Here is a 142,931-nt window from a genome sequence, read left to right as displayed (position 1 = left end):
ATTTAGGTGTTGCTGTGGAGATATTTTATAGATGTGGTTAATATCTACAATCAGCTAACTTTAAGTAAAGGAGATTATTCTTGGTAATGTGGGTGGACTTCATACTTGCAGCCCCCAAAGCCAATTCCTTGGAATAAATATCTTTACACACACACACACACACACACACACACACACACCCTACTGGTGCTTATTCTCCAGGTAGAAAGGAACTGCCTTCAGCCGACAGCCAGCAAGAAGCCAGGATCCCCAGTCCTATACCCTGGAGGAAAAATGTCTGCCAATAATCTGATTAAATGTGGAAACATTTCTTCTCCAGTCAAACCTTTAGATAAGAACACCAAGATTGCACCTGTGAGACCTTGAGCAGAGGACCCGCTAAGCCATGCCTGGACTTCCTTTTTCTTTCCCAGTTTTATTGAGAAACAATTGACATACATAAATGCATAAGTTTAAGCCATACACCATGATGGTTTGATTTACATATGTTGTGAAATGATTACCACAAGAGTTTCAGCTATCATCCATCTTCTCATACAGATACAATATGAAAAATGAAAGAAAAAAAAGGAAAAAAATTCTCCTTGTGATGAGAATGTCTGACTTCTAACCCATAGAAACTATGAGATAATAGCCTCAGCTGGTTTGACTCAGTGGATAGAGCGTCAGCCTACGGACTGACCCTTCAGGGTCCTGAGTTTGATTCTAGTCAAGGGCACATGCCCGGGTTGCCGGCTCTATCCCCAGTAGGGGGCGTGCAGGAGGCTGATCAATGATTCTCTCTCATCATTGATGTTTCCATCTCTCTCTCTCCCTCTCCCTTCCTCTTTGAAATCTATTAGGAAAAAACAAACTATGAGATAATAAACGTGTGTTGCTTTAAGCCTTTGAATCTGTGGTCACTTGTTATGTAGCTATAGAAAACAAATACACCTGCCCATCTGTAAGAGATAATCATCTCATAGGGCCATTATGGAGCTTCAATGGGATTACCCAACAGCGTGCTTAGCACAGTGCCTGGCATGTATTTAGTGCACACAAAAATCAACAAATGTTACCCCTGATTTAAAAAAACACTATTGAGCAGTGTTCAGAGAATCAGAATCAGAACTAGAAAGGTCTAGATTCATGGAGCACCTAGCCAGTGGTCGGCAAACTGCGGCTCGCGAGCCACATGCGGCTCTTTGGCCCCTTGAGTGTGGCTCTTCCACAAAATACCACGGCCTGGGTGAGTCTATTTTGAAGAAGTGGCATTAGAAGAAGTTTAAGTTTAAAAAATTTGGCTCTCGCCCTAACCGGTTTGGCTCAGTGGATAGAGCGTTGGCCTGCAGACTCAAGGGTCCCAGGTTCGATATTCCGGTCAAGGGCATGTACCTTGGTTGTGGGCATGTCCCCAGGGTGGGGCGGGGTGCAGGAGGCAGCTGATTGATGTTTCTCTCTCATCCATGTTTCTAACTCTCTATTCCTCTCCCTCCTCTCTGTAAAAAATCAATAAAATATATTTTTCAAAGAATTTGGCTCTCAAAAGAAATTTCAATCGTTGTACTGTTGATATTTGGCTCTGTTGACTAATGAGTTTGCCAACCACTGACCTAGATGCACCATCTCTCACATAAGGGAGGAAATGGTCTTGATGATCTCAGAGAAGCAGTAGGTAGCAGAGTGTGCAGTCTGGCTTGGCCATCTGTCAGCTGTGTCACATTAGGCGGGTGATGTAAACCTCTCTGTGCCTTAGTTAATCATCTATAAAATAATAAAAGCATAGTACCTGGCACATAGTAGGGCTATATAAGCATTTGCTACTATTATTGTTGTTATTATTATTACTGTTATTATTATTTGCCTCTAACTCATAGCACTATAACTCCAAAGGATTATGAGGTAAAATTAATATAGTGCACATTTATCTTCGACAACTGAGCAAATAATGATGATCCAATAGGCAATTACCTTCAGGGACTGCTCATTTTGCATAAATTTCCCACATTTTTATTAAGGGATTTTGATTTGTGTGAACTTCTCAGGACTGTCTGGCGATGAGGAAGGTCTGTATCTGACACAGAATTTTCCCTGCCCAGAATTTTGTCACCCCCTCCCCTAAACGACAGCACCACTCATTTTTGCTGCCGCCCCAGGTCTCCAAATCCAGCAGAGGGCGCTGTAGCCTCAAAATGCAGCCCTCAGACCCTTCCCTCGAGGAAACCCTCTTCTAAGGGAGGGAGGAAAGGCAAGGGGGTGGGCCTGACTCCAGCCAAATCGTTTGTCTCAACTAGTCCCTTTCTCCACGCACTCTGCAAACTCCTATCACGCGCTGCCGGCTGGTTTTCCAAACTTCACCCTGTTCTGTGAGGCCTTTTGTGAAGGCTCCAGGGCTCCAGGGCCCCAGACCTCCCTACTTTGAACCCCAGAAGCTTCATTTCAGCAATGAATCATCCCAGCTTTATGTTGCTCTGTTACTGTTTCCAAATTCCATGGCAGCACATCTGTAAACCTGGCCCTCTAAGGAGCTTTCTGCCAGCCACCCACAGCCTTTTCCTTCTCAGTCCTGTTCCAACTTCTCCAGACAAATCTCACTCCACCCAGCTTACTTTGCCTCAATCTGTTGCAGAGCAAAGGACTAATTGTTTCATTTAGTCTTTCAGTTAATTGTTTGGGGCCGATGTTAGCAGCATACAGAGATGAAGACAATGCAACCTTTATTAAGTACCTATTATGTGCCAGCTGTGGTTTTATGCACATACCCTTCACAACAACTCTACGGGGCTTGTTAAACCTATTTTATAGACAAGGCAGTTAAGGCACAGAGGGGTTAAGGGACCTATCTAAGGTCACACAGTGGTTGAACTAGTACTCAGGCTCAAACTATCTTGTTCCAACAACTGGGCTTTTTAAACAGATGCTACCTGGACTTTTAGTGTAGACCTGGGCCTCCATTCCTGATCTCAACGCAGTGTTGTCCCATATGGTAACTACTAGTCACATGACTGTTGAGCACAGGACTAAGCCAAACTGAGTTGTGCTTATAAGTGTAAAATACACACTAAATTCCAAAGACTTAACTTGAATATAAGATTTTGGCTATATTGGTTTAATAGCGTATGTTATTAGAATTAATTTTACCTGCTTTTTTTTTTTTTTTTTTTTTTTTTTACTTTTTAAAATGTGGCTACTAGAATGTTTTAAATGGCATAAAGTGGCTCACCTTCTATTTCTGTGGGGTGGAGTTCTAGGAGCCCTCAGCGCAGTGGAGAGACAGACAGGATCTCAAATAATTCTAAAGCAAGGGAAAGTGTGGTTTGTGTCCTGAGAAGTGAGGACAAAGTGGCCTAGGAAACCAGGGAAGTTTCACCATGGAGGCAGCTTTCAAAGGTCTGTAGGATTTGGCCCTGGAGAGAAAAGCTACAGGGACACCAGAGGCCAAAGCTGCAAAGAAGAGGGAACCCCCAGGTCAACTAGGGAGGATGGGGCATCTAGTGCTCCCAGGATAAGTAGAGGGAGCCAAGGGGGTAGACCTCTGATGTGGGGGGACTTTGACTGTGGGGCCAAAGGCTCTTGGCAGGATGGAACTTCAGACACCCAAGATTGGGAAGGGCCTGGAGGGACAGGGGAAATTGCCAGCAAGAGGCTCTAGCAGGGATGGGAGGGGAGTAGGGCAGTGAGTGGCAGGCCCTGCTTCCTTCTTCCTGCACCCCAATTTCTTTCCCCTTCCTAGGTTCTTCCTCCCTCCTCGCTGCACCAGGAGGGGAGTGCAGTGAACAAACTACTCAAAGGCTGCTGGCTGTGGGAGGATGGCTCTTGAGGAGCATTTCCTGCCTTTGGTTCACAACTGCTTCCTGCTCGGAGCTCCAGCACTTGACCCCCATTAAATTCTTTCCTCCCAGGGGAGGTAGGTGCCATGAGGGCCTCACAAGCTTTGCAGGTCTAGAGACCCAAGCATTTCAGCAGCTGAAGAAGACAGGATCCCAGGTGTCCAGACACCTAGCCTCCCCCACCCCTTCTGAGGACCTGGACTGCAGGCAGAACAGTGAAACTCCTCTTGGACAGATTTTGGAGGGGAGAGGAGTCCAACTCCACCTCTCTCCCCCGGGGCAAAGGACCTCACTTTCCTTTTTGCCTGTTTACGCTCTGGGTGGGAACTCACATCCCTTCTTCATTTGGGGAGCACTTGTTCTTTCCAGAGATTGGGGGGTTTCAGAAGGAAAAGGGGAGCTATGTGCAAATTCCACAGGAAACAAAACTAAGTGATTCCTTCCCTAGAACCACCTGGGGCCTCCATCTAAGTTCAGTTTCCTCCCTGGTTCTGAGGTGAGGGTCTAAGGATGTGAGTTTTGAGAGCCCACTGAAGGTTGCTAAAGGGGCCAGATATTTCTTTCTTACTCCCCAAGCTTAAACTATGCCCCCCTCCACAGTTACCTGGGTAGTGTAATATCAATACTGAAAATGGGGAGAGGACCACCCGAAACAACCCAGCTCATCTCAACTCAACCATGAACCTCCTGCTCTGCCTCTAAGTCACCCTTGTCCTATTCTTTTCGTAAATCCTGAAGACCCCCAGGAGATGCCCCCCCATTCCAACCAGGAGTCCCCAACTCTTCCCAAAAGAGCCCCACAGGAAAGGGGGTGCTAAGGTGATTCCAGGGGAGTCTTAGTCCCTTAATTTTGCCTTGTTCCTTGATCACCAGCTGAACCCCATGTTGGACATCTCATCTCACCCTACATACCCTTTAAAGCTGGGACAGAATCCCCTTAGAGCATGGGCTCTTCTCAGCCAGGGATGCTCACTCTCCTCCATGGGGAAAGGAAGTCCAGTGGGTGTAGGGAAGTGTGCAAACCTAGCAGGATATCCCCACTCCACCTGAGAGCCCCCTCTGTACCTACGACTCCCCCTGGTGGTGACAGAAAAAGCCCACCAGAGACTTTGGAAACTACTAATGGGGATGGTGGGACTTGGTTTGCGGGGGGGGGGGGGGGGGGGGGTGCTGTTAATCGGGGGGGGAAAAAGGAGACATATATAATACTTTAAACAATAAAAATGGGGAATGGGGAATAAAGGGTTTGGAGATCTCTCCCCTCTCCTTCCCTCACTTGTACCCCCACCCCTTCTCTGTGGAGACCAGACACTAAGGAGTGGATTTGTGGGAGCCTAAAAGGGGCCCTGGGATTCTATCTCTACTTTCTCATTTTCCAAATTGCCTGGCTGCTGTTGAATCAAGGCTCCAGACCCCCAGCCCTACTCTAAGGCCCCCTGAATAAAGGGGGAGCCCAAATTGCAGTATCAAGGGTCAGGCCAGCCAGGGAAGAAGAAAAAGAGGTGAGTCCTGACTTTATCTGAGACAGTCTTCTCCCCTCCCTCACCCCCCACCCCCGTGCCCTATACCACCAGCTCACCCTCTTGTCCTCAGATCTCTAAAAACTTCTCTTCCTTCCGTCTGTTCCCTCCACGAAGCCTGATTTTGAGAGGGGGTGGCAAGTGGGAAGAGCAGAGGGAAAGGGCGGTGTGGGTTGAAGAGGGGGTCCCGCAGCCTAGGCAGCTCAGCCTCACCCCACCCCCACCGTTGGTTTGACCCCTCTGGGTGCTTCAATCTTTGGGCAACTCCAAGGAAGCCAACATACTAGTCCAAGAGCTGGGGGTGGGGCAGTGAGAAGGGGGCTGTAGGGAGGGAGGAGGGGGATAGGGAGCTGAGGCCCAGGGGCCAGGTTTGGGAGGTGAGGGCGCACGTCCTCTCAGCCCCGTGGGTTGCAAAGAATTGCTAATTGCAACTAAACGAAGCCCCGGTGTGGGGGAAGGGGCAGTCTCTCGGCTGTCAGGGGCTACCGCCTCTTTGAGCGCCTGGGTAAGGCCAGGCCAGCCTGCTCTTCTCATGTAAAGCAGCTTTTTGTCTGGGGGAGCCAGGGCTGGGGCCAGGGGCTGGAGAAGGGGCCCAACCCATTAGCAAGCTTCTTGTTCCCCAGAAAGGGAGAAGGGTGCCGAGGCCTCCTCGGAGTGAGGACAACCCCCTTCTCCTCCACTCCCAAGCTTTTTATGGTGGGGCTTGACGGGGTGCTTCCCAGCAGGAGGGGGTGGGCCTGGGATCCCAGCACCCCCCTTGCCAGGCTGTGGGAAAAAGCTGAGCACAAAGAAGGGGGCTGGCCCAGCGGAGTTGGGAGACGGGGCAGCTCTGATCCAGTGATGCCCAGAGCTACAAGTACCCATCGCAGAGCCCTTGCCCCCAGAGAACGGCCGCAGTGGCCACGTGACCCTTATCTGGTCAGCCAGGCCCCCTTTCAGTCTTCCTCATCCACTCTGCCAGCCCTTAGAACATTTTGTACTATGGGGAGTGGGAGGGGTCTTGAGGATCCACGGCAAGTCAGCTTCCTGCCTGAGCCCAGCCAGAGAGGAGAAGAAATCAAACTTCAGGAGAAATCCTCTAAACGTAGGAATAATGCGTCCAGAACCTGTGGCTACATAACCTTTAAAGACCAGAGGGTTTTGCCTACTTCTTTTTTTTTAATTGATTTCAGAGAAGAAGGGAGAGGGAGAGAGAGAGATAGAAACATCAGTGATGAAAGAGAATCATGAATTGGTTGCCTCCTGCACGCCCCCTATTGGGGATCGAGCCCACAACCGGGGAATGTTCCCTTCACTGGAATCGAACCCAGGACCCTTGAGTCCACAGGCTGACGCTGAGCCAAACCGGCTAGGGCCAGAGAGTCTTGCCTTCTAATTTGGATGCCCCATTTTATGAGTTTCTATAAACTTGGGCAAGAAATTACACAATCTATTGCATCTTAGTTTTCTCATCTATAAAATGTGCGTGGGAGGGGCGGGGGGGGGGGGCAATGATACCATGCTCTCAAAGCCCTTGTCAAGATATAAAGAAATGGAAAGCACCCCACATAGCAGTCCCTGGTTCTCAGTGTGTTCTCTCCCTTTCTGGGAACATCCTTTCTCTCTCTCTCTCTCTCTCTCTCCAGGGATAATGACATCTTGGTACTTCACATTCCTATAGCGCTTTACAGTTTCCAGAATGCACGTCAGCTCTTGACAATACGCTACGTGGAATAGATTTTTTTCTTTTGGTGACCTCAAAATTTAGAGGGGAAGTCAGGTCCCATGGCTTCTCCCCCAAGTGCTCATCCCACTCCACCATGTGGCCTCCGCGATCCCATATCTCAGCTAAAACAATGGAGCCCAAGGCCAGAGTGAAACCAGCCCTGGCTGTCACAGTCCAGACACCACCCAGAGTCTCTCAGTTGCACCGTTTATCTTGGCTCCCCCTCATTCTGTTCCACATCGGGGCCCCTGAGAAGCGGAGGGCTGGCTGGAGAGTAAGTAGGAAGGGTTGTCCACTCCCTGCCCACCCCGGGAACCTCTGAGACGAAGCCTTCTCTCTGGGAGGCAGCAGGGAGGAAGACCCAGGAGCCACAGCTGGGTCAGTCAGTTCACTCCCTGTTTCCTCCTCCTTTTCCTACTAGCCGTTTGCTGGTTTATCCAGGAGTGTCTCCTCCCCTTCCTACTCCCTTCTGTTTGGGGGACTCCATAGTATCTCCTCATTCCAGTATGTCGCCCTGGCTGGGCTCCTCGGCCAGGTGGAGAGTGCTACCCCCCACCCCACCTGCCTCCCCGCCAGACACCCAGGGGCTCCTGATCCCAGAGGGCCTTGGGCCAAGGGGCTCTGGCGTTGGGCCAGTACCTTTCTCCCTGCTTGGCTCTCTCCCCACTGGCCCCTAATCCATCTCACCCAGCAGGAAGCCAGTAAGCTGCCTTTTCAGCGGCCTTCCCCAGCCCGCTGAGGGCTCTGTGCCTTTCTATACCACCCTTGGCAGGAGCTGTGTTATACAAGCCGGAGAGAGCGGCCCCCGCAAAGAGGTCATCCTGCCTGAGGCAGCTTCCAGCTCCAGCGGCCTCTCCTCCCTGGTCACCTCCCCAGGGTTTCCCCCTCTGCTACACTGCCTGGCCATCCGTGGGCACGAACAGCCCTGGCTTACTCAGATCAAAGCCCCAGGCTGGGTCCAGGTGGGCGGATACCAGGGGGACAGCGGGCATGAGGCCAGGGTCTGGGGAAGTGTGGCAGGCAGGAGGGGGCCCCTCTGGCTCTGTGCCTTCAGTCCTTTTGGCTGGTCTCTCCATCTTTCCTCTGATTCCAGCCCCAGCCCCCAACTCCTCAGAGCTCATTCACAGCCTTCTCAGACTCACTTATGCAGCCCAGACGGAGGACCAGAGGAGCCTGGCTCCTGCAGGGACTAGGAGCCCCTCCCTGGCTGACTGTTTCAGAGAGGCAGAGAGAAGCCAAGCAGAGCAGCCCAAGAGGGGCTGAGAGGTGGAGGCAACTGATTGGGTTCTTTCTCTCCTCTGGGTTATATTTGGGTGACTGCTTGTCACTCCTAGGGTGGGATGAACACAGTTTAGATTATCCTAGGACAGGCTTGACTTCATCCCCCAAAAACCCATGGTCCCAGCAAGTACACTTTTACTGGTTCTGATTTTTGGCTTGGAAAATATGGTCCTCGTATGGCCTAGTTCCTTTCTTTCTATTCTTTCCCTTTTTAAATATATTTTTACTGATTTCAGAGAGGAAGGAAAAAGGAGAGAGAGATAGAAACATCAATGATGAGAGAGAATAATTGATCAGCTGCCTCCTGCATGCTCCCCGCTGGGGACCAAGCCCGCAACCTGGGCATGAGCCCTTGACCGGAATCAAACCCGGGACCCTTCAGTCTGCAAGCCGACTCTCTATCCACTGAGCCAAACCAGCTAGGACCTCAGTCCTTTCTTTCCTCCCCTCCCTCTCCAGGAAAGGAGTACCCCCACCTAGGCCCCTTCTCCACAGCCCAAACCCCAGCCCTGCCTTAGTCTCCGCTCCAGGAAGCCAGCCTTTTGCTGGCTTGGAGTGGTTAGAGGAGAGTTGGGGGTGCCTCTGGGAGGTCTGTTTGTAGTTCAGATTCTTCTCATTCCAGGCTCAGCAGGCTCTCTCTAAGGAAAGGGCTTGGGATGGAGGGGGTGGGGGGATCCTTGGGGCACCAGCTGCAGGGAAGGAAAGCTTCCTGGAGAGAGGAGAAGTGTGTTTTCTCCTCTCATTGACTCCCGTCCACAAGGTAGGACCTGCTTCTCCCAATTCTGTCCTCAACATTAAGTTCCCTCCCAACAAAAGCAGATATTCAGAGGGATCAGCTACGGTTTTGTTTTTTGGGGTTTTTTTTAATTGCTTTTTTTACAGAGAGGAAGGGAGAGGGAGAGAGAGAGTTAGAAACATCGATGAGAGAGAAACATCAATCAGCTGCCTCCTGCACACCCCCTACTGGGGATGTGACTGCAACCAGGAATCGAACCTGGGACCCTTGAGTCCGCAGGCCGATGCTCTAGCCACTGAGTCAAACTGGTTAGGGCTCAGCTAAGGTTTTTATCACTTTCTTTGCTTCCTGATGAGTCAGCTTCTCTCCTTTAGGGATGCTTAGAGAAGTTTGAAAGAGTTGGGGAAGGTGTCGAAAGAGAGATGCCTGGAGAGTGACTTGGGTCAGCCCCAGCTTCAAAGAGACCTTGTGTTGCTGTCCCCAAAACTGAATTCACCTGTCGATTTTGAATTTAACCAAATATTAGCATATTTATCCCTCTATTCTGCCAGCTCTCAGGCCACAGAATTCTTCAGGGGTTAACCAGAGTGACCAAGCCCTGGGGGGGGGGGGGGGGGGGGGAGCTTCCTGAAGCTCTCCGGTCTTACAAGTCTGTCATCTGCCCCAATTTCCCTGGAAAACCTCCTCTCCCGCTGCCTCTACCTGTTCTAGGGAGAGGAGGAAAAACAAATACAAAAGACTTGAGTGTCCATTAATCGAAGTCACTGCTCACTTACCACTTCATCTGATTCTCCGAACCCTTTGAGAGGGAAGATTAACATCTGCAATTTAGAGATGAAGGGTCTGACCTTCGAAGAGCTTGAGTGACCTGTTCAGGGAAATACAGTAAGGGAGTAGGGAGCCAATACTCAGAGAAGGAGAAGCAAAATGACTCACTGAAGGTCAGAGAGCTAGTAAGTACCAAAGCCAGGGCCCAAGCGCTCAGATCTCCTTGGTCCACTTCATGGGATTTCCTCATGATGTTAAATTTTTTAAAAATATATTTTTACTAGAGGCCCAGTGCACGAAATTCATGCGGGGGGGGGGGGGGGCGCGTGTCCCTCAGCCCAGCCTGCACCCTCTCCAATCTGGGACCCCTTGAGGGATGTCCAACCGCCCATTTGGGATCAGGCCTAAACAGGCGGTTGGACATCCCTCTCACAATCCAGGACTGCTGGCTCCCAACTGCCCTACCCTGCAGGCCTGGTCCCCCCCAACTGCCCTACCCTACAGGCCTGGTCCCCCCCAACTGCCCTCCCCTGCAGGCCTGGTCCCCCCCCCAACTGCCCTCCTCTGCTGGCCTGGTCACCCCTAACTGCCCTCCCTGCTGGCCTGATCGCCCCCAACTGCCCTCCCCTGCTGGCTTGGTCCCCCCAACTGCCCTCCCCTGCAGGCCTGGTCCCCCCAACTGCCCTTCCCTGCAGTCCTGGTCCCCCCAACTGCCCTTCCCTGCTGACCGGGTCTCCCCCAACTGCCCTCCTCTGCTGGCCTGGTTACCCCTAACTTCCCACAACTGCCCTCCCCTGCAGGCCATCTTGTGGTGGCCATCTTGTGTCCACATGGGGGCAGCCATCTTTGACCACATGGGGGTGGCCATCTTGTGTCTTGGTGTGATGGTCAATTTGCATATTACTCTTTTATTAGATAGGATTGATTTCAGAGAGGAAGGAAGAGGGAGAGATAGAAACATCAATGATGAGAGAGAATCATTGATTGAAGAGGGAGAGATAGAAACATCAATGATGAGAGAGAATCATTGATTGAGCCTGCAACCTGGGCATGTGCCCTTGACCAGAATTAAACCTGGGACCCTTCAGTCCACAGGCTGACATTCTATCCACTGAGCCAAACCAGATAGGGCCCCAGGATGTTAAATTTGATTTTTCCTTCACACCTTCTCAGATTGTCATTTAATATGGCTTTAAGGAACTGGATAATCTTGTCAAACTGGAGTCTTGAAACCTGAACCCTAGAAACCTGGATTGCTCATTTCTCCTCCTCAGAGCTTAGCTTCTCCCCTTCCTAAGTGTGGGTTCCAAAGGTGGACAAAGCAGTCAGGGAGTCAGGCTAGGTGTCCAAGGCAGGATGTTTGAGTCTCTAGACTACCCAACGTAGGGAGTTATTCAGGCCTTGCCCTACTTGTAGAGGACATTGATTCATTTAACAAATGTTTACTGAGCACCTACTATATACCACCTATTATAGACACTAGGGCAGTGGTTCTCAACCTTTCTAATGCCGCGACCCTTTAATACAGTTCCTCATGTTGTGGTGACCCCCAACCATAAAATTATTTTCGTTGCTACTTCATAACTGTAATTTTGCTACTATTAATGAATCATAATGTAAATATCTGTGTTTTCCGATGGTCTTAGGCTTTACAGCAGCGGTTCTCAACCTGTGGGTCGCCTAAGACCATCAGAAAACACAGATATTTACATTACGATTCATTAACAGTAGCAAAATTACAGTTATGAAGTAGCAACGAAAATAATTTTATGGTTGGGGGTCACCACAACATGAGGAACTGTATTAAAGGGTCACGGCATTAGAAAGGTTGAGAACCACTGCTCTAGGGTGTGCACAAAAACCAAGACATAGCCTCTGCCCTCAAGAGTATCTTGTGGGGGATGAGGACAAATATGTGACACCTTAATCAATGAAGAAATTTAAAAAAAAAATAAAAAATAAAAAGTGATTACTGATCACTGGTCTATTAAAACAACAACAACAAAAAAAAAAAAACAAAAAAAGAGTATCTTGTTGAGAATGGGGGTTGTTAGACATACATAAATAACAGATACCAAATGCTGAATGCCATAAGCATGAACCCAGAGAAAGGAACGGGGGTGGGGGGGGGGAGTGGGATCAGGTAAGCACCACAAAGAAGGAGCCTTAAAGGATTTACCATGGTAGAAGGGCATTCTAAAAACAGCCCATTGGGGCAAGGACATGGAGTACGAAAGTACCAAGTGTCGTGCTCTGTCTAGTTCATGGGTAAAGTCAGGTTTTGGTACAAGAAACAGAAACCATTCTAGGTGCTTTGTGCAGAAGGATATTTAATGCAGGTGCTAAGGACTGAACTGTGCACCCCTCAATTCATATGTTGAAGCTCTAATCCTCAATTTGAATGTATTTGGACATATGGCTCCTAGGGGGTAATTAAGGTTAAGTGTGGCCATAAAGGTGAAGTCCTAATCCTAGTCTGGTGGCTTTATAAGAAGAAAAAGAGAAAGATATTCCTCTTGCTATACTCACACACCAAGGAAAGGCCATGTGAGCACACAGCAAGAAGGCTGCTTTCTCTAAGCCAGGAAGAAGGCCTTCACCTTGATCTTGAGCTTTCAGCCTCCAGAACCGAGGTGATAAATGTCTGTTGTGTAAGCCACTCAGCCTATGGTATTTTGTTGCAGCAGCCTGAGTAGACCAAGCCAGTGGTTGGCAAACTGCGGCTCGAGAGCCACATGCGGCTCTTTGTCCCCTTCAGTGTTCTAACGCCACTTCTTCAAAATAGACTCGCCCAGGCCGAAAACCAACTTCTGCGCAAGGGCCACGAAGTTTCAATCGCACTATACGTGCGCGCCCGCACGTGGTATTTTGTGGAAGAGCCACACTCAAGGGGCCAAAGAGCCACATGTGGCTCGCGAGCCGCGGTTTGCCGACCACTGGAGTAAGCCAACAGGGAATTAGGTGCTTGCAAAAATGTTGGATGGACTGGAGGAGTAGGCTTTATAATGAAGCCACAGAAATGATCCTCCAGTAGGAGCTACCACCTCTGCCACACTCAGGCAGGGAGAATCAGAAGGCTGCCACTGGAACTAAGGTCAAGGATGTAACCCCATAGCCCCATAGGAATCAGTGCCATGCTGCTACTGCTGTCACGGAGACTGAACACTGGGTGCTGCTGCCAGGAAAACCCCATTCCAGGACCTTCTCTCCCAGCAGAAATAGCCAGAACAGCAAGAACATGACCTCATCTCCCCTCCACCTCCCAAGTCTCAAATGAACGCCTTTTGCATCTAGAACTCTAGCTGCTAGAGTGGCTGAGATGAGATTTTTGGCTTTCCAACTTCTGCTTTACAGGAATTTACCTAGAAGGAAGTGGGATGGATGCAGTTCATCTTGTCCACTACTGTATGGCAAGTGCAGAAGCTCATGCTGGGAAGATACCTTGGGGTTGGATTTTGAAGGGTGGTTGAATGAGTTTGGAGTAGGGGGCAGAGCAGGACTGGGCAGCTGCCAGGATTAACCAGGGCTCTGAAAGTTAAATGAGTGGTCTGGAAAGCAGATAGTCATAGTGTATAAGAATCACTTGGGCCCTAACCGGTTTGGCTCAGTGGATAGAGCTTCGGCCTGCAGACTGAAGGGTCCCAGGTTCGATTCCGGTCAAGGGCATGTACCTTGGTTGCTGGCACACCTCCAGTAGGGAGTGTGCAAGAGGCAGCTGAATCTATGTTTCTCTCTCATTGATATTTCTAATTCTCTATCCCTCTCCTTGCCTCTCTGTAAAAAATCAATAAAACATATTAAAAAAAAAAAAGAATCAGTTGGGGATTATAAATTCAGATCATTGGGAGGACTCAGGAATCTGAATTCCTAATAGGCGAACCCTGCCCCAGCACCCCTTTTCCCATGATTCTAATGCATGGACCCTAAGCTCTCAAGAACATTGTCCTAGGGTAGGAGCTCACATAGAGCTGTGAGCTCTAAAAAGGTTTTGATTTGTGGAGAGCACATGCCTAATTGATCCCTTCCTCTCCTTCCTCAAAGCTAGTCCTGAAGGTTGAATGCTTAAACCCTGAAAAATACCCAGTGAGGTGGGCGGGAGGGGGCTCTGCCTGGAACCCAAGAGTTCAGGGATTTAAACCATCACCCTTCCACTGAGGAGGACTAGGTGGTTAGTCAACAACATGCACAAGCATTGCCTTCAGTCATTGCCCACTTTCTTCTCTATTCCAGCCCTGGCACTGACATTCAGGACCCTACTTTGATTGCAGAGTTCCCATTAGAGACCACCTTAAACCTTGGGGAGCTTAAGGATTTGACAGAGAAAGAGCAAAGTGAAACGGAAACGGGACAGTAGAGGAACGGAGGAGAGAGGTGGCACATCCAAAATGGTCTTAGTCCCCACTGGAACCCAGTGTTGTCCATAGCCCACACTGCGTTGCAACACAAAAGAATCTATGAAGCCCTGCCTGGGTGGCTGGGGGTTCAATTCCTGGTTGTGGCCCAATGTGTTTCTCTCTCACATCGATGTTTCTCTCTCTCTCTCTCTCTCTCTCTCTCTCTCTCTCTCTCTCTCTCTCTCTCTCTCTCTCTCTCCCTTCCTCCTCTCTAAAAAAAATCAATGAACATATCCTTGGGTGAGAATTTAAATTAAAAAAATAATCTTATTAAAATAGAATTTCATTATTTTTATCAGTCATTTTCTGTTCTTGGCTTTTTCTCTCTCTCTCTACTCCTGGTCCCAACCCCCCAGTTCTGAGGGGAAAGCCATAGACAGATGAAGAAGTCCTGGCCTCCTCTGGATACCCCAGCCCCACATATCTGAGCAGGGCTGAGGCTGTGGGGCCAGGCTGCCTGGGTGGAGGGGCTTTCCTCCTCCCCAGGGGTCCCTTCCCACACCCAGCTCCTGAAACCCAGGGCCCCCTTTAGAAGCATCTGCAGCCCAGCTTAGCCAGGGTCCCCCAGGCCTTCCTTCTCGGGGCTGATTCTCTCAGGACAAAAACAGGCTTTCAGGCTGGGGGAGGGAGTCAACGTCCCCCCTCCCCACAAACCCCCTCCCAGTTAACACCACAAAGCAAAGTCCAGGGAAGAAGGGGGAGTGGGCAGGGCTGGGGGCGGGGGGTGGGGGGGAAGGATGGTGGTTAGAGAGCCAGGTCCTTGCTAGTAAATCAAAGTTGGTTTCCCAGATGGAGCTGCAGCCGCTTTGATTTCTCAAGTCGCCCCCTCCCCCTCTGCCTCCCCTCACCCCCAGCTCCATGGTTTCAATTCCTCACTGAAAAGCAGTGGGGCCTCCTTTCAAACCAGCCCAGTTCCTCCAACTCCCAACAACAGCTTAAGTTACAGGAAAGAGAAAGGGGAGGGGGTGAGTGGCCCAGCCTGGAGGAAAAGGGGAGAAATTCTGGGAGAAGCAAAGGGGACTAGGAAGAAGAGAGAGGGAGAGAGGGAGAGAGGGAGAGAGAGAGAGAGAGAGAGAGAGAGAGAGAGAGAGAGAGAGAGAGAAGAAAGAAAGAAAGAAAGAAAGAAAGAAAGAAAGAAAGAAAGAAAGAAAGAAAGAAAGAAAGAAAGAAAGAAAGAAAGAAAGAAAGAAAGTCAAGTTAGGAGATGGGGTGCAGAGCCAGGAATGAAATCCTGTGCTGTGCTGGAGCAGGAGGGGGCCCCACCTGGAAAGCAAACCTGTCTCAGCCCTCCTTCCCCAATGAGCACCCCCACACTCATCACACCTGAGGATCTCTCCACATCTACAAGTCTAACATTCAAGCTCTCCCATGCCTCTTCTCTTGGCCTTAGGTTCCAGAAGTTTCCATGAGACAAAATATTTGACTCATACATTCCCAGAGATGCTTATTTTTTGGGCCAACAAGGCATAGTCACCCCTGAGAACCTCACGAACCAAACTCAGTACTCATTTTTCAGCTTTGTTTTCTCCAGCCTGCTCTGAGCAGCTCACGTTTTGCTTTTGCTTGACCTAGGCCTGGGCTAATTAAAGTCCTTAATTAAGAGATCATCTGTTCTATCAGTTTAATCCTTTTATGGCTCATTTTGCCATCCAGAGACCTTGGGGAAAGGTGTTGAAGCGATAAAGGGGATAACAACTGTACTCTGCTGACTTCCCCTCCCCCTCTGTCCCCAGAACCTGGAGCAGCCTTGGAACTTGGCAGGGGGTGGGATGAGGTGCACTGAAGGGCCTACAGTGAGCAGGAAGTAGGGGTTCCAGGATTCCTAGACCTGATTATTCTGTGGCCCATTCTAAGGGCCTGTTCCCTGAGAGCTAAAAGGAGGATGGCGTTCAGGGAGAGGGAATTTGGTGTCTCACCTGAAGGTAGATTCCAGCTCTTGGTGGCCAGGATCAAAGAGAGAGCAGGAAAGGGAAGATTCTCACAGAGGAGAGGAATACCTTGTGGGTTGAGGAAGGGGTTCGCCAACTAGATTCTCAGAAGGCTCAAACCTATGTTCCACAATGAGTCTAGGACCTACCCCATTCAAAGTAGAGTATTTTGCTACTCAAAGAATAAAACATTTGAGGATCTCAAAGTATCTGAAATTATGTTCTCTTCCTCACCTCTCCCCATCCTAAACAGATCTCATCCCCTTGGCAAAGTGAAAGGCCACAGAGGAGGATTTTTGCATAAGAGTGGAGAGCCTTGGGCAGAGCTCCCTGATTTCCTTAGTTGGGAGAAGTTCCCTGTGCTCTCTGAGCGTGCCTGTGGTGTGCTGGGTATTACTGACAGGCTGTCATTTCATTCATCTGTAACACACTAGCCTTTCACCTTGTTCAGGTGACATTAAGCAAGGACAGTTTCAATGGTCCATATATATTATTTCCAGAGCCCCCTATCTCTGGCCCAAAGGTAAAATCAACGTTTTTATGATCTTCTTATACAGATGAGGAAGTGGAAGCTAAGGAAGGAAAAATGACTTGCCTAAGGCCACTCAGCAGGTATGGGGTGGAGCCAAGCCTGTAGCCTGGATATTCTGAGCCTCAGATCAGGTTTCCATTTGGTCTGCTCTCCTGTTAGGTTGATATTTCTGCTCCTGCAGACTCTCCCATGGAATGGAGTATGTAGCATCTTTACTGTGGGCACTCAACAATTATGCCAGATATGAGATTTGTATGGCATTGGCACTGTGTACTGGAGACACCTAGGTGCCCAGCCCACAGCAGGAGCCCCGGACCCATCAGAAATGTTTCTCGGGGGAAGAATAGTGGCCCAGATTTGCCAGCAAACTATTGCTCCCCCTAGACTGTAAGCTTTCAGAAGCTGGAGCCTGGGTCTCTGCAGACTGTCTGCTTTGTATATAGTAGGTGCTCAATAATTTATTGGATAAAAAGAATAGTTATTATTTACCAAACTTTTAGCTTCGGATCAGATCAAGTGAGTGCTATACACTATATCATTTAATGCTCACAACTGAAACAAGGTAAATAAGAATTCTGATTTGAGGCTCCAGACCAGGAATAACAAGCCTTGTGACATTCTCTTCTGGCCCTACCACTCCTTTTCTGTCTCCCTCCTCAATAGTCTCATGGTCCTTAAACGTTGGCATCCCCAAAGCTTTGGTCTTTCCACCCAATCCCTAGGTGATCTTAGCCATTCTGACAGCTCCAATCACAGGCTAAAGGTACCAGATCTAAATCTAGCTCAGAGCTCCCTCCCGGGTACTGGATTAGAAGATCTATCTGTGTTCTGGACACCTGCCCTTGGACATACCATAGGTTTGGACTGGCTTGATTACGTTCACCATTCACCCTGCCCCTGTGTTTCCTAGCCTGGTTAATGATATCAGGTCATCTGGTCAGAAACCTTGTTGGGCTTCCTCTCTTCTCTCTCTCTTCTTCATGTACACTGCCACAGCTCAGTTCATGCCCTTGCCATCTCTTACCTGGAGTCTTGCAATCTATTCCTAACTAGTGTCTCTGACTCAGCCAAGTCATGCTCCTCATAGCTGCCCAAATGCACTGTCTAAAACTTAAATGTAACCAATTCCCTTCCTTAAACATTCTAGTGTATGTATTTCTATCTCTAGGAGTCCAGATTGTGAACATGGTATATAAGGTCCCTGCTTATTTAAAACCTCCTCTGCCATCACTCTCCTGATATACATAGGGCTCTAACAGGGCCAAAATACTTATATACTTGTGATCCCTTCTCATTCCATTTATTTCACCCACCATGCCCTTGCACATGCTGTTCCCTCTGTTTGGAATGCCTTTCCCTGCCTTGAGATGGTGGGTTCATATTTCTACACCTAGCACCTTAAGGTCTGCAAGGCCCTATGGGTCTGATACCTGCTGGCCTTTCTTTCCCTCATCCTGCTTTCCTCCTCATTCCAACCACACAGGCCTCCGCTGCCCTCCCCCACTCAGAGTCCCTCTCCCATTATACTTTTCCAGCACCATGGACTTTCCCTTCATAGCATTGAAACCTGGGGCAATTTTACATCCATTTAAGTGACTGTATGATGAATGTCTCTCCCACTAAAATATAAGCTCCACAGAACAGGGGTGGGTCTGGCAGTCAACATATGTTTGTTAAGTGCATAAAAGCACACAATTCTTATAGACATTAGGGGCTATGTGGTGTAGGAGACAGAACACAGCTATTTAAAAAAAATTTTAAATTGATTTCAGAGAGAGGAAGGGATAGATAGAAACATCAATGATGAGAGAAAATAATTAATCTGCTGCCTCCTGCTTGCCCTCTAATGAGGATCAAGCCCACAACCCAGGAATGTGCCCTGACTAGGAATTGAACCTCAATCTCCTGGTTCATGTGTCGATGTTCAATCTCTGAACCACATGGGCTGGGCAGAACATAGCTTTAAGACCAAACAGGCCTGGGTTTAAATCTTAGTTCTATTACTTACTATATGACCTTGAGAAAGTGGCCAAATTTCACTTAAGGTCAAATTCTTCATCCATAAACAAAATGTAACACCTACTTTGGAGGCACACACATAATGTATGTGCAGTGCTCAGTAGGAGTTCAATAAATGGTAGCAATTACCTTACGTACCCAAGGAAATTTGCTGATTGAATAGTAATTCATGTAACTTCTTGTTTTGAAAGGTATTTTTTTTACTATTATGACATTTATCTTTGTCATTCAGAAATTATTTTGGCTGTGTAGTTTCATATTTTAAAAATCTGTTGGTTTCAATTCCCAGTCAGGGCACAAACCTGGCTTTTGGGCTCAATCCTGGTTGGGGTCGTGCAGGAGACAACCAATCAATGTTTCTCTCTCACACTGATGTTTCTCTCTCTCAAAAAAAACCCAACAAAACAATAAAAACATATAAATGACATCATGAAATGTCTACACAGAGTGTCTGTTAATTTCCTTTCGTTACAGACCTGCTTTAATCAAAAGGCAAGTTAGTGAAATGGAAAGTGCTGTGGGTAAGCCTGTAGTCTGAAGATGCAGGTTCTGGTCCTGTTCACGTCAAATCCCTCACATGAAAGGCCAGAGTAATCATGAAATAGCATGGCTTCTTACTTCACGTAAAAATGCTAGATAAATGGGAGATCTTCATAGGATCACTTTCTTCTGGGATGCCATAAACTCCTGAAGGGCAAGGATGCTGCCATTTTTCTCTACATTCCCCACAATCTACCACCGTGGTTTGAAGCCAGGACACTCAATAAAAGTGTGCTGAAGGAATGAAAGGTAGACTGGGTGAATGAAAGAATGTCTTTTATTTCTTTTTTCCAGCTCCAGCTCCCCCTTCGAGTTGGGGGTGGCTGGGGAAGGATAACTGTCACTCAAGCCTGGCCTTAGGGCAGGAAAACAAGCTTGTCAGGGAAGGAAACTGAAGATGCTGCATTTCCATGGGAGATTTGTTCTCAGTTTCCTGGGAGGAGTGTAGGAGCCTATCTTATTCATTCTTGTTTTCACTGCTCAGCTCTGAGGCTTGGCACCAGCTCTAAAGATGTCCTGGAGGAGGTAAGGTAGGAGGGCCTTAGTTTGGGCCAGGTAGGGCAGGAGAGCACAATTTTCCCATTCCCGGATGGCTTGGAGACAAAAGTGGACTATCCTGGTTTTGAAAGAAAACATTTTTCTTAAAGTACCAAAAAGGCAACTTCTCAAGGATACAATAAGGATCATTGTCACATTGTAAAGAACCTGGAAAATCTGTACTGTATATCATTCAATCAAGAAAAAAAAAATCAAATCCTGTCAAACCTGGATCCATTCTATGTATCCACTAAAATTTTCTTTCCTTCTCCTTACTCTTTTCTTCTTTCCTTACATTTCTTTTTGTTGTTGTTTCATTTTGTTCTTTTGTTTTTAAAGCAACCATTTTCTAGATTGGAGCAAGAAATAGCTCACCAGGCTGGGAGGATTTGACCCATACTAAGAAGCAAAGGGGTTTTCTAAACTCAATTTTCCTCCTTCTTTTTAAGTGATCCCCCTTCCCTCAGGAGAGACAATAGAAATAATTGATCCATCATCCAGTACCAGGCCCAGGAGATTTACATGCAAATCCTCCCTCTCATCCTCAGACACCCCCCCGCCCCCTTTAAATTTAAAATCGTAGAAGGGAAAAAAGAAAACCCTTTTAAACTAGCAGGAACCCTGCTGGCTACAGTCACCCACCCCAAACCAGGTGAGAGTTAGGAGGGGGTGATAATCCACAACAACCCCAGCCTCCTCCCTCCCCACTCACACCATCCCTTTCTGGTGTGGAATCACTTAAGATATGGGTAAAACTCTCTTCCCAGGAGACGATATCTGGAAGCTTTTAGGGGGCGGAGGCAGAGCGGGGAGAGAGGAGTAAAATTCCCCCAAACGGCCTAAGAAAGTCATCTCTTCACTTAAAACTGCCCGTCACTCCCCACCCCCCACCATTAACTTTCGATTAAGACCTCCTCGTTATGGCAACTAAACTTTACTTTGCATAATTAAGATTTGCCTCGGAAGAAGGGGGAGGGAGAAGCCGCAGCTCCCGGCCATTCTCTTTCACCTCACCTCCTCCCACCCCCGCCCGAACCCTCCAGCTCTGGGCCTCTAAGTTCCTGAGTTTTCTCACTTTGAGGTGCCACCGAACACAAAGAACCATAATGGGCTTCTTTGTGCTCGCTACGGGGCAATTACGCCCCGGAGTCCAGGCCCCTTTAAGAGCCTCTTAAAGAGACAGGCTCTCGATTTTCAGAGGGTTATTTAAGGGTGTGTGTAGGGGAGGGGCGAGGAAAACTCCTAGGGGTCTACTTATTGGGTGAAGTGAAACTTTTGTCTGGACTCCATGAGAAGGGGCTGAGAGTAAAGTCTTTATTAACTGTTAGCTTTTTAAAAGTCTCTCTTTTGAAACAAATCTTTAACTTGAAATTTTTTCACTTGATCTGTAAAATTGGACTGGAATAGGTGGGGTTGAGAAGCAGGGGCGGAGGCAAGGATTTAAAGAGGCCCTACCCAGGAGAGTGCCTTGGCCCCCCGGAAGAAAAAGTGATCCAAGCGTGAGTGGCTTGGGTCCACGTCTATGCTGGGAAATGCGTGTCCACGGATCTCGCCTCCGCGACTCAGGATAAATCCCGTGCTGGGCAAACAGCCCTTAATATAATAATAGCATGTCTCTTTAAAAAGCAAAAGGAGGGGGGGAAAGTTTTGTTGGCATCTGGTTTCTGATCTCATTATGTTGTGGTCGACCAATCCAGCCCTCGGGGCTGGTCCTCGGGTTTAAATCTGATTGGCCAAGAGCACATTTTGGGATGGTGCTTAGAGCTCGACGGGGCGGTTTCAAGGTTCCCTTTTTTGGGGGGCTGAGGAGAGGGCGGGGCCGCCGGCCGGGGACCCCTTGAAACCGACTAATTAGGATCCGAGAGGCCGAGGTGAGGGCCGGAGGAAGGCACAAAGGAGTCGCTGGGCGGAGAAGGGAGGGGAGAGGCGAGAGGAGGAGGAAGAAGAGGAGAGAGCAAAGCAGCGCGCGGTGTCTCCAGCTGCTCAGTTAGACTGCGGCGAGCTAGCGGGCAGGCGCGCCGCCCCCTCCCCCGCCCGGCCTCCCCAACTCTGAGGCCCCGAGCAAAGTTTGCAAAGAGGCGCGGGAGGCGGCAGCTGGGGCGAGGCGGCGGCGGGGAAGGCGCGCGGTCTCCGGGCTAGGGGCGGGGGCGGGGGGCCGCCCCGGAGCCGGGTGGGGGGCGGCGGCCAGCATGCGGCCCCGCAGCGCCCTGCCCCGCCTGCTGCTGCCGCTGCTGCTGCTGCCCGCCGCGGGGCCAGCCCAGTTCCACGGAGAGAAGGGTATCTCCATCCCGGACCACGGCTTCTGCCAGCCCATCTCCATCCCGCTGTGCACGGACATCGCCTACAACCAGACCATCATGCCCAACCTTCTGGGCCATACGAACCAGGAGGACGCGGGTCTGGAGGTGCACCAGTTCTACCCGTTGGTGAAAGTGCAGTGTTCGCCCGAACTGCGCTTCTTCTTGTGCTCCATGTACGCACCCGTGTGTACCGTGCTGGAGCAGGCCATACCGCCGTGCCGTTCCATTTGCGAGCGCGCACGTCAGGGCTGCGAGGCGCTCATGAACAAGTTTGGTTTCCAGTGGCCCGAGCGTCTGCGTTGCGAGCACTTCCCGCGCCACGGTGCGGAGCAGATCTGCGTGGGCCAGAACCACTCCGAAGACGGCGCGCCCGCGCTGCTCACCACTGCGCCGCCGCCGGGCCTGCAGCCGGGTGCTGGGGGCACCCCTGGCGGCCCGGGCGGTGGCGGCTCGCCCCCGCGCTACGCCACGCTGGAACACCCGTTTCACTGCCCGCGTGTCCTCAAGGTGCCGTCCTATCTCAGCTACAAGTTCCTGGGCGAGCGCGACTGCGCCGCGCCCTGTGAGCCGGCGCGACCCGACGGCTCCATGTTCTTCTCGCAGGAGGAGACGCGTTTTGCGCGCCTCTGGATCCTCACCTGGTCGGTGCTGTGCTGTGCCTCCACTTTCTTCACCGTCACTACGTACCTGGTGGACATGCAGCGCTTCCGCTACCCCGAGCGGCCCATCATCTTCCTGTCCGGCTGCTACACTATGGTGTCGGTGGCCTATATCGCAGGTTTCGTGCTCCAGGAGCGCGTGGTGTGCAACGAGCGCTTCTCCGAGGACGGCTACCGCACGGTGGTGCAGGGCACCAAGAAGGAGGGCTGCACCATCCTCTTCATGATGCTCTACTTCTTCAGCATGGCCAGCTCCATCTGGTGGGTCATCCTGTCGCTCACCTGGTTCCTGGCGGCGGGCATGAAGTGGGGCCACGAGGCCATCGAGGCCAACTCGCAGTATTTTCACTTGGCCGCATGGGCCGTGCCGGCCGTCAAGACCATCACCATCCTGGCCATGGGCCAGATTGACGGCGACCTGCTGAGCGGCGTGTGCTTCGTGGGCCTCAATAGCCTGGACCCGCTGCGGGGTTTCGTGCTGGCGCCGCTCTTCGTGTACCTGTTCATAGGCACGTCCTTCCTCCTGGCCGGTTTCGTATCCCTCTTCCGCATCCGCACCATCATGAAGCACGACGGCACCAAGACAGAGAAGCTGGAGCGGCTCATGGTGCGCATCGGTGTCTTCTCGGTGCTCTACACGGTGCCCGCCACCATCGTCATCGCCTGCTACTTCTACGAGCAGGCCTTCCGCGAGCACTGGGAGCGCTCCTGGGTGAGCCAGCACTGCAAGAGCCTGGCCATCCCGTGCCCAGCGCACTACACGCCGCGCATGTCGCCCGACTTCACCGTCTACATGATCAAATACCTCATGACGCTCATCGTGGGCATCACGTCGGGCTTCTGGATCTGGTCCGGCAAGACGCTGCACTCGTGGAGGAAGTTCTATACACGTCTCACCAACAGCCGGCACGGCGAGACCACCGTGTGAGGGGGCGTCCCGGGGGCCGGGGCCACACCGCGCTTTCCTCCTCTCCGGGGGGGCTCCTACAGACTCCTTATTTTATTTTTTTAAATAAAGAACAATCGAAACCATTTATTTTTTAGGTCGCTTTTTAAAGATAATTCTGCCCACCACCCCCACCAGGTTTGTAATTAAAATTGTAAATAGCCTTTGTAAATTTAATTATATATTTTCTATTTAAAAGAAAAAAAAAAGAAGGAAAAAAAAAAAAAAAAGGAACAGCAATGGGCGCCAGGGCTGAGGACTGAGGGGAAGGGGAGTTCTCGCCTTTCAAACACTACGCCGCACTTTGGTTCCGAGTTTTTGGTGATTTGGCAGGGCTGAGCCTGCTGGAAGAGGTGTTGGCTAGTTTGTTACATTCAACTTCTAAAGCCAAATTGGTGGGCCTTCTCACTGAAGCTGGGTCTGGGGAAGCTGGTGGATTTTTTTCTTTTTTTAACAAGGCTTGGATTCTTCTTGTTTTATTTCCCTTCCCCCCTTTCTCTCCTCACTTGTCCTGTTTCCTTCACTAGATCTTTGGAACCCTCCCAACCGAGATGAAGACGTGGAAAAAAAACCCATCGGGTGGGGTGGTGGGGAGAGGGCGGAGAGCGTGTGTGGAATGGCCTCCACCCCGCTGGCCCGCTCCCCTGCAGGCAGGAAGATCTTTCTCCTCCTTAACTTTTCTTCTTTTCAACTTGATGCCCCAAGCCCTTGGAGTGGGCCAAAAGTGCTTTGTGAAGTGTGTTTTGAAATAAAAACAACCCCCCCGCCACCCCCCCCCCCACACTACCTTGAGTACCCATCCTGAACCCTTACATTTATAGGGGGAGCATTAGCTCCCAAATGTTGGGGTTTGGTGATGTCCTTGCATCTCTCCCCTAATTTCCCCCGCAGACTGTGCCTCAACCCCACTCCCTCAACCGAATATCTTCTCTAGCTTCAGGTTTGTGGGGTGGTTTGTGTGTTATTTGTGGGTTTTTGTTGTTTAGGGTTATTTTTTTTTCTAAAAGCAATAAAAAATGGGTTGGGTTGGAGGGAGGGGACAGATGGGCTGAGATGGGCTGGTGGGATTTTTAGTTTTCTTTTGACAAAAGACTGGTTTCTTTTCAAACTTGTCCAGAAAGGGGGGGAGGGAGGTGGGTATCTTTGCTTTGGAAGAAGGCTCTGGGCAGGCTCTTTGTGACTGTGGGGGTGGGGTTGAGTGTTTACATGACATTCTATATCACAAGATTGATAGAATGTTTATAACAGATGTTTCTTATCTTCCCCCTACCCCCCACAAATAAAAGTCAAGACTTTTTCTTAAAGTATCTTTGACACTGGTATGAGAATTGCCGTTTCCAATACACATCCTCTCCCTCAACTATTTGGAATATTTTAGAATTTTAATTCTAAAGGATTGATTTGAGGACCAAGGGGGTGGGTGGGACAAGTATGCCACAGAACTCAATTTTTCACCATCTCCTGTTTCTTGATAATAGTGCAAATTAAAAGCTAATAATCATAATAATAAAGTGCATTTAATTATCTTCTAGAGATCTAGCCCTTTAATTGTATTTAACAGGGTTGTAACATTTTATTAGTTTAACCAAACCACACCTCCTCCTTCCCTCTACCCACAACTACTCTGTTGGGGATGGGGTAGAGAAGAGGCCCCCTGCTTGGGATTTTGCTTTTTTAGCTAAATGCTGATGGGGAAAATGGTGCCTTACTACCCTTTGTTGAATGTTTGGGACTAGGGAGAAAGTAAGTTAGAACCCCTACTTCCAAGTGTTAGTTTATGTTGGGGGAGGGGATCTGGAAATGTTTGGTGGTAATTGAAGTCGTATGTGGGGCTTTGTTTGGAATTGTATGAAGTCTGAGGATTTCAGCAGAGCCCCTTTCCCAAAATATATAACCTTCTCCCAAATCGTTTGTGCCGGTGACCAAAATCCTACATTAAAACTAGCTTTTCCCCTAATGGCATATGTGAAGTTCCGACATAAGATTCCCTCAGCTATCAAAGAAATAAGTGGGTAGGGTGTCACCGGGCTGTAGCTCCATTTGTTGCAGGATTCTAAAGGAACCCCACAAGGCCTGCGGGAAAGAGTTAAATTACAAACAAATTGTTAGTGCCCCTCCTGGAAAGAATGGTGAAAGCCTGTGAATGGGGTGTGTGGGGGTGGGGGGTAGATTTTGCAGTAACTGGATGGAACCCAGTGGGAAGAGAAGCGCTGAAGATTTGCGGGGGGGTGGGGGGGGGGACCTCTCCCACTTCTAAGGCCTCAGCATCCCAGCTCTGTGTGCTTTGGGTACATTTGTCAGTGGACACCCATGCTATCAGCAGTAGGAGATGGCAGATGAGCAACACTGATCTCTTCCTTCCCTGAGTAGGGGTGAGAGGGAGAGAATTTTGGTAAAGATTATTCTTCTCAACCCCAGAAGGAAAACATTTCACCTGAGGCCCCAGGCCTGGGACAGATCTCAGACCACAGCTGCTTTCTACCTGCCCTCCCATCCCACAAAGCAGCAAAGCTGCTCGTTCTCAAGATTCAGGGCATCTTGTCTCCGGACTCCTCCTTCATTGATCAGACTTTGGCTTTTTCTTCCCCTTCCCCAAACTCCCCTCCTGAAAAAAATAGTTCCATTAGCTACACACTCTTTGTCCTTTAAGAGCCAGCCCCAGAAAAGGACAGTAAAGTTTTCCAAAACAAAATTCTTCTGAACATCCCCAAAGAATGAGGATCAGTAGGATCTGGAGCTGCTGCCTTCTGGATTATTTCAAAAGCCTCTCCAAGAGGGTGCTGGGGACCTCAGATCTGGGATGGATTCTAGAAGTGGGGAGATGCTGTCCCAGGGTGCATGGGGCACATGTCTGGCTAGGGGAGCCCAGTCTAAGCTCCTGCCACTTCCTCGGCATTGTCCTTAGATAATTTCACTGCTCACTGTAGTAGGGCCCCTTCCTTTTCTAGACCTACCCTCCTCTCCTCTAAATGGATTTTAAACTGGGGTCCACTAATCCCTCTGAGAACCTGAAAAATCTTTGGGCCTCTGGGGATAAAATGGTCAGACCCCCCCCCCCCCCCTCATGAACACACAAGTTTGCATTTAACTTTAGAGAGTTTATGGACCTTCTAGCTGTAAACCGCTCCCCCCCCCGCCCCCCGCCCATACCCTGCCCCAAAGGTAGTTTTCCAATTTTTCCAATTCCTAGTTTAGACATTTCCTAGTCCTGATTACTGGGTATCTCCAGTTCTCCAAGGGGCAGCTTTTATCTTCTCAGACTCGTGTCCCCAGTCTCTAATCACCTCTGCTGTGGAAAGGGTATATAGCAGGGAAAACCATCAGGCCTACAAAACCAGGAACACCACAAACCAGATTATTCATCGATCCCGTTTCTCTCACAGGGAACAAGTTACCTAGATGCAGCAGTGGAATGAATGTGTAATATGTGTATCGAGAGAAAAGAAATAGGAGAAAGACAGAAACATACAGACCCGCCATGTGTAGAGTGCAGGCTTTGACGGGAGAAAGTGCCTAGCTCTGAGTCCCAGCCCTCTTCTGTAAAAAGGCCATAGTAACTGCCCCAGCAAGGTTGTTGCAAGGATTAGATCAGATGGTGCATTTACAGAAGCCAGTACATAGTAGAAGCTCAACAATTTTGTAGCACTCTTCCAATCTAGGATAAACTCCTAGAAATACAGGAGAATCCCTGGATCCAAGGATGTGCATTTCTTGAGGACTTTTTAACCTATTTTGTTACTGGCCGTTTTAATAGACTAGAATGATTTTCTGTGCTTCCAGTTTTTCTACATGACTCAGGGTGCCAGCTCCCAGTCTAGGGGCTCCTTGGGGTGGTAGTGGGCAGTGTTTGTCTCCCCCTCTCCTCTGATTAGGACAGAAATGTCTTACCCGCCTGAGTGAGCAGGGCACGAAGGTGGGCGGGCTCTCTCTCCAGCTGGCTTTGAAGCTGGCTAATTAGGGCTAGGGCTGTCACAGCTGGCTTCCCCGGTGCCTCCCCCTCCCCCTGCGCTGCCCCATCCCCAGACTCACAGCCCGAGTGCCCCTCCCTGGGCTGCCTTGCCTTCCAATGTAGACGTGCAGCTCCTCCAGGATCTATGGGAAAGGCCAAGATTTGAGGCCTGGAGAAAGGACAAGATGGGACTTGGGACATGGAACCAGCTCAGAGACCATTGACTGGGTTTAGAGAGGACCGCCTATGGCCCCAGGCCCCCTCCTTATTCCTAATGAAGCCTGGAGAGGAGCCGGCCTGGGCTGGGGGCTGAGCCCTGGGTCCTTTGTTTGAAAGCCAAGCTTTCTGAAGGCTCCAGCCTCCCAACCTGGCCCTTGTAATTAGCCCCAATCAGAATGTTTATGTCGGGGCCTCGTGCGGAACTCAGAGCCCCATGATTTCATTCCAAACCTGGGGGAAGAGGGGAGGGGAAGGGATTTGTGTGGGGACTTGCAAAAAGGAGGATGGGGATGAGAAAAACCTGGGGTGAGGGGAGGGGCAGAGGTCCTGGTGAGGGTGGGGGCAGGACAACCACTCTCCATTTGACCATTGCAGGGGTCAGTACCCCTTCCAAAGTAGCTGGTGCCCTGGCATCCTGACCCTGGCCTGGGCTGCATGCCTTCTGGACTGGCTCTGTGGGTGGGTGGGCTTGTGCCAATCGGAAATGGCTTGGATGTAATTAACCCAGCTAATCACCAGCCTCAGCCTGGTGGAGGGGAGGGTAGAGCCCAGAGCCACAGCTCCCCCAGGAAGCTTCGGTGTCCCTATTCTTTTTCCGCTGACTGGGGCCTAGGATGTGCCAGGCTCTGAAGCTGATTAAGATGGTGGAGTCAGAGGGTGGGCAGGGAAGTAAAGATGCTTAATTCTCATCTCTGGCCTTACGCTCAGGAGAAATGTGCGAGGAGGGCGTGGGCCTGAAGTGGCCATGCTGGGATGGGGGTGGAAGGTGATAACAGGAATTGTGGGGGCGGGAGGGCGAGAGGATTCTCAGCCACTGCTCCCAGGTGGCACTGGGTGTGTCCCAGACTCAAAGTGAATTTCCCTCTAGGTCTAGGCCTCCCAGGGAACTCTCTGGGGACGAATGTGGCTTTTAGGGAATTCTGAGTATGAGTATTGGGTTTAGTGTCCTGTGGGTGGGGAGGGGGCAGACTGTGGGGTTTGAGCTTCTAACACTCTTGCTTAAAATCCTACAAGGGCTCCAAGAAGTGTTCCAACTCCCTCCCTCACTCAGCCCCTCCCTCACTCAGCACATAAAGCTTTCCAAGATCTGGATCTGGCTTCTACTTCTCTAGACTAATGTCCCATGTCTTCCCCTACACTTGTATGTGCCAGCCTCTGGAACTCTTATGTTCCCAGACCAACCATGCTCCATGACTTTGCACATACTGTTCCTCTGGCCCTAATGCCCTTCCCTTTCCCTAGCCTGGCTATTAGCTACTGGTGCCTCAGAACTTACATAAGGTCAAGTGGCCCCTCTATAGATAGCCATTATCCTAGGTCAATCCTGTCCCCACACTGTGTTCCCACTTGTGACAACACATTCCATTATTGTTATTCATCTCCTTTCTTTTCCTTCTTTCTTTTTAAAAAATATACTTTTATTGCTTTCAGAGAGGAAGGGAGAGGGAGAGAGAGACAGAAACATCAATGATGAGAGAGAGAATCATTGATCGGCTGCCTCCTGCACGCCCCCTACTGGGGACTGAGCCCACAACCCAGGCATGTGCCCTTGACTGGAATCGAACCTCGGACCCTTCAGTCCGCAGGCCGATGCTCTATCCACTGAGCCAAACCAGCTAGGGCTCATCTCCTTTCTTAACTGTGACCTCCTTAAGGGAGTCTGTGTTTGGTCTTTTATCTCGATTTCCCTAAGCCTAGCAATATGCCTGGCACATAGTAGGTACGCAATTGTGATCAGAGGCTCTGGAGCCAGACTACCTGGGCTTGAATTTTCAGCCCCTTGCTAGCTATTGACTTTGGGCAAGTTAATTAACCTCTCTGTGCATTATCTATAAACAAGGAAAGTAATTATACTTGGCTAGAGTGGTTTGAGATTAAACAAATTCAAGTAAAATGTTTAAAGCAGTGCCTGGCACATAGTAAGTGCTTAATAATTGCTAGTTAAGCTTATTCATTTATGTGTTGGCTCTGTAGATGTGTATTTACTGCTTACCTAGACTCAGGAACTTGCTAAGCTCTAGAGATGCACAAATTCAACCCCTGCCCACATGGAGACAACTATCTAGTTTGTGAAATGAATGAATGGATAAGTATTAGGTGTGGTGCTTCTGAGTTTATTTGATATGTGTCTTTTGTTTGTTTGTTTAAGTTGTTGGTTTTTTAAAAAAATATTTTATTGATTTTTTACAGAGAGGAAGGGAGAGGGATAGAGAGTTAGAAATATCCATGAGAGAGACATCGATCAGCTGCCTTCTGCACACTCCCCACTGGGGATGTGCTGGCAACCAAGGTACATGCCCTTGACCGGAATTGAACCTGGGACCCTTCAGTCCGCAGGCCGACACTCTATCCACTGAGCCAAACCGGTTAGGGCAAGTTGTTGGTTTTTAATGTGCAAGCCTTCATTTGTGCCCTTGCTCGGGGCCCATGAACGTTAGAGCCTTTTAAAAAAATGTTTTTATTAATTTTTAGAGAGAGAGGAAGGAAGAGGGAGAAGTAGAAACACCGATGAGAAACATCGATGACAGAGAAACAGGCTGCTTCCTGCACACGCCCTACTGGGGATCAAGCCCGAAACCCGGACATGTGCCCTGAATGGGAATTGAACCAATGACTTCTTGGTGCATGGGATGATGCTCAATCAACTGAGCCACACCGGCTGGCCAGGCTGTTTGTTTAAATTCTTAACATTTATTTATTTATTTATTTTTTTGGAGAGAGAGTGAAACATCGATTTGTTGTTCCACTTATTTATGCATTCATCGGTTGATTCTTGTATGTGCCCTGACTGAGGATGGAACCTGCAACCTTGGCATATCAGGACAACGCTCTAACCAACTGAGCTAACCGGCCAGAGCTGTTTGGTATGTGTTTTGTTAAAAAAAGAAAAAAAAGCTTGCGGTCTATGTAAGTGTTTGAAAGTGTGTCCAGGCTCAACCATGGAATCGTGATGTATCTATTTGGATAGTGTAAAACAAGGAATGAAATTGAGGATGATCCCTTATAAACTTGACATGTGTAATCTAGTGTTTGGAGCATGTGGGGAAATTGTCCAGGACAGAGGGTCCTGGAAGTCTTCAGTTTAATCTTCACTGCTAATGAGAATGTTAAAGACTTTTTTTCCCTACAAGGCAGAATAATTACTCTCATACAAATATACACTGAACACATCAAAATGTTTATTTAACTCATTCATTAATGAAGGAACCAGTAAGATGTTCAAAGGAGAACCCAAAGAACAGAAACATAGCTAGGCCATCAAGAATACTGAAATAAATTTGCTTAAGGTAAAAGCAGGTAACATCCACTGGGCAATAATCAATTGCATCTCCACCAGACACAATTTATATTTTTATGGACCAAAAATCATTTTCATTATCAATTGTCTGGGTTGCAAAATAACTGTGTAATAATAAAACTCAGAGATAACCTGCAAGGACACAGTCTTCTCTCTGACCATTTTTAAGTTCTTTAACAGTTTTCCTTAATAAGAAGTTCTAAACTCAGATACCTGAAGATGACAAGTGCTATGCACCCCTTCCAACCTATGAGCTTTAGTGTCAGTAGGAAGCTCCTTTCCATCCAGAGAGAGCTGGATAGCTTCCAGCCTTCCCCAAGTTGGCACAGCCTTTGTCCAACATTCTTCCCAACCCTTGTTCCTCTCTCCTCTCTCCCTTGCCTTCTTCTTTTCCATCCCACCACTCACATCCCCTCTAATTGCACAGCCAATCCATTCACCCCCTATGTGGTAATTACTATTTATTTATTTAATCCTCACTCGAGGATATTTCTTTCCCCATTGATTATTAGAAAGAGTGGAAAGGAGGGGGAGAGAGAGAAACATCCATGTGAGAGAGACATATTGATTGGTTGCCTCCCTCATCAAGCCTACAATCAAGGCATGTGCCCTTGACCAGAATAGAACCCAGGACCCTTCAATCCAGTCTGAGGGCTGATGCTCTATCCACTGGGCCAAACAGGCTAGGGCATAATTACCATTTATTGAATACTTTCTATGTGCTAGACACTGTGCTAAGCACTGTATATTCATAATAGCATTTAATGTTCAAAAGAACTATGAAATGAGTTCTATCTTTACCTCAAATTATAGCATATTAAAGTAAGTGAAGTTCATGGAAGCAGCTGTTCCAAGGGCATCTAGCTAGCTAGTCAGAGCAGAGCAAAGGCAATCAGACTCTTAACCACAATACCAGAACTACAAATGGGGTCGGTTCACATGCCAACTGTAATAATTGGTAGTGGCTTCCTGGAGTATTGTGTTCAGTTGGATTCAGTTCTGGTTTAGTGGGAGGTAGTGCTGAAATCCACTAGTGATGTCTGGTCACAGAATCAAAAAGAATGTAAAGGTTGGCAAGACACTAGATATTTGTCAGGCTGGCTTTATTTTATATTGTCACCTGCATTATTTCCTGGACATTATTTTTTTACATTCCTGATAGCAGCCTCTCCCTTTAAGGCCTGAGTGAGCCTTGAGCCCTCAGTGTCTGGATCTTATTGCCAATTTTATAGAATTTTGCTATTCAAAGTGTGATTCCATCTGCTTTCTTCCCTGCCCTCCCCCTCTCCCCAACAGTCCCATCCCTGTGCTTGTTAGAAAAGCAGAATCTTGAGTCTGACTTCATACCTACTGGATCAGAAGCTGCATTTTAACAAGATTCCCAAAGGATCTGTTTGTACATTCAAGTGTGAGTCAGAGGGTGGGCAGGGAAGTTAAGATGCTATGTGCTAGACATTGTGCATCCAGGGGACTTCCGTCTCAATTGCACCTGCCCCCACCTCAGCAGCCAGAATCATCTTCTTCCAATAGGCCCTAACACTTAACCCAACAGGCCCTAACACTTAACCCAACAGGCCCAGGTGGGTTTACAGACTATTTCAACTGAGGCATGAAGACTTTAAGACATCCTCCCCCACACTGATAAAACCTTGCAGGATTCTCTGACTTTTCCCACTAAGAGTATGAGTGCCTCTGGGGCTGCTGGACACACTGCTGTAACTCAACATCAAGTCTTTTCTTGTTTTCTGAGTTTCCCTGGGGCCTCAGGAATCCAGCCCAAACCATCCACCCTAGCCTTTGGTACCTTTGCCCCTTCTCATAGGAGCTCAGGGAGTTTGGGCGGATTGGGGTGGAGTTGGACAGCGCAGAGATGTGAAGGGGAAATAGTTGTTGATTCTGAGAGCAATAGCTGCTCATTTAATCATTGGTTCAACCGGTAGTGTTGAGAACTATTCCGTGCCAGGCACTGGAGATACAGCAATGAATAGAGCATGGTCTATACTCTTGAAGAAAGTGGACATGTAAGCAGATAATTGCAGTATCATGTGATATAAGAGGCAGACACTGAGACTGTCAGGAAAAAAGACCAGGACATTCTATGCAGAGGAAACAACATGGGCAAAGCCATGGAAGAACATAGCATGATCAGAGAACAGTGAGGAGGAGAGTGTGCGGACATAGAATGAGTGTGAAGGAGAGTGGCAGGGCTGATCTAAGTGAGGATTTGGGCTGATCCCCAGCAAAAATTAAATCTCACGCTGGCTTGGCCCTGCAGCACATGTCTGAGCCAACCCTGCCTGCTTTCAACACCAGATCTCATTTCTTTGGTGACTTGAGCCAATCAGAATAAGGAGACATTTACACACACACACACACACACACACACACACACACACACACACACACACACACATCAAAGGACTTGTTAAAGCCAAACGTTAGTAGGTTTTGGATCTATGCCCTCTCTCCAATCAACAACTGACTAGATTCCATCCCTATCAACACCCCCTCCCCCTTCTCACACCAACAGGAATGGTCAGTGAAGCTTAACTTCCTGGGAAATAATTCTAGGGCAGGACTTTGGGTCTCCCTGACTTGAGACATGGCTAGAGATAAGGACAGGCTTGGCTATATGTATGTGCCAGATCTGACGGTGTGACTGTGCCTGTGTGTGTGTGTATGAATGGACACCAGAGCCCATGTCCTAAACCCCTATCTTACACTGTAGAATAAGAGATTAAAATGATCTTAAAGATCACAGGACTGACCAGGGGGGTGAGGGCATGAGTTGGGGGGCTGAGGGGGGCAATGGGGGGATAAGGACACATATGTAATACCTTAATCAATAAATAAAAAAAAATTAAAAAAAAGATCACAGGACTGAAATTTTATTTTACAGATAAAGAAATGGAGAACCTGAACGATTAAATGAATAACCCCAGGTCCCCACAGTGTCTTTGTGCTAAGTCAGGACCCGATCCCAAATTTGCTGACTCTCAGTCTAGAGGAAAAAAACAGAATGAAACATCCTTTTCTCTCAACACCCCTTTCCTGTGGACCACCATACCTGCCCCCCTCCTAGGTCACTGTACTAAAAATCTCTGTTTCAATCTCTGCCATTCACTGTAGATGTGCACAGATGACTAGCTCCTTCTCAGGACTTCTGGGTGTGTGCATGCACACACACAAACACACACACATTCATTTTCATCAGAGCTTTGTAAAATTTCTGTTGATACCATCTCAGAGATGGGGATTTTTGCTTTCAAAGGTATTAACCTGACTCCAGGTCCTACACTAGGAATTTCTCTTGTCCTTCTTTTCCATTCTTTCTTCATGTCATTTAAAGTATAAAAACTATATGACTACATGTGCTCAGCAGTTTCTAAGTTGGTGCCCAATGATCCCTGCTTCCTAGTGTTCATGTCCTTGTGTAATCTCTGTCCTGCGTGGTGAGGGACTGAGGCCTGCCAACACCATGTGAGTGAGATTGGAAGCAGACTCCTTTTCCCCATCTTATCCTAGTCAAGTCTTTGGATGGGACCCCAACCCCAGCCAGCAGCTTAACTGCAACCTCATGGGATATGTTGGACCAAAGGTACTAAGCTGTGCCCAATCTCAGGACCCACAGAAACTATAAGATAATAAATGTTTGTTATTTAAAATTACTAAGTTTAGGGTAAATTTTTTACATAGTAATAGATAGCCAATAACTGCACATTGAGGGAATTTTGGAGTATAAACAATGTATACATGAAGTATGAAACAGATATAAGAAAATCCTTTTCTCAATCTATCTATCCATTTGTTCACTTGTTCTTTCAACATGCGTTTATCTGCTTCACCCCTAGGGGTACAAAGATGAATGATACCATTTCTGTCACTGAGGAGCTTTCAGTCTAGTGGGAGAGGCAAACTTGTAAATGGATTATTAAAATTTTAGTGAAAAATGCTAATAGAGGAAGGTTCAAGGTACCTGGGCAACACAAAAGAGGGATAAAATAATTCTGCCTGGAGATATGAATAAAGCTTCATAGAGAGGACATTTAATTTGGGTTTTGAAGAATAAGTAGGAGTTTGCCAGACAGACAATGGAAGGAAGGGCATTCTAGTTGGTAAGACCTGCATGTACATACTGCTTCCAGAATTCTCTTTCTAAAACACAAATCTCATCACACACACATTGGCTTAAAAACTACCTAATTTTCACTTTATGTAGGGTAAAAGCCAATAGCACCTTGACTGCCTGGTCAAACTTGACAGCCTCCCCTAAACCCTAATACTCTGAGATCCAGCCACATGGGATGACCTGTAAGTCCCCAAACATACTAGAAGGGCAGGTGGGCAGGGGGCAGCTAGTGGAATGTTTTTAATGTCAGATCAAGGAAGCCAGGCTTTATGATGTAGTATGGAAAACCAGTGGAGGGACAGGTAGATGGGTGATGACTATATGGATAAAACTGTTCTCATTACTTTCCTACCATATTCCACGCACATTTGTGTATATACACCACACACACACACACACACACACACACACACACACACACATACTTTTTTCTGCCCAGATCCTAATTCTATACCTCAGTCCTAGATTATAACTGATTTACCACTGTTACCAATTAGGCAATTTAACTGAATTTCTGACTACACATAATTCCTTCCTTCTTTCTTCCTCTCTTCCTCTCCTTTCTACTTTCTTTTTTTCTTCTTTGTACTTTCTTATTGAGATATAACAGAATAAAATTCATTTTAATTTTAAGTACAGAGTAATGAGTTTTTACATGTGTCTACCTTCATGTAAACACTACTTAAATCAAAGTATAAGACATTTTCTTTCTGCCATCTCCCAGTAAATACTGCCCTACAGGTAACCACTATTCTGACTTCTGTCATACCTATTTATTTTGCCTGTCCTAAAACTTCTAGAAATAGGATAATATAATATGCTCTTTTGTATCTAATGTCTATGAGATCCATCCACATGGTTGAATCCTTACCACATCCTGAGCTGCTCCACTTTTAAACCAACTTACCTTCCTTCTCTTCCTCTCTCCCTTTCTTTCTTTTTAAAAAAAATATTTTTATTGATTTTTTTACAGAGAGGAAGGAAGAGGGATAGAGAGTCAGAAACATCGATCAGCTGCCTCCGCACACCCCCTACTAGGGATGTGCCCGCAACCAAGGTACATGCCCTTGACTGGAATCGAACCTGGGACCCTCGAGTCCGCAGGCCGACGCTCTATCCACTGAGCCAAACCAGTCAGGGCCTCTCTCCCTTTCTTTCCTTCACCAGGCACAAGTGCTCGGCAAAGAGCAGTGAGCAAGGCAGGCTTGGCTCCTGCCCCATTGGAAGTGTGTGTTAGAGGGAGGAACAAGGTGAAGCACTAGGTCAGTGGTCGGCAAACCGTGGCTCGCGAGCCACATGAGGCTCTTTGGCCCCTTGAGTGTGGCTCTTCCACAAAATACCACGGCCTGGGCGAGTCTATTTTGAAGAAGTGGCGTTAGAAGAAGTTTAAGTTTAAAAAATTTGGCTCTCAAAAGAAATTTCAATCGTTGTACTGTTGATATTTGGCTCTGTTGACTAATGAGTTTGCCGACCACTGCACTAGGTAATTACAATAGAGGGTGATGAACACAGTGCTTGTCAAGCCCAGGGTGCTATGGGAATTCACAGAAGAAGCATCAAACCCAAACTTTATGGACTACTGAAGACTTCCTGGAGGAAACATCTAATCTGAGACCTGAACAATAGAGTGTTGTGAGCAGTCACCTGTGCAAAACCTGCAAGGCAAGAGAGAAAACGGTGCTTTCAAGGAACTGCAAGCAGTTCGAAGAAGTTCTGCTCCGCTGGAGCATAGATGCCAAGTGGGAAGAGGTGAGCCTGCAGGGCCAGGCAGGGCAGGCGGTGAAGGACTCCGTAAGCTCCATTAAGGTGTTCAAACTTTATCCCAGGAGCCATGGGCCATCATAGAGGGGTTTTCAGTAGAAAAGTGACTCAATGAGAATTTGGTTTGTTTTACATACTATTAAATTTGATTTTAAAATATTGTTTTTATTTATTTCAGAGAGGAAGGAAGAGGAAGAGAGAGAGAGAGAGAAACATCAAGATCAAGCCTGCAACCCAGGCATGTGTCCTGACCGGGAATCGAACCCTGACCTCCTGGTTCATAGGTTGATGCTCAACCACTGAGCCACTCTGGCTGGGCTTGAGTCCAATATTAAGAGGTGTTTTAGTTTTAGGAAAGGTGTACATATGGTACAAAAGGGCACATAATGAATCGCCATCTCCCTGGCTCTCCTGTCCCTGCCCACCAGCTTCCTAAAGGTGTGGCTTTTAGAATGATCACTCTGATGCTTGCTTCAGCAGCATATAGACTAAAAAAAAAAATGGAACATAGAATGATCACTATGGCTGCAGTGTGGAAAGCAACATGGTAATAAAGCAAGAGTGGAAACTGGAAACTTTTTAGGAAGCACTGAGCATTCCAGGTACGAGAAGATGGTAGCAACGGTGGGGATGCTTTGAGAGTCCTCAAGGGAGCAGAAACAGTAGAACTTGGGCACTGATTAGATATGGGATATGAAAGAGGAACGGGTTAAGGATGACACCCCAGGAGGATAGGGCCCTTTGGTGAGCCAAGGGGAACCAAAGAGAAGCACAGTTGAAGGAATGCGGTGGATGGTCTGCAAAACTGGCCACCAATAATGCCTTCCCTGTACTTTCATCTGCTTTTTTATCTTTTTAAATCTGGGTGGCCTTGTGACTTGCTTTAACCAATAGGATGCAACAAAATTGATACCCTGACACGTCAGGTCTGGGTCTTAAGAGGCCTGGCACAGCTTCCAGGTTTTGGCCTCTTGGAAGCTAGCCACAATGTAAAGAAGTCCTACCACCCTGCAGGAGAGGGAGAGGCTATATGGAAGGAGAGGAAGAGAGACAGCTTGGGAAGATGAGAGAGTCTGAAGGGAAAGAGAGACGCCCAGCTCTCCTAGCCATGCCAGCAGAGGCGCCAGACACATTAGTAAAGCATCTTGGATGCTCCAGGACCAGTGGAGCTGCCCAGGCTTCAGCCAACACCACAGGGAGTGGAGGCAAGCTGTCCACACCAAACCCTGCCCAAATTGCAGAATCATGAGCAAATAAAAGATTTTTCTTATTTTAGGCCACTCAGTTTTGGGGTGGGTTGTTACTCAACAGATAACCGAAAGAGATAGGGAGGGGCAGGGGAGAGAGGCTAGGAGTTCCGTTTCTTGCCCACCTCTACCTTAGAGTTCCATACCATGGGCTGCTGCTTTTCTATTTTTATTTTTCTTTCCTTCTTTCTTTTTTTTTTCTTTTTTTTTTTTTTTAATATATCTGCTAAACACCTGCAGCTTTATGATCCGGAACGTCTTCTGTCTAGGAGGTTCAGGTGTCCTTGTCTATTGTTTGCCCAGTGCCCACATCAAATCCAATTGCAGGTTAGTTACTATTTCCTTGGGTTAGCTTAGGGTTGGTTCCAATTCCACCTTCAGTCTTAGGAAGGAATTTTTAAAAAATTTTTTTTAAATTCTGACCTCATACCCTTGGGGGAAATGTTATTTCTTTGAATTCCTTTATCTTTAAAGATAAAGTAGCTGTTTGCTAAGTGCTAAAATGAATGACTAATGAGACTCATTTGGAGAGAATCCTAAATTGGGTCCAATTCCTGAGTTCCTGCCACTAACCACAACGCTTCAGTTTCTCCATTTATGCAAGCAGAAGGCCTCACTTCACCTTCTCTCTCAAGCTCACGAACTGGTCCTATGGCTTCGGGTAGAGATGTGTGGTAATGATGAGTTAGATTAGAGGGCTCAGACACCATCAGTCAGCCATCCCCTCATACAGGTTCTCTTGTATGAGAACCTCCATGGAGAAGTGGCAGGCCCACGAGGAAGTGGGTGATGTGACATGGGCAGGGGATTGATGGGGACAAAGACCAGAGAGGTCTGTTTGTATTCCTCAGCAGAGGCCCGGGGAGGGAGGGTGTGTCTTTGCCATGCGTACATGAAGGAAAGGGGGTGACTGAACCCATGCTTGCTGTCTCAATGGCCCTCTTTTCCTCTAACACAGGACTGCCACCAAGAACTCAGTCAGTTGGGAATCTGCTGTTATGTGGCTCCAGGTCTAGTGTACTCAGCCTACCCACAAATTGGGGTTCCCCAGGGCAGGGATCATCCCCCTTCCTCAGAATTGCCCCTCCAGGGCCAGGAGACCCAGGGACCCTCCTCGCAGTTCCTGCTGACTGCTCTTTGTGACTTGCCCAGAGCCCATTTCTCCCCTGTGCCCCCAAACGCAACTCTAGTCGCAATGGAATCTAAGAAGGGATTCAGGAGAGACTAATCTAGCCTTCTTATATTCAAGATAAAAAAAGCAAGGCCCACGTCAGAGAAGTCCCCAGCTGGTTCATGAGGCCAGGACCCCCACATTTCTAAGCTCCCAAGTGGGTGCCCTCTGCTGCCTACACAGCCTATTACAGGGCTCACCCTCACCTACCTCCCTTTTCTATTCTTTTCTTTTTTTTTTAAATTGATTTTAGAGAGAGAAAAACATCGATTTTTTTGTTCTACTTATTTATGCATTTATTGGTTGATCCCTGACCGGGGATCAAACCTGCAACCTTGGTGCATCGGGATGATGCTCTAACCAACTGAGGTACCTGGCCAGGGCCTCTCTTTTCTTTTTACCGTTCTTTCTCTTCTCACCTTCTCTCTAGCACATGCCCATGGTAGGGGCACTTCCAACTGGGGGTGCGGGTGGTCAGCAGGCAGCCTTTCCTAGTGAGTGTGGGACTTTCAGCATTTCTGAACACCAGAGGCTGATGTGCGTGTGTGCACACCTGCTCATCCACTTCCAAACTTAACACAATTGCTCGTGCTTGGGAACCGAGGCACATGCACACAGGGAAAGCCACACACACACCTTCCGTAGAGTCACCGATGCTATCCATTAGTCCCCCCACTCAGATGGACCCTGGCACAAACACAAGCCACAGGACTCCTCGCCTGGCCAAAGCCCTCAGTGTCCTACAAACTAGCCTAACTGGTGGCAACTGGACAAGGACAGCTGAATGACCCGTCCTGGCCCTTGCTGCAGAGGTGGGAAAGAAAAGACAGACAGGTTCAGAGCTGTCATCACCACAGCACATCTTTGTCCCCTTAGGACTTCTGCCACCGGGTCCCTAAATGTCCCTCCCTGAGTGGATAATGGGAGGGTGAGGACCCCACTTACCTTTTTCCTGCTCTATTGCCACCCCTCTCCCCCTTCTTGTATGAGAATCTGTATGAATGAAGCTCCTGCCAGGCCATGGATTCCATCTGAGACACAGCTGGATCTCTTAAAACACAAGGGGAGATGTTTATCTTTCCTTCCAGTTCTGTCCTGTCACCTCCTCCTGGGCATTGCCAGCCAAGGGCACTGCCTAGTGAGACAAATTAGTTAAGACTGACTGGGCCCCTGATACCTATTGCTAAGAGTGTGAGCTGTGTTGGGGGAGGTTGGGCAGCAGAGCAGGAGGGGGAGGGGCAGGTAGGGCAGGAACTGAGATGTTCCGCCAGAGTTGCTTACCTTTTCCCTTCTAATCTCCTCCCCACCCCACGCTACCTCCAGCCATTCCAATGTCCCCCACCTCTGGAAAAGCTGAATTGGGATTCGATCCCCAGCCAGTTGTCCGAGTTCCGGAGCAGCTGTCCCAGGCTTGTGGAGGGGCGGGGGGAGGGGCCCAGGAATGCTGGGGCTGAGGCCTGGGCTGCCCCAGACAGAGCCGGCTCTGAATTCTGGGAATGTTTGTGCAGCTGGAGCCCATTAGGGGAGGGAGCCCGGCCGCTTATTAATCCCAGCCTTGTTCCCTGGGAGGGGCCAGGGCCCTGCACACGAGTGGAGGGGGACGGGGCTCCACTACAGGAGGCCAGCTCCCAGCCCTCAGCCCCCTGCTTGGTTGAATCTCAGACAGAAGCTTGGAGATCTTGGGGCCCTGCACCTCGCTTGCATGGTGCACATGTGTGTGGGAAAGTGTGTGGGGAGTTGGGCGTTTGGGCACATGTAAGGGGCCCATAGGGGACATAGTAAAATTTGACAGAAGTCCTCCTACCTGGGGAGGCAGGAGGCACACAGTGGATTGGGGAAGGGGTACTGTGTACTCCTCAGGTATCCTCACTCCCCCCCCCCCCCCCCATCACCACACATTCCTGCTGGCACCCTAGCTAGCAGGAAAAGAGAAGGAGGAGATGAGTTCCTGTTGCCTCAAGTGTTTGAATATGTGCACAAAGAGGGCTGAGGAGTGAGTGTGGAGGCCACCACAGAGGTCATATCCTGCAGCAACAACAAGGGATGCCATTAGCAGAGTCTCCAATGTGAGGAGACTCCAGTGTACAACCTGCTCAACCCACACACAGAGCCTTAGGTGTAGAGTCTGGGAGCCTGGGTTGGTCCCAAGCTAGCACTGCCATAGGCTATGGTACAAAGAGTGGTACACTGAAACCAAAAAAAGCCTGGCACGGTGGTCCAGCTCTACTGACTAGCGGTGGGGCCCTAGACCCATTTCTTAACCTCTCCGAGCCTTCCTTTATCCACAACAGCCACAAATGGGGATAGGATCTGTCCTATGCACCTTTTAGGGTTATTGTACTGATTATGTTCCTTTATCTGTCTGTGTATCCATCCATCCACCCCACATACTTGAATGGTTACCATATGCCATAAACTCTGCTGGGTCCACAAAAGCAAATAAGGACCCTGGCCATTAGATGTCATTCTTATTAGCATGGGGTGGGGTTAGCCACACGCACAAATATAGTATAAATGTGGAAAGTGCTCTCACTCTGTGTCATGGAGAGTGGAAGAGGAAGCACTGCTGGCTATCCTGTTACATATGTGTTCTTAGGATGACACCTGCAAAGGTGCCCTGTATACGATAAGGTCAAGCACAGTGCGGGAAGAGGCTGTGGGAGGATCCTCTGGGACAGAGCTGCGGTCCCCTTGTTCTTAAGCATTCACTCAGACCTAGCTCAGGCTGGGGGTTGGGGCTGTTGAATGCTCAGGGTAATAATATCAAAAAGGCTCCTGAATGACCTCTACTAGGACTTTGGGAGCTTGGGAGCTGTGACAAAAATCCCAATGCCTTCTCTGAGGAACAGGGAGGGAGACTATGACCATTTCCTTAGAGAGGGATAGCTTTGATGCCTTTCCTGAACTACATTCTCAACTCTTCAGGGACATGCTGAGGAGAGGCCAGGGCAAGTGGGAGAGGGAAGGTCAGTGAGGGGCAGGGGCCAGAGGAGCCCTGGAGAGGGGTCATCTGCCGCAGCCATTCCCAGAGGCCTTGGCCAAGGGAAGGAAGGAGGGCCTCTCCTCTCATCCTCATTCCCCACAAGACTCCCTTCCCTCACAGGGTCCCCAGCTTAGGTACGGTGAGCTCCCTTCAACACTTCTGAGAATTTCCCAGGAGGACAGGAGCCACAGAACACCAAGGCTGGTAATTACTGTGAGAAAAAAAGATTGGAATCTTGGGATGGGCAAGGAATAAGAACAGCTGTCTGAGAATTCCCAAGTCATGTCCCAAAGTGCCACTAGCCATTTCAGGCATAGTCTCTACAAGGTACTCCTTGTCCGAGGGCCTCACTGCTCTTAGGTCCTAGGCTACATGGCTCAGAGACTAACACCAGGGATGTCTCTGTTAACGAGAATTGTGGAGTTGAGAAGGAGGCCCACAAAAATTCTGGAGGCTCAGTTTCTGCTTTTAGGGAACCCCAGTCTAATAAGGAAGATGGCCCCTGCCCTCAGGGAGCTTCTATTCTTATATGGAAGGGAGACATCATTTGTCCTCTAGAAACACCTAGTTAGATGGTAGAGACATAGCTTTTGTCCTGGGGAAAACCTCACTCTGATGGTGGAGGCAGGACACGGACACACACACACACTCCTAAGACACACAAAAAAGTATAAGCATGGAGTGAATGTGAGATGACCTGATGAACTGAGTATCAATAGTAGAATGAGTGATAGGGGAGAAGAAATGCAAAGTTAATTAAAGAAAGCTCCTGGCCCTAGACGGTTTGGCTCAGTGGATAGAGTGTTGGCCTGTGGACTGAAGGGTCCCAGGTTCGATTCTGGCCAAGGGCACATGCCCAGTTTGTGGGCTCGATCCCCAGTGTGGGGTGTGCAGGAGGCAGTCAATCAATAATTCTCTCTCACCATTGATGTTTCTATCTCTCTCTCCTCCCTTCCTGTCTGAATTTAATTATATATATATATATATATATATATATATATATATATATATATATATATTTAAAAATAAACAAATAAACAAACATTTAAAAAAAATAAAAAGAACGAAAGATCCTGGAAGAAGACCCATAATGAAGGGGACTACAGTCGGTCGGTCGGGGGAGAGCACTTTCCACAGATGCCTTGACTCTGTGGGGAGGGCTGTAAAATGTCCAGACTGCACTAGTTGATCACTAAGATCACTTCCAGCTCTAACTGCCTAGACTTCCTGGCCCCAGCCCTCTCACCCCTGCTTCCTCTCCCTCAGAGCCTCCCCCACCCCTGCCCTTCCTTTCGGCCTTCCATTTGGTCTCTCCTGAGGCAGGTGGTCCAGCCAGCTGCTTGGCCTCCGTGGAGATGAGATCCCACCCACAGTGTGGGATGGTGTTCAGTGGGGATGGGCTGTGACCTGAGGAGCTGACAGCTGGGTTTGGGGCTCAGGCTGGGGGCAGTGGGGTGAGAACATGGCTTGTGGCAGCTTTCCCCAATACCCTCAAGACGGAGAGATTTGTGAGGAAGGAGAGAAGGGTTCAGTGGATGTCCTGGGTTCAGGCTGTGGTGGGTCTGGGTCCCTTGTGGAGGTCTGGGAGGAGTCATCAGGGAAGAACGGGTTGAACTCCACTTCCCCTGAGCTAGGGGATATTGGGACTAGAGGTGGGCCAGGCTGGATGGTTCCTGCAGCTGCTGGGTGTGCTTGCTGTGAGAGAGCTGGGAGGCAGTGTGGATTGGAAAGGACAGCTGGGTCTGCCAGGAAGCCTTGCCTGACACCCCTCCTGAGACACTTCCCCTCCTCCACCCCACACACATGGGCTGAGATGGGGGAAGGGGGTACTCTCCACCCATCCAGAATAAGAGGCCAGACAGAGACTGGGAAGAGATTAGAGAGGGGGTTGGGCATAAGGAGCCATGTTATTTCATCAGAAACACTTACATGGAAAACACTTGGGTCATCCAGCAATAGATAACGGCTGGATGACTGAATAATTGGGTGACTAGAGGACTCAATTCTTATTTTCACTGATTTACCCTAGAGTACTTCCCACTAACCTTTTGCCCTCCGTGCCACTGGTTCTGAAACTTTAGCAGTGCCTGAGAGTCACCTGGTGGGCTTGTTAAAACATATTGCCACAAAGGCCACCTCACTTCAGAGATTTTGATTCAGTAGGTCCAGGGTGGGGGCTGAGAACTTGAATTTCCAAGTCCCTATGTGATGCAGATGCACCTGGTCCACAGGCCACACTTTGAGTAGCACCCTACCCCTACCCATACTTTTTTCTCTCTCTTTTTTTTTCTTTCTTCTCTTCTTGCTCAGCTGTCTCATCCCTCTCCAAGCCCCTGCCTGTCCCCCCAACCCACAGCACAAGCCACCCAGCTGTTAGGGTCTGAGCGCATGGCTGGGGGCAGAGGGCCAGGGTCAGAGTCTCCAGGAGGAGAGGGCTGGGCTCAGCCTGGCTTCTTTTGTCTGACCCAAGCCCTGACAACATACTGGGGTGATTCTCTATTTCCTCTCTTCCCCGGTGCAGTGACCTTCAACCTGTGGGGGCCCTGGGAATTCATAAGTGGACCAAGCATCATCTGTAGAGCACACAGTTTCCAATGTCATCCAGGTTTACATGCTGTTGTTCTTCAAATATGTGTGGATGGTGTTGTGGTGAAAAAACATAAAATCCTTTAAACATCTTAATAAATTTATACTTTCTTTACATAAAAAAATATAAAATATATGGGCATTTTGTCAAGCTGACTTTTGTCCAGATGAATGATCCTTAACACAGACTATGAGAGTGTGATGACTTGGTCTAAGCTACTGCTCCAGCCTCATCTAGGCTCCCTCTCTGTCCTCACCACAGAGGCCTTATTTCAAGTACACAAATGGACCTCTGGCCTCAGGGCCTTTGCACATGCTGTTTCCTCTGCCTACAATAATGCAGTAATCTATTTCCCTTCACACCCACCCCCTCTATTCCTTGGCCTGGTTAGCTCTTACTTTTCCCTCAAACCTGGGCTAATCACTACCTTAGGGAATCTTTCCTATCCCCTTGACCATGTTAATCCCCCCACTAGAAGCTCTCTGCCACCCTCAATGTTGTTTTAATTTTACATTATGTGTAAATTGATCAATTTCTGATTCCCCCATCAGTTTGAAATTTCTGTGAGGCAGAGCCGATTTGTTTTTCCCACTTATTATCCACTTTCATAGCTCTAGAGCCAACCACAGTGCCTGGCACAGACCAGGTGTTTAATAAACATATGATAACCGATGCAGTCAATTAGCCAAAGGGCATATAAAAGATCCAGGGGCTTGCAGCCAATCTGGCACCAAAACACAAAAGTTAAAAACAACCTGTACACATGGACAGCTGCTTATTGGGATTTCTGACCGCCTGTTCTCATGGCTTTGGCTCCTGCAGTGGCGGTGAGAGAGAAGCATAAGTGACTTGCAGGCAGCCAGAGTCATAGGAGTGGGAAGAAAGAGAGAAAATTGGAGGGAGAAGGGCAGATGAAAGAGAAGGGAGAGAGAAGAGATGGAGAGAAGAAAAAAGGATCTGAAGAGGAGAAAGAGGACAAAGCACCCTTAGGACAAAGTGAAAGGAAGAGAATTTCCAGAGATCAGTATGGGGTCATAGGGTGGGGTCAAAGGGTGTAATTTGACTGCCTTGCTTGTGACCTCCTCCAGCAGCTCAGCCACCTTCTTCTCTCTTTCCCCATCCCCAGCTCCCGCCCCCTCTGCCCCAGGAACTGGGCTAGTTTATTTTCCTTGGGCAGGCTTCCTGAAAGGGGAGCCTGGTTTTCCTGACACATGAAAAGTGTCTCAGACTGCCGTCTGACCTTTCCTGCAGAGCCCCAGCTCCAGGGAGTTTGTCTGACACGCAGTCACACACGTGGACACAAGCACATATTTTGGCACATGGCACACACATGCACCCTGGGGCCCCAGGGTGAGTCTGGGAGTTGTGTGACCACAAATAGGTCTATATACAAGCACTCCTCACATGTAGATAAGATGTAAGGCACATACACCCAAAGCATACATGAGCACATGGTACCTGTGCTTGCATGCTCAGCACATAGCCTCACTCGTTCACCCATGAAACATTATTTCAAACACTCAACTGTGCCCATTTCCACTCTCCACTGTACCATTGGTGGCAAGAAGAGTTAGAGTGATGGACATGTGTGGTGTGACTGGCAGTGTAAGCGGCTGGTGTGGCCCAGGGCCAGCTGCAGCTTCTCCTGAGTCAGAGGAGGAGCTGGCCAGAGAGACCACCCACTGTGTTGGGTTGGGTCCACCCCTGCCTGTGGGTGGGAGATTGGATGTCTGTGTCCCTCAGGGCCCCCATCTGTACTTCCATAGAGGGCTCCTGGGGATTGGAAGGGAGTTCTCTTCTGTACACACACTTCCTCTGCCTACCCTCATCATCTGGTGTCCAATCCACTCTGCTGGGCCCAGGGTTCCTGCCCTCTGAGACCATCCTTGTCAAGCAGTGGAAAGCTCAAGGACTGCTCTGCCCTCTCCCCAGTTATGGGATGCAATGATAATGCTAGCCTCTACTACATACCATTTGCCAGGTATTTCATGCACATTATCTTACTTAATACTTCTACCAAACCTTCAAAGAGCCTTATACCCTTCTCTTAGGGATGGGGAAATTGAGACTTTGGGGAGGGTAAAGAAACTTGCTCCATTCATAGAGCTAATGACGTCAAGAGCTAGAATTGGGTCCAAGGTCTAACTGCTGCCCAAGTCCATGGTCTTAAACACTGTGCCATACCACCCTAACTTTACTTGTTGTAAAAACACCCACCTCAAAAGCTTTCTGGGAAGAAATTGAGATGATTTTTGTAACATGGCCTAACACAGTGCCTGGAATACAGGGAGCATTTGAAAACTCAGGGTTTTTTTTTTCTTCTTTGGGTTCCTGTATGGAGAAAAGGGGGACATGCAGCACTCCCCTGACCAGTGGGTGGAGGCTTCAGCAGCAAGGAGTGAGGTGGGCAGGGTAAGCAAAGAGGCATTCCTCCCCCCTCTGCTCCAACCACCACCCTCTGCTCCAACCACCACCACTTCAACTTCTGGAGCCTGGTCCTAATGGGAAACCAAAGAAACAGTGATCATCATCCCAACCCCCAACACTCACCCACATCAACCTACCCACTGTCGGGGTGATGAGGTTGGAGAGGACAAGGAAACTCCCCACCTACTGCTTGTCCTCCTCCTCTCTGACACCCCCGGAAAAAGGAGGCATTCCCAGACTCCCAGACAGGAGGAAGGGGAGGGGCAGGCTAGAAGGGGAGGAGGGACCGCCACACACTGAAGCCTTTGTGGGACTCCCAAGCGTGGAGGTGGAAACACTTCATATATCAAGTGTGTTTGTCCCTCCCTGGGGAAGGTAGGGCAAGGGGGAGGGAGGACAGGGTGGAGGCTGGGCAATTGGCAAGGGCCTGAAATAGGAAACACCCGTGTGTAACTTGAGTCGGTGGAGAGGGGGCTGCTCAGAACCTTTCTTGAGGAACTGACCTGTTCTTGGCTTCTGGGATCCCCACTCAGAGGCTTTGACTCCCCTTCTCCAGGCCCCCATTCACTTTGCAGAAACACCCCCCGCCCCCGCCCCCGTCACTCCTTCCAGACGCTGTGCTCTTCCTGCCAGGCTCCACAGTTCCCTTCCCTGCTTCCCACTCCTGCTCATTCCTTAGCCTGCCCCTCAGTCCTCCTTCAGCCAGCTTTTCCCTCCCCCATCCTCAACTATAAGCCCTCGCCCCCTTCCAAACCCTGTCCTTTTTGAGCCTATGGGACTCCTAGCTGCCATCTCTCTGGTTCTCCTTCAGCCTTGTCCTTGCCTCCTTTTCCCAAAACGGTTCAGGATTCCAGCTCAGTCTCCTCTAAAGGTCTTGATAGGTTCCCTGCCTCTGTTCCTGACTCATGGCCCTGACACGGTCAACATGCTAACAGGGATGCTGGGGCTGCACTGAGAATCACTGTCCCAGCAACCTTGTAATGAATAGCATTGTGATGATTTTGGAAAAGTTAGTGCTCTTCATTTGCTTATCCAAGAGGAATTTACTGAGGGCCTACCAAATGCCAGATCCTCTGCTAGATGCTGGACGCCTTCCTGGAGCTCACCGTTCGTACGTATCACCCTTAGGCTCTAGGCAAGCGGGTTCCCTGTTCTGGGAGTCTCCAGTAGCTCCCCACCCCACCCCACACAGCAAAGAGTTCATGGGATGTGCCTACCCAGTGAAGGTCCCTTCCACTCTCCCTTCTAATACCATGCTCTAGGTTCCTAGCCCAGGGTGGTATGGATCATATTGAAGTCTGAGGAAAAAGAAATCAGTGATACAAATCCTGTCTTTGTTTTAAAAATTTTGATATTTTCCTTATTATGGATCTTTTGCATTCATTTTTTAAAATATTGCATTAAATGTGATTTTTCTTTATTTCTGAGTTTCTTGGTATCCCTTAAGTTTTACACCTGAGCTGAGGGCCTCCCTGATCTCCAGAATTCCCTGTCTAAGTGACTCCACACTGTTTCCAGGGACTGCAGAGCTCTTCCCCCATCCATCTTCCCAAGGGCAGGCCAAGTGCAAGTGTCATACCCTCAGGGCTGAGGGGTGGTCAAGTCCCCTATAAAGACCATCTTTGAGGGTAGGCAGAACTTGCACACATGAGCTAGGGAGCTGGCCTCACCTGAGCAGAGTAGAAAGGAACTGTTGGTGGCAAGAGAAGGTGGGTAGCCTGGCCGTCATGGCTCAGTGGTTGAGCATCGACCTATGAACCAGGAGGTCACGGTTTGATTGCAGGTCAGAGCACACGTCCGGGTTGTGGGCTCAATCCCCAGTGGGTGGTATGCAGGAGGCAGCTGATCAATAATTCTCTCTCATCATTGATGTTTCTATCTCTCTCTCTCTCCCTTCCTCTCTTAAATCAATAATAAAAAATATATCTAAAAAAAAGAGAGAGAGAGAGAAAGTAGGTAGGTAGGTGTGAGGATTGGGTAGCACCGCCTCTTTCTAGGGCAAAACTCTGAAGTCATTATGAAAGTAGATTTGTCAAGGTAAGAGGTTAGGATATATCTTATTTAACATTTTTTCACTTGATTTGTAACTTTTAAGTATTTAGAAATTTTGTTTGTGACCTTTTATTTGTATTCTTGCTTCAAGCCCCACAAACCGTAAGGGCAGGCCTGCTCACAGGGATGGTGAATGAAAGGACAGAAGTTATCAGGAGGAAGTAGACCAGTCTAATCTACTCACTGCCACTGAATTCTCTACTGTCTACCTTTGCTCTGGCTCTTCCCATCACCAAGTCCTACCTAACCTTGACGTCCCTCTCCTCCCTGCATAAAGTCTTCAGTGATCCCTGCTGCCCTTGATGGCTTCTCCTTCCTCCAAACTGTGACATTTACTGCCAGTGCCACTCCCTGGATCCTCACCCATACTGCCTGGTATCAGCCCTCCAAAAACTATTTTGTGCTGTTATCTAACTTGTGTGTGTGTGTCTATGTGTGTGTGCGTGCGCGCGTGCGCGTCACCATGTCCAGGGAGCTGGATTATCAGTGTTTTAATAGCACTGACTATGTATTATTTTATTCTTTAAGTTTCCTACAATGTTAGGCTTGGAAAAGAATGGGTTTGAAATTAGCCAGAGACCTGGGGTTTATGCTGGCCCCGCCCCTTATTAGTTATATGATCTTGAGCAAGCTAACCTCTCTGAGTTTCAGATTTCTCATATATAAAACAGGATAATAAGGCCTGCTTGGCAGGGTGTTATGAACATAAGAGGTAATATATATAAAGGGCCTGACAAAGTAGGCAGTCAATAAAATGTTAACCATAATAATTATATTATTACACATAATATATTAATATGGAGTTTACATTTTTTCTATGCCTGCTATTATATTGTTAATATAACAGTTATAATTATGTATCATTAAAGGCATTACATAAATTAAACAACTGAATAGGACGATCAGGAGGCTCAAGAAACTTGAGGGAAAGGAAATGGAGCTCTTCTGATTCGAGGCTTTTCTGACTGGTAGAGACTGAGGAGGCCTGGAACTGGACTGCTTTGGTAAGGGGATCCTTGGAACCCGTGGTTCCTCCCTGAGCATTTGGCACAGGAATGAGCAATACAGAGCTCAGATTTAATCCTTCCACGTGGCTAAAGCCTCTTGACCCTGAGCACTTCATTTAGCCATACTAGCCACACCCTTGGCACATCTCTGTCCCTGCCCCACTAGCAGAAGCAGCTGTAGACTAAGCACCACCTCCATCTGCTGCAGAGTTGGCCAGTCTTCCCTAGTGGTCTCCCTACCCCAACATACCCCACAGTGCCTGCCTAGGAGAAACCGCGGGAACGGAGGGCTGGGAGAACAGGAGACACTGGATCCCAGCTCCCAGGACCACCCACCCTGACCTCCTCCCCTATGACTATTAAAAACATATTTCCAAGGGATTAGCAACTATGCCAGGGATGTTGATCACTAACCCTCATCCAACCAATGGTTTTAATCACTAGATGCAGCCACATTAACATTACTAACTAATGAGCAGTCTGCTAAGGCAGAGTGGACACTGGGTGAGGGGTTAGGGTGGAGAGGGAGGCACCTGCTATATGACTGAGTCAAGGGGCCACCTTGGGAAAGAGTGACTTAAAACTACATCCCCCTTAATTAGGAGACTAGCTTCTTAGGACATTGAAGACACTAGTTTGAAGATGGGGAGCCTGTGTCCAGGCATTCTGAATTAGCACATCTTGGGGGAACCGTCAGTTAAGCTTTCTTTGGGAGAGTCCACAGAGCAGGGAACTCACCTGTGCCTGGCGAAGTTTCTAGACTGAAGCCCCCTGTAAAGACCTAGCTCTTGGCTCCAAATGTGTGCAAAAGTGAAGGAGATTCTGATTCAGAGCTTGCCCATTGTCTCATGGAAGGATGATATCTAAGTCCACTCCTAATCTTACCTCCGTCTCTTCCAGCTGGGGTCCCACTTTCAGCAAGCAGCTGTAAAGTATCACCCAATGACTCAGGCACTGGTGCCTTCAGGTGCCCTTTGTCTGGGAACATTGAGAGAGCATGGACAGTTAAGAAAGCAGAAGGGCATGGGCCAGGAAGATGATACGAGAGAAAAACAGCATCAGATGAGGTTGTGGAGGGAGAGGGGAAAGGTTAAGGAAGGCGCGGAGACCCCTCTGGTTCCTAGGAACACCCTAGGAAAGAAGGTCTTCAGCCCAGAGAGGACTCTGTCTTTGTAGAGCATTGTTAGAACCTGTTGCTTTCAACAACTGATTACCAAAGATCTGGCTCTATTACTATGCTTACTCTTTCTCTTTGTTACTTATTTCTCTCTACTTCTCTCTCTTTCTCCCCTTCCCTGTGTCTTTTTCCTTCCTTGTTTTATGTTTTAGCAAATGGCCAAGGCCTGGAGTTAGCTTTCTCTTCACCCAATGCAGATTTTTTCCCTGGGGAGACTCCTAGGAGCTCTGCCTCCACCAACTCTGCATCTGTATTATCTGCCCCCATCAAAGTAGCTTCTCCATCTGCCTCACCTGGACAGAGCAACCCTCCTCAGTGTACATACTCCATGCTAGGCACTGGCGAACGCGTCACAGGAAGAAGTGGACCTGCTAGAACCTGCAGGATCAGAACTAAGAAAAGTTCAAGTTCCAGGGCCAACTGGAGCCAAATATGAGTGCAAATAGTTGAGTACACATTCAGCGAGTCAGATTTCAGAAAGCGGGGGAAGGCTCTCCTGAAGAAGGGACATGGGGGTGTAGAAGGAGCTGGGATCCAGGCCAAGCACAGAGGGGCAAAGACTGGGAGCTGGAGAGTGGAGAGCTGTTTACCTAGAGTGAGCCCATGGCTCTAAGATGAGGGCTGGTGTGGGGGAAGGGAGATGTGGCAAAGGCTTGACCACTGGAAGCCCAAACTAAAATGTCTGGTATAAATTTGAGGGGGATGGAGGCTCATCTGGGAGCCCTGGGCAAAGGAGAAAGCAGTCTCCTTTTTTGTGCCCCTATGTACCAGATAGAGGGAGGCTTGGGGGAGACAATGTCCTGGGGACAGCCGTCACGGAAATTGTCCCATCACCTTCCCCCCCAGGCCAACTTCATGTCTCTGAAACACAAGGGCCCCAGCAGCCCCTCTTGCCCCACCCCGCACAGGCACAGCCGGTGACAGCAGAACCGTCTCTGAAATAAACACCATATAAGAACAACAACCCCCAGAAACTCCAAAAGGGCTTTGATGTTGGGGCCAAGGGTTTTGACTAAACAAACTGGAAGCGATTTAGGCCAGAGAATGCTGGCGGCAGCGCGCTGAGTCGGCTGCACTGGGGAATTGAGTCAGGCCGCCAGGAGCTAGTAGGGGACTCTATCCTCCCCACCCCTCAACCAAGCCACCCTGGGACCACAGAGACCAGTCCAGAGAGGAGAGGGTGTGTGCATCTCCCTGCTTCCCTTCTTCCCCCTGCCAGAGGGACTGGGCCATCTAAGGACGCCATGTCCATCCAGGGAATGCTGGGCTATGAAGCGGATGGGTGGGCAGAGCACACATCCACTGCCCTCTACTTCTGCCATGTCTTCCCCTTCCCAGCCAGTCCTTATTTCACATGTCTTTATGAAGAACTAATTCTGGGAATAAATCTTGCCCCAGTCTGAAATGTTCTCAGCCCCACAACAACCACCTCTCTCTAGCGCTAAGAGTGAGAAGTTCAATCCTTGGAACATCATTAATTCCCTCCCTAGAGGGTGGCCTCTGTGAGGGCAGGAACTGTGTCTTGTTCATCTTTTTATCTAGCGTAGTGCCTGATGAAGCTAGGTATCAGTATATGTTTGTTGAATGAACAAATGAATTATCACTTGGGGGAATCGTGGAGGGTTAAAGTCCTTACTTTATCATAAGCCTCAGTTTCCTCTGCAGAAAGCTAACAACAAGCTCATAAGTGGTTTTATATACACACATATACATACATACGTAAGTGCATATGTTGATACAAAATGTATGTAAAGTGAGTGCCCAGCCCAGGGTCGGACATGCAGCAGGTACACAATGCTGGGTTAAGTGTTATGATTTAGGCTACTTCCCAATTGATCTGTATCTCATTTGCAGCAAAATAAGACACTACAGGCCCTGGCCAGGTAGCTCAGTTGTTTAGAGCATCATCCAGATACACCAAGGTTACAGGTTCGATCCCCCGTCAGATCACATACAAGAGGCAAATAAAAAAAATTTTAATCCAGGTTTGGGGAGCTCTCTAGAGCATACTTTATAGAATTAACGTTATAATGTTTCTTAACTATTTAAAATAAACAGCAAAAATATATATATATTAAAAGACCCTACATTTGTAAATGTGCAAAGAGGAGCTTAGGAGAAAGGGGCCTGACTCTCCTTCCAGGGGAGCCATTCAGGCAGGAAGGCGATAGCAGCTCCCTCCCCTGCCCAACCTCAGGAGAGTGGAGAGAGCTGAACCCCCTGGAAGTGCGCGGTGCCTTTGTCCATTAGAGAGCTGGGGGACCCCCTAAAAGAGACCCTCTGCCCTATAAGAAGGTTCCCCTTTGCTCTTCCTTCTGACTGTACTCTGGCTGTTTCTATCCCTCATATCCTCTCCCTGAAGGCCATCTGTCTTCCTGCCTTTTATTTTGAATCTTAATTATTGTTTTACATTTAATCACCAAGGATCTTGAGTAATAAGATCCTGAAAGAGCTAGTGAGGTCTCCCCGGCTGGACTGACTCTCACAAAGGAACAAACCAAAAAACAAAACAAGGGAGCCACTCCCAGAGGCCCAGACACGTGCTTACACATTTTCTTACACATACACACACACACACACACACACACACACACACACACGCACAGAGTCCTATACACTAACAAAGAAGTACAAGAAACATGGCGTGCCACACAAACACACACGCACACACTTAGATAGATGCACACAGTTTCAAAACATAAGCATCTACACACACACACACACACACACACACACACACACACACACACACACACATTCAGTATTAACAAAGAAAGCAGGCGCGCACGGACTCACAGGAGGCCCGATGACTGTACTTCAAGCTTCACCTCCCAACCCAAGCCCAAAAATCTGTCTCCAATTATCTGGCCCGTGTTGGGAGCAACAGGAAATCCAGAGCTGCCTCTGTCTTCTGGGGGAGATGCCAGGATTTCAGCCATTTCTCCATCATTGGAAAACAAAAGCCTTCTGGCCTTGCCTCCTTCTCCCCCTTCCAAGTCAGCTGGGGCTAGGAGTGTGGGTGGGGGTGGGAGGCGGGTGTAAAACCGAACCTAAGAACTGCTTGCTGAGCCTGGGAAAGGGGCCAGAGGTCTCTGCACCCTGAGCATGTGCCTTTCCAACTTTCCCCCATACACTGAACAGGGCAGTTGCTTGGGTCAAGGACAGGGGCTTACACTGGGGACCTCAGAATCAATACTGACCCCAGACACCAGCCTCCTGGAGTGACAACACAGCATAGTGGAACAACCACCAGACTTACAATCAGAAGACCTGGGCTTGGGTCCCAAATCTGCAGTAAACCAGCTGCCAGTGATTTCACTTCTCAGAAAGAACCTTACTTAGAAAATGGGAGTAATAACAGCGACACGCCTTATAGGATGGTTGTGAGTAGTGAGCTTGTCCAAGTACTTATGTAACTGGGAGAAATAACCACACAGGTGTCATTATTGGCTATGGAATGGTATCCCAAGCTGTGTAAATGGCTGACCTCCCCACAAAATAGGAACCTCTCCTCTCTCCTCCAGAGGCACCTGGCTATTCTCACAGAAGAGAAAATACTATGTTGAGAAACATGGATCTGCTCCTTCATCCCTCTTCCCTTATTAGATGGAGCAGGTCTCACCATCTTGTGGTTTTCCCACTTGACTGCACAGCCCACTCACCACCATACCCACTCTCTCTGTTCCTCATGTTATCTGAAGACAGTAGAAATGGCTCGGGGTAGTGGAAAGACTATTGGATTTGGAAGTCTTTCTTGTTTTTAAAGACACCTAACCCAGGGCAGCTTACCTTAACTCAGCCCAGCATTAACTTCCCTAGACAATGGGCACTCTCCACTTGGCTTTGTTTAGGGGAGTGTTAGAAATTGTGACCATATTCATGTGATGGTTCCCACCAGGGGTTTAATGAGCTTTTGAGGGACTCTTGCCACCATCCCAATCAATCTCAAAGTGCTTCAGCACTTTGTAGGATATGCAGTTGGGAACATACTGCTCTGTGAAATAGTCTTTCATTATGCTAATCTAAGTTCCTCCCCCAGACTGGGCGTTCCCAGAGACCAAACTCTGCCTCCCCCATCAGACAAGGAGTTTTGGGTCACCCTCTCAACACTCCAATCAGGCCCTGGCTCAAGCACGAAATGCGAGCAGGACAGTGATGCGCTGGAGTTGCACAAGGTAACATTCAACAGCCCCTCGGGCTTTTGGACTGAGACAATTTTGTCAGAGATCTGTACTTCAAGGAGGACTCAAAATAGAAGGAATCCGAAGACAACTGAGTAAGATGGAAAAGGAAGATTCCATCCCAATCCTAATTTCTTCCTTATATTATGAAAGATCTGATGGGCTGATGTGTTGAATGGGAAACAGAATGATGGAGAGAAACTAGAGGGGGTAGGAGGAGAGGGGAATGAGAATGTGAGTGTCACAAAGTCAAGGAACAGCCTTGAACGGGGGGAGAAAATAATGAGAGGGTCCCTTGGAGGGGCCCTGCTTGATTGTCACTGACTCCAGAGCTGAGGTCTGGGTCCCCACAGTTAGTCAGCAGAGCCCTGATCTCTGGCAGGGTCGGGAGCTGAGACACCTCCCTCTTCTCTCTTGGAAAGCACAAAGAGGATACCTTTTCTTCTCCCTCAGGCTCCCAACACATGGCCTTTTGACATGTGGGATTCTCATGTGGGGTCAAGGGGCATGAAACAGTCCAGCTCAGCAATTAAGAGGTCCCAACTCTGCTTGCCCAACCTGGCCCTTGGAGGATTGCTCAGAGGGTCCACCCACAGTCCAAGCGGCCCTCCTTTGAAGACCAGGCTGAGAGGTTCAGCTTTCCAGACTGCCGAGGGGAGTGAGTCACGGTCTAACAATGTGATCTGTCAAGTATTGCAGCTCCCTGGGCTGGTCCTGCCCACAGCCTCCTGCTGCCTGGATTCTCACTGGGCGTTCCTCTACAAAATGTGGAGATCACACTGGTGGCTTTGCTGTGCATTCCCCACCGTCCCCAGCTCTAGTTATTACTTTCAGTGTAACTGATTTAATGGGGGCACCTAGCCAAAGAGATGGGTCAGATGTGGAAAATGCCAGAAATATGGGACAACTTTTCCAGAATTTGAGTCCAGACTTTTAGGGAGTTAAGAATTGGGGTAGGGGGAGAGCAAAGAGGGTCTATGTGGCAAAGAAGCTGATGGGTATGGTGTTCAGTACAAAAGATTACAAGTATATACTAAAACCCATGAATGGTACACTTTAAACGAGTGAACTTTAGCCCTAACTGGTTTGGCTCAGTGGATAGAGCATCGGCCGTCAGACTGAAGGGTCCTGGGTTCGGTTCCGGCCAAGGGCATGTACCTTGGTTGTGGGCACATTCCCAGTGGCAGGTGTGCAGGAGGCGGCTGATCAATGTTTCTCTCTTATCGATGTTTCTTTTCTTTTTTTTTTTTTTTTAAATTTCTTTATTGATGAAGGTATCACATATTTGTCCTCGTCCCCCCATTCCCATCCCACACCCCTCCCCACACTTGCCCCCACCCCCCTGTTGTCCTTAACCGCTGGTTAGGCTCATATGCCTGCACGCAAGTCCTTTGGTTGGTCTCCCCCTTTACCCCCACCCTTCCCTACCCTCCCCCTGAGGCCCGACAGTCTGATCCATGCCTCCTTGTTTCTGGGTCTGTTCTTGTTCATCAGTCTATGTTGTTCATTATTTCCCCTAGATGAGTGAGATCATGTGCTATTAGAAATACACTTATAAGAACCGAAAATGAGACAAGCAATAATGGTTATGGTGACAGGCAAATGAATCAGTGTGTAGTGAGTTTTTTTTCTGGGCCAACAGTTCTTTTGAGACCCAATTTCAATGTCCAACAGTTCCTTATGTGTACATGTCAGCACTGACATTTCAGTTCTGGATGGTGGACAAATGGTGGTAATGCAGGTCCGACTCTGTCCGGTTTGGTCCTGGGCAATCTGCAGTGATGCACAGCTGCTAACTGCTAGTATGGGAAGGCCACATCAGCGTCTTCCGTCTCTGGACTGCTTCTCTTCTGTCTTCATGGCTGGAGTAGTCCTGTCAATTCCTCTCTTGCTGGAATCCACATGGTCTCGGAGTTGTTTTCTGAAAATATACAAACATATTCTCGACCAAAGGTTAATAAAGGAATATTTTCTATAAATTTGACTGGGGATCCTTTTTCAATTTTTGCCCAAATGATTTTCCTCTGGCTTGTTTTGTCACCTTGTGTGTTTTTCATGGGTGTCTTGCTTTTAGCCTTACAATTAATTTTCTAACGTATTAATTTTCTAGATGTAATTTACTTACAGGATATTTTTCCTTACATGATATTCCTCTACTATCCCCTCCTTTTTTGATTTAAATGTTAGGAGGCTTTTGAAAATTTTATAATGTATTCTTGGTGGCTTTTAAATTTTAATTTTTTGCACTATAATATAGCTGTTTTAGGTTCATTATATGGTGCACACTTTTATCGTGAGATGAAGTACCAATAAAAATTTTAGTTGACTCTTTAGGAACACCTTTTTGTCTGGTACAATTAATTTTTCTAGAATATTCACTTGTTTCAACTAGCCAATTTAAATTTGTCTGAAAACTTGACTACTATTTTACTGTCAAATTTATTACTCTAACAATAATCTTGTTTTACCCTGTAAATATTGGTGGAAGGGATTATTTGCCTTCTTGAGTAGGTCCTGAGCATTCCTGGTGGTAGGCTGGATTTAGATATCGTAAACCCCCTTTCCCACACCATGGGTACAGGGCAACTCAAACAATTCTTGTTGGAGTGAGAGGGCAGCTGCTGTCGGCCAAGTCTCTGTCGGTCACCTGGGTCCTGATCTGAGCTGGGCAAGGGGAGCACAAAGCAGCCATGGGGGCAGGAGACCTCCCTCAGAAGGGGCTAGGATTCAGGCCCCTGCAATGTTGGGGGGGTGAGGGTCTGTGCCCCACCTCTGTTGATCCCCAAATTCTCTCCTGATGGCCCCTCTGCGACTGTGCCTGTCTTAGGTTGTTCCTTCCTTGAGGAATCTTACCCGTCATTGACTAACCAGCCATCCTCCGGGGCCAAGCAGGGTGACGTGAGGTTCAGTTTTGTCTCCTTGGTAGCCTATGCCCCCGTGGCCTCCATGCCCAGCACCTGCCTTGGGATCCCCTCGCCTGCTGGCGGGGCCCCAGCACTGATCACATATCTTTTGGAACCCGGGTTTCTTCTCCAGGGAGGGCTCAGTTCGCCCTACTGGGTGATAGACAGATCCATGGCACCAGTCGTCACGAGACTTCAACCTCGACATGAACTGATAGCTCATGCAACAGCTGTGAGCAATTGAATTGTGAGAAGAGGGTCTCTCTTGGCCTAAAGGGTAAGAGGGACCCATATAGAATGCTCAGGTGCCCTCCCAGGAGGCCCTCTACCCAATGAAAAGGGTTAAATCCTTACATGTCCTTTTTAAATTGCTGCCAGACATTCAAAGAATTAGTTTGTATGTTTGCTTGGGATAATTGTATATTATGCTGTAGTAATTCTAAAGTATCAAGAGATGTGTTAAGTTTGTCTCCAAGCACCAAACATATGCCTTTTTTTATTTTATTTATTTTTTATCCCCAAGGGTGTGAGGAACTATTATAAGTACAGGGGGTGTTCCAAATCTGGGAATAATTTTTAATGGCAGTGTAGGATAATATCATGTAAGGATATTCTTTGTTCTAGTCCATGGGAATTCCCTTTCAGACTGGCTGTCCATTTCTTTTTATATAGAGAAGGTCTTAGTTACATTTTCTGCACCTCCACCGGGGGTTATCGATGTTTCTAACTCTCTATTCTTCTCCCTTCCTCTCCGTGAAAAATCAATAAAATATATTTAAAAATAAATAAATAAAAATAAAAGAGTGAACTTTATGGTATGGGTTATCCTATATAATAAAAGCCTAACATGCTAAGTGTCCGGTCATCTGGTCGGCTGTTCAACCAATCAAAGTGTAATATGCTAATGATATGCTAAGGCTGCTCAACTGCTTGCTATGATGTGCACTGACCACTAGGAGGCAGATGCTCCGGCCCGTAGGTTAGCTTATTGCTGGGGTCCAGCCAATTGGGACTGAGCGAGATGTGCTTGACATGCCCTGGAGCCCTCCTGCAGTCCCTCCCCAGCTGGCCAACCTCCCATGTCCCTCCCCGGCCCCAATCGTGCATTGGTGGGGTCCCTCGGCCTGGCCTGCACCCTCTTGCAATCCGGGACCCCTCAGGGGATGTCAGAGAGCCCGTTTCGGCCAGATCCCGCAGGCCAGGCCAAGGGACCCCACTGGTGCACAAATTTGTGCACCGGCCTCTAGTATATAATAAAGCTGGTTTGTTGTTGGTGTGTGTGTGTGTGTGTTTAATATATTTTATTGATTTTTTACAGAGAGGAAGGGAGAGGAACAGAGAGTTAGAAACATCGATGAGCCCTAGCTGGTTTGGTTCAATGGATAGCGCATCGGCATGCGGACTGAAGGGTCCCAGGTTCGATTCCGGCCAAGGGCACATGCCTGGGTTGCAGGCTCGATACCCAGTGGGGGGTGTGCAGGAGGCAGCCGATCAGTGATTCTCTCTCATCATTGATATTTCTATCTCTCTCTCCCTCTCCCTTCCTCTCTAAAATCAATAAAATATATTTTTTAAAAAGAGAAACATCAATGAGAGAGAAACATCAATTAGCTGCCTCCTGCACACCCCCCACTGGGTATGTGCCCACAACCAAGGTACATGCCCTTGACCGGAATCGAACCTGGAACCCTTTAGTCCGCAGGCCGACGCTCTACCCACTGAGCCAAACCGGCTAGGGCTGTTGTGTTTTAATGAGCGCCTGAGTGGGAGGTAGGTGACTCCATTCCCAGAGGGAAGTAATGCTGGCTGTGTAGGGTGAGTGGGGGGATGGATAAGATGGTTAGAAGGACTTACTGCCCTCCAATTCAAGTGGATCTGTATTTGTCAGCCCTACTACGAGCCTTCAATCTCTACGCTGGATACCCTGAAACACCACCACTCAAGTGACCCCTTTCACCAATTCAGATAACACTTCGCAGTGTTATCTGTAAACAACCTTGAGATCCACCCATAGCAAACAGGGTGTGCATTTAACCTCATTTTGGGCTCATTGTCTTCACTCTTTTTTTCTTCTGCTTTTACTCTCACTTTTAATTTATGACATCTTACATCTTGTGTATCTTTTAAGTCTCTGTAAATCCATTGCACAACAGGCAGGATAAAAATAACATTTTTAAAAATATCATTTGTAAAACACTCTCATGTACATTTTTTCTTTTAGTGCTCAGAACAGCCCACGTGGAAGGTTGAAACGATGAAGCTATTTCTATTTTTAGGCTGAGAGATTAAGGAACTTGGTCAAGGTCATCTGGCTTTTGAATGGCGGAGTAAGAACTAAAACTCAGGTATTTGAACTCCAAGGCACCAATCTTGCCTCTACAGAAGGCACAGAAGAAAGCCCTGGAGAAAAACCAGGCTGTCTTCCTCCAGCCTTGCCAGTGCACACATCACCACCTAATAATGCAGGCAGGCCTTTTAACAAATAAGTGTCTGTGCCCATCTGCTGGAGCGGGGGAGACCAGGGCCGCAGGGAAGGAAAGAGTTGGCTTTCCATTTCTCCTTCCAAGAGCTCGAAGCTAACAAACACTCCTCCTTTCAGTCAGTGAGATACATCACCATGTTACCTTCCCTCAGAAAAGGAGCAAACAGGACACTTTGCTCCCAAGCCTGAGGCACAGGTTCCCACTGTTCTCTATAGGGTTTGTATAGGGGGATATAGGGTGCAGTACAGGTTGACATTATCTCCTGACTTTAGTGGGGTGGGGGGCACTGAGTTGAGAGAAGACCCCTCTTAGAGGAGGGTCTGAAGGGATGGCTACAGCCGTGGCAGTAACAAGTCCCAAACTTTTTCTCATACTCAAAGGCTCCTCGGACTTAAGAACGCCTCATCAATAAACATTGACCAACTGTAGGGGACACAAAAATGGGTCTCGCTCAGCTTTACTTTCCAGAGCTTGGTGTGGGAGGGGGATGGGAATGATAGAGCAAGATAGAGCAGACCTGTGTCAATAGAGAAGCAAAAGCAAAGTCTGACTGGAGAGCTAAGCAAGGAAAGATTATATCCTGCTGGGGGATCTGAACAAGAGTCTTTGGGGGCCATTTTATTTTAGAAGGATCCAGAAAGATATACAAATTTTATTTTCTTTCTTCTTTTTTGAAAAACTGATTAGCCTAGTTTTTATTTTATTTTCTTAAATATGTTTTTATTAAATTTTTAATTCTTCTTTTTTTTAGAGAGAGAGGAAGGGAGAGGGAAAGAGAAATAGAAACATCCATCAGCTACCTCCTGCACCCCCTTTACCAGGAATTGAACCAGCGACCTCTTGTGCATGAAACGATGCTCAATCCATTCAGCAGATTACCCCAGTTTTTAAACAAAGGATGAGGTGGGAAGATAGAGAGAAGTCATCAGTGATGGAAGGGGAGCAGAGAGGAAGGTGTTCTAGGCACAGGAGACCCAGCAGGACAAAGGCACAGGGTGGAGTGTGGGCACACTTGAGAAGCGTTGAGTAATGCAGAGCATGAGGTAGTGGAAGAAAGAACTGAAAAGGTAGACGGGAGCCATATCACCACAGAGGCCCTTAAATTCCAAGCTAAGGAATTTGCACTTCATTTAGTAGGCCACAGGGAACCTCCACAAGTGACTGGATTAGAAGTGTGCTTTAGGAGGAAAACTCCAGCAGCCGTGCACGGGATACACTGGAGGTCCCATTATAAGCGACTACAGAATAATGCAGGCCTTCACATTGATGCTGTCTTGGGAACTATTAGGCAGGAAGATATTCAAAATTTCCATGTGTTGATCTCCCCCCCCCCTTATTCTGAGGAGAGATACAAAGATGAACAAGGAGGAAAGACGTGAGCTTTAAACAAACTGATTCATAGCGTTGGGAGGAGGCAGGTGAAAAAGCTTTTACTCTGCAATGGGGCCAAGGACTCTGGGACACAAAAGAAGGGGCGTTTGAGAAACAGTTCAGAAGTCTCCTACATAGAAGAGAACATTGATCCTAACCTCATGCCTTCCCTATTTAATCTAAATAATACTGCATTTTCCATTTAGCTGGCACCTCATCTGAGGAAGTTTCAACCAGCCAGTCATGAAGCAAACAACATCCACTGAACACAGACAAGTGCTCAGGTTCCTGCTCTTTGTCCACCTTCCCAACAGCCTAGAGGGGTGAGGATGAGAAAACTGAAGCACCAACTTACCCACTGGACTCGGTGTGTCTGAGAAGCCCAGAGACTTGGGGCTAATTCTGACCTCAAGGCACATGTCCCTAATTGGGTTACAGGAATTAGTCTTGAGAAACAGCGAAAAGGCAAGAAACTACATTCTCCTCACTCCTAAGCCTCTAAAGAAGAGGTCAAGCGAGGTCACCCCTGCCTGACCTGGTGAGGATGGCCAAGCAAGGAAAATGGCTTATTGGAGGTTATGATAAGGCTAGTACAGGGCAGGCAGGAAGACAGTGAAAGTCAGACCAGGAACAGCTGGAGGAGGATACCCCAACCTGGTGCCCGGTACCCAGGAGGCACCTGCTAATTACTTACAGATTGCATGAATGAATCTCAGAGGTCAGGGGACACTCGTTTTAAGAGAAATGCAATAAAAACTGTGACGAGGAAGCATCTTTCACCTATGAGACAGGCGAAGATGAAAGAGCTTGATAAGATTTGTGTCTGTGAGGGTGTAGGAAACAGACCCTTGAGTGGCCTGCGGGTATAGCCATAAGTGGGTAGCTTCTGTGCAAGGTGATTTAGCAATATTGATCGACATTACAAATCTGTGTAATTTGCAGGCAAATGATTTCACTTCTGAAAATTTATTTTGCAGAAATGCACATGTGCACAGTGACCTAAGTACAGTGTTTTGATTTGAAGATTTGTTCGTAACTGTACACTATAGAGAAGAATAGGGAACTAGTAAAATAACTATGAGCTATCCATTCAATTAAATATTGTGAGTTATAATATGGACTGATCAGCTAGATAAATTACCTCAAAAAACTAGAAGAAAAAAAATAGCGTGTATAGCATGGTGCCATTTGTGTGAACAATAAAAACAATGTGTGCGTCTTTGTATGCTATACCATTTGTGTGTGGGGAAATACATATTTGCTTATATAAACATAGAATATCTCTAGAATTAAGCATTAGAAAAATTTGGGGTTTGCCCCTAGGTTGGCAAACTGGGTAGCTTTAAAGTTTTTTACCATGTACAAGTATATTGACTAAGACTTTTTAATATAAAGAAATTTAAAAAGAAGAAAATGTCAGAGAGGCAGGCCTATGGCTGTTTCCTCCAAACGGGGCTCCTGAAGCAGGGCAGTGCAGTACCGGTGTGACAGTCTGCAGCACCCCCTGCTGTTTGTGAGCACGCACTGCACAAAGTGGGTGCTAGCTGACAAAGCAAGGGATTCATTGACTGAACACTTAAAGAGAAGAAAGAATAGCGTAAGGTGTTGGAGCTGGAGGAGACTTAGAAAGGACAGGATGTGGCCTGTGGCATCGGGAACAGGCAGTCCGGGATTTGAGTCCCCACTCTGCCGTTGCCGGCTGTATTTCCTTGGACACATGACCCTCTTAAGTCTCAGTTCTTGCCCCATAAATTGGACTAATAATGTGTACCCTTAGGGTTATGAAGATCAAATAGAACACAAAATGTGAACAGTGCTTTAGAGTTGAAAAAGTGCTATAAAAATGCTAGGGGATTATTTTTAACTAGCCTCCCTCATTTTATGAGGTAATAAGAGGTAGAATAGGGCAGTGGTTAAGCTAGGGACTCCACAGCCAGAATACTAGAGTTTGAAGCCCAGCTCCACCACCCACTGGCTGGGGTGACCTAGGGTAAATTATTTAATTGGGAGACCTCTGGTTTTTCATCTTTGAAATAGGTTAACGTTTTCATAGGGTTGTTCTGACAATTAAGTGGATAAATACATGCAAAGCATTTGGTATAGTGACTGGCACACATTAAGTACTTTGTAAGCATCTGCTATTATTGATTTCTTATAATATACTAGAGGCCTGGTGCATGAAATTCGTGCATGGGGGGGGGGCGGGTGTCCCTCAGCCCAGCCTGCACCCTCTCCAATCTGGGACCCCTCGAGGGATGTCTGACTGCTCATTAAACGGGCAGTCGGACATCCCTCTCACAATCCAGGACTGCTGGCTCCCAACTGCTCGCCTGCCTGCCTTCCTGATTGCCCCTAACTGCTCCTGCCTGCCAGCCTGATCACCCCCTAACCATTCCCCTGCCAGCCTGATTGATGCCTAACTGTTCCCCTGCCAGCCTGTTTGTCCCTAACTGCCCTCACCTTCAGGCCTGGTCACCCCTAACTGCCCTCCCCTATAGGCCTGGTCCCCCCCAACTGCTCTCCTCTGCAGGCCTGGGTCCCCCCAACTGCCCTTCCCTGCAGGCCCGGTCACCCCCAACTTCCCTCCTCTGCCGGCCTGGTCACCCCTAACTGCCCTCCCCTGAAGGCTTGATTGCCCCTAACTGCCCTCCCTTGCAGGCCTGGTCCCTCCCAACTGCCCTCCCCTGCTGGCCTTCTTGTGGTGGCCATCTTGTGTCCACATGGGGGCAGGATCTTTGACCACATGGGGGCAGCCATTTTGTGTGTTGGAGTGATAGTCAATCTGCATATTACTCTTTTATTAGATAGGACTAGAGGCCTAGTGCATGAAAATTCATGCACTGGAGGGGGGTCCCTCAGCCCAGCCTGCCCCCTCTCACAGTCCAGGAGCCCTTAGGGGCAGGAGGCAACCCGGCGATCAGGGGAAGGCGATGCCCCATCACACCTCTGCTGCTGCTGCTGCCAGCAGCGCAAGCCTCGGCTGGCCCTGGTTACCTGAGCCCTGGGTGGCCCTGGGTGGCTGGGCAGCTGCTATCCAAGGCTTGCCTGACTCTCAGGCCCACCCTGGGTGGCTGGGCAGCCGCCAAAGAGGCTTGCCTGCACCTTGGGCCCACCCTGGGTGGCTGGGCAGCCAACATCCAAGGCTTGCCTGTGCCTCGGGCTGGCCCTGGGTGGCTGGGGGCTGAGAGGACTGGGGGACTCCAGGGGCAGGCGCACAGAGCGGCCGGACCTGCTGGGAGCGGGTCCGGCTGTGGTGCGCGCCTGCCGCCCTGGCGGGTCTGAGGGGACTGGGCAACACCATCTCGTGGCTGTGGGCACCGCCACCTTTGAGGGTGTGGCAGTCAATTAGCATGTTCCCTCCTTATTGGCTATGGGTGCCGCCATCTTTGTGAGGGTGTGACAGCCAATTAGCATGTTCCCTCTTTATTAGATAGGATGTAATGCTTATGTACCTTATGTAAATGCTTGATAAATGATAATGTCTTACCACTCTATAGGTGAATAAATTGAGGCTTTGAGAGGGATGTGACTTGCCCAAGCCACCCAACTAATGAGTAGTAATAATTCCACCCCCTAAGAAGCCTAGGCACCTCCTGGACATAAGCACTCTAGTGTTGAGGACATTCCCAGGTAGGGGTGTAGTTCTTCATTTCTGCTACCTGAATTAAATGTGGACTAGATGTGGGGGAGTAAGGAAGGGGAGCCATGAGGTAGAGAAACTTTAGTGGGAGGAAGACATGGAGAAGAACAGGGCTTGTGGGTAGATGAAGGGGTGTGCTGTGTCAGGGTCTATGAGAATTTAGCAAGGAGATGTGGCACTAATAGGAAACTGAGTGGGATTTAGGGGTATAGGACACTAGAAGAACTTTATTTATTGATTGACACTGGAAGAACTTTAGGGGAGAGAATCAAGGATGAGGGATTTTCAGCTAAGTCCTGGGGAGATAAGAACTGAAAGATGATGTTAATTATCATCCTCACTATGAATAAATATTTCCTAAGAAAGACAATATAGTGTAGTGGAAAGAACACTAACAGGTATTTATTGAGCATTTACTATGTGCCAGGCATAAGCCAAACAGTCAAAAGACTGCTATTTGGCTCTGGCCAGTGTGGCTTGGTTGGTTGGGTGTCATCCCATGCACTGAAAGTTTGCCGGTTCGATTCCCTGTCAGGGCACATGCCCAGTTTCAAGTGGGGGCATGCAGGAGGCAGCTGATCGATGTTGTACTCCCACTCTCACATCGATATTTCTCTCTTCTTCCTTCCTCTCTCTCTAAAAATCAATAAACTATTCTCAAAACAAAAACAAAAATACAACAACAACAAAAAAGCATATCCTTGGGTGAAGATTAAAAAAAAGACTGACATTTACTAACTTGGTACTCTTAGACAGATTACTAAACCTTCTGAACCTCTGTTTTCACAACAGGCATAGTAATATTTCCCGGACAGAATTCTCATGGAAAATGAAGTTAGGTAATAATAAATGTGAAAGATTTCAAAACAAAACAAAGTAAGAAATGTTGAGAATAAAAGAGGTAAAATAAACTTGCTAATGGTCACACTTAGCAAATGGAAGAATCAAAATTCCCAAACCCAGAACTTTGACCACAAAATCCACATAAAGGCACTAACATTAGAAATATCAGATTAAGGAGCCCTGGCATAGTAGCTCACTTGGTTAGAGCATTGTCCTGATGTACAAGGTTGTGGGTTTGGTCCCAGTCAGGGCACATACAAGAATCAACCAACGAATGCATAAATAAGTGGAACAACAAATCAATGTTTCACTCTCTCTCTCCCTTCCTCTCACACTCATAACTGTAAACTTGTACTTACTTCCAAGACTTCTGGGATGACTGCAATTTGCTGCCACCTCCACTCTTTGCTACATCAATCGTGTCCCATTACAGCATCCCAGAATAATCTTTCCCAAACATCAGTTGGATCATGTCACTTCCCTTCTTAAAAACCCTTCATTGGTTTTTCATTGAGCATGGGATCAAATCCAAAGCTGTGTTGTTGTTTTTTAAAGATACAGCTTCTATTTATTTTTGAGAGAGAGAGGAAGGAAGAGGTAGGAGAGAGAGAGATATATCGATGTAAGAGAGAAACATCAATTGGTTGCCTCCCATATATGCCCAACCAGGAATCAAACCCGCAATCTGGGTAGGTGCCCTGACCCAGAATGAAACTGGCATGTCAACATTTGCATCCTGGGGGTGCCACAAAGGAGAAGAGAAAGAGCAAGATATTGAAAACTTATTTGAAGAAATAATGACAGAAAACTTTTCCTACCTGGTGAAAGAAATAGAATTTTAAGTCCAGGAAGTGCAGAGAATACCAAACAAGAGGAACCCAAAGAGGCCCACACCAAGACACATCATAACTAAAATGCCAAAGGTTAAAGACAAAGAAAGAATCTTATAGGCAGCAAGAGAAAAGCAGTTAGTTACTTACAAGGGAGCGCCCATAAGACTGTCAGCTGATTTCTCAACAGAAACTTTGCAGGCCAGAAGGGAGTGGCAAGAAATATTCAAAGAGATGAAAAGCAAGGATCTACAACCAAGATTACTCTACCCAGCAAAGCTATCATTTAGAATTGAAGGTCAGATAAAGAGCTTCACAGCCCTGGCGGGTTTTGCTCAGTGGTTAGAGCATCAGCCTATAGATTGAAGGGTCTGGGTTCAATTCCAGTCAAGGGCACATGCCTGGGTTGTGAGCTCCATCCCCAGTAAGGGGCATGCAGGAGACAGCCGAAAATGATTCTCTCACATCATTGATGTTTCTATTCCTCTCTTCATCTCCCTTCCTCTCTGAAATTAATAATAATGATAACAAAGATCTTCACAGACAAGAAGAAGCTAAAGGAGTTCATCACCACCAAACTAGTATTATATGAACTGTTGAAAGAGAAGAAGAAGAAGAAGAAGAAGAAGAAGAAGAAGAAGAAGAAGAAGAAGAAGAAGAAGAAGAAGAAGAAGAAATGTGAACAATAAAATGGCAATAAATACATATCCATCAACAATTGAATCTAAAAATCAAAATAAAAAAACAAGGAATTTAATGAACAAAATAAACTGATAAATAAAATAGAACCAGAGGCATGAAAACATGGAACAGACTGACAAATCTCAGAGGAAGCAGGAAGAGGGGGTGTGGAGAGAGTAACCAAAGAATTTATAAGAATATATGCATTACCTATGGACACAGACAATAGGGTGATGAAGACCTGGGGTGGGGCAGGAACCAGGTGGAGGGGGGCAATGAGGGGAGCAAAAGGGGACATCTGTAATCTCTCAACAATAAAGATTTTCAAAAAGAATCTGAGGACAGAGTACATGTCCTTTTAGAGTAGCCATTTTTAGGTTTTTAAAAATCATAACCCATAGTAAGAAATACATTTTAAATATGACTCAGGTCACATATCCTATATAATAAAAGCCTAATATGCAAATTGTCCCCTCAACCAGGAGTTTGACCACTTGCTATGATGTGCGCTGGCCCCCAGATGGTGACCAACAGTGGCGGCGGAGGCGGGGCCGCTGCCCGGCTCCCAGGCACTGAGTGAGCCAGGTGGGGGCCTGATCACCCCACCAGTGGCCCTGCAGAAGGCGACCAGTGGTGGCAGTAGGGGGTGGGGCTGCTGCCCAGCTCCCAGGTGCTGAGGGAGCTGGGCAGGGGCCCAATGACTCAGGTGGAGGCGGGGGCCCAGGGACCCAGGTGTTGCCAGGGCCCAGAGGTCAGCTGGGATCCTGCCATTCCACACCAGATGCTTGCACTTTGATCGCTAGCCAGGCCTAGGGACTGCACCCGTGCACAAATTTTGTGCACAAAGCCTCTAGTAGTTACATAAGTATATAAGTGAAACAAAAGTTTCTCAACACTATACTAACCCTTCCCACCAGCTATGCACTCTGATCTTTTCTATTCCATTCTCTCCTCCTCCTCCTCCTCCTCCTCCTCCTCCTCCTCCTCCTCCTCCTCCTCCTCCTCCTCCTCCTCCTCCTCCTCCTCCTCCTCCTCCTTCTTCTTCTTCTTCTTCTTCTTCTTCTTCTTCTTCTTCTTCTTCTTCTTCTTCTTCTAATACTGGTTATATCTCACCAATTGATTTCACAACTCACTAATGGGTTACAATTTGCAGTATGAAAAACTGGTAATGAGTGTGTGAAAGGCATAAGGACTAAAAGCTAGGTTTGAGGCCCAGCTCAGTCATTAGCTGTGTGGTCTCAGGCAAAATTAGTTTCTCTCACTGGGCTTCATTTTTTTTTTAAATCTGGAAAATGAGGAAATTGGACTTAATGATGCCTAAAGATCTTTATTTTTAAGAATTGGGAAAGATCACCAAAAGCAAAGACATGTCATTAGAAACAAAGGCTAAGATCATCTACACCCTCGTATTCCCAATTACTATGTTATGAATACAAAGTTGGACAGTGGAGAAGACTGATAGGAAAAAAATTGACTCACTTGAAATATGGTGCTGGAAGAGAGCGCTATGATACCCCGATCCACCAGAAAGATAAACAAGTGGGTCCTGGAGCAAATGAAACCTGAAACATCCCTGGAGGCAAACATGACAAAACTGAAGCTGTTCTAGTTTGGGCACATCATGAGAAGGCAGGATTCTTTGGAAAATACAATAATGCTGGGGGAATAGAAGGCAGCAGGAAAAGAAAAAGAAACTATGAGATGGATTGACTCCATAAAAGAAGCCACAGTCATGAGTCTACTGTTGAGGACAGGATATTGTGGACATCGCTCATTCACAGGATCGCCAGGAGTCAGAGCTGACTCAATAGCATGTAACACAACACCCCCACTCCCAATGCCACACACACACACACACACACACACACACACACACACACACACACACACACACCAAAGAACATTCATACATAGTACCTGGGACTGGGTTTCTGTTATTATTGACTGAATTACTATGTCATCTAGGAGGCTGGGCTGTTAAAGGATCATCTAATAAAAATAGTTATTGATGTTAGTTCTTATTTAATATTCCCTTGAAGGAAAGGTCTTATAGACGTTTTACAAAGTGTCAGCCCATTTGACCTAATTTGGTCATTATCATCACTTATTACCTCTTCAAAGTCTTTATTATGCAGTTAAATGATGATAATGGCTTAATCGTTTATAGCAAACTATAACCATGACATCACAAAAACTTTATAAGCAGGTAGGAAAGATGCTATTATTTTCCTTAAAAAAACACTTTTTAACAGATAAGGAAATTTATTAGGACTAAGTGTCTTTGCATTCACAAAGGTCACAAGAGCTGCTAATTGGCATAGCTGCATCATAAACCCATGCCTTGTACTTCCACATCCAGGGCCTCTGTCCTCTGAGAACACAGATCCAGGACTAGACCATCCCAGAGGTCGCCTGTCTTTCTGTAACTGCGAGGGGAAGTTGGGCTGGGTATGGCAACTGACTTGGATCTCTCTGACATCCCTGAGCTTCACACATTTTCTAGAAGACAGGAAATAGGGAGCTGCCAAGTGTGGGTCGATTAGGAAGAGTTGCAGCTTCAGGTACCCACTGGGATTCTCCTGCTTAGGAAAATGATGTCTCCCATCTTTACAGTGGAGCTTGCTGCTCCTGTCTTCAACTCTATTTCCCAACTCCAGCTCCAGCCAAGAAGACAGTTGTTGTAACACCTGGGCCAGCCATCATGGGACTCCATCCAGAACATAGGACATAATAAAGCAAAGAATGAACTTGATTCTTGATAGCTTGACCAGGACATGACATGAGGTCATGTGTGAGAGAAGCAATGATTCTTTGGTGCTTCATAACTATTTTAATAATACACCTCAGCAGGAGGGCTTAGCTGTTTCCTTAAGTAAACCTGGCTGTAACAATGAAAGTAGAAACATGAACTGGAGTAAGATAATGGGTAGCCCTTGATGGCAAGAATATATGGAGGAAATACAGCATGGTAGAAAGTGCTGTGTCGCCCTTGCCAGTATGTCTCAGTTGATTGGAGCATTGTCCCATGCACCAAAGTGTCAAGTGTTCTATTTCAGGTCAGGACACATACCCAGATTGTGGGTTCTATCCCCCAGGCATGTGCGAAATCAGCTGATCAATGTTTCTCTCTCACATCTCTCTCTCTTTCTAAATCAATGGACATATCTTCGGGTGAGGCTTTAAAAAAAATGAATTAAACAAGACAATGTGTATGACAATTAATAGGCACTTAATAAATGGCAACCAGTAGTATTATATTATCTGAAAGTAATATGCCATATGTTGAATTCCCTCTTTATTCCCATTTAAATCACGCTCTAGGCAGTCTCCTGACACCCTGCTGAGTCCAATATAGAAGTTTTGGTAACAATCAATCAAAAATAATTTAATGAGAATGTGACGGTGTAAAGCCAGTGCCAGATGCTATGAGGGTGGACTGGAGAAAAGAAAAAAGTAGCAGGTTTACAAGGTTGTTGAAGAGCAATAACACAAGTAGCAGATGCTTGAGAAAAATCACAAAGCAATTTAGCAGCAGATTAACAGAATCCAAGTTGAGTCTTGGGCTATTGGGGATGCAGAAACAAGCTTGGGGGATACAGTGGCATGATGGAAGATGGCCTTAATCAGGTAAGGTTTCTCTATGATTTTGAACTTGAATGTTAAGTTTCCTTAATACACAGTGGACCCTGAGATTTTATTAAAAAATTCAACTTTTTTGTATGTGTTAAAAATTTGTGGTGAGGGTGGAAGGGGGAAATTTCTTAGTGGGTATGGGGTTTACTTTTAGCGTGATAAAAATGTTTTGAACCAGAAAGAGGAGGTGGTTGCATGACAATGTGAATGTACTAAATTGTTCATTTTAAAATGGTTAACTGGCCTAGTAGCTCAATTGGTTAGAGTGTCATCCTGATACACAAGGTTGTGCCTTCAATCCTGGGTCAGGACACATAAAAGACTCAACCAATGAGTGCATAAATAAGTGGAACAACAAATTAATGTTTCTCTCTCTCAAATCAATCAATCAAATAAAATAATAAAATAAATAAAAATGGTTAACTGTATGTTACATGAATTTCAACTCAATTTTATTTTATTTTTTAAAAATATTTTTATTTAATGCAGAGAGGAAGGGAGAGGAAGAGAGAGATAGAAACATCAACGATGATAGAGAATCATTGATTGGCTGCCTCCTGCACACCCCACACTGAGATGTGAGCCCACAACCCAGGCATGTGCCCTGACAGGGACTCGAACCGTGACCTCCTGGTTCATAGGTCGACACTCAACCACTGAGCTACACCAGCTGGGCTCAACTCAATTTTAAAACTCATGGTATGCATATATACATAACCCATGGACACAGACAATAGGGTGCTGAAGGCCGGGGAAGGCGGGGAACAGGGTTGTGGTGGAGGGGCTAATGGGAGGAAAAAGGGGACATATATAATACTTTTGACAATAAAAAATTATTTTAAAAAATAAAACTCATGGAGATAAAAATTAATATTTTAAAGACGTAGGCTTCCCAGTTATTAGAAAATATTTTAAGCTACAGAAATTAAAACAATGTGTTATTAAGACAGGAATAGACAATAGACCAAGGTAACAGAATGGAGTCCAAAAGTAGAGACAAGTGTATTTGGGAACATAGCTAAATAAAAGTTAAAATCAGTGGGGAAAAGATGAATTGTTCAATAAATGCTATTGGAACAAATGGCTAACTATTTAGGAAAAAATAAAGCTAGGCCCATACCTCTCAGTTTATACCAAAATGAATTCCAGATGGATTAAAGAATTAAATGCAGAAGAATGGAACCATAAGAGTTCTAGAAGGAAAATACGATAGCACATTTTATAATCCTGGGGTAATGGGAGATTTTTATAGGCTTGACATGAAATCTTGGAACCCAAAAGGAAAAGATTGATAGGTTTGACCATACACACAAAACACACAAATGAAAGCAACTTCTGTATGTTCTGCATGGCAAAAATTACTATAAACAAGGTTGAAAGACAATTAACAAATTGGGAAAATATTTGCTACTCATGATAAGTAACTAACTTCTTAAATATACAGAGAACTTTTACAAGTTAATAAGAGAAAACTAATTACTTCATGGAAATAAGAATGAATAATTTATAAAAGAAAAACTGAATGGTCAATAGACATATGAGAATATGTTTAACCTCATTAATAATCAAAGAAATACAAATAAAGCCAAAAAGGAGATAGTATTTATTGATTACTAAATTAATAAAGAAAAAATTATGACTCCCAGAATATGGATCCTCTTACACCTCTGGTAAAGGTATAAAATGGTATAATTTTTCTGAAAGGCATTTTTGTCTCATGGATCAACATATTAAATGGACTTACTCTTCAATACAGAAATCCCACTATTATGATTTTATCTTTAAGAGTTAATAAGAGAAGTGAACAAAAAATAATGGGTGAAAAGTGGAGGGAAACCTAAATGTTAATCAATAGAGGATTGATTCATACTACTGGAATACTATGCAGTCATTTAAAATAGTGGATACTTTGAGAGATGTACCATGATATATTGTTAGTTGAAAAAAGTAAGTTGTAGAATCACATTACACTACACTATAATCTAATTTTTATAAAAAATTAAAAGCTATAATTGATTATTTTTGTTTGTATTAAAAGTAAAAAAAAAGTCTGGAAGGATTCATATTAAACTACTAATAGTCGATATTCCTAGAAGGGAGTGGGAAGATGAGGGGAATAAAAATTTTAGTTTGTACATTTCTATAGTGTTTTAAAGCAAGCATGTATTACTTTTATAGTCAAATAAAATAAATTTTAGGATTTATTATAAGTTATAGAACATTTGCATAAGAAAACACTTCAAAGAAATATAGATAGATAGACCTAGATCTACATAAAATATTGTCTGGTGAGATATTGTCTGTTTCACAGTGTGTCTCCCATCTCTTTTATAACATCATCCTTGAACTTGTTAAACATGCAAATTCTGGGGCCACACCCCAGATCTATTCAACGAGGAGATATATATGTGTGTGTATATATATAAATAGAGAGAGACAGAGAGAGAGAGAGGATGAAAGACAGTGAGAAAACGTATTCTTATATATTATGCTCTCCTTCCTATAAAAAAACTGATGTAGCTTCTAAATTTATGGATAAATATCTAATTACTTGTTAAGAAATCTGATCTACATGATGCCAAAACCATCTAGATAAAAAAATGAAAATTTTTGCAAATAAAATATTTGGTGCTATGTAAACTTAAAAATGTTAGTTTTGAAAACTTGTATTTTATCTCTTAAAAAAACCCCACAGTATTAATGTAGTCCCACATGCCTCACATTTTACTGATCATTTTCAAAAGACATCAGTACTATTCTGGCTAGCAGGAAATTATCTCAATGATGGACGATTATTATAGTGGTTACATGAGCAAATAATTGTGAAAAGAATATGATGTCTTACTACAGACTTAAAAACAAAGTGACTGTGATGTTATAAACATCAATTTCTCCAGGAGGCAGCAAGTTCTAGAGTCAACTCTGGCACCCCCAGCTCTGTGATCTGGACTTCTCTGAGGTTTTTCATGTGTACATTTGAGGATTGGGTCAAATGATCCTCAAGGGCCCTTCCAGCTCTAAAATTATGTAATTCTGTGGTTCTAGTAATTTGAATTTTGCTATATTCTATTTTGTGAGAAAGAAAATGATAAACAAAGCTTTCAGGAAGTAATTTTAATTATATATTGTTAACTGAGTGCAGTCTCATCTCATCTATAGCTCCAGTGCTGTACAATTATTATAAGAGTTCAGAATCTACCCTGAGGGCACTGTAAGAGGCTGAATCAAAAAGTTTATCCTGGCCAGTGTGGCTCAATGGATTGAGCATCATCCCATGCACCAAGAGGTCGACTCCCTGTCAGGGTACATGCCTGGATTGTGGGCTCGATCCCCAATAGGGGGCATGCAGGAGGCAGCCGATTGATGATGTTTCTCATCGCTGTTTCTATCTATCCCTCTGCCTTCCTCTCTCTCTAAAAATCAATTTAAAAACTGCTTATGTTATGGTTATCATAATTCTACTATTGGGTATTTTATTCTTTTCTAATTACATAAATATTTGCTAATATTTATATGGTATATAACAACTTCCACTTAACCAACATATGGAATACATTGGAATATTTCATTTCTTGCTCATTCTGGTTAAGTGGGAGTTCAATCAATCTCTCTCTCATTTGAGGAATTCAACAAGTTTTTATTTTTGGCAGTTCATTAACATTACTCAATCTATGAGGCTAGAGTTTATCGTCTTTAGGTGATAGATGGGGATGTGGAATCAGAACAATTCAGAGTTGGAACTTTAAAGGTTGACTAATTAGACCCTTCATTTACAGATGAGAAAAGTAAAACCCAGAGAAGACAAAGGCCAGAAATTTGGAGATTGTCTGGACAAGAGCTGGAATAAAACATTAGGCCACTCGATCCTCAGCTTATTTTCCAATGGGAACCTCCCAACAGGTTTCCCTCTTGGTGCCCAATATTTTACAATGTGCTTCATATTAAAAGCCAGGCTTGTTTAGGGCTTACCTATGTGATAGGTGGTTCCAGTCTCTTCCCAACCCCAGCCTAGGGCCTAAATTCAACTCAACTATAGAATCTAAGGAAAGAGTTCTTAAATGAATAGAGATATAAGACCCTTCCTTAACTTTGACAATGAAGTGTGGTTGAAATGGGGAGCAATAACTCTCAGTGACTCCCCTTTTAATCATTGATATTTACATCTTAATAGTGTTCAAGGAGCTTGCTTACAAAGTAGTTCATATTAGAAAGTTATACAGTCCTAAATATAATCAGTAGAGCAAGGAAGAAAGGAATGAAGAAGGTGATGTGCATAGGGTGGGACTAGGAGTGGGAATAGGATAGGGTGGGGGATTGAGAACTCCAGACGAGTGCAATCTATTAAGAAGTGATATCATGGGTAGATGGAGCATGTTAAGGAGGGAAAGTAATAAAGAACACTATTGCCAAGAACTGTTATCAATTAACATTCTGGAAACCACAGCCATACTTCTCTTCTTTGAGATCCTATAAAATGAGACCATAAAGATTCATTGAGCCAACAAGGCTGTGGCTGCGGGTGGTAAGGAATAAGGATCAAGAGGCTCACAAAGGAATCCAGACGTCTGCTTCACTGGAGTGGAAAAACCATAATATGTGGCAGGACAAGTTGCTTAGAAGCCAACTAAACTAGCTGAGAGTAGGCATAAGGTGTGGAGAGAGAGAGTGTGTGTGTGTGTTTTAATTCAAGGTGTGGTGCTGAGTTGGAAAGAAACAGCCAGCCCTAAATCATAGAACAGCCAGCTCTAAATCATAGGCTCACCTCTCAATCTGATGGAAATGCCAGTCCTGGGTTCTCTTGTCCTCTGAGAAGGAAGGCCCTACCTTTGGAGAAAGAAGCTATTCAACATCTCTGTTCCCTTTTGCTGGATCCATAAGTTCCTTGTGCAGTTCTAGGAAAACAAGAACATTTTGGGCTCACCTCTTTGTAGGTTAAATATTGCATTAGGTCAAAATTTGTAACCCCATGCCCTGACCGGTTTGGCTCAGGGGCTAGAGCGTCGGCCTGCGGACTGAAAGGTACCAGGTTCGATTCCGGTCAAGGGCATGTACCTTGGTTGTGGGCACATCCCCAGTAGGGGGTGTGCAGGAGGCAGCTGATCGATGTTTCTCTCTCATCGATGTTTCCAACTCTCTATCCCTCTCCCTTCCTCTCTGTAAAAAAAATCAATAAAATATATATATATTTTAAAAATTTGTAACCCCTTGCCCTGACCAGTTTGGCTCAGTGGATAGAGCGTCGGCCTGCGGACTTAAGGGTCCCAGGTTCGATTCCGGTCAAGGGCATGTACCTTGGTTGCGGGCACGTCCCCAATGGGGAGTGTGCGGGAGGCAGCTGATCGATGTTTCTCTCTCATCGATGTTTCTAACTCTCTATCCCTCTCCCTTTCTCTCTGTAAAAAATCAATAAAATATATTTTTTTTAAAAAATTTGTAACCCCAGCTGGGGGAAGGTAAAAGGGGGGGGGGGGGGAGGAGATATATGTACTACTATATGTAATACTTTAAACAACTTAAAAAATTTTTGTAACCCCAAAATACTACTAATATTTGGGCAAGCAGTTGGGCCTAAAAGCTACGCAGAGGTTAGGAACAAAGAGTAGGAGCAAGTTAAAAGTAAGATAAAAAATATATATATTTTTAAAAAGTAGGATCCTCTCCCAGGGAGTATATGGCAGCTGACAGTCCAGAACTTTTTCTGCAAAAGGCCAAAGAGTAAATAGTTTAGATGTAGACCATGGGGTCCTTGTCACTTTTCTGCTATTGTAGAGCAAAACCAACCATAGACAATACACAAATAAATGAGTTTGCTCAGCTATACTAATAAAAGAGAAACATGCAAATTGACCATCCCTCTGCTACACCCACCAGCCAATCAGGAGTGAGTATGCAAATTAACCCAATAAAGATGGCAGCAGCTATGGAGCTGGAGCAAGCAGGAGGCTTGGGTTGCCCCTGGCAATGGAGGAAGCCAAGCTTCCAGCCCCCCCTGGCTGCCACTCAAGGAGGGGCGGGGACTTGGCCAGCCTGCAAACAGCCATCAGCCCCTCACCTAGGCTGGCCAGGCACCCCAGTGGGGACCCTCACCCTGAAGGGGGTGTGGCCAGCCTGAAAACGGCCCTCAGCCCCTTTCCCAGGCTGGCCACGCCCCCCCAGCGGGAACCTCACCCCATGGGGGCATGGCCAGCCTGCAAACCACCACAGGCCCCTGGCCCAGGCCACCCCAGGCCCCAAGGGAACTCCCACCCTGATCCAGGACACCTTTCAGGGAAAACCAGCCTGCCCCCACCCATGCACCAGGCCTCTATCTATACTAATAAAAGGGTAATATGCTAATTAGACTGGGAGACCTTCCAGGAGACCTTCTGGACATTCTTCTGGACAAAGCCATGGTGGCGGGGCTGAGGTAGAGGCAGTTGGAGGCCAAGAGGGGAGGGCAGTTGTGGGTGATCAGGCCCATGAGGGGGGGCAGTTGGGGGTGAGCAGGCCAGTGGGAAGAGCAGGCGAGGGCAAGAAGGCCAGCAGAGGGGCAGTTGGGGGCGAGCAGGCCAGCAGGATGTCAGTTGGGGACTGGCACGGGGAGCAGTTGGGGGTGATCAGGCTGGCGGGGGGGCATTTGGGGGTGAGCAGGTCAGCGGAGGGGGGCAGTTGGAGGTGAGCAGGCCAGCAGGCAGAGTGGTTAGGGGCAATCAGGCAGGCAGGCAGGTGAGCGGTTAGGAGCCAGCAGTTCCGGATTGCGAAAGGGATGTCTGACTGCCGGTTTAGGCCCGATCCCTGTAAACCGGCAGTAGGACATCCTTCGAGGAGTCCCAGATTGGAGAGGGTGCAGGCCAGGCTGAGGGACACCCCTGCCCCCGCATGAACTTCATGCACCGGGCCACTAGCAACCAAGATGTCCTTCAGTAGGTGAATTGATAAACTGTGGTACAGCCAGACATGAAATATTATTCAGTCTGTAAACTAAATGAGCTATGAAACCATGAAAAGACATGGAGGGACCTTAAGTGCATATTACTAAGTAAAAGATGCCAATATGAAAAGGTAAAATATGCAGACAGTAAAAAGACCAGTGGTTACCAGGGGTTAGGAGGTGAGGGAGGAATAAATAGGTGGAACACAGGGGATTTTTAGGGCAGTGAAACTATACTGTATGATATTATAGTGGTTGATACATGTCATTATATATTTGTCAAAACCCATAGAATGTACACCACCAAGAGTGAACCCTCATGTAAACTATGGACTTGGGGTGATAATGATGTCTGAATGCAGGTTCATTGATTGTAACAAATATACCACCTGGTGCAGGATGCTGATATTGGGGTAGGCTGCACATATATGAATAAGAGGAACTCTGCATTTTCCACTTAATTTTGTTGTGAACATAAAACTGCTCTAAAAAATAGTTTATTAAAGAGAAAGAGACAGAGTACAGAGAACCATATTATTAAGTCAGAAAAACATTAGGGTTCCAGTGGTAAAAGACCTTGAAACAGAGGTTGGGCCTTCCAACTGGGGAAACCTCCTTACTCTGCCTCCAAAGCAAGAATCAAGGAAGTTGCTCCTCCAGATTTCAATTTTGTAGGTGTCCTGGGAAAGGACAGGGCTGGAGAAACCTGCCTAATTAGGGGACAGCTCAGAATGTGAGTTGTTTTTAGAAGCAATGAAACAACTATCTCCTAGCTCTGACAAACTCCAATATAGATACCCAAGCCTCTTCTTATTTAACACAGTGATTTACAAAACAAACCAACTTCCAGATTGAACCTATAAGTAGGTCCTGTCACAGTATCTTGGACTGCTGAAATAGAAAGTGAGACAGACAGCTTCCGGGGTATCTTTAGGAGTCAGCAATATGGCAGAAGACATCAAAATCAAGAACTACCAGACTGCCCCTTTTGACAGCCTCTTCCCCAACCAGAACCAGACCCGGAACTGTTGGCAGAACTACCTGGACTTCCACCACTATGAGAAGGCAATGACTGCTAAACGGGTGATGTCTCTTTGTGCAAATGGTAACAGCATGTGTACAAGTAAGTCCCTTTGCCCCGTATCCTAGATGTCAGCCTGGGATGACCATTGGGCAGAAGGCATGTCTCCTGGGAAGATCTGAATTGGCTGGATTCCACTTGTCTTCTGTCCTCCATCCTTCTCCCATGGAAGTAAAGGGGGACCTGGGTATATACCACCCTAGGATCCTGAATCATAGTTTAACTAATAATAAATACTTGATGGGCCCTAGCCAGTTTGGCTCAGTGGCTAGAGCGTTGGCCTGCGGACTGAAGGGTCCCGGATTCAATTCTGGTCAAGGGCACATGCCCGGGATGCAGGCTCGATCCCCAGTAGGTAGCATGCAAGAAGCAGCCCATCAATGATTCTCTCTCATCATTGATGTTCCTATCTCCCTCTCCCATCCTCTCTGAAGTCAATAAGAAATATAATAAATAAATAAATACTTGTTGAAAAAGTGTAAAAAAAAGTGAGACTTAAAATAATATAGAAATTGGGGCTGCTCAAAAATTGCAACTATTAGGTGGGCTGTGCATTTTCAGGAAGATTCTATAAATCCAGAATCTATTTTGCACCTTAAGAGTATATAATCATCCAATTTGGAAACCACATCTTTCATGAATGTCCTTTGATTACCCTTTGGTAGAAAGCTTGCGTGCTGTGGTATACTACAATGTGCAAAGCTTTAATGAACCTTTAAAAATAGGTCTCCTCATAAGTCCTTGAACTTTGTGACCTAAATTAAAACTCTGGATCATAATTTTTAATTGGTAAAATATTCATAGTAGTTTATTAAAATTATTAAGCACTTTAATATCTATACAGGTATATCTTTATTAACTTTTTAAATTTTTTAAATAAGCTGTTTTCTGGTCCATTGATGTCAGAAGACCCCAAATATAGTTTGGGGATCTCTCAAATGCAGGAGAAACTTAAAGGCCTAAAGAAAATTACTTGTAGACATTTTTCTATGGTGCCTTTTTCTGGTGGCACTGCTATGAACCTTTTCTAACATCTGGTTCCAATCAACACTGAGAAATAGAAACTCAGTTTTGGAGGGCAATGAAACAGAGATATTCAGAACTCTTAATTTACAAAGAAAACCCTAGTTCAATGTCTAATTCTTTGTTTAAGTATCAAATACAATCCCATAAAAATCAATTCAAGAAATGCTATATTTAGAAAAATATCGCCCAACCAGCATGACTCGGTGGTTGAGCATCGATCTATGAACTAAGAAAGAGGCCATAGTTCAATTCCTGGTCAGGGCACATGGGTGTGGGCTCCATCCCCAGTAGGGAGCGTGAAGGAGGCAGCCTATCAGTGATGTTTCTCTCTCATTGATGTTTCTCTCTCTCTCTCAATCTCTCTCTCTCTCTCTCTCTCTCTCTCTCTCTCTCTTTCTCTTCTCTCTCTCTCTCTCTCCCTCCCTTCCTCTCTGAAATCAATAAAAATATATTTTTAAAAGAAAAATATTAAAATATAAAAAGATAAGAAAGAACATTAATTCTGGCCTTTTCATAGGAAAAGCACAATAATATCTCCAATAAATATGAATCAACTTAAGTATCTTCCCCCACTCGAAGCAGAAAAACTTACTCAGCAAAGGTAAATGCATAAATCTTTCAGGATCTCATCTCAAACTATGTAGAAACCGACAAGTTTCCTGGAACACAGATTAAGCGACAGTAACCTGGAACCCCATCCAACCAGAAGGGAATAAGCAGAAACAAGCTTACTTCCTACAAAGGAAGAAACTATAAAAATAATTCAAGAGGACCAGAAAAACACTAATTTGAGTATCTAAAAAGGGAGAAGTGCCGAAACTGGTTTGGCTCAGTGGATAGAGCGTCAGCCTGCGGACTGAAAGGTCGCGGGTTCAATTCCGGTCAAGGGCATCTACCTTGGTTGCGGGCACATCCCCAGTGGGGGGTGTGCAGGAGGCAGCTGATCTATGTTTCTGACTCTATCTCTCCCCTTCCTCTCTGTAAAAAATCAATAAAATATATTTTTTTTAAAAAAAAAAAAGGGAGAAGTAGTTGCAAATAACTCTAAAAGGAGTATTTTGTAAATGTCCCAACAAACTATTAGAGGTTGAGAAACCATGTCTGGCAGCCCAGTTAATTTCAGAAAGAATAATTAAAGGAATTTAGTCCCTTGAGTCAGAGAAGTCTGAGAAGAATTGTAAGTTTGAATCACAGCAGGTTTGCAGCCCATTTAAGTCATTGGACCACTAGACCTTTAGGAAACAGGAAAAAAAACTTTTTTAAAATACAGATGTGAACATATATAAGAATTCTGCAGAGATTTAGTTGTATACTGCCTTGGAATTATATGATTGCTTTCTATGGAGGATTAATTCAGTTCTCTCTTTGGCACTGAGGTTATGCCCACAGTACACCTTAACCTTTCAAAATAAATGTTTTATTTAAATTTAAAGTTTTATTTGGGATAATGAAATTATATTTATTTTATCACTCAAAACTGTAAAAATATAAAAAGGATTTCATTAATGTAACTGAGGAAGTACCACATTGTACATTGTCTTCCAGAGTTGCAAAAGAACAAGGAGAAAGGGGAGGAGGAGAAGGCAACCTTTAAATATATTTTGTAGGTGAAAGTCTGTCTTCTGCACTAAGTTTTCAGGATTAAATAGGTTTAGATTGTTCCCAGTTCTATCAAAGAATGTTCTTAAGTAAATATCTTTTTTAAAAATCCAATCATAAATTCAGATTCATTTAATTATCCCCAAAATAGCAAGAAAATAAATAGGTTTGTTACTAAAGGACACCATCATTCTAAGTTGAGTCAAGGCTACTGAAATGTGATCTATCTTATCTATAACAATAAAAGCATAATATGCTAATTAGACCAGACAGCCAAACGACCTTCCAGACGACCTTCTGACCTTCCGGGCCAAGCCGGGGCTGCAAGGGCCAAGCCCCTTGCACAAATTTCATGCATCGAGCCTCTGGTTATATATAAAAATCTTTCATGATTGCTCCTATATAGGGACATTCAAGAAATGGAGACATTCAAGAAATTAAATTCTGATGAAGGCAAGGAAGATATAAAACAGTTATTTGAGGGGGGTTTTGTTTGTGTGTGTGTGTGTGTTTTGTTGTTGTTAATCCTCACCCGAGGACATTTTTTCCATAGATTTTTAGAAAAAGTGAAAGGGAGGGAGGGAGGGAGAAAGAGGGAGAGAGAGAAAAAGAGAGAGAGAGAAAGATGTGAGAGAGACACATCGATTGGCTGCCTCCCACACACACCTTGACCTGCAACCCAGATACATACCCTTGACTAAGAATTAAACCAGAGACCCTTTGGTGCGTGGGCCCACGCTCTAATCACTGAGCATTGCTGGTCAGGGCTATTTGAGTATTTCTAATGCGTTCTCACTTTAATCCGAGATTTGTCTATATCTTTGGGTAAGATTGTGAAACCAATTCCAATCACTTCTCAAATACATGTTCAACAATAGAGAACTTCCAAAAAAGAAATATAAGAGCTGAAAGAAAAAGCTAACTATATACTAAATACTTGCTCCATAACAAAAATATTCCCTTTACTAATGTAGTCACATGAGTTCAATATTTTGTTTAATTGTGCTATAATGTTCATTTCCAAAACAAACCATACCAATATTAAACAAGACAGTATAAATGAACAAAGGACTTGAATAGTTCTCAAAGATGATATACAAATGGCCAATAAGCACATAAAAAGATGCTCAACATCATTAGCTATAGGGAAATGCAAATCAAAACCACAGAGATACTGCATCACACTCTCTTGAATGTTTGTGTTTGTTGCTTTTTTTAGCATCTTAGGTGGGGTTTTTATTTATTTATATCAGACAGTGAAAGGGAGAGGAAGAGAGAGACAGAAAGATCAATACATCAATTTGCTGCTTCCTGCACATCCCCTACTGAGAATCAAGCCAGAAACTTAGGCATGTGCCCTGACAGGGAATCAAATGGGCAACCTCCCATTGAGGTACATGGGATGATGCTCAACCAACAGCCACACTGGCCAGGCTGACTTTTTTTTTTTTTTTTAATGAAAATAAGTGTTGGTGAGGATATGGAGAAATTGAATCACTGGCACATTGTTTGTAAAATGTAAATGTAATGTAAAATGATTCAGGTGCTGTGAAAAATAGTTAGGTGCTCCTCAAAATATTAAACAGAATTACCATATGACCCAGCAATTCTACTCTTAGGTATATGTCCAAAATAATTGTGGGGAAAAAGAGAATATCAAACAAATATTTGCAACCCTAATGTTCATAAGCAGCATTAATCACAAGAGTGAAAAGGTGAAGACAATCCAAGTGTCCATCAACTGATGAATGAATAAACAAAATGTGTTATACACATATAGTGAATATTATTCAACTATAAAAAGGAATGAAGTTCTGACACATGCATGAACCTTGATATTATGCAAATGAAATAAGACAGTCACAAAAGGACAAATATTGTTTGATTACACCTAGAATAGGCAAGTTCATAGTGACTAGAGGTTACCAGGGGTTGGGGGTAGAGGAATTGGAGAATTATTGCTAATTGGCTACGGAGTTTCTGTTTGGGATAATAAAAAAATTTATGGATACCCAGTCAGTATGGCTCCGTGGTTGAGCATTGACCCATGAACCAAGAGGTCATAGTTGGATTCTGGGTCAGGACACATGCCAGGTTTTCCCACTCCATCCCCAGTAAGGGGGCGTGCAGAAGGTAGCCGATCAATGATGTTTCTATCTCTTTCACCCCCTTCCTTCCTCTCTCTGAAATAAATAAAAATATTTTTTAATTTTTATGGAAATGGATAGTGGTAATAGTTGCACAACATTGTGAATGTACTAAGTGCCAATGAATTATATACTTGAAAAGGGTTAAAATGGTAAATCATATATATATATATATATATATATATATATATATATATATATATATATATCTCTTACTACAGTAAAAATACATTAAAAGATTTGTAGTTCTTCAAACTTTTGTGGGTACTATGAGAGAAAGACAGGCAGAGAGAACAGTAATTTCTCAATGCAAGGGGGAATGAGTTTCACGTCAGTAATTTTAAGGGTGAGGTAGGAAAAGCCAGGTCACCTGGTCCACTTTCTAAAATCAAAACTGAGTAGAGATCCAAAATAACTATCAGGTCAGTATGAGCCAATAAAATTGTCCCTTTTCTATTTCTAATTTGTGTCTGAGTTAAAAGAACTGCTTAACTGCTTCTCAAGTTTTTTGGTTGTTTTTTCTTAATTTATTTCTTATTTATTAATTTTTTTTGAGAGAGAGAGACAGAGAGATTGATTTGTTGTTGCACTATTTTATGCATTAATTAATTGGTTCTTTTTAAATTTTGTTGTTTTTATTGATTTCAGAGAGGAAGGGAAAGGGAGAGAGAGAAACATCAATGATGAGAAGCATTGATCAGCTGCCTCCTGCACGCCCTCTGCTGGGGATGGAGCCCGCAACCCGGCATGTGCCCTTGACAGGAATCCAACCTGGGATCCTTCGGTCTGTAGGCTGACGCTCTATCCACTGAGCCAAACCGGCCAGGACAATTAGTTGGTTCTTGTGTGTGCCCTGACCAGGGATTGAACCCGCAACCCTGGCGTATGGGGACCGTGCTCTAACCAAGTGGAGCGACCCGGCAAGCGTTCAAGTTTTCGTTTTAAACATAAACAACCTATAAGGTGCTTATTGTGTTTACTTTTATCATCTTCAATATTTCAACGCACACACATTTTTTTCAGCATTGTCTCGGAACAAAAACTCGTTTTTCTCTGAGATACCACCTCTCTAAACGGGACTGCCAATGGCTTGTCCGGTGCATATAGAAATGAACTTTGTTCAAAAGTTAACACCAAAATGCCTTCACCCCTCACTTCCTGGGACCTAGGACCGAGGGCGGCTCTCCCTCGGGAGTTTCCCAACAACACCCAATTCCATAAGGGTTTTTCTCACCCTCTGTAAACGGGCACAGGTCTATTATTCTCCAGGCGGCTCCAAAGGATTCTGGGAGTTGGGGGCGGGGCTTGAGGGACAAAAAATTAAATGTTGGCACCAGACGGACAGCGGATAGGTTTACGATTATCAGCCAGTTGCTGAGCGATTTCTCAAATCTTTCCACCAGTTCCCTCACTTGTCTCACCCGGTAAGCTCGCGTTCTTTCCCTTCCACGCCCCGCCCCTCAACTGCCCCATTAGCCAATCATCGGGCTGGTGCTTGCCAGTCCGGGCCAATCCCTAACCCGTTTCCTCTGAGCGGGAAAAGCTCAGAAGCTGCGAGAGAACGAGGTCGGCTAACCGCCCGCTCTCAGCCTTGTCTCTGGGGGGTGGAAGGTAACGGGCCCTAGAGGCAGTTGCCCATTGGCTAGGCAGCAGGCCAATGGAGGGGGTGCAAAGCGGGGGGCGGGTCTCACAGGAGGGGGCGGCCCGGGGCGGTTCGGTGCCGGGTCGCGAGGCGGGGGTCGGCAATATAACGGCCTCTCCCCCCCGACCCTCCTTCCCCGCTCGGAGCCCCCCACCCACGGACCCGCTCCAGGCAGCGCCCGGGGCGGCGGCGGCGGCAGCGGCGGGGTGCGGGCTGAGGGAGCCGGGCCTCGACGCCCCCCCTCACCCCGGTGCCCCAGAAGCTCTACCGAGTCCCGGAGGGGCTGAGGGTCCCATGGAGGTGAGAGACGGACACCCCTGGCAGCTCCCTCACCCTCCAGGCCTAAGGGAGGGACTTGAGGTAACCGGCGGGGATGGTCAGGGTCTGGGTGGCGACCAGACTTGGAGGATGGCGACCGCGAGAAGAGGCTGAGGAGAAGGCGCGTCCCTAGACGCTGTTCTCTGAGGAGGTCGCCTCAGGGCAAGCGAGGGCAGGTCGCTTTTGAAGCGCCTCGACGGGGCGCCCGGGCCGCGCCGCGGGAAGGGGCTGAGGGCGCGGCGACAGGTCGAGCGGGGGGCGTGGGGTTCGCGGCGCGGCTGACAGGACTGGGCGGGAGGCCGCGACGGCCGGGCTGCCGCTGCGGCCTGCACGTCGGGCGGCGGCGGCGCTGAGGCGATGGTTGGCAGCGTAGGCCAGTCAGGGCAGGCGACTGCCGCGCCACGGACGGCTAGAGGACTGGGAGGGAATCCGAGGGACGCGAGCCCGGGCCCCAAGTTAGTGTCCTCGTCGGGGATTCGGAATTAAGTTAGGCTGCTAGGGGAACGGCCGAGGTGAACCGAAATGCCATTTCAGCCATGGCTTCGCACTGCGTGATGTCTCTCTCTGGTTTCCTATTCCTGCTCGTGCAGCCCAAGGTGGCGTTCCGCGGAGGTGCGAATCGCTGCTGGAACCTCAGCGCCGACACCAGCGGTAGACTAACGGATGTGTTCAGCGGCGTGATGTCCGGCTCCTCTTCCTTCTATGATTGCTACAAAGCGCAGGTGCATTCTTCAGCTCTGCCCTGTGTTAGAGGATTTATTCTAATCAGATTCATTTACCTGAGCCGATTCTTATGGGTGTTTAAATTGCTCCAAGTTTAAGACCAGAAAGCCATAACAACATTTCACAGAATACATACTTTGCTTTGAAAACAAGTTAAGGAATAAGATTTTTTTGATTTTTAAATATATTTTTTATTGATTTTTTACAGAGAGGGATAGAGAGCTAGAGACATCGATGAGAGAGAAACATCGATCAGCTGCCTCCTGCACACCCCCTACTGGGGATGTGCCCGCAACCAAGGTACATGCCCTTGACCGGAATCGAACCTGGGACCTTTGAGTCCGCAGGCCGACGCTCTATCCACTGAGCCAAACCAGTTTCGGCAAGGAATAAGATTTTTAACTGATTGTTGTTTTCGTCTTGTCTTCAATGATGTCAGAAATGTACGAAAATACATATTTACTTAGTAAGACCTTAAAAATACTTTTCTAGGTCTTTGTAAATCCGTACAAACATACTTTTGATAATTTAAAGATGAAATTTTTGTCACTTCTTTAGTCTTTGGCTTCAACAGTGTCTTTCAATACTACCTTTTACCTCACCTAAAACATTTAAATTTTGTTAGTCATATTAAATTGGTCTTAGGATAATGTAAGTCATTTTCATTTGAAATTAATTAACCAGGACACCAATGTTGATATTGTTATACTTTGAATTATAATAATATCCTGAAATAAATTATTTCATCTACACATAGCCTTACAAAGTGTTATGCCCACTGTACAGATTGAGAAACTGAGGCTCAGAAAGCTTAATTTGTGTCCACAGTGACAAAGCCCAAGTGGAACCCAGGTCTTTTCACTGCCAAGACCAGCATTCCACTGCTCTTTATAATGTTGACATCGCTACTAAAATGTACTTGAATTTCTCTTTAGTTATTTTAAGTATATCAAGAATATAAACGGTAAATTTTGCAGTTACCTGGATCTAATTAATATGCCAACCCCAAGTATTTGCATATTTAATTTCTGTAAATGTTTTAACTGAAAGGGATCCATATATTTAAAGTATAATTATGTTTGAATTCACCACATTACTTTAGTTGCTTGTTTTATCCTGTAATATAAAATTTAAATCAATCTTTACAAGATTTAACTTTTCTAATACTCAAAAGTTAAAAATTGTGAACCTATACTTTCAGACTTCTTTAAAGAAGCATTTTCTAGAATAAAATGCATCTAAGTGTTTAATCTTTGCCCTAGCCAGTTTGCTCAGTGGATAGAGCCTTGACCTGTGGACCAAAGGGTCCTGGGTTTGATTCCGGTCAAGGGCACGTACCTCGGTTGCAGGCTCCTCTGGGCTCATGCAGGAGACAATCAATCAATGTGTTTCTCTCACATCATTATTTCTCTCTGTCTTTTCCTCTCTCTTCCACTCTCTCTAATCAATGGAAAAATATCATCGGGTGAGGATTAATATATATATATATATATATATATATATATATATATATATATATAAATGTTTAATCTTTTATTATTATATTCATTCTATAATACTATTTCAAATATTTTAAATTATTTTTACTGCTCAATCGTTTTTGGAAGGAGACAGGATTTTAAATCATTAACATCTTAAAATTCAAACTTTCACCTTATTTACTCAGAGTTCATTATAGAAATGTTCACGCAAAAAAAGAAAAATTAACTGCCATTTTTCTCCTAATTGTAGTAATATCTTTAAATTTTCTGAAGAGATCATAATTTATATATCATCTCATTTTTATAATATCTCTTAGAAATAAAAATGAGACTGAAAATTAAAGATACTGTTTTAAAATGCCCTAGAGCCCTAGAGCCAGTTTGCTCAATGGGTAGAGCATCGGTCTGTGGACTGAAGGGTCCTGGGTTCAATTCCATGTTCAGGAGGCAACAAATTGATGTGTGTCTCTCACATCAATGTTTCTCTGTCTCTTTCTCTACCCCTCCCTTCCACTCTCTAAAATCACTGGGAAAATATCCTTGGGCGAGATTAACTAGAAATAAAATAAAAAAGAAAATGCCCTAGGAGTAAGAAGGCCTTGAGTTTAGGTTTTAGTTTTGTCACCTTGGGCTCGGTAACTTGTAGCCACAGTTTTCTCATTTTTCTATTTTAATAGAATACCCATGTCTCTGGGTTGACTGAATACAAGAATGTATATGAAGTTTGTTTGAAATTCTCTATACCTAAATATACATTAACTTTTTTTAAAAAAGATTGGGAACATTAAGACTTTTATGATATGTGAAATATAACATTGCTAGTGTCCACATTATGTTTAACAAATTAAAACTACAATAATTATATGTGTTTTAGACTAGGTATAAGCAACAAGTACCCCCAGGGGTCAGATTAGATCTGCCAAGTGCCTATTTTTTGTTTAAAAAACAACAACATTTATTGGAATACAGCTGTGTGCATTTGTTTTCATGTTTATCTATTGTTGTTTCCTTTGTTCTTTCCTTCTTCTTCTTCTTCTTCTTTTTTTTTTTTTTTGTAACCCTCATCCACAGATATTGTTTTTCCCCATTGATTTTTAGAGAGATTGGGAGGGGGAAAGAGACAGACAGACAGCCCTGAGATCGAACCTGCAATCCATGTACCTGCCCTTGACCAGGAATTGAACCTGTGAACCAGCCAGGGCTATCTATGGTTGCTTAAGGAGACCTTAACAGTCAGCAAACCCTAGTATATATTATCTGGCTCTTTACAGAAAAAAATTTGCCAATCCCTAGTATAAAGTAAGCTTAAATGGCTAAGTCTAGATTTGATTTTGTCTCTCAACTCTTACGCATGTGTTATTTCCTCCTATTTCTTATTATACCACTAATATTCTGTAATAAATGTAATTTAAAAATGGCTGATACATAAGCATTTCTTTAAAATTTCAGAGTGAAGACAATGTTGACCTAAGGCAGACCTATAATACTCCACTTTCTTCATCAACTGAATATGCAAGTTCTGTAGATTCTTCAATTTTCTATGCACCATGGTCTACTTATGGAGATGATATTAAGCAGCCTTCTAATTCTCAGATTAATGTAAAGAACAGGTAAATTAATTGTATTTTTCAGGCTAAATAAAGTGTTTTTAAGTTTGATTACATGGGAACCCAATTGTATTAGCTCTTTGTTCCCTATATCAGCATTTTAATTTTATGTTATTAATTTTTGTTATGACATAATTTTGTGTTTATCAAACTTTTAGGAAACCCTAAACTGGGCAGTTATCTTATAATAGAGGCCCTGTGCATGAAATTCGTGCATGGGGCTGCGGGGGGGGCGGCGGTGTCCCTCAGCCCAGCCTGCACCCTCTCCAATCTGGGACCCCTTGAGCGATGTCCAACTGCCCATTTAGGCCCTATCCGGCCAGGATCAGGCCTAAACGGGCAGTTGGACCTCCCTCTCACAATCCAGGGCTGCTGGCTCCCAACCTCTTGCCTGCCTCTGCCTAATTGCCCCTAACCGCTTCTGCCTTCCAGCCTGATCACCCCCTAACCTAGGCATCCTCAAACTACAGCCCGCGGGCCACATGCGGGTGTTTTTGCCGTTTTGTTTTTTTTACTTCAAAATAAGATATGTGCAGTGTGCATAGGAATTTGTTCATAGTTTTTTTTAAACTATAGTCCGGCCCTCCAACAGTCTGAGGGACAGTGAACTGGCCCCCTGTTTAAAAAGTTTGAGGACCCCTGCCCTAACCACTCCACTGCCAGCCTGTTCGACGCCTAACTGCTCCCTGGCTGGCCCGATTGCCCCCAACTGCCCTCCCCTGCAGGCCTGGGTCCCCCAACTGTCCTCCCCTGCAGGCCTGATCCCCCCCAACTGCCCTCCCTTGCAGGCCTGGGTCCCCCGCAGTTGTCCTCCCCTGCAGGCCTGGTCCCCCCAAACTGCTCTCTCCTGCAGGCCTGGTCCCCCCCAACTGCCCTCCCCTGCTGGCCTAGTCTCCCCAACTGCCCTCCCCTGCAGGCCTGGGTCCCCCCCAATTGTCCTCCCCTGCAGGTCTGGTCCCCCCAAACTGCTCTCTCCTGCAGGCCTGGGTCCCCCCAACTGCCCTCCCCTGCTGGCCTAATCTCCCCAACTGCCCTCCCCTGCAGGCCTGGGTCCCCCCCAATTGTCCTCCCCTGCAGGCCTGGTCCCCCCAAACTGCTCTCTCATGCAGGCCTGGGTCCCCCCAACTGTCCTCCCCTGCAGGCCTGATCCCCCCCAACTGCCCTTCCCTGCAGGCCTGGGTCCCCCCCAATTGTCCTCCCCTGCAGGCCTGGGTACCCCCCCCCCCCAACTGCCCTTCCTTTCTGGCCTGGTCTCCCACAACTGCCCTCCCCTGCCTGCCATCTTGTGGCGGCCATCTTGTGTCCACATGGGGGCAGCCATCTTTGACCACATGGGGGTGGCCATCTTGTGTCTTGGAGTGACAGTCAATTTGCATATCACTCTTTTATTAATTAGGATACTAAAAGCCCAGCAACCATAACAGCAGAACGACCACTCAGCCAATCACTATGAGGTGCACTAACCACCTCTTGGTCCCTTTCCCCGGCTGGCCGGCAGGCTCCCATTGCCCGGTGGTGAATAGGGAACTGGAGTGGGTGGCAGGGGTGGGGGTGGTGGTAGTGGGGGACTGGTGAGTGAATGGAACAGCCGACCTCTTGATCCCTCCCCCTGGCCATCAGGCTCCAATCGCTCAATGGCGAATGGTGACCTCAGGGGTGGGTGGCGGGGTATGCGGGTAGCGCCAGGCCAAGGCCCCAGCCCCACCAGTAGCCCAACACACAGAGGACGACCCACGGCAGGGGCAGGGCCACAATCAGGTGGGACCGACTGACCTCTCGGTGCCTCCCCCACTTCCCTTCCCCCCAGCCATCAGGCTCTGATCACCCAATGGCAAACTGGGAACCCGGGTGGCTGCTGACAGCTGGGGGAGATGGCCCTGATCACAGGCTAGGCCTAGGGACGGTACCCGTGCACAAATTTCGTGGGCTGGGCCTCTAGTGTATATATAATTTTAGCTTATTACTGTTTTTTATTCATTAGGAGGCAATCTTTAGTGACTAGATCTTAAGTTCCTCTTTTGAAAGATATATAAATGAATTACAATTTTTAGATCTGTTTTTTTATCCATTCTAAATTTTCAGTAATTTCTTCCTTCACAAGTACTCAATAAACAAGATTTTTATCCAACATAAGAGACTTTTAAATTTTTTTATCCTCACCCGAGGATATGTTTATTGATTTTAGAGAAAGAGGAAGGAAAACAGAGAGAGAAACATCCATGGGTTGCCTCCCAGTGCACCCTGACCCGGGGATCAAACCCGAAATCTAAGTATGTGCCTTACCCAGGAATAAAACCCTTAACCTTTGATTTATGAGATGATGCTCCAATCACTGAGCCACCTGGCCAGGGCTTAATTATTTTTCTATGCAATTCCACAAATAAGGGCCTACTCTGTGCCTGATTCTTTCCTAGTGGAGATATTAGCATTCACATGGCAAATATTTATCCCTGCCTTTATACATTTTACAATACTGATGATGATAACTTGCCAGGCATTACAAGTATAGTGAGGTTAAAAAGAGAAAGTATAGGATATTATAGGAGCCTAATGCAAAGAGAAGCCTCAGGGGAGTGACATCTACCTTTATTTTAATTACATATAGGGAGCAGTTGATAGAAAATGATGCATCTTTAGTTTAAGCAGAAAATAATTATTTTTTCAATCATATTAGTTAAAAAATTATTAAAATTTTTAAATTTGTGGTAAGTTCTCTATAAAATAGTGATTTTATTAGAAAGATTATATAATGTATAATTCCATCAAAACAAATATTTTTAACTTGATATGTGTTCATTAAAAAAATTAAAACTTGCCCTAACCGGTTTGGCTCAGTGGATAGAGCATTGGCCTGCGGACTCAAGGGTCCCAGGTTCGATTCCGGTCAAGGGCATGTACCTTGGTTGTAGGTACATACCCAGTGCGGACGATGTTTCTCTAACATCGATGTTTCTAGCTCTCTGTCCCTCTCCCCTCCTCTCTGTGGAAGATCAATAAAATATATTTTTTTAAAAAAATTAAAACTTTACAAAAATATATAAAGAAAATCAGAAATCCACCTTAACCCTGCCTTCACACCTCCCAATAACAACTATTAATAGTTTATTATATATTACATTGAATATTTTTAGATATATACTAATACATTATTATATAACAAGCTTTATATTGAATATTTGTGAAACAACATGATATAGTGGAAAAAGACCATTTGTTTAGCAAGTAAAAGTTTGGCAAGTCATAAATCCTTGCAAAATAGGTTTCTTTTTCATTTTTTCTTTTCTTCATATATGTTTATTGATTTCAGAGAGGAAGGGAGAGGGAGAGAGAGAAACATCAATGATGAGCCGAAACCGGTTTGGCTCAGTGGATAGAGCGTCGACCTGTGGACTGAAAGGTCCCGGGTTCGATTCCGGTCAAGGGCACGTACAAGGGTTGCGGGCACATCCCCAGTGGGGGGCGTGCAGGAGGCAGCTGATCGATGTTTCTCTCTCATCGATGTTTCTAACTCTCTATCTCTCTCCCTTCCTCTCTGTAAAAAATCAATAAAATATTAAAAAAAAAAAAAAAAGAAACATCAATGATGAGAGAGAATCATGGATCGGCTGCCTCCTGCACACCCCACACTGTGGATTGAGCCTGCAACCTGGGCATGTGCCCTTGACCGGAATCGAATCCAGGATCCTGATCAAATCCAGGATCTGGAATCTAACACAGTACAGTGCAGTGCCAAGCATCATAAGTCAATCTGCAGGTCGATGCTCTATCCACTGAACCTAACTGGCTAGGGCTGTTTCTTTTTTTTTTTTTTAATATACTTTAGGAAGAGAGAGGGATAGAGAGTTAGAAACATCGATGAGAGAGAAACATCGATCAGCTGCCTCCTGCACACCCCGTACTGGGGATGTGCCCGCAACCAAGGTACATGCCATTGACCGGAATCGAACCTGGGACCCTTGAGTCCGCAGGCCGACGCTCTATCCACTGAGCCAAACCGGTTTCAGCTAGGGCTGTTTCTTTTTTTAAAATGTTTTTATTGCTCTGGCCGGTTTGGCTCAGTGGATGGAGCATCGTCGGCCTGCAGTCTGAGGGGTCCCGGGTTCAATTCCGATCAAGGGCATATGCCAAGGTTTCAGGCTTGATCCCCAGTAGGGGGCATGCAGGAGGCAGCTGATCAATGATTCACGTCATTGACGTTTCTGTCTCTCTTCCTCTCCCTTCCTCTCTGAAATCAATAAAAATATTTTTTTTAAAAAATGTTTTTATTGATTTGAGACGGAGAGGAAGGGAGAAGGATAGATAGAAACATCAATGAGAGAGAAATATAATCCATCTGCTGCCTCCTGCACTCCCCCTACTGGGGATTAAGCCCTGACTGGGAATCAAACCAGTGACCTCTAATACACTTTTCTTTTAATATATTTTTATTTCAGAGAGGAAGGGAGAGGGAGAGAGAGATAGAAACATCAATGATGAGAGAGAATCATTGATCGGCCGCCTCCTGCACACCCCCTACTGGGGATCAAGCCCGAAACCTGGGCATGTGTCCTGATCAGAATCGAACCAGGGGACCCCTCTATCCACTGAGCCAAACCGGCTAGGGCTAATACAAGTTTCTTAATATCTCAAATGATCATTCATTCAACAGCTGAATGATTACTAGTATTTGCCCATCTTATGTTATGAAGATCAATGAAATGTTTTGAGTGTTATGCAAATATAAAGTATTTTTATTTTTAAAATGCCCTAACACTATTAAATGTTAAAAACAAAATATGAGAAAACAAGAAGTTACAATTTTTAAAAAAAGTATTACTTCGAGGAACAAATTACCCAAAATCCATAGAGGGTAAAAAGGCACCAATTTTTCTTATGGTTTTTACATTTTGTATTATTTAAACAGTGTTAGTCACCAGGTAGCATTTCAGGTACATGGAACTCTAGTCACCTCTTTGGCAAGGATTTAGAGATAGCCCCCAAGTCTGTTACATTTAAGGGACAACTGCAGCCGAAACCGGTTTGGCTCAGTGGATAGAGCGTCCACCTGCGGACTCAAGGGTCCCAGGTTCGATTCCGGTCAAGGGCATGTACCTTGGTTGCGGGCACATCCCCAGTAGGGGGTGTGCAGGAGGCAGCTGATCGATGTTTCTAGCTCTCTATCCCTCTCTCTTCCTCTCTGTAAAAAATCAATGAAATATATTTTTTTTAAAAAAAGGGACAACTGCAATAGTGCTGTGTTATCTAGGATGACCATATCACATTTTACTTTATATTCCAATATAAAGAGACACAAAAATCAAGCAACAGGTTCACATGGTTTTCAAATTACAAATGAAAAGTCAGAGTAAGTGTTGATGGGAGGATGTATAATAGGATCAAATATGCTTTCAGGAGCAGCCACAGGATAGTACCAAGCATCATAAGTCAGAGATTTGTATTTTGGTCACCTAAAATGATTGTGTTTGGGAGAAATAAGAGGTAAGCATACATTGTGAACTAGATATAGGATTTGAAATGAAGGAGAAGTATTTATGTAACATAGTAAGCTAAAGTGGAAATTATTCTTGAGTTCTTGTTCCTTCTTTATTTGAAATTATGGTATAGATTCAATCCAAATATTTTATAGAAAATAATGGTAGGATAAATCTAGAAATAGAAATCAATATATTATATTTCAGTGTGAGTAAAATTTGTCATGTAATATTTATTTTTTAGGATTCAAACAGAAAGAAATGACTATGGCAGTGAAACAGACTTATATGGACTTGTATCTAACATTTTGGAAGAACAAGATAAGTCACAGCCATATTTTGCTGACGGGTTAGTATATCATATAAACTATACATTGCTTTTAAATTCACATACAGGATGGAGCAAAAGTAGATTTACAGTTGCGAGTACACAAAACATGGCTTATCTTGCTATTATTAATTATTGTATTATTTTCCATGCAAACAACTGTAAACCTGTATACTAGATTATCCTATTAACTATTATTTTTAGTTAATAGAGGATCATCTTAGAGTAGACATCTTAATTCAAATACTTGTTTTTAGGAGTCGATTTTGCTGAGATCGTTGCATACAATTAAAAGTTTCAATCTAAGGTTTAATTTGCTATTAAGAACTTTCATTTGGAAAATTATTCTTGCATAATTCAAAGCTATTTCCCTTGAGTTCATGAGCTAAAGTGTAGCTTAAAGAGTATAAATTCCAAAGGAGATATATATATATATACACACACACACACATATATATATATATATATCCCAAAGAATAAAACTAGCATTTCTCCTGTGCAGAAATGCATATGGATTTTATTCATTTGGTAAAAATTTTTTAAATATACATTGTTTTATTTGGGTATGGAAGCCATATTACCCAAATGCTTTATTTCATAAATAGGGAAATATGCAGCACATATGTAAACAAATAAAATATTTTAATTTCAATAATAGTTTCAACAAAACACATCCTTTTTCATTGAAAAAATTGTGGTCAACACTTTTTGTATTATGTAATAACCTAATTAAAGGAAAAAACTTAACTTTGTTTTCTGTTTACTATAGATAAAATATTATGTAAGACTATGTAGTCATCAGCCTCAGGCCTTAGTTAATGCTTCTTGGAAAAGACATATTAAGATTAAAATACATATTTATATAGCACATTTCAAGCAATAGAAAATTATTTGAATGTAATGGTAGCATACAAGACAAAGTTGAAAAGGATTAGAGAATGGGGAGGTGGTCGAGATAAATGTTTTTGAAAACCTTTCCTACCTTTTCCACTAAGGACAAAAAATCTTTTAAAGTCTAAATTGTAATTAAATATATTTACTTGTTCTAGGACCTGCTCCTCCAATTTAAAGTCAGTTTGGCCAGTGAACACAAGCAGATTTGCAGATCACCATGACCTGTTAACAGAAACCAAAAGGCCAATAGATCCAGCCATCTCTCAGCAAGCTTTTTATACTGGTGAATCTGTGTCAGCAGTGGAAAAGCAATACCTGCATAATAGTAATCTCACACCACAACAAAAAATAGATGAACTTTATCATGGATTTACTGGTTTAGACCTTGAAGAACAATGGATGTACCCCTCACGAAGTGATCATTCTAATTGTTACAATATTCAGACAAATGATACAGCTAAGACAACATTCCAAGAATATCCATTTGTCAAAAACTGTTTTACACCACAAGCTGGCCTCTCTGAGGTCATGAAAGAATCAGGAGCTGATACTTACCCTTATGGAAGAGAGAAAATGTGTGTTAAAAGTCTTGAAGCACCATTACAGCAAAAAAGGGCAGAGATATTTCTTTCCCAGTTTAATAGATACAATGAGAGTGCAGATTATTGTAGATACCCAGAATATGCTCATCCTAATAAGGCTAAACTTACTAAGTGTTCGAATTTTAGTGTCCAAGATAGTAAAAAATTAGCCAATGGCACACCTGAAACACCAACTGTAGAAGCAGACAGCTACACAAAGTTATTTCAGGTTAAACCAGCAAATCAGAAAAAAATGGAAGAGACAATACCTGACCAGCAGAATTTCACATTTCCAAAAACTACACCACACCTGACAGAAAAACAGTTTGCAAAGGAAGCAGCATTCACTGCTGATTTTGGCTTAAAATCAGAATATGGACTAAAACCTCATACAGTTTGTCCAGCTAATAATGATTTTGCTAATGTCACAGAAAAGCAACAGTTTGCTAAAGCTGACCCCCCAAATTCTGAGTATTTTAAATCAGTTACTTTATTGTCAAACTCAGCAACATCTTCAGGAGGTATCAACTTAAATAGGCCAACTTGGATGAATGTCCACACAAAAAATAACACTCCTATTCCTTATCGAAATCAAGGTAACTTGATGAAATTAAATAGTCATTTAAATGCAGCTTCAAAAGGTTCTAACCATTCTTCAGATTTCCCCCAACTATCATCCACAAATTTAACTCCAAATAGTAATTTGTTTCAGAAGTATTGCCAAGAAAACCCTTCAGCATTTTCTAGTTTTGATTTCAATTATAATGGTGCAGAAAGAATTCAATCTGTCAATCACATGGAAGGAATGACAAAGACTGCAGAAGAAAATCTCTTTGAATTGGTTACAGATAAAAAAATAAAGCAGCCAAATGGATTTTGTGATAATTACTCAGTTCAGCAGTTTGGGATCATTGAAAATGTAAACAAACATAATTTTCAAACTAAGCCTCAGAGTGGACATTATGATCCTGAGGAAGGTGCAAAGCATTTAGATGGATTATCTCAAAACACATATCAAGATCTGTTGGAGGCACAGAGTCATTTTAATAGCCACAGACAGGGAAGTGGAGATAACAATATTAATAGCCGTGTAAATCGCACACAGGCGTCATGCTTTTCTAATTATATGATGGGAGATTTAAGACATAATCAGAGTTTTCAACAACTTGGTTCAAATGGGTTTCCCCTAAGGTCCACCCACCCATTTGGCCATTCAGTTGTTCCACTCTTGGATTCCTATGATTTGTTTTCTTATGATGAGTTAAGCCATTTATACCCTTATTTTAATGATATGATGTATGGTGATAATTCCTTTTCTGGTTTTGTGCCAACTTTTGGATTTCAAAGACCAATTAAAACCCGTAGTGGACCAGCCAGTGAACTTCATATTCGTCTGGAAGAATGCTATGAACAATGGAGAGCATTAGAAAAGGAGAGAAAAAAGGTAACACAAAGCTATCCAGTTAGGAGTAACTTGGTATGGCCCCACATCTTTTGTTTATCTTTGAGTACTTGCTTTATTTCTAAGCTGAATTCTTCTCTAATGGCAGTATTTGTTAAATCCATGACTATAAGGAATTAAGTGATTTAAAGACAAAAAGCTGGGAGTGGGAGGAATGGAGACATCTGTAATAGTGACACCAATAAAAATAAAGCTTAAATATGTAAAGAATAAAAAACTAAAAAAGTTTGGGGTTAAAAAGAATTGTTACTTATGTAAAGTTTATTTTGCCAATGAAGTAGACTTTTTCCTTAATGGGTTTAAAATTAATTTCTTTTAATTTTGAAGGTATTAAACTGTTGGGAGTGTCCAGGTATTTTATTTGTATTAAGTATGACAGAAAAATACTGTGGTTTGTATTTTTTGCCTTTTGATACCAAAACAGAATTATTTGAAGGAGTAATTTTCAATTTATTGCTTAGGCCTAAGAAAAATATTACCATTGAATCATATTTGGAAAATTCATCATCTAAAAATTACATAATTTTTTACAGACTGAATTGGCCCTTGCCAAGAATTACCCAGGAAAAAAAGTATCCAGTACTAACAATACTCCAATTCCAAGGCTGACTTCCAACCCATCTAGAGTTGATCGCTTAATTGTGGATGAACTTCGAGAACAAGCCAGGGTAAGTTATAAAAACTTCCAATAGTAGACTTTTAAATTGCTTGACAAATTCTTATAACATTTCAGTAAGTAAGAATTCTAAAGGATTTTTAAATCACACTTATGTGTAACTCTCTGAAGTATATTCTTTTCCATGTTTGGTCCTAGAACTGATTAATATTTAGGAAAGGGAAAATAGCCCCACTCAATTATTTAAAGCTAGGTTTAATAACTTAAATGGTTCCTCTTCAAACTGAAATTGGCAGTGGAGCTAATCAACAGAAAGAATTTTTTTAAAGCAAAACCATTTTGAATATTATTTACAGGGAAAGTCCCATTTCTTAGTCACAAACATTTGTTTTCTAGCTTGATGAGCAAGCTGTGCTTGCATTATACAGGATAAATTAATAGGGAATTACCATATTTCATTTCTTAACCCTGTATTAAGTTATTCAACAAATAAGTATACACAGCAGTGTATTAAATACTGATAAACTGATGTATGTAGGTATGCATACTTTTATACATTAGCCTTGTTTGGGGAAAGTAGTATGTCACTTCAAATAAAATGTATAAAATACTGATATTAAGTCCTTTTGTAATTTAAGAAATGATTGTTCCTATTATCTCTTGTAATTTCAGGATTTTCTAATCAACTTTAATAGAGTAAGATAAATTTTTTTCTTTTTTGATATTCCTCTCTTAAAAAGTCACAGCTTTCTAAGTAAAATCTGATGAAGATTCCTGAGAAAAAGCATGCAAGGAAATAGGTTGCTTCTATGATTGAGTGAAAGCCACTTTAGGAATTAGAAAAATCAATATAAGCCTGTTTTATTGAATGTCAGCTTCTTACTTTGTACCATGCTGTCTTTAAAATATAGACATGAACTATTTCAGTGGAAAATATTGATTTTACCTAGCTTTCAGCCTAGGTCAGTTGAGATTCTTTTATCAAATTTGTAAATTTGGCCCTTGCCGGTTTGGCTCAGTGGATAGAGCACCGGCCTTTGGACTGAAGGGTCCCAGGTTCAATTCTGGTCAAGGGCACATGCCCAGGTTGTGGGCTTGATCCCCAGTGGGGGGCATGCAGGAGGCAGCCAATCAATGATTCTCTCTCATCACTGATGTTTCTATCTCCCTCTTCCTTCCTCCCTGAAATCAATAAAAAAATATATTTTTAAAAATTCGTACAATGGAATTTATCAATGTTTATACTGATATGGATTACAGCCAGATGTTATGTTAATAAAAACTTCAGTCTTTTATTATATTTTCTTAATACCATTCCAAGTTAAAACTCCTTTTTCTCAGTAATACATTTCTCAGCAATAAATCAAAGGATTACAAACTGTGATTGTTAAGAAATATACTTTTACCAGCTTTTTAAAAATATATTTTTTAATTGATTTCAGAGAGGAAGGGAGAGGGAGAGAGAGATAGAAACATCAATAATGAAAGTCCCCCACTGGGGACTGAGCCCGCAATCCAGGCATGTGCCATAGACCAGAATCGAACCCAGGACCCTTCAGTCCACAGGCCGACGCTCCATCCACTAAGCCAAACCAGCTAGGGCTTACCAGCTTTGATAATGTGTCACATTAAGTTAGAAGGTTATGTTTATAGCTGCCATAATTTTTTATCTATATTTAGCAACATTAGATCAATAATATACAAAGAGAAAAAATATTTTCACATGTACTATTTTCTAGTATGCTAGTTTTATAGAATTCTGAAAAGAAATCTTTTTAAAGTTTATTAAAAATCACTGGTGCAAATTTCTTTTTTACATTTATCACTTATTCAAAATGGTGTCTTACTTTAAAAATATGTAATTGCCCTAGCTGGTTTGGCTCAGTGGATAGAGCGTCAGCCTGCGGACTGAAGGGTCCCAGGTTTGATTCCAGTCAAGGGCATGTACCTTGGTTGCAGGCACATCCCCAGTAGGAGGTGTGCAAGAGGCAGCTTATTGATGTTTCTCTCTCATTGATGTTTCTAGCTTTCTATCCCTCTCCCTTCCTCTCTGTAAAAAAATTAATAAAATATATTTTTAAAAATAAAATAAAAAATATGTAATTGAAAGTTCATTCAAATATTTTATATTGGGTTTTTTTTTCTGTTGTTATCCCTTCAAGGATCTAGCTGGTTGTACAATTGGGAGGAAAATATTTAGTAACTGTACACTTTTGTTTTCTCTATGGACCTAAACTGGCATAAACCTATTTCAAAGAAACTTGATATGAATGTGAGGGTAGAGGCATTGATTTAGGTGCCTTCAGCTTCTTGAGAGGTATTTTACTACTCTTTCCAATCACTGAACACCAAGTGCTTGTGTGAATTTTAAAGATTTTTTAAATTCATTTTTGGAAAGAGGGAGAGGGAGAGAAACATCAACTGGCTGCCTCCTGCATGCCCCTCACCGGGATCAAACCTGCAACCCTGGGCTTGTGCCCTGACTGGAAAACGAACCTGTAATCTTTCGGTGTACAGGACAACACCCAACCAACTGAGCCACACTGGCCAGGGCAGTTTTAAATCATTTAGTTAACAAGGGCAGTTATTCAAAAAATTCTCTTTCCTCACACCTTCCAAGGTTAGAATTTGGGAAACAAGTTAGGAATATGAAACATACTCCCCTTACTGATCTAATATACCAGTGCCCTTTTAAAAGGGTAATTAACCAGAAGATTGAGAAATTTCCTAATTCTTAGCAGTTCTGATAATTATAAGATTTTTATTATTTCAATATAATTTAAGTCAACATTTTCTGGATTATGAATTCTTTAAAACTGCCACTAGCTCAGTACCATTATCTGAATGTTTCTGATTTCCAAAAGAACACTGGAGGCCCATAAAGGACTTGTTGAAGTGAGGATTGATCAGTCTAGAGTTTCTCCCTTTTAGCTTATTTTTTCCCCCTTTAGATTACAGTACCTCCTAATAACACTATTTGCCAAGAACAGTGTTGGACCTTGTATTTGCACTTCCTGTTAATGACATGGAAATGTTAGAAGGTTTGAATTTTCCATTGTTGTTTATTCCCATTAACTGATTACCTAAAAAGCTTTTAGAATTAACAAATACAAGAAGGCACAAAAGACAAGACTTTCCGTCTTTGTTACCCCCAATATGGTGTCAGGACATAATAAGCATTCAATTATTTATTGAATGAATATTATTACTCTCATGTCTATTCTGTTTTTTTGAAGATTTGTAAGTTAATGACAGGGCAATGTGGTTACATGCCTTATCAAAATGTAAAATCTTTCCCTCAGGTTGTAACTTTACTAGGCAAGATGGAACGTCTTCGAAGCTCTCCCCTTCACGCCAATATCTCTACTGCTCTTGATAGACACTTGGAGTCCATTCACATTGTACAGTCACGTAGAAAGGATGAAATTGTTAATGCTTCAAATCGTCAAAAGCAAGGAGTTCCTAGATGCCAAGATGACAGAGGTACAAATATTAATGCATATTACTTTGATAAGGCAATGAGATCGTTTGAATGTTAATAAAATCAGATTCTAAGGTTAAAGATCATAATTCTAAGATTTCACTTATCTAAAGAATAAATTGGTAAAGATGCCCATATAATCTCCAAAAGTACCTTGATCTGTTTTGTTAACTTGATCCACTTAATTTTAATTCCATCAAAGTCCATGGTAATTTTTATAAAAATTACTAGAGGCCTGGTGCATGAAATCCGTGCACAGCTAGGGTCCCTAAGCCTGGCCAGTGATCAGGGCCGATCAGGGCCTTCCTTTGTTCCACGCCGCACCCTGGTGGTCAGCACACATCATAGCAAGCGATCAAACTCCCAGTCTCCTGGTCAAACTCCCGAGGGGACACTTTACATATTAGCCTTTTATATATATAAATGATGTTTGATCATGTAGTAGCTCAGCACTGGGCTTTAAGAGGTAAAGGAAACTTAAAACCTTTTGCACTCGGATGTCGAGTGTGACTCGACACGGTTAGCATTAGAATAAAGGAATCGAGAAAAAAGCAAGCGAGTGCAAAGGGTTAAATGGTATCTAATGTGAACTGACTGTAAATGTTTCTTTTACAGATGTTTTTGCCCTTGCTGCAGCAATTAAAGAGATGTGTGTGGCTACTCGGAAGGCACGCACTACTCTGTGGTGTGCACTGCAGATGACCTTGCCTAAAACAGCCAATACAACTGGCCAAACAGATGTGGAAAAGGCTTTACAAGATATAGTAAACTGTGAAGATAAAGTCCATGAAAGCATAAATAGTAGCAATCCAATGAATCAGAGAGGTGACACAAACAAACATTAAGGAAATCCCAGCAGAAATAAAAAGCTGATAAGTAAATGTATCAAGACATGCTCAACAATTGTAATGAACTTGTCAAACTTGAAAATTTCAATGCATTTTTTCAGACTTAAGAGTTTAATACCTTAATGAAGTCTAACTTCAATTTAAAAATCTATTTGGAATGAATCAAATATAGTTTAAAGTGAACTCAAAGGGAAAGTTGACTACTCAGAATTCTGAGTAGTCGAAGATAAGTTTAAGTAAATTAAATATTTCCTAACAGCTAAAATGTTGCTTAAACCTATTCTGCAGTGCAGGTAAATGCAAATGTGAAATTCTTCTAGAAGATAAGTTTCATTTAGGTCTGCCTTAGTAAGTATAATTCCAAATAATGAATCTAAATGACTGTACCCCAATTATGGCTACAGTCTAGTAACCAAGACAAGTTTTGATTGTGATTTAAAAGTGTTTTCCTTACAAAACTGGATAATACCTAGGAAACAGAGGAAAACAAGAATGAACCCAATATTCATGTAAAATTTTAATATTTAAACTACTACCATATTTATAATTTGAAATCTTAGTACCTAAGTATATGGAGGGAAATGCATCTGATTCTCCTAAATTAGTGATAAAAGTGCCAGTGTAAAAACCATGCAAGTTACTGAATATAAAATCTGTTCAAATCATTTGTGTATATTAAAATTTAATTATACTATCAATTATTAAATATTTCCAATTTTAAAGTACATTGAATTGAAACAAAACATTTCCTTTATCTGGATCTTTTAGATTTGATGCACAGTAACTAAAATAATGACTATTGTTTTAATACCCTTAGTTGCTGCCTTTTATGAGGGTATCACGAAGTTTTAAAAAATGTATTTTTTTAAGGTTAGCCTTTAACTAGTTTAGTTTGCAATTGGTTAGTGTATATTTTGTGTAGTTGTGTTCATTAGTTTGCTTCTGTATTTTTTAAGAGCTCTTGAAAGCTTGGCTTTTGCTGTTTCTCATCACTTAATATCTTTGTATGGAACCCAAGTAATTTATTCATTAATATGAAATGTTGATATTATGTGACTCAGATCTTGGGTTTTAACATTTCTAGCATGAGTTAAACTATGATATAATGTACTGATGAAATTTAATTGAACTATCCTTGACTAGAAACACTGATGTTTTAAATGTTGGTGTTTTTCCTAGTTTTAGAAATCCTGGTATAAAAAGAGTGTAATCACACCACATAAATTTTCTTTAGATGATGTGCGGAAGAAACTGATTGAGAGAATTCAGGAGTAACTGTGGGGAGAAACATTTTGATCACTGATATGCCTTAGAACTACCAAATTAATTACATTGAAGGTAGTCAAATAAAATAGATCACCCACCACAGTCACTGCATAGAAAGTGGTTAAGTTTGACATAAGACATGTTGGATGTTATAATAACAAATATTGTACTAATTTAGTCTCTCAGGAAAATAAATTATTTTGTTGAAAATATTTGGTTTTATTTTTTACATTTGTATTAGTTTCTAACTTGAAGAGTCACTCATGTCAGAAAACCAAATTTCATTTAACTGATAAAAACTGGTGCTAAATTTTCAATTTCATTACAATTAACGTAAGTAAAAATGTTGGTAGATAAATCAATACCATTCAGATACCTTTGCATCTAACCTTACCTCCTTCAGGATGAAACTTCTGCTCCCACTTTATGCTGATCCAGGCAAACTAGGGTAAAAATTCTGGGGAAGCTTTGACATGACAGTGGTCAAAATGAAACATTAGTCCATTAACAAAAACCAAACATAAAAATTCTTTGAAATTTCGTTTATCATGTCAACCTGTAGATAATTCTCAAATTAGTTTGTTGTCCCTTTCTAATGGATGGCTCTTATGTATTGTACTTCTGAATTAACAACCTATGAAAACCTTATAAACTTAATATCAAGACTTGTAGTGAAACTGATAAAACTGATGCTCCCATCATTTCTAACCCAAAAGAATTTGGCATATACTCAATTTTTAAAAAAAAATAGAAAAAGCGACATAGAAGCATGGAACAGACTGTCGAACCTCAGAGGGAAGGTGGGGAAAGGTAGGTGAGTGGGAAGAGATCAACCAAAGAACTTGTATGCATATATGCATAACCCATGGACACAGACAATAGGGTGGTGAAGGCCTGGGGTAGGGGGTAGGGACAGGCTAGAAGAGATCAATGAGGGAAAAGGGGGGACATGAATATTTTCAACAATAAAGATTTTTTAAAAATAGAAAACGCACTTTTTATAAAGGTGGTTGAAAACTACCTTGAATTACATCAGTGTTCTTCCCATTTGAATGGGAATTAATATTATGATTGAAATCCCAAATGTGGCTTTAAAGTATCAATCATACCATGTGATATTGTTTAAAAGTTGTCCTTTGCAATAATGAACATTTTAGACGTAAAGATTTATTAGCTCTTGAGTTAAATGAATAAACTTAAAGCCTAATGAACTAAAAAAAAAAAAAAGAAAGCTTAATGAGCTGACCTTTTTTTTCTGTTTAAACATTAGTTCAGCCCTGACTGGTTTGACTCAGTGGATAGAGCGTCGGCTTGCGGACTGAAGGGTCCCAGGTTCGATTCCCGTCAAGGGCATGTACCTTGGTTGCGGGCACATCCCCAGTAGGGGGTGTGCAGGAGGCAGCTGATCGATGTTTCTCTCTCATCGATGTTTCTAACTCTCTATCCCTCTCCCTTCCTCTCTGTAAAAAAATCAATAAAAATAAAATATATTTAAACATTAGTTCAAGTGTACACTTAACATACATTGAGCCAAAAGACTAACGGGTTCCAAAAATTGCCAGCCCTGGGGCTCTAATCAAAAACCATGGAAGCTTCTGCTTAACTCCACACAAAGAACCCAAAGAGCAACATGCCATAGTCTAAATGGGCTTGTGCCATACCAATTTAAAAGAGTAGATATGAGCTAGCAAACGACAAAAAGACTGGCCATGCAGCCAAACACCACTGATCATAGACACCAAACTAATACATACATAACAACATCCCAGAAGAAAGAATTTACTGCCGTTATAGCAGACTGAAACAAGTACCCTTCAGGGGTCCATGGATATAACCCAACACTGCTCCAGAGACCCAATCAAGGTGAGAATCAACCAAAAATACAGATTTACTAAATTAAAATACTCTAATATGCAATCTGTAGACACAGGCTATTGCTACTGCCACATAAAGCTCTAAGATTAGAACAGTACTTCAAAGCCAATTTACTGACTTTCCAAAACACAAGGTAATCTTTCTGATCTCCCAATACCCAACCTCACAGAAAGGAAAACTGAGGCAGAGAATTTATGGATTTCAGGAAGTACTACTTGTAGAAGAAGTTATTAGGGCTAAGCATAAGGTAAAATTCAACACATTCCTAAGCACAGAATTCATCTCCATAGGTAGCTGAAAAGAATCAGAATAAATCAGAAGACATTGCTTTAAATAAAGTTTATTTTTTAAAAAGGTTATTTTTTTTTAATTTTGCGAATGCCACGGTTATAGGAGTGTATAGTGGTAACACATCTTTTCCTTAACCATGCTTCTTTTCACCTTCTGCACAAAGGTAAAAACTTTTGTTAATCTCAATGGTATAAAACAGAGGTCAGCAAACTTTTTCTCCGAAGGTTCAGATAGTAAATATTTTAGGCTTTACAAGCCACATAAGGTCTCTGTCATATATTCTTTATCAACCCTTTAAAAACAAAATCCATTGTTAGCTTGCACCATACAAAAACAGAGTAGGCCAACTTTGTCCTGCAGGCAGTAATTTGCTGACCCCTGGTATAAAATATCTACTTTGTTTTGTTGGAGAAATTGTTCTCTTCAGACTTCTTGACAATCATGCCTAAAGGAGAAAGGCCTGATTTAAAATTGAATGTAATTTGTGACAAAAGTAGAAATAGAGAGTTCCTGCTCACTTTTGACTCTCCCAAGCAATTTTCCACTCACTCACTCAATTAATTTGTTGAGCACCTACTATGTACACTCTTAAATATCTGTGTGTTAATAGAGATTTCCAGTGTTTCTTCCTGAAAAGGTAGTTCCTCTAAACCTGTAATTATCAGGTCTTTATACTCATGTTTTAGGGCAAATCAGGACTAAAATCTCTACTAGCAATCAAGAGGAATCTAGCTAACAATGATATTCTTGCACACAATACTGACACACCCTTCTTAAAATCACAACCTAGAGGAAAATTATAACTATTGTTACTTTAAAAAGATACTTCCTTTCCTCCCATAGGGTAAATTTGTATTTTAATTCTCAAATCTAGAACATCCATCAAATAATTTCTTCTCATTTTCCTCGTTTGTTGCCATGCAACAACATAAGGTCTGACTTCATTAGCTTTCTATTTGAGTCTTAATACATTTAGGAGTGAATAGTACTTCTGAAGCAAATTACACTCCCACATTTCATCTCAGGGAAGGAGTGGTCATGATTCTGCTCCTTCAGGATAAAAACTGTAACTGTCAACTTTCTGAATATTCCTGCTGTTTATCCACGGTGAGGGAAGACTTTTGAAAATGGCCAAAAGGAGCACAGGACTTCGGTACTAAAATATAAAGGTTGCCCCCACTCCAGATCTTTGGTACTCGTATCAACTACAACAATCTGAATACTCACACCACAGAAACATGGCACATTTTGTAATTAGAAGTGTTTGTGATTTTCCGTTTGACCATGTAAACAAAAGGGGAAATGCCTTGAGAAACCACTCTGCCATGTTCTCTCATTTCTCTTAAATTACACATGTGCACAATCAGTTCTCCCTTTGATCAGTTCACGAGGAGGAAGAATAGGCTTGACCAAGGTTATCGCTTTCGTTCCCCTTTTTGTGTCCTTTTCTTTTCCTTTTCCTTGCGCTCCTGTTTGGCTAGTTTGTCCTTCTCCCTCTGCAGCTTGTCCTGTTCCTTCTTCCTTTGGGACTCATCTCGAAGCGAGTCTCGCTCCAGTTTTCGGGCATTGAGGACATCTTCCACATTGGTATTTCGGAACAGAACTACAATGAGTTAAGGGATGAGGGTAGAGGTCACACAGGCCCAGCTACTGCTCTCTCTCTTCATTCTTGCTGTTTACTCTATATGCTGAGTCTTGAATACTTTCTACCTATTCCCAGTTGTTGTTGTTTTTACTCCTTATGTTTATCTTTGGTCTAATGGGAAATCCTACAACTATCATTACAAAAGTTAAAAAGTAACCCTCAGAATAAAAATCTATTTCAGACTTATCTAAATCTAAATATTCTATGAAAATAAAATTTTATTCTAGACTAAGTACCTATATCATTCAATGGCAGAATATTGTTGTAATATCTATGCTAGTTTTAGTGAACAGAGTATTAATATAAATGGCAAAATATGTACTTGACACTGTTAAAATGCTTGAAGAGTAAAATAAGTTGTTTAATCTTATTATATCAATTTGTTTTCCTAGACCACTAAAGCATTAATGAAACCATGTTCTATTAACTACAAACTCTGAATTTATAAAATAGTAAATTTAGCCACAGTTAGAAAATACCCAGCCAAAAACTTTACCCTTCATTTCTTATGACTTTAAAAACATAACCTGTTACTACAAGACAAGCTCTTCTCTATTCTTAAAACATAACTTTTCTGCCCTAACCAGTTTGGCTCAATGGATAGAGCATCAGCCTGGGGACTAGGGGGCCCCAGGTTCGATTCCGGTCAAGGGCATGTACCTTGGTTGCAGGCACATCCCCAGTAGGGGGCATGCAGGAGGCAGCTGATCGATGTTTCTCTCTCATCGATGTTTCTAACTCTCTATCCCTCTCCCTTCCTCTCTGTAAAAAATCAATAAAATATATATATTAAAAAAATAAATAAATAAAAGAATAAAACATAACTTTTCTGCCCTAACCAGTGTGGATCCACGTTTAGAGTGTTGGCCCATACACTGAAGGATCTTGGGTTCGATTCCCGGTCAAGGGCACGTACCTAGGTTGCAGGTTCAATCCCCAGCCCTGGTGGGGGCACATGCAGGAGGCAACCAACTGATATGTCTCTCTCACATCAATTTCCTCTCTCTCCTCCTCCTCTCTCTGTCTACCCCCCACTTCTTTCCACTCTCTCTAAAATCAATGGAGAAAATATCCTCGGGTGAGGGTTAACCAAAAAAACAAAACTTTTTCTGCTTCAGTGCTTTAAAGTAAATGTCTCCTTAAAATACCCAGGTCCCCCAGATAATCCACCATATTTCTCACCTTTATGAAGGGGGAATTCTAAATCCACGTTCTCTGGGAAGCTTCTCATAAGTGATTCTGCTCTTAGGGACTTTCCTTAGCACATTTGTCTCAATCTGTCCATATCGGGTTGGGGAAAGTAGGTTAACAATTGTAATACTAATAAATAATACAAGAATAAACTCTGTCCCAGCCAATGTGGCTCAGTGGTTGAGCCTGGACCCATGCCCCAAGAGGTCACCGGTTCAATTCCCGGTCAGGGCACATGCCCGGGTTTCTGGCTCCATCCCCAGCAGGGGGCATGCAGAAGGCAGCCGATCAATGTTTCTCTCTCATCAACATTTCTGTCTCGCTCTCCCTTCCCCTCTCTCTAAAAATTAATAAAAATGTATTTTAAAATAAATAAATAAACTCTGGCCGTGGCCGGTGTGGCTCAGTTGGTTGAAGCATCATCCCACAACCAAAAGGTCTTGGGTTCAATTCCTGGTCATGGCAAATACATACACAGGTTGTGGGTTCAATCCCAGATTGGGGCACATACAGGAGGCAACTGGTCAATGCTTCTCTCTCACATCGATGTTTCTTTCCCTCCCTTCCTCTCTAAAATCAATAAAAACATACCCACGGGTGAGGATTAAAAAAAGAATAAACTCTGTGTTTTGAGTACTCACAACTGTAAACCTACTTTTGCCCACCCCTGTGTTTTTAGCTTAAAAGGATTTGGTATTTATGCTCTCTTTCCAACAAATAAGGTCTTTGAGGACAAAGACCAAAACTTCAATGTTATTTTAACTGCTTCCACAGTGCTGGGAAACCAGTGCTATATCCAGAGAGTACAGATTCTGATTTTCCCTTAGAAATCCTTCCTCTAAGCTAACCCCTCACAGTACATGTTAACATGTGTTCTTTGGGGCAAGTTCTTGCTAAATTGACCACTTAGAGCTGTACTAGAAATGGGGCTCACAATGCTGGCCTGACATGAGTGCCCCAGCAATGACAGCAAAATAAAAACTGATCCTCAAGAGAATTCTGTGGAGAAGCACATGGGATGGACACAGAGAAGGATACGTTTGTCAGAACCGATGTTCAATGTGGTGGCACCTGACTCATCCTTCTCATCTGCTACGGTAAGTGATGTTAAGGAAAATTGGATGGAAAACAAAGGTTAGCACATCCCAACCCAACATGAGAAAACAGTCAATAAACTGATGGGTAGGAAAGGCACCGTGAATGGAAGGCCACTGTCAGGGATGTGGTAGTAACCCAGGGGAGTCATCTTTAGAAGTCTCAACCTAGGGAAGATTGTTCAGAGCTTCCATAAGATCCTTCTCTTGGAGGCTGAAGAGAAACTTAAGCTGGTGTGGGTGGACTGCCACATCACCTGGAAGCCGGGGGATGAAGAGATGACTTCTAAAACAGTGGTGCTCAAAACTCCCTGGAAGCTTGGTAGGAATGCACATTCTTGGACCTGATTCTGGATCCACTAAATCAGAAACTCTGGTAGGTAGAGCCCCGTAATCTGCGTTTTAACAAGTCCCCCAGAAAACCATTGCTTAAAACACTCTTTTATAGCCCAAGAAATGAGATTTTGTAACTGGAACCATAGCTCTGCCAAACCTAGCAAGAAAAATCATGAGGAAAAACTACAAGAGAAGTTGGCCCAAAAGAGCCTAAGAATTTTTTCCTAAACTTATGATTAGGTGGCTGACATTTCTGGTACGATGTCCACTCCATTCAAGAGGACTCAGTAAACAAGCTTTTCCTAAACAAATGTCAAAGTCACAGGGAGCCAAACCTGCTCCTACCAGCAACACTTTCTTTTCAGGCAGTAGCCATTCAAATCCCAGGTTTCTCCTGGTGTTACTCGGGGGTTCAGTCTCACTTTTAACTATGTGGACACTGGAATTTTTTGTTTAAGATTCAAATGAAACTGCTCCAAATTTGGGAATCCTTTACCCCAAAATATCCAGGTTCTAGTCCTGGATTTACCACTAACTACATGAATGTCTCTGATCAACCATCCATCTATTGGGCATCAGTTTCCTTATCAACTGTGAAAGGAATCCTATCTAATAAAGACGGAATATGCAAATTGACCATAACTCCTTGACAAAGATGGTGGTGCCCACAGCCAATAAGAAGGGAATATGCAAATTGACGCGACAAGGCAAGAGGTGGAAGGCGGCTCTGGCCGGAGTGAAGGCGGTGCCAGCAGCCAGGGGAAGAAAGGTCTATTCTTGCACGAATCTTCATGTATTGGGCCTCTAGTAAAGACTATAAAGTGACGTGTAACTTTCTGTGCAGTAAGTTACATGTTACTGCACAGAGAAGTAAAGAACCGCAGCTATATCGTATTTTCTAATAACACAATATAAATGGTCCATTACTAAGGCATTATTTGTTTTACACTGAAGTTTTCAGAAACATACTTAACTATGTGATAAAATATGTAAGTCTGGTGTCAGCTATTCCAACTTCATTCCTCCCACCCACACAAGGCCACAGATCACTGCCATTTTAGAGAAAATTAAGCTACAGAGGGGGATTGGCAGCCTCCCAAAGCTCATAATAAACCAGCAAATGCTTCTGGCTTGAGCCACAGGAAATGGTGCTGAGACTCCAAAAAGGATATTCTTCTTCATCTGTCACATCAGCATACTGGGCCAGGAGGGCAGCTTTTCTCTGCTTCTCCTCTTCTGACACCATCCTGGGCTTCACCACAATCTGTGCCTGTTTCTCAATTAGGGTAGCAATGGCCTGTACCTCATCTGGGAGGTGGTGGAAGGGGAGAGAGGGACAATAAGGTTGTATGTGAGAAAAAACAAGCTCACCGAACCACTAGTCCACCCAGGTAGTGCTTCGAGTAAAGGCAATGGCATCTGCGGACTCCTTAGAGCCCTGGGGTTCAAAGGAGGTGCCGATGAGAAAGGCAAGGCAAGGCCATGCAGGCCAGGCTTTAGGTCCTGTATCTGTCTTCAATCAGAGCAGCCATGCTTTTACTTGTTTTCTATATTGAAGTTCCGCTGCTTTAAAAAAAGAGGTTGAAAAGCACTACATTAAAACCGTAGGAAATTAAGCCTCTAAACATGCATCTTTCTCCCTTCTCAACCCAGAAACCTCAGAAGGATCTACAATCAACTTAAGCTGGTCCCTTCCATGATGATAATTATGCCAGGTGAGGTTCTTGGATTATTTTAAAAGGTAATCAAATGTTATGTTCTCCATTCTCAAAGAAGGAGGAATGGTGTCAAGCAGTGGTTCTCATGCTTGGCTGCATATTAGAATCATCTGGGTGGAACTGGAGAGCATTATGCTAAGCCAGTGGTTGGCAAACTCATTAGTCAGCAGAGCCAAGTATCAACAGTACAATGATTGAAATTTCTTTTCAGAGCCAAATTGTTTAAACTTAAATTTCTTCTAAAGCCACTTCTTCAAAATAGACTCGCCCAGGCCATGGTATTTAGTGGAAGAGCCACACTCAAGGGGCCAAAGAGCCACATGTGGCTTGACCACGGTGCTAAGCGAAACAAGCCAGTCAGAGAAAGATAAATATCACATGATCTCATTCATATGTGGGATATAATGATCAATATAATTTGATGAACAAGAATAGATCCAGAGACAAATGGTAGGGGAGGGGGCAGTTAGAGAGCAATCAAAGGACTTGTAGGCATGCATATTAGCATAACCAATGGACACAGACACTGAGGTGGTGGGGGCTTGCCCAGGGTGGGAATGGCTGGGGGTGGGGGGGGGTCAATTGGGGTAAAAGAAGACATATGTAAAACTTTAGACAATAAAAAAAAAAAAGATCCAGAGACAAATGGCAGGGGAGGTGGGGGGCAGGGGGGTGGTTAGAGATCAACCAAAGGACTTGTATGCATGCATATTAGCATAACCAATGGACAGGGACACTGGGGTGGTAGGGGCTTGCCCTTGGGGGTGGGAATGGCTGGGGGGAGGGGTTATTTGGGGAAAAAGGAGACATATGTAAAACTTTAGACAATAAAAAAAAAGAAAATCATCTGGGAAAGCTTTTAAAAAAATACTAACACCTGGGACTCAACGCCAAAGATGATTATGTAATTGGTTCATGGTGTGGAGCAGGCACCAGCATTTTTAAAAGTAAATCAAGTGATGCTAAAATACAACCAAGACTAAGAACTACTAGTGCAGAGAGTTTAGAATAGATTATCTTTACTAGTAAGTTTGGCTTTAATTATTTGAGTTTTCTGCATCCTAATGCTGAGTAAATTCACTCACTTCTTTTTTCATTTTAAAGGGTTAAGGGTTTAGCTGAATAAAGCAAAAAAACAATCACAATTTGCGTTATGAAATGAGAATATAAAAAAGGCGATCCTATGCCTGCAATGCAAATCTGTAAGGGGCAGTGGAAAGAAAATTTAAAAAAAATAATAAACCACAATGAAGATAATTGTGGTCAGCTGAAGTGAAAAAGTAGGAAAGGGAAAAGGGAACCAATATTCAGTTAAAAAGTTAAAGCTGTTTGCCAGGTTAAACTCCCTTAGGGAAAATGAGTCTTCAATGGAGAAAACTGAAAACTCTCTCCCTGACAGCTGTATAGTAAAGGTTATTGGAAAACACAATAGAGGCTAGACATTAGAACTACCTTCTTTTTTCACTTTGGTGACAACATTCTGAGTTTCTGACCATCGTTCCACAATCTCCTTGCATATGTTAAGAAGGGAATCTTCTTCCTGGGTGGAAAAGTAGACCGATTAATTAATTTCCTACAGAACCCTCAACCTGAACAAAGCCTATGCAGAGGGCACAACTGGTGATGAGAAGAAACCACAAAGAGGGTTTGGGAACCACAGAACAGAGTGTATGTTTCTGTTTCGAGGCTCTGGACGCAGAAGTAATCCTGTGTGTGAATCCCAGAATCCACACCTGCCAGGTCAAGGGCGCCCACTTCATCCTGCCAAGATCCAGAGGAAAGGATTCCCACCAGCTCAGGGCAGTCTTCCTTGGGCTTTTGGAGCAAAAACCTGTTGCCTAAGTCAAAACCTTTCTCCTCTGTGAAATCTTCTTTGGCCAATATATCCAACTCAGTACCTTCTCCAAGGCTTATCACTTTCATGCCAAGAGACTGTTAATAGTCTAAGGCAAATTCATGCCTGTCTTTACCAGCAGACATACAGCTCCAAATAACGACACCACGAAAAAAACAGGTCAAGAAGTTGGTACCAAGGGGTACCCAAGTTACTTCAACTTCTTTTTCATAGAGTCTTTAGAAACATCCCAGCTGGAAATAAAAACTAACTTAAATTGCTTACCTCCTACTCTTTCCCTCTACAACCTACAATGTCAGGGTCCAAGAAAAGAATTTATTCTACTGTGTTGTATTTCCACTGAACTTATGAGCTGCATCACAAGCTGTGTTAAGGCTTTCCCAAAAATAAGTCAGTTTCATCAGAGCATGCTCTGGGGCCCTTGCCAGAAGGTCCCGGGACAGCTGCATTAGTGTTATATTTCAACTATGTACCTAATCCATAAACTACCCTTTCACCAAGTAAGTGTTAGTAGAGATGAAGGCAGCAGAAATTATCAGGAAAAGCAGACAAGTTGGTGACTAACTACTTAAACAGAGCTTAAAGCACACACATTTCTGAATTCTTGAAGACGCTACGTGCCAAGTTTATCTTTCTTTTTTAAAACTCTGATCTTTTATTCCAACTCCAACTCACTCCCCCACCCCACCCCCAAACACAACAATGAATGTTGCCTTTGTAAATACTATAAAGGATAAAGCACAATATTTGCTTCAGTTTTGCCTAGGCATGAAAAGACCTCTACCGCGAGCTTACCTTTTTTGGAGTCCTACCTCCAAAATAGGAATCGAGACAGGCTTTTGTCATGGGACAGTCCTGGGCACTGCCTCTTAAAGGACAGAGACACCCCAGAGCACTTTATCCCCCCCGGTCCCCCACCTCTGCACTCTGTCAACGGATGGGAATGAAACTGGTCGTTAGGTGTTTATGGTAAAACTCCGATTTAGGCATTTCAACGCCTTCCGAATCCAAACCCACAGGCATCCGAGAGAGCCTTGTCCCCAGGAATAAGGGAAAGCCATTCCTCTCTCTAAGGACCTATAACCTTCCTGGTTCCCCAAACCCTGGATAGGGAGTAGCCCCCTTCCCCATGGCCCAGAACTCAAGAAGAGTATCCCTCTCCCAGGTAACACCCACCAATCCTCTGGGATTCCGGTAGGGGAACGGGGATACAAAGTACTGACAGGGGCATGGCCAGAAATGAGTTGGGGCTTCTCACCAGGAAAGCAGAGAGAATACCCTGCAGAGCGTCCAGCTTCTCTTCCTCCTCCTCCTCCTGCAGCACACCCAGGATGTAGGCGCCGTAAACAGCTCGGTCCACTCCCAGCGACTCCAATCGTCCATCTAGCCAGGATCCGAAACAGCAGCCCTCCCCATTGCCTTCGCCGGAGGCAGGTGCGTCCACTTCACTGGGCGCCGCCATCTTGGGGTCAGGGTCCTGCCAACCCCTAGGGCGCCTACCGCAGTGCCTGACGGGCCGCGCCGCGGGCGCACTGCGCATGCTCAAAAGGAAACTCGCGCTCCTGCGTAGGGAGCGTAGAACCCCGTAGTTCCATAGTGACTCGCCGGGGCGATTTGTAACTTCTAAATGGAATGCACCTTGGCCAACAGCGTCGGGTGGTCGCTCCAGAACCCTGGCAGGTGGGTATTCTTAACAGACTTCTTCACTGTTGGGGAAGTTCGGAGAGGTTCAGTAACTTGGCCAAAGTCAAGCAGCTGATAACTAAACAGGATGGAACGCAACTTCGATTCCAGCGCTTCGGCCCACCTCCCACTCCCACTCCACGCAGCTTTCAAGCAGGAACCTGCTGGCTATGTCCAGAATACCCACCTTTCCAAGCTGCTCCCCTAACAATACTCAGATTTCAGGAAACCTTCCCTGATTCCGTGCCACCTGTTTTAAGACCACGCCAGTGTGTTGCGATTGCTTCTCTGCACTTAACATGGTGTATTTACCGCAGAACCCCACATATAGTGGGTGCTCAATAAATGAACAGGTGACCTCAAGTCATTTCTCTCAGTCATTCGACACGTTATTCTTTGCCAGACACTGTGCTAAGAGCTTTTGATGCATTATCTCCTGTAGTCCTTCCAACAACCCTGAGGAGATGCTTTCATTGTCCACTAATTGAAGATAAGGAAACTGAGACACAGAGTCACAACCACAGGGAACCGCACCAGAGACAAGAGCTTGAGACTCTGCTGACTCTGCAAAAACACCTGGCTCTGGGCTGAAGTGAATTACCCAAGAGCCTGGGTTGGCTTTCCCTGAACTACGGGCAGGTCACTGACCTGACTCCTTCATTCACTCAATATTTATTGATTACCCACAGCATGTCATTGCTCTTGGGCACTGAAAATATTAAAATGAATGTCACAAAATCTCTGCTCTCAAAGGATCTCCAATCCAGTGGGAATAGACATGTTTAAACTAACAATGACAATAATAGTGAGATAAATGTGTTCATGGAGCTTTTTCTAATGGAGGTTGCAGTATGATGCCTAGGAGAAGATTCAGTTAAATTTGCCTGTTGGAATAGGGTTGAAAGCTGTGAAAGTGGGGGATCCAGAAAGGCTTGCTAGTGGAGAAGGGACTTACACTTTTTGAAGAATAAGAGTTCTTTAGACAAAAAGACTGGAAGAGAAAAGAAACATCCATATACAGGGAGCTGTGTTCAAAGATTTTTTTATGTGGCCTCCAGAGAATCATGCATGGCTTGGGCAACAGAGTTCAGATAGAAGCTGTTCAGGGGATGGTAAGGAAAAGAAAGGGAGGGGCTTGTCTACCTTGCAAAGGGCCTCTTGAGAGAGTTCTCTACTGGTATTATCATTGGTATAATGTAAATAGACATGGAACACTACAACTCAGTAGAAATACAGGAGGGAGCATTTAAGATCTTGCTTCCTGGCATTGCTCTTAGTTTTGGCTCAAATAAACTCTTAGAAAAATTCTCTAATCAAAGAAAGAAAAGACAAGAAATTCAGGATAGGGTGAATATTAGCCCCATGACTTCTGTGTGCTTAGAGATAGAATGTGACAGTAATAGAGTTAGAAGCCAGAGTCAGTCCCCAAAGACTTGCTCCTGTTTCAAGTCTTCAAACTACTAATCCAGTGGCTGTGTCACAGGTGGGGCTTGTCAGTTGACAGGCCTGAGAACCATCACAGCACAAGGATCATAGTTGAGGTCAGGGCATAGCCCCCACAACCATAAAAGTTGCAAAAAAATTTAGTTAGGTGTTTTTTTTTACTCTTTATTTTGAAATAATTACAGACTCACTGTAAGTTGCAAAAAGAGTACATATAGACCTGTGCACCTTCACCTAGTTTTCCTCAGTGGTAATATCTTACATAACTATGCTAGTAGTACAATATCAGAATCAGGACATTGATATTGCTACAATGCACAAAGGTTTTTTGAAGGCATCACAAGCTTCTCACAAACCTGAGTAGAGGCTCTCCAGCCCCTGCATTTAAAAAAAAAATCCTCATTGACTATTTTATTATAAAAGTAATTACTCATGGTTCAAAAATTTGCATACAACTGGACAAATGACAGAAAGCTTACAGAAAAATCAAAATGGCTTTTTACACTATAAAAAAAGGTGCTGTCGCATTTGTAATTTTTTAAATATGCAAATTAAACTTCTGGTGAGATACCATGCTTGCTTCTTAGCTCAAAATCTTCTAGGGAAAATGTTGGAACAGGAAGTAAATTGACACAATCTTGTTGGAGAGCAATTTGGAAAGACCCAGCATTTCTACCTCTGTGAATCTATTATAATACACATGTCTGTGCAGAATGGTATATTTATAAGGATATTCATTGCAGTGATGCTTATTGTAGTGATCCATGGTTGGGAGTGCGCAGGTGTGAATGGCCAACTGTATTCATTGACCTATGCCATTTTATATAGGGTACTTGAGTATCCGTGGATTTTGGTGTCTGGTATTTGGTATTTAGCTACCCATAGATGATCTGAACTTGGGTGTGGCTCTACCTTTACCTCCAAAAGTTACATCGTGTCCATTTGAGTGACTTAGTGGTTGAGCATCAATCTATGAACCAGGAGGTCACAGTTGGATTCTCAGTCAGGGCACATGCCCTGGTTTCTGACTGGATCCCCAGTAAGGGTCGTGCAGGAGGCAGCCAATCAATGATTCTCTGTCATCGTTGATGGTTCTATCTCTCTCTCCCTCTCCCCTCCTCTCTGAAATTAATAAAATATATATATTCTTTAATGTTAAAAGAACATTCTGATTGTGCATGAAGAATGGATTATATTGGGGAGAGATAGGAAGCTACTCGAGAATAGAAGTAATGTTAGAAATTGACCCAGTACTTGGGACAAGAAATTATAGTGGCCTGGACTAGGGTAGTAGCAGTGGTCAAAAGATGTCCTTTGGAGTTGGTAGAACTTGTTTTTAGAGTGGGGGTGGGGATAAGGGAAAATACTGAAAGATAACTTCTAGGTTTGGGGTTTGAGCAACTGAGTGTGTAACATTTACAGAGATGGGGAAGACTGGGAGGGGGCAGTGGAAAAAACATTCTGTTTTGAACATGTTAAGAATGAGATGCCTATTAGGTATCCATGGGGAAATGTCCAATAGGCACTTGAATATATACGTCTAGAGATCAGGGGAGAGGTCAGAACTTGGGATAGAAATTCTGCAGGCATTAGCATAGGGCTGAATTGTAAGCCTTGGAGTTGCATGAAGTCATCTAGACAGTGTTAATAGGGAAGAGAAGAGGGCCCAGGGCTAAGGGCTAAGGGCTAAGGGCTAAAGCCTTGGCTACGCCAACATTTCTAGGTGAAACAGTACCTTTGGATCCAGCAATGGAAATTGAGGAGGAGCCACTGAAGTAAGGTGAAAAAGGTAGAAATGGAAGCAAAAAGAAGAAAGTGTTCAAGAAGGAGGAGTCCGTTTTGGTGTTCTAAAAGTCGGGTAAGATGAGAATACCAAAATAACCATAGCATTTGGGACCATGGAGGTCACAGTTGACCTGCGTACGTGTAGTTTTATAGGAGAGGTGAGGATCAAAGTCTAATTCGATGAATTGGGGAAAAGATGGGAGGTGAGAAATGGAGACACCTCTTGTGAGAAATGTTTGGTTGGATGGGTAGGTAGAGAAAAGGGCGGGAGTCCAAGATGTGAAGATGAAATGTGTATGAGAAATCTTCACTTAAACTGTACATGCTCTGTACGTGTTAGGCTTCTTTTATTATTTATCCTCGAACACCTAGGGCTTTCAAAGTAGCTCGTGTGAAGAATCCAGCTAGGGCCCAGCTTGCTGGCTATTAAAGCTCGGAGCATCTCCAGCCAATGATCAGACCAGAAAGCGGAAGACAAACGAAGGGAGCTGGGAAGAAGTTACAGAGTTAAGGTTGTCCTCCCAGGGCCACCGTAGGGCAGTCTCAGCGCTATCACATTGTTCCAGGGGCGGAGCCGAGAGGAAATTTAAAACGAAGCGGCGGCGGCGGCGGCGCCCGGAGAATGGTACCTGCTGTGGTCGCCGGTCCTCGCCGGGGCTCGGGGGCTGGGGTGAGCTCATGGAGCCCGCGATGGTGATAGAGCAGCCGTGAAGAAGGAGCACGGGGGCCGGGGAAAGCCGAATATTTGGGGGACCCGGGAAAGGGTACGGATGCCGGGTAAGGGAGAAGGGGTAAGAAGGAAAGCAAAAAGGGGTCCGAAGAGTTGTAGAGAGGCCCCACCAGCGTGGTTCCGTGGTTGAGCGTCCCCCTCTGAACCAGGAGGTCACCGTTCGAGCCCTGGTCAGGGCACATGCCCGGGTTGTGGGCTGGGTCCCAGGAGGGGGCGTGCAAGAGGCAGCCGATGGAAGATTCTCATCATTGGTGTTTCTATCCCTCCTTCTCCTTTCCTCTCTGAAATCAATTTTAAAAAGTATTTTTTTTAAAGAGTTGCAGAGAGGATAACGGGTCGGAAAGTGGAGCGGATGGATGCAGAAGCTGGGAAGGTAGTGGGGCCAGTGGACAGAGAGCTGAAGGGGACGGAGGAACTGAGGTTACCGTGGCCTGGAAGGTGGCTCCGGAGTTGGGATGGGATGTGGGTAGGGATGCAGTTGAGTCTGGCTATTCCTGGTACCCGCTTTGGGGGTTGTGGGGGTTTGGGAGGTGAGGTGGGGGTGGGGGGAGGGGATGGTGGAAGGTCGTAGGCTAGTGAAGGTGATTCAGCTGTGTTTTTGTTTGTTTTTAAACATTTTTATTGATTTTCCTTTTTTTCTTTTTTTAGAGCGAGAGGAAGGGAGAGGGTGAAAGAAAGGAAACATCGATGTGAGCGGAAGGAACATCGATGGGCGGCCTCCTGCACGCCCCCTACCGGGGACCGAGCCCGCAACCTGGGCGTGTGCCCTGACTGGGAATCACCAGCGACCTCTCCGTGCACCAAAGGACACCCGACCTACTGAGCCACACAGGCCAGGGCTGCTTCAGCTGTTTGTCCTTTTTCAGGGACCATTGCCTTGAGCTGGAGAGTTCAATGGCTGAGAGTAGGCTCTGGGCTCCGGACCTAGGTAGGTAACAGGTCAAAACAAGGGATGCTACTTCTGCCCCAGAGCCTCTTGGGAGGAAAAAGCCGAGAGATGTTAGCCCTGTTGGGGTTTTTAATGATTAGTGGGTTTGTGTGTGCGTGTTGTATGTGTTAACGGGTGTCATGGATCACTTAGGAATTCGCGGTAGAGGTCAAACACGAGCTTTCAGTCTGATATTATGAACAAGATTGGCAGACAGATGGGGAGTCATGGTTGAACAACCACGAATATTTAAACCCATATTCACGGTTGTTTTTACCATAAAATATTAAGTTTATCTTAAACACCCCCCACTCAGTTATCTACCTAGTCACGTCCCTCAGTACTCTCCTCCCCTCTCTTTTAGTATCCTCTAGTTTTAGGGCTGGGATGTTACAGATACGCTGTTCGGTTTTTGCCTTTCAAACAGTAATACACCACACAGAGGCTGTCGGTGAGAGCTGCTTGACTTACAGGACTCTCTCTCAGCTCACGCTTCGCTTCTCACTGTGTTCTTCTTCGTTGTTGTTTCCTAGGGGCTCAGCGGGGGGTTTCCAGTTGTCTGAAAAAACGCCAGAAGAGCTCGCCGGATGCGAGGAGGCAGCAGCCCTTTTCTGGAAAGTCCTTTTACTTGGATCTGCCTGCTGGCAAGACTCTCCAGTTTTTGACGGAGGCAATCCAGCAGCTGGGTGGGGTATGTCAAGTGCTTCTCTCCTGGGATCCCCAGGTTGTAGGGCAGGAGCCGGAGAAGGATTATACCTGTCTCCCAGGTACTTTCAGTGGTATTGCTACATTTTCCCAAAGCAATTTTCAGGATAAGCCACTTTTTTAAAATAAAGTTATTATTTTTCTTCTAATTAGGGGGGAAAAATAATCTGCTCATTCTAGAAATGTTAGAGAACATGGAACTGCTGCAAGTGACAACCATCATTGTGATGTATTTATTTTTTCCTGGAGTCTTTTTCTTTCATTTTCTTTCACAGCTTTATTGAGATACAGTTCACCCATTTAAAGTGAATAATTCAGTGGTTTGTGTGTTTTTTTGTATAGTCACAGAGATGGCCAAGTGTGATTATACAGTCAACTTTAGAATATTTTCATCACCCTAAAAAAGAAACTCAGACCCATGTCAGTCACTCCCCATTTCCTCTCAATACCCCCAACCCTGAGTAACCTTTTATCTACTTCTGTAGTCTATCCTTTTTTTTTTAATGCTTATTTTCTGTGTAGCTATGATCATAAATACATTTTTATTACCAACTTTTTGTTAGTACTTTCCTTAAAACATTAGCACTTTCCTATCATTATTGTCCCTCATATGCATTATTTGTAATGAGAATATAATATTCTTTTGAGTAGATTGTTAATTTACTTAACTTACCCTATGGCCATTCAGATTATTTCTAAATCTGAGCTCTTACAAATAACACTGTGGTGAACAACTTTGGGGAAAGAGCATTTGCTGTGTTTGAGTCCTTTAAAGTCTTTTTAAAGCAGATGTGTGTCATATGGTACTGTTAGTCAGGGTGGGCATGGACAGCTCTTGTGTTTAGAAAATAGGATGATGGTGCTCGGCCCAAGAGCGGTGGGTCACTGGGGAAACTGCTTGAAGAGACTTAGAATGCAGAGACTCTTTGCTGTCAATCTAACAGAAACTCAGGGGTGTAGAGACTCAACAGTGGGGATGGTCTGAATGACCATCATACACCCAGACTGGCCCCAAAATACATTTTGAACTTTCAGTCTTTCCTATCATTTAGCCTTTGCTATACAAAAAACGAACAAACAAAAACAGCCCAGGATTTGGCCTTAAAACAAGTTCTTTCTCACTATTCTCTGGGTTGGCTTGGTGGTTTCTCTTGCAGCTACATTTGGCTGGAGGGTCAGCTGGGCTGGAAGGACCAAGCTGACCTCACTCACACTTCTGGCAGCTGGTGCTGGCTGCCTCTGTGGCTTCTCATACGTATGAGACGCTTCATACATGCGTTGTATGAATGTATACTATCATGTGCACATACCGTCAGCTAGACCAGCCAGTGGTCTCGGGGTTTTCCCAGAAGGTGAAGGGAGAAGCTACAAGCCTCTTGTGGCCGAGGCTCTAAGAACTCACACATATTATTGACACCATTGTACTGGACAACAGGAATCCTATTCAAGGGGATGAAGTCTAGGCCTCTACCTCCTGACAGAAAGAACCGCAAAGTCACATTGCAAATGAGTGGGTACACTGGGATGGGCGGAATGTACAGCCATTGAACGATCTACCAGCCCTGGCCGGTTTGGCTCAGTGGATACAGTGTTGACCTGCGGACTGAAGGGTCTCGGGTTCAATTCCGGTCAAGGGCACGTACCTTGGTTGCAGGTTCCCTGGCCCCGGTTGGGGTTTGACATCGATGTTTCTCTCTCTCCCTCTCCCTTCCACTCTCTCTAAAAATCAATGGAAAAATATCCTCGGGTGAGGATAAAAGATAAATAAATATAGTTGTCTGGTAGAAGCATTGCTACCCCAGCTTTTATATTTCAGGACGGTGTCTACTTGGGGCCCCAGTGCAGAACTGCGTTTGGTCTATTTAAAGACATTGATTCTGGAACTTCTAGCAGCCAAGATTTCCTCTCCAGCCTCTCAGTATCGATGATTCCACATCTGCCTTTGGGTTTCAGCCACCTCTGTGATCTGGTTTCAGGTAATTGAGGGTTTTCTGAGCAAAGAAGTAAGTTGCATCGTGTCCAGCCGCAGGGAGGCGAAGGCAGAGCGCAGTGGGACGAGCCACAGAGGCAGCTCCAGCTCCAGCCCCAGCGAGGTCAGAGCGGAAACACCGTCCATGGCCCATCCAAAGGGCAGCCACGCCAGGCCTTCACAGAAACCCGTAGACTTGGTAAGAACCTCGTGGAGCCCTAGCCAGATTTTCTCAATGGGTGGAGCATCGGCCCTGCGGACTGAATTTCGCAGGTTCGATTCCGGTCAAGGGCACGTACCTCAGTTTCCGGCTTGATCCCTGGCACCGGACAGGGCATCGGTGGGAGGCAACCAATAGATGTGTGTCTCTTACATATTTATATAGGATAACCATTGCCCCACTCCATGGCTCTAGCATTTGTTTTTGCCATATTACAGAAGGTAGACAGAGGTACTCCTTCAAGCCATAACATTTAAGATGTTTTAAAATTGTGGTAAAATGTACATAAAAATATGCCATTTTAACCATTTTTTTAAGTGTACAGTTCATTAGCATTAATTATATTCACACTGTGGTGTAACCATCACCACTTTTTTGTTTCCAAAACATCACCCCAAACAGAAACTCTATAACCATTAAGCAATAGCTTCCCATTTCCCTTCCCTACAATTCCTTTCTGTCTCTATGAATTTGCCCATTTTAAATACCTCATATAAGTGGAATCACTGATATTTCTCCTTTTGTTTGTGGCTTATTTGACTTAGCATGTTTTCAAGGTTCATCCATGTTGTAGCATGGTTAAAATGGCAGCTCCAGTGTTGAGCGTCTGCCCCCTGGTGGTCAGTGCACATCATAGCGACCAGTCGGACGGTCGGCCACTTAGCATATTAGCCTTTTATACAGATAGGTAGATTGTCTCTTTTTATGGGACTGCAGAATCAGGGGTTCAGAAACAATAGGAGGGTCCTCTGAACCAGAGAGGGCTTGTTCGAATTAGCCTACACTTATCTGTGGAGAGTGCAGAGGCCCTTAAAGGGAAGTCTGAGAACATTTGTAACACTTGGATCCCTGGTGAAGTCAAAATGTCCTTCTCCACCAGGGTCCAGGCCACAGCTACCCATGGATGATCTGAACTTGGGTGTGGCTCTACCTTTACCTCCAAAAGGTCCTAGGCTCTCATTCCGGCCACTTCTGAGCTGTGGTTGCTCCCAGTTTCCCCAGACATGACTCCTGGCCAGCACCTGTGTAAATATCTGTTTTTGCACAGGTGGTTTATATAACATCTCTCATTGCTCTTCCTGTCAGGTACCTATGAGCAGAGGGAAGGAGCTACTGCAGAAGGCCATCAGAAATCAGGTGAGCTGGGGGTCCCAAGGTTCTTCTGAATTACAAATGACCCTCAGACAACACAGGCTTGAACTGTACAGATCCACTTATATGTAGGCTTTTTTTTTTTTTTTTCCAGTAAATACCTGTATTGTTTTTGATTCATGGTTGGGAGTGCACAGGTGTGAGTGGCCAACTGTATTCATTGATCTATGCCATTTTATATAGGGTACTTGAGTATCTGGATTTTAGTATCTGTGGGAAGTCATGGAACCAATCCCTAATGAATACCAAGGGATGAGTTTTTGGAGAGTCAAAAGTTAAGTGTGGATTTTCAACTACACAGGGGTCAGAACCCCTTATTGCTGCATTGTTCAAGGGCCAACTCTACTAACACAAAACACCCAACCTATGAGATGTATTGTTGTTTCCTTCTTACAAATGAAGAAGTGGAGCTCAGAGAAGTTAAGTAATTTGTCTAGACTCTAGAGTCACCTAGGGTGTCAGTGGTAGAGCCAGGATTTGACTCCTTGATTTTTCCGACTCAGAGTCTACCAAGAGAATCTTGGAGGGATGCTGTGGGATGTGAAGCTAGACTTTGTAAACCTATTTTCTTAAAGATTTTTAAAAATTATTTATTGACTTTAGAGATAGAGGAAAGGTGGGAAAGGGAGAGAGAAACAAACATTGATTTATTATTCCACTTATTTATGCATTCATTGGTTGACTCTTGTATGTGCCCTGACCAGGGATCAAACCCACAACCTTGGCATATCGAGACAATGCTCTAACCAACTGAGCTACCCAGCCAGGGCCAGACCATAAACCTTTTACAAAGTAGCTGTTTATACCTTTTGTGAGAACCCAGAACCATTCAAGTTAAGTGGCAGGAGAGGAATTAATTAACGTGATCTTGTGAGAGGAGTCATTCAAGTGACATGAGGATGGATGCATTGGCTGTGATGAGGGAGGGTGATGTCAGATTTGGGCAGCAGGGCAGGAAAAGTGTGGCCAGCATAGCTTCCTGCTAGATGATGGCGATGGTCACCGGTATTTATTACTTACTATGAGCTTTCTTCACAGAGGCCCTCCCAACAAGCAGCTCTCTTATAAGCATGTGTTCCTTCCTGGTCACAAGGTGGCCGGAGCAGCGTGTGTGGGTAGACCAGCAAGCCATCCCGTCCAGATGTGGCCAGCCCACATGGAGGGTTGGTGTCCAGAGCCCCCAGAAGCCAGGACCACCTGTCCCCGTAGTGTTCAGGCCCCGTGGCGGCTCCTGCTCCTGCTCCTGCCTGACTCTGCTTCGTCTTTCCAGGGGAGCAGCAGCGGAGGAGGCAGCGGGAGCCCCAGCAGCCTCCTGACCAATGCCCGCTCCTGGGGCGTGAAGATTCTGCATGTGGACGGTACCATTTCTGCCCAGGGCTCCTACGGAGGGCAGAGTTGGTGACTGACTGGGAATGTCTGCTTTGAGAGGGATCGGAGTTGTAAGCTGGCTGGCAGCCAGGCATGCTCAGTTACCGTGTTGATCCACAAAGGTGGGAGGGTGTGGAGATCAGCTGTAACAACAGCAGAGTGTATGTACGAGAAGGTGCTATCCTGTTTAACCCACTCAACAGCACGCCTCAAGCTAACGGAGTAATCTTGTTTTACAAATAAGGAAATAACCCTAATATCCATGACCACTCACCGGGTATTTACTCCGTGCTAGGAATTACCTCATTTAATCCTCACCACAGCCCTCTGCCTAGTGCACTGACGCGAAGATTGGGCCTTAGGGGGATTAAGTACACTATCCATAGTCTCACCAGGAGTGAGTAGTGTGATCCACATTCCAGCCTGGTTTGGCCCAACTACACCTCATGTTCTTTCTTTTTTATGGGGTTGCCTCACACCTGTTTGCAGGTTGTAATAAGTTTGCACCAGAACAGCTGTCCTGAGTGGGCTGGCAGTGACTGGCCCTCATACCCAGCTCCACTGCGTATTGGCTTTCCTCTGACCCTTGAAGGGGACTGGTCCAGATCCAGCCTGAGATCTGCCAGAGAGATAGAAAATCAATCAACTGCCCTGGCCAGTGCTCAGTGGTTAGAGCGTCAGCCCACGGACCCAAGAGTCGCGGGTTTGATTCTGGGTCAAGGGCATATACCTTGGTTGCAGGCTGGATCCCTGGCCCCAGTTGAGGCATATGCGGGAGGCAACCAGTCGATGTGTCTCTCTCACATCGATGTTTCTCTCTCTCCCACCTCTTCCCCCTCTCCACCCTCTAAAAAAATAAAATCAATAAACATATCCTCCTCGGATGAGGATTTTAAGAAAAGGAGCTGTATTCAGTGCTACAAAAGAGCATGAAGCCAGGTTAGGTCCTTTTCCAGGGAGAGAGGACCCAGCCATTTCTTTTATCGGCAGGTGCAAAGGTGACATGTAGCCAGAAGGTGGCAGGCAAGGCTGGTGTGACCCAATGTGCCAGGCCTGGTGAGACTAGCCCCCAGGAAGGGGCTCTGCTGGGGAAATGAGGAGTGGAACCCTTTAGCCACGGCCCTCTGTTTTCTCCACAGAAATGATGATGCAGGTGCAGCAGCTCTCTCTAGATGCTCTATGTGTGAAGAAACAAGGGCCCAAGAAGCCAGAGGTAGGTCATCCTGCTGAACTGAAGGGAAATGGACGGTTTGCAAGCTGTTGACAGCTTTAGTAAAGCTATGGCCCACTCAAGCCATCTGTTCCTGGCCATTCTGGAAAAGTAAGAGGAGTGCAGCCTCTCGGTTAGCTCATCCCTGGGGTGCTTGGCCTGCAGATCCCCTGTGACACACTAGGCATTCAGTGCCGCCTGGCCAGCCTGCCTTTCTGGGGACGTCTCTTAGCCTGGGAATGAGCCTACAGATAGCATGGGTGGGGGCAGGGGTGGCAGGGGTGGTTTGAAATAGCTGCCACAGTCCAAATTCTGGTTTGGCTTTTCCTTCCTTTGCTGGAGTTAGAACTGTGTGTGTCATATCCAGAGAGCCCGGACTAACTTAAAGCCACAGAGCTTTGACCCGGCCAGAATCTGAGGAAGGACGAGGCCCTGCAGGTCCACTCGGGGCCTGGCACCAGGAGCAGGACCAAGAGCAGTAGAAAACCACATGCACACCCAATGGAGCACTCAGCCTCAGTGCCCCTTGCCCTGCACCCTCTGGTCTAGGCATCTCTGGGAAGCAAAATAGATGGTCAATAGATTTGCATTGTCGTAATTGGAAAAGGTATATGGTGAAAGTCTCTCCAACTTCTGTTCCCCAGCCACCGCCCTCCGTGAGATAAGCAGTGTGAACAGTTCGCCAGGTGTCCTTCCAGGACTCTGTGCATGTGCAGCAAAAATTCTCCCCTTTGCCCTGACTGGTTTGGGCAAAATAGAGTGTCGGCCTGCGGACTGAAGGGTCCCAGGTTCGATTCCGGTCAAGGGCATGTAGGGGATGTGGAGAAGGCAGCTGATCGATGTTTTTCTCTCATCGATGTTTCTAACTCTATCCCTCTCCCTTCCTCTCTGTAAAAAATCAATAAAATATATATATTTTTAAATTCTCCCTTTTATGCAAATGCACAGTGTTTTTACTTGGCTTTGTTCACTTAATAATCTGTTGTGTAGATGCTTGGGAGTCTTTTGGAGTGAGTTCTGGGCACAGTCTGCTGATATGTGAGGGGTGTGGAAGGCTACTTTGGGTGTCTTTGCCTGGATGTGTGGCCTGGAGGAGGGTTTGCAGTCATGGATTCACTGGCTCTCACATCTTGCCCCATCCCCAACCCTAAATGATTTCTTGTTTTTTCCATTTAGTTTTTAATATTAGCTTTGTTTGACCTTGGCCTAAATGTTGGTTTTGACCATCAGTCGGGGGGGACAGGAAAGCAAACAGCATTGTCTTCACCCTTGTTCTGGAAGCTGACCTGGGATGGCAGCATGCCTGGATGGCCTGGATTTACCTACCAGCTGCCATTTGTTTATTTTTATTTTTTTATTTTTTATTTCAGAGAGGAAGGGAAAGAGAGATAGAAACATCAATGATGAGAGAGAATCATTGATCGGTTACCTCCTGCATGTCCCCTACTGGGGATCAAGCCCACAACCCAGGCATATGCCCTGACCGGGAATTGAACCGAGCACTGAGCCACACCGGCTGGGCAGCTGCCATTTATTGAGCACCTGCTCTGTGTCAGGTCTGTTACCTGCCCCTGCCCATTGGTGCCACATCCAGGGAGGGGGTGCGTGCTCCTCACATCACAGGCCTGGGGGGCTCCACAGCGCTTGCTGTTGCTCCGGCCTGCGTTCCCTCCACAAAGTCAGCTTGAGATTCGCACACAATGCTCACCACTCGTTGTGTCCCTGGGGAGGCGGAGGGAGCCATTGTGCTCAGGTCAGTTCTAGCTCAGAACCCAGCTGACAACAGGAAGCAAAGTGGGGCAGACTCACAGCGACTCAGCTCACCAGCCCGGTTCCCCGACCCCCTTAACCTATTTTCCCTTTCCATTTAGGGAACGTGTCCCGCAGCGTCAAGAACACGGAAAGGTCAGTGTGGAAGCTGTTCCCCATCTAATTGCCGTCCCTCCCTTCCTAAACGCTTCCCTGCGACTCCCTCTGTGGCAGCATCTGCTCACTTTTCTGCGGCAGGAAGCAAGTCCAGGTTGTGTGGTCCCATCGTGTTTCCAGGGCCGGGGCTTTGGAGAGGGCTGTGGCAGAAGAGGGGCATCCATGAGCAAATCTAGAGCTGCTGGGCTGGGGCTTCTGAGAGCCAGGACCCCATGCGGTCACGCTGGCTCCTGCGTCCTCTGGCTGTTCCTGGCCATCCGTTGAAGTTCCACATCCTTTTCCTTCTGATTCAGTTTGGAGTGGGCAGTTGAACAGCTGCCTACCACTTTCAGAAATGCCAACTCCCTGAAATTGACAAACAGGCAGATTGACAGGCCCGGCTCCCAGCTCCTCTTGGACAGCAGGAGAGTTTTTCCTCCTGGATGTTTCTCCCAGAGATGCTCTTTAAGTGGCATTTATTCGTGCACAAGCAGGAGCTAAGAAAAGTCACTTGGCACCTCTCGTGCTCGAAATTCAAGGAAACCTGTGGGGGAATTGGTTTTAATAACTGTCTCAGTTAATTAGACAAGGACTCGCCCCGAAAGAAGTAATTACCGGGAGAAAGGCAGCTTTTTTTGCTTGGGCGCTGGTGGCCTCTTCGAACGGGTCTAGAAGCTGTGAGGTGCCAGCCTCTCTGGAGATTTGGTGGCTGTTAGTTCTGCCCAGGCTTCCAGCCCCTTGGACAGGACTTCTGGTCACCGTGGGAGGGTAGAACGGGTTCTCGATGCCCGGTGCCCTGTGAGGCTAACTAGCCAGGAGGGGATGAATCTCTAGATTAACTGACTCCAAATTTGTCCTCCCAGAACCCCTTTGCCCTATTTTGTTCGTGAACCAGATTTCACCTTTGATGTTTTTTTTACCATCCTTCTGCTAAGATCTCTAAACACTCTTCAGTTCTCTCCCTCTCTGCTCCTCCCCGCCCCAAAATGAACCAGGGTCCTCATGGGGAATTCTGCTGGGAGTATTCGCAGGCCCCTCGGGATTGTGACCCTGGGAGGAAAGGTCTGGGAAGCAGCGTTAGCAGAAAGCAGCCGGGGCTGGGTCTCACCCGCTCAGCGCGGTTTCTGGTGGTCAGTTACCGTCTCCAGGACCCACATGCAGGAGGCTCCTCTATCCTGGGAGGGAGGGCATGCCTAGGCCCCCGGGCCCCCTGCAGCCTCTGCCCCCAATAGTGGAACTCTTTCTCCCAGGGCGGAGGCGGGAAGAGGTGGGAGTGGCTTCCTCGCACCTTGGGGCAGCACGTGTTCCAGCTCTCAGAGGCCCGTAGGCTTTGGCAGGGCCTTGCCTCTCAGCACTTCCTGTGTGTGCCGCGCGGGCCCTGCACGGGAGCAGACAGATGGCTAATGTGTGCCCTCTTCCTTCCCAGTGGCCAGACTGAAGGCACCGTTCCTCAAAATTGAAGATGAGAGCAGGTGAGTGGGGCCTCCTCCCCGTCCCCTCACCCCCACCAGGCCCACACAGAGGCCGGGTCCCACGCTGACGTGGGGTCATGGAGCCCCTCAGCCCTGCACCCGAGTCTTCCCAGAAGCCACTTTCTCCCGTCGTGGAGAAGTCTCGCACAGACCAGGGGGCCCTCTGAGGGCAGCTGGCACTCCCCCTGGTGTGAGTCAGAGGTCAGTGATCCTGTGTGTGAACTACCTCCTCCTGATGCTCTGCTTTTATGATCGCATTTGCTCCTAGGTGTATGCTGACACTTCCGTCGAATGGTTGTTAGACCCAGGGCAGGGCTGGTGCAGTCATCTCGGCGGAAGTGAGGGTGCTGGGGGGGCGGGGAGGGGTGCTGGGATTCCCGTGCACTTGAAACCCTTCTGTTTTGCTGTGCAGGGCCCTCTCCTGGCACGTGCCATCTCATACAGCTCTCAGTGGGAGAGAGTCCCTCCTCTTCCTAGTGGGGAAACGGAGGTCAGAGATACCCACTTTACTAAGGAGCCTCAGCTGAGGCTCAGCTCCAGGTGTCCTAACTGTCCCATCCGGCACCCTCTCCACTCTGCCCTGTCCACCATTGGGGCCCCTTTTTACCTGGAGCAGGAGAGTCCATTGATGATAACCTGATGAGCTGTGAGCCACCTGGGTTATCGCTGACTCTTCAGTAAGTCTAGATCAATGGTCAGCAAACTCATTAGTCCACAGAGCCGAATATCAACAGTACAACGATTGAAATCTCTTTTGAGAGCCAAATTTTTTAAACTTAAACTTCTTCTAACGCCACTTCTTCAAAACAGACTCGCCCAGGCCGTGGTATTTTGTGGAAGAGCCACACTCAAGGGGCCAAAGAGCTGCATGTGGCTCGCGAGCCGCAGTTTGCCGACCACGGTACTAGATCAAAGTCCATGAGAATCTATAATTCTCTCAAAAGAAAAGGGTTTTGAAAAAAGAAAAGGCTCATCTGGACCTGGGACCGGAATTTTCTGGGCCCCTCAGCCACATGCAGGGCAGCTGGAGACCCAGCCCTGAGAGCCTGGCACGCCTGCCCATCCTCCAGGTGGGCCTGAATTCCCTTCTCGGCCCCTGCACACAGCACAGACGTGGCTTTGGTGGCCCAGAAGTGAGTGGAAAGAACATAGGGATGGCAATGAGGTGCCCTCCTGTCCGGTTCCGGTGGGATGGGGTCCATGTCTGTCAGTCCCAGCCCCTTCACAAGCAGTTAAATATAAGTCGTCATGACTCATATACGGCAGCTGAGAGACACTGTCAATGCCTCAGGATCTCTCCCCGCATGTGGCAGGCACAGGTGATGCCGCTGTCGCTGGAGGGGGTACACGCACTTGCGTGCCCCTAGCATCAGAGGCAACAGAGGAGATCCAGGCAGAGCTGAGGTTTCTTGTGATTCTTTTTATGTGCCGTTCTGAATCAGGTGCTCTTCAAAGCCTGGTAGCCTTTCCAACCTCAGCATCCCAGCCTCCTAAGCAGGAACAGAACAACTTTGAAGAGAAAGAAATGGGGTACCAGGGCTGTGGAGGGCACCTTTTTCCCTTTAAGGGTCCAAGAAGTCTGTTCACTCTTTTTTTTTTTTTTTAATATATTTTATTGATTTTTTACGGAGAGGAAGGGAGAGGGATAGAGAGCCAGAAACATCGATGAGAGAGAATCATCGACCAGCTGCCTCCTGCACACCCCCTACCAGGGATGTGCCCGCAGCCAATGTACATGCCCCCGACCGGAATCGAACCTGGGACCCTTCAGTCCGCAGACCGACACTCTATCCATTGAGCCAAACCAGTTTTGGCAGTCTGTTCACTCTTGAGGCCACAGGGCTCTCACTGGATCACCCAGGAAACCATGGCCTGCACTCACCCCGGAGCACAGGCCAGAGCACCAAACTCGGGGTGCCCGCAGTTAGGTCACGGGGTTTGCTGAGTGTCCACACATGACCCGGTCTGGCTCCGAGCTGGAATGTGGGCAACCTGAGGCAGACCACCAAGCCACCCGGTGTGGGTCTGACTCCGGAACCCGCACTGGCCTCCTTTCTGTTCAGAACTGTCCCCTGCAGAGGGTGCCGAGGACCAGCCCAGGGCAAGTGCTGCTCTTGGTGGAGCAGGGACGTCACTGCCGTGGGTCAAACAGCCTTCCGTTTAGATTCTGTGAGGCTGGAGTCCCCCAGGATTGTTCTAGGGTCGAGAGGCAGAATGGAAGGGTCGCGAGATGTGGCTTCCGGTCTGATGTTGGCCACATACTGGCTGTGAGCTCTTGGGCGAGTTCCCGAGCCTTTTGTGCTTCACTTACCCCACTTGTTCCACTCAGCTCAGAGCTCAGGGGTGGCGGTAGCATTCAGATGAGGCAGTAGGAAGTAGACAGGGAGAGCATAAGTAATTTCACCTGCTAAGGCTGATGAGAACTTTGTTCTAGGACCTAAAAGATGCGCGGTGAGAGTCCACTTTATCGGGATCGGAACTCTAGGGAGTTGGGCTGGCACCCCTCCCTCACCCTTTCTTTCCCACTATAGTCAACGTGGAAGTTTTCTGTGTTTCAGGAAGTTTCGTCCTTTCCACCATCAGTTTAAATCCTTTCCTGAAATTTCTTTTCTGGGACCCAAAGACGCAAGTCCCTTTGAGGCCCTGACGCTCCCGGGCAGCTCGCGCCATACCAGGTGGGTCTTTCTGGTTCCTGATTAACAAGGGCTGGTGGCAGGCCAAGGTCCTTCCCCTCGGGGGCCCGTGGCTCAGGTTTGGGAATGGCCATGTGTCAGCTCCTTAGGCGAAGTCTATTCTGGGAACTTAGCCCAGAGAAGAGAGACACGAGGAGTGTTCATCCGTTTTATTTGGCGTTCTCCGACCCTACTGAAGAATTTGACTGGTGTCCAGAGGACAATAGGCTGGTTTCTGAAACTCAAATCTGTAGACCACCTTCCATCAGAGTCCCCTGAGGTCCCATTAAAAATGGTTTCTGGACCCCACTTCACACCTACAGAATCACAGTCTCTGATTATGGAGCCCCAAAAGCTGCATCCTCGCGAGCTCCCTGGGCGATCTGATACACATCGAAGTGGCTTACAGGCTCATTGGTATTCCTGCTCTGCAGATGTGTGACGTGAGCCTCCCTGACCAGAGTGCAGAAGGAATGCGGCTTGGTGCCTGGACTAGGTGCCTTCTCAGACCCTTTTAATTTCTGGGCCACAGAGTTGTTAGTTCATAGACCAGGAGAACAGGACAGAGCAGACTCAGCCGAGAGGACCCAGGGCCGAGGAGAGCCTGCAGGTCCCACCAGCACACAAAGGAGGTAGTGCACATGGGAGGAAAAACAGAAGGAGCTGAGGTGAAGTTCAGATGCCCTTCACATCTTTCCTAGAAGGTGCAAGGGATACCAGAGAGAGCCAGCCAGGGGGCTTCGGGCTGGGGCTGGTAGGTGGTGCTAGACCTGAGATGGCCTGGGAATCGAAGAGCTGCCGAGAGACCGTAAAAGGAAGATGGTGAACAATGAAACTTTGGTACCTGCACATGAGAAACAGAGGGAGGGCTTTGGCCAGGGTTCCGTGTGTGTGTGTGTGTGTGTGTGTGTGTGTGTGTGTGTGTGTGTGTGTGAAATCTGGGAGGAAATGTTTGATTTTTTTTTTTTTTTTAATTTAAAAATGATTGTTTTGGCCCTGGCCAGGTGGCTCAGTTGATTGGGATATCATCCCAGACACCAAAATGTTTCAGGTTTAATTCCCAATCAGAGCACGTATGGGAGGCAACCAATCAGTCTCCCGCTCTCTCTCTTTCTCCCTTTCTCTCTCTAAACATATCCTTAGGTGAGGATTAAAAAATAAAAGATTATTTTGGTTCAAAATTCAAGCATTACAAAGGGTTTAGAGTAAAAAGTCTCCCCCAGCCGTCCTCTAATCTCCAGATCGTGGGTCTCTCTCCAGAGATGGCTTCCGTACACAGAAGTACATCGTGTCCTTTGCTCCCTCGTCTTACCTAAGGAGCAGCATAGTACTTGCTGTGCTCGGTCTTGCTTTGGCCACTTACTGTATCTTAGATTAATTTCCTATTAGTACCTAAACAGCATCCTTATTCCCTTTTATGGCTGTAGTGAATAGTCTTGTTAAAGAAAATTTGATTGTTTAAGTATATTTGCAGAATAAATTCCTAAAAGTGGAAATGCTGGGTCAAAGGGTACCTGCATTTATAATTTTGATAAATGCGACCAAATTGCTTTTCCTGGAGATGATGCCAGTAACTGCTCTGACGCCCACCCCCACTGGAGAGCCTGTTTCCACATCCCCGTGGCTAACACTGAGAGCTGTCAGGCTTGTGGATTTACGCCAATCTGATAGATTAAAGACTGTTATCTCGGTGTGATTAGAATTTTCATTTTTTCTCATTATGAATGAGGTTCAATCTGTTTTGTTTGACCATTTGAATTTCTTTGTGTGCATCTTCTGCATATCATTTGTCCATTTCTCTATTCAGTTATTAATTACTTACGGATTTGTAAGGAGCCCCTCATATAGCAGGGAAATGAGCCCTTTGCTATATTGTTAGTTATAAATAACACGGCCCCCACATCCCCCAGTTTGTGGGTTGTCTTTTAACTTTGCTTATTTTCTGCTGTGCATACATTTTTAAAAATTTGCATGTAGTTAAATTTATCAGTTTTTTCCTATGTTTCCTGGGTTTTGTGTCATACTTAGAAAGTCCTTAAAGGGGAGTATTTTAGATTAGTTGAGTTTGCCCATAGCAATGCCCCAGAGGCCGTTAGAAAAACGGGACTGAAATTCAGACAAGGAGTCAGGTTTGAGAAAGAGATTTGAAAGTCCTCAGTTAAGATGGCAGCTGTGCAAGGGACAAGTCAGCATGAGGGACAGACCGAGTCAGGGGACATTTAAGGTGGAGGAGGTCAGAGGCAGTACAGCCCCCTTGTTACTGCTGAGGCCTGCCCCCTTTCATTCTTAGGTCAAATGAACGAGGGTTTGGGTATGAGCACAGAGCTGGAACGGTTCTTCCAAGAATTCTCGCTGTCAGCCGCCACCACCCGTTCTCACCTGTGGTTTGAGATGTGTGGGCGGAGAAGGACAGAGCTAGGACAGGGTGCCCATGGGAGGTCTCATCTTCCTCGTCGCCTCTCCTGCCACCCTTGGACAAGTGGTGCTAAGTGTAGGCAGGCCTGCCTGCGCCTGCCCAGCTCCGTGGCCGTTTCAGTTCATCTCTCTGGCCTGGGCTCCAGGCCCTGGAGCAAGTTTCGCTCTGAGGGCCCCAGCAGTGACCCCTTTCCCCCCCTGTACCCTCCCCAGAGGACGCAAGGACCGAGAGCCACGCCCACGATCAGCCACCCGCACCGTGCCCAGGAGGAAGAAAGGTTACTGCGAGTGCTGCCAGCAGGCCTTTGAGGAGCTCCATGGGGTGAGCCCCTTCCCTAAGCAGTTGCTTCCCAGGCTGTTCTGAGAGCCATTCCTGCCCAGTCTCTCCCTGGTGCGGCCGGGAGGTCTGCTGGCATCCTGCCCCTGTCCAATGCCTGGGCCTCCTCTCACCCCGACAGCATCTCCGGAGTGCCCAGCACCAGGGCTTTGCCCTAGAAGCCCGCCCGTACGCAGAAGTCGATCGGATCATCGCCCAGCTCAGCCACAGCTTTGCGGAGATCCCCTTCCCCGCCAGCCTCCCCAGGTGAGCGCCACGCTGCCGCCCTGCCAGGGGCCCAGGGCCGGGGCATGGCTCCGCCCTCACCCCTCGGCTGCTGCCTCTCTAGGTGGGAAGGAACCTCAGTGGGTGACAGCATGGGCCAGGCTATGCTGTTTCTCTTTCCTCGCCTTTCTTTCCAATCATCCTCTATTTTGTTTACTTTAGAAGTGAGTGGGTGGGAGAGACCTCCTTGTGTGTTTAGCCAGTTGGGTTGGGGCCAGACCAGGGGCGGCTCCCTTCCTGACGCGTGAGCCTTGCCTCCACTGTGGCGGCCGCGAGAGCGTTCAGCAGGCACACTCCTGGTCACGGCTGGTCCTGTGCCTGGTGGCCTTCTAGAAGTGTGGAGGGGGGACTCTGGGTGGGTGAAGAGCAAGGTCTTTCTGCCTCTAGAAGTTACCCCCAGAAAGGGATTGCAGGGGGTTCAGTGGAATTCCAGGGTTCTCTGAGCTTCCACCAAGGAAGCTCAGCCCAAGTCTCCACCTCAGCCTCTTCCTGGGCCCAGCTTGGACGGCCAGGCTCTGCGCTGCCTCCTCCGGCCGCCAAAGGGCACAGCCTCCTCTGGGAAGTTAGTAAATGGAACAGCCTCTAACTTCAGGCCACCCCTGACCACAGGCCACAGAGCCAGGAGAGGTGCAGACAGCACTGGCCACTGCTGCCGGTCAGACCCAACGAGCGAGCGTTTCACGGGGCCCCAGAGTGGGCAGGTCTCTTCAGCACCCTAAACCCCAGCAGGGTAGCACCATGCATGCCCCGCCCTGCCCTCAGCCCAGCCCGGGAGGACCCCAGCTTTACTGCCTGCTTTGGAATTGAGCCTGTGGCCCACAGGGTATGTCTGTCCCCACAGGCAGCCAGGCTCCCCGGCTTCGGATCGTGACCCTCTGTCTCCTGAGACTGTGCCTCCCAGCCAGCCCTCCTGTGGCGGGGCAGCATCTCCCAGGAGGAGGAAGGAAGACGACCACCAGGCCCCTAGCATCCACGAACAGGAGGGGCTGGTGGGCGGCAGGAAGTCACCAGCTGAACGTGTGGGGGCCGGTGAGATGCTCGGACCAGTAGCAAGCTGCCGAGACCTGGGGGGCTCCGTTGATGTTGTTGTGGACGCCCCAGGGACAGTGCTGTCCAGAAGCCCTACTTCTCGGTGCCTCCTGACCAGCTCTGACTTTGCGGACCTCTCCTCTGGCCCAGACCCGGCACGTGTCGGCCACAAGCGGAAGGTTCGGTTCCCCAGTGGCAATGCCGAGAAGAGGCCAGGGGTCTTCTGGCCACAAGCCTCACTCTCTGTCTCAAGAGCCCTCAGCCCCTGTGGCACCAGGACAACCGATGGCAGACATCTCTTCTCCCTTCCCCTCCCAGGCCCTGAGTCCAGGCCTCTGACCTCTCCCCTGCCCTTGTGCTACCCACAGACCAGCCTCTCCCTCCCAGACCCCTTCCCCTGGCAGCCCTCAGACAGGCCAGCAGAGCTCTGGGCCACACAGCCCCCCTGGCCTGGAGGAGGATATTCCCTGGGATCTGAGGGTTCTGAGTGTGCGGCCCCTGGCCCCAGCTCACAGCAGACCGACCGGCTTCCCAGCTGCTCGGCAGCTCCGGGCCAGCTGTCCGCCCACCTGCACTCAGCTGCAGGCACGTAACCCCCAGGGGGGCCTGCAGAGAGCAGGCTACCTCCCCCTCCCTCTGCCTGCCAGTGGGGGAGCAGGCCTCTCCCAGCCCCCTGCCTCCCTGGGTCCCAGCACCAGCAGCAAACTGCTCCTGTGAGTCCCCGGGGGCGCGCAGCTCTTCATGGGGCCGGATAGCTCCCAACTCGAGGGCTAGGTGCACAGATAGAAGTTGTACCTCTGCTGACGGCTGCTCACCCAGCCAGGGCAGCCCAGACACACCGAGGAGCAGCGCCCAGGGCCTCGCTGATGGAGCCAGAGGAGCCTGAAGCCTGGCCTTTGAAGTCCAAGTGAACAGCTGTTGTCATGGCCAAGTGTAGGGTGGACAGATCGAGTCCTCCCACCCACCCAGGCTTCAGGTAGAACCAAGCGAGCCAGCTTGAGGGCTGCCCTCTCTTACCCAGATCTCCAACCATGTTCCTGACCGGGCAGTGATCTGTGATGGCCATAGCCAGCTGCCCACTTGCCAGGAGGCAGAGGCAAGGTTGGCACAGGAAGGGATCACAAAGAAGCTGGAGCAGCAGGAACCCTGGCCTGGCTTCCTGCCCCTCCGCAGAGCCCGGGGTAGGTGTTCCCCACCCCCAGCCCCCTCCTTTCTCACAAGCATGTGGCTCTCTCCTGCTTTCCAAAATGCCTGTTTGTGTCCCCTCCCCCGGCACCCCACGCTGTGCACACAGATCTCAGGAACATATGAAGCAGAGGAGGGGCTCGGCGGCTGCACTCACAGCTCCCGCCCTGCACGCAGAGTGGGCCCAGCACGGACCTTTCCCCTGAGCCCCGGATACGGCCAGGTGCCCCTCCGGGGACAGACCCCTCCTGGCTCTTCCCGCCTCAGTCTGGGCTGCCCACCCGGGGTTCTGCTCCAGGGTCAGTGGTTCACCTGCCAACTTCTCCATCACCTACTTCCCTCCTCCCCAAGGACCTCCCCCCATTTCTTTTCCGCCGAGCCATTAATCTGGAGATGGGGATGAGTTTGCTATCGATTTTTTGGCCACATTTTTTTTATTACATTTTGTACTGTGGTTCTTCTCACCCTTCTCTGCTTCTGTGTGTTTGTCTCTTTAAATGTTGGAGCTACCAGAAGCCTGGTGCTATTCTGTTCTCATTTTGGAGGAAGAAGTGGGGGCCAAGCTGCGGGTGAGGACCTGAGTTGTTAGTTTGGAAATAGAGCAAGTGTGTGTGCAACCCTCCCAGAGGTCATGTTTGGCCTTTTTATGCCATTCCTGTTAAATTTCACAATTAATCTTGATTCAGGAACTGTAAATAATTTTTTTAATAACAAATAGCTGAGAGATGGGGCTGGAGAACAGTATTGGGCCTTCGTCTGCCCTCCAGCGACCTGAGGCAGGGCTGAGGGCCCAGTTGATGGGGACAGAGTGACTGGCTGGCAGGACAGGAGAGAGCCTGTGAGTGCCACCCTCCCCAGCGGCCTCGCCCCCAAGGGCTGAGGGCAGGTGGGCCTGCGTCTGTCGAGTCACTCATTTGTCTCAGGGTCACTCACTTGGCTCTGCTGTTCTCTGCGTGGCGGCCTGTAGAGGGCACGCTCAGCACCCCCTCCCAGGGAACCTCTGCTCTGCCGAGGACCTGCTAAGGGCCCTCTCCCCTTCCCCTTCCCGGGGCCTAGACAACAGCTTCCTGTGGTTCCTGACGTGACACACGGGGATGCCTCGTCCCCCACGATACAGCCTCCCTGGGTGAGAGGTTCCCCCCACCTCTTTCTCAGACCATACGTCCACGTGCTGCTTATTCCAAGACACCAGGTTCTGACACCCTTGTCACCATCTGCCCAGGGCCTCACATCCAACTGTGTGACTTTCCCCTCCCATCTCACCGCTTGTGACCTTGGATATCGCATCTCAACCAGGTCAAGCCCCAAGGCTACATCTCACCGTAGCTGTCTCTGTTCCGGCCTCCAGGATATAACTGTAGAGGGGACCCAGGACAGAAGGGTGCTACTTGACATATTGGGCCCCTCAGTGGCTCCTTGACATGGGGACTTAAAGCCTCCTACTCCCTCCCTCACCCAGTGATCTTAACTCACACTCAGCAGGCTCTGCCTCATCCTACTCAGAGGAAGCAGTGTCCCTCCCCGCCACCCCCAAGTCAGGCCAACCCTGCGTCCACCCCACCCCTGCTGGCCTTGTCCATTTCCTCCTCAGAGTCCCCAGCTCTCCTTCCCTCCCCTGAAAGCTCCGGCCTGGAAAACACTCGCATTGATCCAGTAGCTCAAGGAAGGAATGCTCCCTCCTGTTCTCTGGCTACTTCCTTGGTCTATAGCCATAGCCTCCTCTCACCTCCCTCCCCCTCCAGACCTCCATCATGGAAGCACCGCTGGGATTGAACATTCCAAGGTCACTGGGTAACCTAATTACCAAAGTCAGGTTTCTTCTTTCCCATTTTCTTGAAACCTGGCTCCCCCATTCCTAGCAGCCCCAGATTAGCCTGGTCGCCCCTTCTCTCCAGCCTCCCCCTCTTTACTAAGTGCACAGGCTGAGATGTCTGCCCTGAGTCACTTGGCTCCAATGAGCCCTCCAGCCCTCACTGCTTCCCCAGAGGAGGGTCTGGGATCCTTGTCCTTACCTGTAGACACGGGCTCTTTCACTTGAAGTTACGACCTGAATGGGGGGCTCTGGCCTTGACCTCCTGAATTCTAATCTTCACCTGGGCTGGGTGGGAAGGCAGATCTTGCCAACACCCCAACTCACACTGACTCTGTGCAAGTTCCTTCACTATGAGCCTGTTTCCTTATCTAAGAGGGGCTGGGAGGACATGATTTCAAGGGTCCTTCCTTCCAGTCCCTCACACCCCTCCCGTCCTGCTGCCAACACAGACCCACTTACCTGGTAACTCATTCCTGGTCCAAGACTGGCTCCCCTTCCCCCGTCCTGTCTCCTGGCATTCACTAACACCTGCCCCCTAGGCCGGCCACTCCAACCAATCCCACGTCCTCCTATTCACTCTCTCTGCTGACTGTCCTCACACCCGCCCAGCTTCCTGGTATTCTCTGCATGCCCCCTCCCCCTCCGCCCGGACCCCATCCAGGCAGGCTGATCCGCTTGTGTCTGACCAGAGTGAGTCTTTTGCTCTTGGTCTCTGACCTGGGATGCCCCTCTCTTCAAGTTTATATTCCATATTCTCTATGAACCCTGTAGTGTAAGCCTTCAGGCCACAGAGTTCTGAGTTCAAATGTGGATCCTGCCACTCTGTGACCTTTGGCAAACTCCTGAAACTCAGTTTTCTTAATTGGGAAATGGAGGTAATAGTAGTTGCTGCCTCACTAGGAAGTCACAAGAAT

General features: G+C 45.8%; 4 protein-coding genes and 1 pseudogene across 9 annotated transcripts; 4 read left to right on the top strand and 1 right to left on the bottom strand.

Moving 5' to 3' along the window:
• The first annotated feature begins 21,577 nt into the window (after positions 1 to 21,577).
• On the top strand, positions 21,578 to 24,679 carry FZD2 (frizzled class receptor 2). The gene has a single exon (XM_079799123.1). The coding sequence runs from the start codon at positions 21,959 to 21,961 to the stop codon at positions 23,654 to 23,656; it is 1,698 nt and encodes a 565-aa protein (XP_079655249.1). The 5' UTR covers positions 21,578 to 21,958; the 3' UTR covers positions 23,657 to 24,679.
• A 55,422-nt stretch (positions 24,680 to 80,101) lies between these two features.
• On the top strand, positions 80,102 to 80,359 carry LOC307114617 (cytochrome c oxidase subunit 6B1-like; annotated as a pseudogene). The gene has a single exon. The product of its transcript is annotated as a cytochrome c oxidase subunit 6B1-like (transcript).
• A 6,586-nt stretch (positions 80,360 to 86,945) lies between these two features.
• MEIOC (meiosis specific with coiled-coil domain) lies at positions 86,946 to 104,769 on the top strand (the record flags this gene model as incomplete). The annotated part of the gene is made up of 8 exons (XM_079797156.1): positions 86,946 to 87,011; positions 87,560 to 87,691; positions 90,623 to 90,783; positions 96,496 to 96,600; positions 97,629 to 99,498; positions 100,050 to 100,184; positions 103,435 to 103,615; positions 104,229 to 104,769. 8 exons carry the CDS (start codon positions 86,946 to 86,948, stop codon positions 104,456 to 104,458), a joined length of 2,880 nt encoding a protein of 959 aa, XP_079653282.1. The 3' UTR covers positions 104,459 to 104,769.
• Positions 104,770 to 107,963: 3,194 nt separating this feature from the next.
• On the bottom strand, positions 107,964 to 117,210 carry CCDC43 (coiled-coil domain containing 43). The gene is made up of 5 exons (XM_079797189.1): positions 116,991 to 117,210; positions 115,330 to 115,417; positions 113,332 to 113,467; positions 111,768 to 111,826; positions 107,964 to 109,496 (listed from the first exon to the last, which is right to left on the bottom strand). The coding sequence occupies exons 1-5, from the start codon at positions 117,192 to 117,194 to the stop codon at positions 109,309 to 109,311; spliced, it is 675 nt and encodes a 224-aa protein (XP_079653315.1). The 5' UTR covers positions 117,195 to 117,210; the 3' UTR covers positions 107,964 to 109,308.
• A 94-nt stretch (positions 117,211 to 117,304) lies between these two features.
• On the top strand, positions 117,305 to 140,813 carry DBF4B (DBF4B-CDC7 kinase regulatory subunit). Of its 5 annotated transcripts, none has more exons than XM_079797167.1 (14): positions 117,305 to 117,412; positions 120,582 to 120,716; positions 122,022 to 122,301; positions 122,835 to 122,992; positions 124,983 to 125,174; positions 126,282 to 126,332; positions 127,618 to 127,705; positions 128,855 to 128,928; positions 130,797 to 130,830; positions 132,257 to 132,302; positions 134,861 to 134,977; positions 137,603 to 137,711; positions 137,848 to 137,972; positions 138,832 to 140,813. In XM_079797167.1, the coding sequence occupies exons 3-14, from the start codon at positions 122,268 to 122,270 to the stop codon at positions 139,610 to 139,612; spliced, it is 1,809 nt and encodes a 602-aa protein (XP_079653293.1). In that variant the 5' UTR covers positions 117,305 to 117,412; positions 120,582 to 120,716; positions 122,022 to 122,267; the 3' UTR covers positions 139,613 to 140,813. The 5 variants fall into 5 exon arrangements, with proteins under 5 accessions (XP_079653293.1, XP_079653294.1, XP_079653292.1 ...); XM_079797166.1 differs by lacking the exon at positions 117,305 to 117,412 and adding an exon at positions 121,210 to 121,407 and having other exon boundaries at positions 120,691 to 120,716; XM_079797168.1 differs by lacking the exon at positions 120,582 to 120,716 and having other exon boundaries at positions 117,349 to 117,412.
• The last annotated feature ends 2,118 nt before the right edge of the window (positions 140,814 to 142,931 follow it).

The sequence above is a fragment of the Cnephaeus nilssonii genome, assembly GCF_951640355.1.
Source record: "Cnephaeus nilssonii genome assembly, chromosome: 19".
NCBI lineage: Eukaryota > Metazoa > Chordata > Mammalia > Chiroptera > Vespertilionidae > Cnephaeus > Cnephaeus nilssonii.
This window is presented reverse-complemented; position numbering and strand designations above follow the sequence as displayed.

What these genes read in the sequence shown, in the direction of transcription:
- FZD2 (XM_079799123.1), top strand. Translation starts at nt 21,959, where the DNA reads ATGCGGCCCCGCAGCGCCCTGCCCCGCCTGCTGCTGCCGCTGCTGCTG.
- DBF4B (XM_079797167.1), top strand. Translation starts at nt 122,268, where the DNA reads ATGGCTGAGAGTAGGCTCTGGGCTCCGGACCTAG. An exon ending in AGAAGGCCATCAGAAATCAG is followed by an intron (nt 126,333 to 127,617) that starts GTGAGCTGGGGG and finishes TCGTCTTTCCAG; the next exon opens with GGGAGCAGCAGCGGAGGAGG. An exon ending in TTCCCCGCCAGCCTCCCCAG is followed by an intron (nt 137,973 to 138,831) that starts GTGAGCGCCACG and finishes CTGTCCCCACAG; the next exon opens with GCAGCCAGGCTCCCCGGCTT.
- CCDC43 (XM_079797189.1), bottom strand. Translation starts at nt 117,194, where the DNA reads ATGGCGGCGCCCAGTGAAGTGGACGCACCTGCCTCCGGCGAAGGCAAT. An exon ending in GTATTCTCTCTGCTTTCCTG is followed by an intron (nt 115,418 to 116,990) that starts GTGAGAAGCCCC and finishes TTTTCCACCCAG; the next exon opens with GAAGAAGATTCCCTTCTTAA. An exon ending in GATGTGACAGATGAAGAAGA is followed by an intron (nt 111,827 to 113,331) that starts ATATCCTTTTTG and finishes AACATCACTTAC; the next exon opens with CGTAGCAGATGAGAAGGATG.